The 144179-nt window shown below is 33.7% G+C and overlaps 1 protein-coding gene across 7 annotated transcripts; it reads left to right on the top strand.

Annotated features, from left to right (window-relative positions):
• Window positions 1-41591: 41591 nt before the first annotated feature.
• On the top strand, window positions 41592-95138 carry LOC118204028 (uncharacterized). 7 transcript variants are annotated; one of them, XR_015041331.1, is made up of 3 exons: window positions 41648-41698; window positions 65583-65728; window positions 94696-95138. XR_015041331.1 is itself a non-coding variant. In XM_085817335.1 (2 exons), exons 1-2 carry the CDS (start codon window positions 87162-87164, stop codon window positions 94954-94956), a joined length of 303 nt encoding a protein of 100 aa, XP_085673461.1. In that variant the 5' UTR covers window positions 87122-87161; the 3' UTR covers window positions 94957-95138. The 7 variants fall into 7 exon arrangements, 1 of the variants encoding a protein (XP_085673461.1); XR_015041330.1 differs by lacking the exon at window positions 94696-95138 and adding an exon at window positions 68390-69090; XR_004760714.2 differs by lacking the exons at window positions 65583-65728; window positions 94696-95138 and adding an exon at window positions 47022-47386 and having other exon boundaries at window positions 41592-41698.
• The last annotated feature ends 49041 nt before the right edge of the window (window positions 95139-144179 follow it).

Here is a 144179-nt window from a genome sequence, read left to right as displayed (position 1 = left end):
TAGCACAATAAGTGCAGTTCATAGTTATACCCCCATTTGAAGATTTCAATCGAACAAATGAAAATAAGAAATAAAAAATATAACATATATGTTAAACTTTACAGCAACATCTTTATGAGTTAAGTTATTATATTCCTAATCTTTCTGCTCAAGAATTACTATTTGAAGTTCTAAGTGGACAAATTTGTGCTTGGATACATTGTTTGTCCTTTAAAAGACCACTCATGGAAAATGTTTGAAATGTAAAGATATTAATTAAAGTAGCCATTTATTTATAATTTCCTTTACTATAACTTCTCCTTCAAGTTCCCTCACCAAAATGCAAGTCAGTTTAGCTAGTATTTAAACTGAGTTTGTTAGATTTAAGACAAAGCGCGTTTCTGCATTTCGCGTGCACGTTACGCAACGTTCCTAAAAGACTTCGTGAGTTGTAACCGTTCGGCTTTGCGTTATCGCTGCCGACGAATTTGATACGCCGATAGACGTATCGAGACAGCTTCGTGTATATTTAAATTCGGTAGTCTTTGACAAATATTCTACGTTTCAAATTTAATTTGGCTGTAATTTAGTTGCATCGCCACGAGCTGTGGTTGATTTCGTTATCAGAAGAACGTCCATTTATGTTTAAAGTTCTATTTAAATTTAAAAAAATGTTTATTTAAACCTTTATCTGACTCTGTGGTTACTTTCAGACATAACGATAATTCGCTTCACGTCTGTTAGCGATTTTGGGCTAATTAACTTTTACCAGATCGAGGGAAAACCTATGCACCTTTCTATAGCAATTTTATACTAAAAACTATAGTTTTATCATACTTTCTGTTAAGCATAACGACTTCTGTAAGAGATAATGTTAAACAAATAGAATTGTAATGCTTTGAATATCCCTGTGAGATACGAAATATGTTTAGTATTTCTAAACATATTTCGTAATATATTTTTATATTACGAAATATATTTTTATATTTCGTATTTCTAAATATATTTTTTAGTAATACCTTTTCATTGGTTAAAATGTAATTTCTATAATTTTTAATATTGCTATAAAATCTTTTGAAAACTGTCTTTTAGAGAAATATGATTGAGAGAGAAACATTAGATCCTTAGCAACAACTAAAGGTACAATCTAAGAAAATAAAAAAAAATAATATTCTTAAGCCAATCCAAGAAGACATATTGGATAGATTTGCAATTATAGCAGAAATTTTAAAAAGCAAGTTTCAAGACGATAACAGCTAACAGTATCACATTTAAATGTTAAAAAATTGAAAATTCAATTCAGGAAAGCGAAGATTTTCCTTGTACCTTTCGTCAGATAACAAAGACAGAAAAATGAAAAACAACTAGCTTAGTAAGAAACAATATACTACGTTCTCAACCAGTGTTTCGAAAATGTCATTTCTCTTCCCGTTGGTTGCATTAAACTTTCTTATTCGTTGTTCGACGGGATTTCAACCTACTGTTTTACCGGATGACATTTTTATTTAGAGGGAATTTTAAAGTTTGGAATTTCCTGCTACTAGAGATATTACCCTATTTTGCATCTTATGGTTTACCTTTGGATGTTACATGCTTTGCTTGTCGTGATTATGGATCAGTATCATAATTCTTAATAGAGATATTTTAGCATTTTGTGATCACAAAATACTTTTTATATATACATATGTAATTCTAAATTTGAGTATAAGATTCAACAGTTTTATGATAATTTTGCTTTAATTGATTCAAGATAGTAAGATTTAAAACATTTCAGCTACATGATAACTTTGTCTTCATAGAAAATAATGAAACCATGGTCTTCTACCGTGATTTAAATTTTAATTAATTTTCACAATTACTCGAACAATGTTTAAATTTTCACTTAGATGGTATAAATGAAAACTTTTTCTGATCTTAGTCAGTTAATTTTCTCCAATCACATTTTATAAATAAAAGTTCTACTATTTGCTCATTTAAATAATAGTTAATTGCATTTTAGGCTATCTTCTGTAAAAATGTCTCTTGAAAAATATGAAATATTCATTTTGAAAAAATGTTTTTAATCTTAATATTTCCTGGAATTTTTCTCGAAACCCCTGTAAACGAACACTGAAAGTTCTTTCTGCTGTACTTGAAATACGAAGAACTGAATGTTAAGACATTTTTTTTTTTACATTTTACTAGCTTGATTTTTATGTAAGTAAAAAGCTGCCCTTGTCGAGTTTGTAAGTTTATTTGGAATAAGGGAGAAAACGAAATAAACTTAGTAAGTATTCTCTATGATAGTAACTCAGTCATGGTCTTGTTCTGTCTACATTAAGTTTATGAATCGAATTAGTGAACTCGATATTTAGAATTACTAATTCTTTAGTTATTCTCATTTAATATTCATTTATAAAGTTAATTTCTATTCGTAAATTTGCAACAATGAAAAAACAAAAAGAATATGCGAGCACGCCATTCAAAACAACGAACTTATCTTTTAATTAGAAATATTTTCAATTAATGGTTCAGAGTTTAATTTTAAATGCGTTGAATTACAACATGAGTAATGCGAAATACTTGAAATAGCTACAGTAATAGATAATTCGATTTGCATTTTTTTATATTACATATCCTTTCAAGCAGAAAAAGGCTTAGCGGCAAAAAGGATTTTTGAGAGAAAAAGCATTAAAGTAGCAAAATAAAAAAATTTTGGAAAAAATTATCGGGAAATTTTGTACTATTTTTTTAAATAATGTAAAAAATAAATTTTGAGCACTGTAGCATTGAGAAAAAATGCAATTTTTTAGAGTCCTATTAAGATTTGAGTCCGATCTGTAAAATGTTCTTGTTTCTAGAAAATTTACATGACGGTTTTGATCTTTCAGCGAAGGTTGTTTCAAACATTTTAAGCAGAATATTACAATTACAAAAGTTTTACACACACAATTACTTAATTGGAATAATCATAACAACACTCAAAATTGTATACCACACAAATGTTCCTGTTTTATAGCTTATATTTTAGCATTATAAATATTATTAATATTCTTACTAAAATTACGGCTTTTTTATTGTTATTTCATTTGTAATTCTTATTCTACACGAAAGACTCCACAGATTTCTTCAAATACAAACATACTCATCTACTGGGCATATCTACTTTAACTGACTAATATATTAATTCAACAGTGTTTAAGGAATGCTCTGGCTGTTACTTATAAAAGCCTCCGTTCTTTACATGAGGTAATTGTATTCGTGAACTACACTAAAATTTTCTATTATATAAAGAAAATAAAGCCACACTCCATTGCATAAAAATGAAAAACACATGAAACTTACATTCTTTTAATGATGTGGGAATATTTATCTTGTATGAATAAGTCAAAGGAGAAATTATACAGCGGTAAAAATAGGCCTCTGCTTCTGAAACAGTACATACTCTATCTTCGCACAGTGAAACATGGCTTTGTCACTGCAATTGGTTATACTGTAGCTTGCTACTGCTGTATCAGGGTGATACCGTTACGCTAAAACTTCACATTTAATAATGTAGCTTCTGTATTAAGAGTTTACGTATTTACTATAACTTCTACTTTCCGTATTTCTCACTAGAAAGCAAACTAATTTGGTGGGGATTTAAGCAGAGGGTTTTGAAGCTTTAGTTCAGAGAGCTTCTGGCAATCGCGCCCTGTTGGTAATATTTTTCGCCGACTCAGCTTAAAAGTGATATTCCAGCTTTACCATTTTTTGTTAAGCGATATTTTAATTAGGTCCCTGTAAACTATCTCAATCAGCTATGTATTGGAAATTCACTATTATGTATTGGAAACTATGTATTAAACTATGTATTGGAAATTCACTATTTAATGTGCAATCGTAAGCTAGGTTATCAACGTTTGAACTTAATTTTATGTTAAGTTAAGTTATCCATAAATGGCAGAAATTTCGTATATTGCAGAAGTTGTGCCTTTACGTTCAAATTGACGCTAAAATAAAAAGAAATATTTAAACTTTTTTCTGCATTTCTGAGTTGTTTACTTCTTAAACAACAAGTTATTAAACAAACAGCAAGTTATTAAACGATAACTTGCTGTCTGCCTAGTAGAATTGGCAAATTATAGCTCCTTTTACAAAAGAACTCTGTAGCCTTAAAAATTTTAAACAAATTCCATAGATCAGAGAGCTCGAATAAATTTTCTTTCTGTCACTTTTATAATCGAATTTTGTTGCAGCTTCTGAAATTGTTGCATTTCTTTCTTTATGTAGCTAATTTTTATGATCCTTTATTAACTTCAAGTCTTCATGATTGCTTTCCCAGCCCATTGTTTTGCATACAGACACATTATAATAGGTAACAAAAAAGTCGTTAAGTGTCAAAGTCTCTGCTGCAACCCAGTCTAGTCATAATTTCCTCCAAAGTGAATTCATGGTTCTGTAAGTCACTTCCTACCAAGCATTGTTAATGAGAATTCAGGCTTTGAAGTGTTCATAACTCGAGACCCCTTTTGTCATCCGTGGCGCTTTCTGAACAGGTAATTTGTTCGTGAACCGAACTGCTCTTGAAGTGTGTCGCTTGTGATCCGAAATTCACTGTATGTATTGGATATTTCTTCTGTATTATATCAAATGCTGAAACAAAGAGAAAGTATTCAAAATTCATGTAAAGTGATAGTTTAGTAAAGGTTCTTCAGAAAGTAGGAAAAGAAGTAAGGATATCCTTTAAGATTGTGGAGCAAAAATTCCTCGGAAATAAAGATATAAAAGCTCAAAAGATGGCAAGTGATTTTCAAAAGCTGGATTGTCTCAATATTTTTAAAACTTCATCTTCTGCACTATCATGCTTATTACTTTTATAATAAAGTGAAGGATACGGTCAATGATTTTACGAACAGATTTCACTGTGGATAAAGACGCTTACTACAGAGTATGGTTATAGCCGCGCCTAGACGGTATAGTGGTTAGGGGGGTCTGACTGCGATATCGAAAGGCCCGGCTTCGATTCCCGGAGAAGTAATGGATGTAAAATTGTCTATCCGTTCATATAAGGTAGCGGTTGCCGTCTATTAAGAGCCTCCACAATTAAATGGCCACCACTTCTGGCCTTAGTAGTGGTCAATGCCGTTATAGGCAGGTGCCCGCCATCGGCAAAGAAAAAGAGTACGTTTACTCTTCTTTGTGAATAATATTTCTCCAAAGAGAAAGGGATTTTCCTGTTGAGTAGTATAAACACTTAAAATGTGTTCTATCACTAAAAAAGGCAAATTGATTATGATAATGTACCAAAATAAAAGTGTAATTTATGTAAAATTAAGAACAAACTTGTAAGTAACAGTTAATTTCGTCATTGTTATGTACTATACATTCTGTATGAATGATATATTTATTTTAAAGAAATTAAAATATTTCTTCCTTTTGGAGAATAGGATCATCGTAAATTTAGAGTTTATATTTAGGGTTAAAAAGAGAAAATAACGCGACGTTATGTCAAATCAACGTTGTTCTGAAACTTAATTATAGTTATAAGAAGAATAAAGCTTGTATAATATTTTTAACTTTTTTTTATTTTATAACTAATTTTAAATCACTTTAGCAAAATCATTGAGCAAATAATATCTGCTTCTTCATTTTATGCTCAACATTTTTTTAAATTTATGAAATATTTTTGCAGTATGTACTTTACACATTAAAATATACCTGATTAAAACCGCAAAAGAAAGTCAAATTTCCAGTTAAGTAAATTCACAAGGAAAAAACTCGACATGATGATGCGACGTTCCTCAGTCTGTTTCCTTTTTTTAAACTTTTTTCGCGAAAGGAAATTTTCAGGTACTAAAAGAGATCTGTTCTTTTTTCTTGTTAATTGAAGCGAATAATGGAAAGGAAAAAAAAAGATCTTTTTCACCCTTTCCCCACCACACGTCCATATAATTCCAGTGACTCTTAAGACAGGAATGGAGCCAGAATAAAAAACGAAATTTATTTGCAACTAGTTTTGCTAGCTAGCTATATGCCTATAGGCATCATGTTGCCTACGAAGATAAAGTATGATAGTTAGATAGCAGCGCTCAAAGAAATGTTTACTGGTGAATAACAAGATTTTCTGAGTTCCTGAACTTTCATTGCTCAAGCGTTTAAAGAACTTTCAGATAAGGTTTTTTTTTTTTTTTTTTTTTTTTTTTACTCTAAACTGTGTACAAAGCTAACATGCGCTCTTCTTCTGATTTTTAGATTGGCATAGAAAAAGCCTATTCGTTCAGGGTTTTGAGCACTATAAAACGATTATATGATACTAGGAATATAAATATTTAGCTCTTATATATTAACCCGTTAATTTGGCATCTTCAGCTGATGATATTGCTACAGATATTGCCTACTTACGTTGCATAACGCAGTAACGTAAAATATATACAAACGTTCACTTTGTTTAGTTTTTTTTGCAAAATGAATATATTTTTAAAACTGCAACTTGAAATAATATAAAAGCAAATATGTAAAAGGACAAATACTTGAACTCAATTATTGCTGCTTTTTTTCAATACTTGTATAAAATTTCGTTTTGCTGATCTAGATATTAATTACCTTAATTTCAATATTATAGGCCTTATTTTGAAAAATTTCTATTCTTTTCAAGATTTAACACACTTTATGCAAACTAATTAGATGATAATAATATGCATAATATTGAACAGAAACTGAATAAGTTAAAGACTTACTTTTACATTTAATCACAGTTATTTTAATGATTTTAAAAAAACATGACCTTTAGTCTTATGAACCCTTAACTAGGTTAGGAATCCAGTTTGTTTCATGCGTGGTAGTCTATATATTTTGCAAACCAATGTCGCATTTCTAATTTTTTAGGACTAGTTATATGGAAGTAAAGATGGAAGTTTAAAAAAAAAGAGAGCTGACGTGTCACACATACTCTCTTTTCATTTAAAAACATATTATTTTGACTGCCAAAATTTTTCTAGGCGAAGTATATTACACAAGAATTTTTAATTTCAAACCGTTTTCATTTTTTTTTTAAATTTTAAATTTATGATAAATATAAAATATTTGAAGTCATACTATTTTACAAAACAAAACTTTTGTTTAGAATTATCTCCACATTTTATAAGAGGCAAATATGTTACATAAAATAATTAGTCATAAATTTTTCCTGGTAGTTTTTATAGTTTTAGACTTAATAACGATTTCATGGGATGATGTTTTAATTTCCAAAAGTAAATATAAATGGCGAATTTGGCCCTTTAATCTTAACGAATTAAAATGGGAACTATAAGAACAACTTTATGCTTACATATAAATATGAAACATTTAATAAAATAACTGATATTTTTAAATGAAAGAGAATATTATCTGTAATATAAATATTTCAATAATCTAATTTAAATATAATTAAAAAATTAGTTTTCTGTAACGTTTGCAGATTTCTTTTTAAATACGGTTTTCTTTATAGATAATTTCTTTTATTGCAGTAATTCTTCAAAACATTTCCACATACCAACAAAATATTTTTGGCTCAATTTTCAGCAAAATGATTTACTTCAAAAGTATCAAATAAATTAAGTTAAGAAAACGCAAGATTTATCGCTTTTGTCATCAATTTTGTATTTCCAAAAATTTATTTTTATATTCTACGGAAAGAAGTTTGTAGAATCATTAGGATATTTTGAAGTAGAAAACGTAAAAAACGAGCAATACCCTCATCGGGATTCGAACCTGAACCTCTCGAGTGTGTTACTGTTGCACCACGAAGGCATCCAGAAAAGAGGAAGAAAATACCTTATTAGTTGTACTCTTTACCAGTGCAATGAAATGGTAATAATATCTGGGTGAGGATGTTGTAAACATTTTCTATCCATGCTTGAAATCAGGTTAGGCGCAACCTGATATATCAGCTCTTCATAAACTAAAAACTGAGATATACATAATTAACGCCTTTGGTATTTGCATTTGATATAAATACAGTATTCCGCAAGATATGTATACGACTGGTATTTTAATTTCCAGGCATAAAACATCTATATGTAAGTTTTATCTGTATTGATATAATGAATTACTTCATATTCTCTTTTCCAGGAAGACCCAGCATTAAAATCTTCAGTACCAATTTAACGAAATGTTTCAGATCGTAATGAGAAAGAATTTTGTAATCTGAGCTTAGACTTTCAAGTATTTCGTAGAATCATTTAGAAATTTTCAGGAAACTCTTAGGAAATTGAATAAATCTACAATGCCTTCGCCTGGATTCGAATACATGTCAAGCGTGCTTCCAGTTACACCAGGAAGGCATGTGGAAAAGAGGGGGAAAAACCTTATAATTTGTTCAATTTATACACAGTATTCTGTCCTGGGAGAATCTCTTTATTTCTAGAATCTCTCCAAGCAAATCAATATGAATTGTTACACTCAGGACATAATTCATTTTCGTTTCGTGGACGCATTACCGCTTCATTTCTAGCAAAGCATGAGTTATAAGTATGTAAAAATAGGCATAATAAGATTCTTTAGCAAAACTTCTTGTAGTGCACTCCAGACCTTTCTAAGCCTCCAGCCAATTAAAAAATGTACTTAAAAACTTAACGTTTTCATCATCAAGCATAGGTGCTAATGGTTTCACATCTTCATTTCTCAGTCATATTTCATTATGGAGGCCGACAATGTGTCACCATGCATGAATTATTTTAATAAAATTTCCTGTCTTTTAGAGCAAATTGCAGATTTTGTTCTTTTAGGTCTACTAAGGAATTAATTACATGTTTCATAAAACTTGTAATACGAGTTTAACATTGCATCTATTAGTTCTGTGGGCTGAGAGATTTGATATTAAAAGATCGATTAGACGTAGTTAAATTATTCTTTTCAACTTCATATAATTTCTTCAGTGTGTTAAAGATTACAGTTTTCACAATAATATTGCTTTCAGATGTCTTAAAATTTGAGTAGTACAAACCCTGCTTCAACCTTTTATGGTTTAGCTAATTATTTCTTACACATTTGAATGTGTATTTACGAATTTTCAGTTTAACACACTATTATCACTACCCTTACTTTTAGGTCATTTATTGTGGTAGCTATCTTTCCAGACCTGGCAGAGGTAACCTCATTGGAAAATCTGTTATTTCTGTTTGTACGTACTATGCAGTTATGATAACATTTTAGGTTTTTCCTTTTTATATCTAATTTTATTTGGTTGAAATTCGCCCCCCCCCCCGCGGCTGCTTACAATGTTTTTACTCATATGAACTAATGCTCATTGTTTCGCACCATTTAGGTTTACGAAATGTTTCACAGAAACATTTTACTTTCGTAAAGAAAGGGAAATCTGTATGTATTTTTCAATATCACTCTTTAAATATGTTCCCTGGAAAACTGTTTTTAGCCATGTATTTGAAAATAGATTTATACTGCAGTCTTTTCAGCTTTTGTTTCAAGATAAAATAGTTATATTATATAATTCTACCACAAAATTAAGCATACTGGTGGCTTAGTCATCACAGCTGCTGTCAACTTTTCAACAAAAACTTCTAAATTTATTTTGGCAAATTGCCAGTTCTAAGATTGTTGTCATTTTTGAATTAGGAGATTTTTAATTTCTTTTCAAATCTTCTAGCATCCACCAAGTATGCAAACTGACTGATTCAGAAATAATTTTACTTTTTTCAGTTTTTATTTTCTCTCTTTTTTAATAGCCTTTTTCTTGACTTTTCTTTTCTTATTCATTTTTTGAAATTTATAACGCGTTAAACAGATTGTTTTTATAGACATACTTCGTTCTAAAAAGATAATTGTAACCCCACATACAAAGAATTTGATTATAGATGTAAGCTCTTACGCTAAATTTTAATGTCTTTCAGAATGTAATGCCTAGTCTTTAAAAATTCGATAAAAATGAATTACCGAGCAAACTTTCTCAGTAGAAATCGGGTTTATCATAAAAATGCTTCAACTTTGAGGAGCAACACATAAGGAGCTCGATGTTACAGGAATAGATATTAGCTCTTTAAATTTCAATAAATATGAATGCAACTATAAACAGCATTTGTTAGCTTTTAAATAATACCATCATTCTCGAAGCGGAGTTTGAAGCTAAGAAACAATTTGAGCATAAACTCTTTCTCTTCGCACTTTCACTGTGCAGATCTAAAAGCGAAAGCTCATTAGGGATTCTCTGCGATTCGTTAAGTAGGAAATACAGCTCACGTACAGTTTTAAAGCTATTGCTTAATGTAATTGGGCGACAGCAATTCCTTTACGCACTTTTGTTCTGAAAGAACATGAAGTCCTTTTCATTAGAGTTTTCTGGTGTCTTAGAAATAAATGAATGCTGCACATTAGAAGCTTGGCGTGTGTATGTATTACCTCTATTCTGTATCCAATTTATTTAAAACAAAACTTGGCAGTTTGGCATAATTTGAAGTCCTAGAAACGAAATATGGAAAATATTGGCACATAATTTCAGAAAAAGTCCGATTTTGTGTCCAAATACTTATATTAGAACAACACTATATATAAATCTAATACATGTCCTAAGTCGCGCTTTCGAGACACGAAAAACGCAAGTTAAATTTCGTCAATGGCCCAGTAGAACGGGAGATATAGAACTGTCTTCCCCCCTCAGTGTACATATTTATGCGAAGTTATAAATGACTTTCTCAAACTTACGAAATGAAGTTCGTAGAACGGAATCCTTACTAAGTGATGTGTTTTTAAATCTCCTCACAGACAGCCGGAAAGCATTTCTTCGCAATAATATCCAATACAGACATGCCTTTGACATTTCGATTTCTTACTTAATGCGGGAAAATATCATAATTTGTTTTCATATTTTTTATTATTCTTACGCTCTTCAAGTGATTACAGCTCTTAGTGTGTTCCACATTTCTTGTACCTATTTCAGCTTATTTCATCACTAGCGTATAATATAGATATATCATTAGCATATAATATAGTATCAGTACAGGTGTTCACTGAAAACGGGTAATATGCAGCAGAACGTTGATTATTCCAGCCTTGTTTAGAAAATGAAGATTCTGCGAATAGCCTGGCTATAAAATATAGTAAGAAAAATCTTCCATTGGTCTTTCCCTTATTATCAATTAATTAATCATTGGATCTGTAAGGTATCACTGGATCGCTATTTTTATATACCTCCTAACCACCGCTTTACATCTACTTCCTAAATGTTTTACCTGCGTGGATGGTTGATTCGTATCATACGTTTCCCCATGTGTCAAATAAATACACTCAACTCAAATAAACACATTTCTTCTTGGAAAGTCCTCCAAAAAAAGGCAGACTATGTGCTTTACATTAATCCGTCAATGCAGTAATTAAAAATAATTAATTAAAGTGAATACCGCTGCGTCACTTTTCAAGTTGCTGCCGCCCACCAGCTGCCGAGCTGTAAAATCGCTGAAAACTGGTAGTTCTGATCTAGGTTCGAATGCAAGCGAACGGTCTTGCTGCATGGGCGTTTTCCTCATATATAACGTATATATGAGCCATTTTCTCTTAGAAAGTGTTCCACAAAGCCAATCCTCATCTTAGATAGCCTAGTATGCTTTGCCATAATAAACTGAACCAAACCAAACCAATTTGTTGCCAATGAAGTATCTGCATGAGTGTATAAACGTTTCTCGCACTGTGAAAAAGCAACGGTACCTATGGCAATGAAATTTTGAATAAAGTAGACCTCCACCAGAATATGGGCACCTGGGAACCCCGAACTTTGAATTTCAAATTTGCTTTATTATCTGTTTAATCTAATTTATCTTATTTATTTCATATTTCGTAAAACTGTAACGAATTTTTGATTAAAAAACTCAACGATTTCAAAGCGAGCAGTGCCAACACTGTACGGTTTAAAATATTTTTATCTCCATCACGTGAGATTGTTTATCGGAAATTCTAGAGATATGCTGTTTTAAATACTTTTAGACAAAATGGTTGTTAGCCCAAATGCTATCGAAACGTGTATGAGTTAGTAAATGAAAAAAAATTCCTTTGGGCGTAATACAAAATCTAAAGGCAATCAGATTTTCTTTAATCACTTATTTATTTATTTGTTATTATTTTTGATGTGGTTTCTCTTAATATTTTAGTTTAAAGCAGAACTGCAAAATAATGATTATAAAAAATTTTGTTTCTTAATATTCGTGAATAAACTGTGTGTTTCGAAGATTCGTCTGCCGCCATTATTTTACATTAATATGAATATCAATTATCCGAATAATTACCGGGAAACACTCTTATTTTATACATTTCTTATCACACGCATTCATTAGAACGTCGAATTTAAACCTTTCCTTGAATTCTAGACTTAAGGGAAGAAAAATGGCAATATCAGTCACGTCTAACATAACTGATGTAAAGAAAACTATGTTTAAAAATTTTATACATGCAACTACTTTCGAATTTATTATATTGCAATTTATGCCCCAAGAGGAAAAATTGATAATAAATCCTATTTAACCGCATTACTATGTCTTCTAAAGCATGTACACGTAGACTCTTGAGTGTTCAATTTATTTCTTTGCCCTTCGCCTAATCCAATTTATATAAGCTGCTGATTGAAACCAAAACAGCGCCGGGCTCCAATTGTTTCCTGTTTAATTTTTTTTTCTTTTTCCTCTTGAGGTTTATGTCTGAACGTGGTCTGAACTTCAAGGGCGATTATTTTATAAATTCCATTCCCCATAGTATCCTAAGTTTAGAATTTTGACTGTTTGAGTCTTAGAAAAATTTTGAATATAGATTTTGCAACAAATATGAGACAATTAATATTTTCGTTTAATGGGAAGGAAAATTTTATATGTTTGCTGAAGTTGTATAGATAACAGATAAATTTAATAAAAGAAAAATCTGAAAGGTTTCATATTTTAAATTACGTCCAAAAGAAGCGTTTTTTTCCAACATTTTATGTGTTACCTTTATTTTTTGAATATCATGTTCTTCGCACTTAAACAATAAAATTTAGTTCAAGAGCAATATCGCAAAATAATTTTAAATTGAGCATATCTTTAGAATTTCCGATACATAGTCTCACGGGCTGGAGATAAAAATATTTCTTCTGTACAACGTTGCCATTGCTTGCTTTGAAATCCTTGAGTTTTTTAATCAAAATTTTTTAAAGGTTTACAAAATATGAAATCGATAATAAAAAATTCCAAATTTCAAGTTTGGGCTTCCAGATGCCGATATTCGCAGTAGCATTACGTCATGCAAAATTGCATGGCTAGGTACCGTTCTTTTATCACAATGAGAGAAATATACATTACATTTATGCAGATTCTTTATTATTTAATTTCTTCAACTATAATACAGGGCGAATAATATTTGCTGGCAACAGTTTGAAAAGTGAAACGAATTCAGCGAGATTCGACGCAAAATCGCAAAACGAAAACAATAGTCCATCTGGAACAAAGCCTTTTTGGTCAAATGAGATCGTTCAGAAATAAAACACGTTTAATAAAACGAAATTTAGTAAAACTCACATAAAGATGTAAAAGATTGATGTATAATGATGTAACATTCTTACTATTTCTGCAATGGAATACTTCCATAATTAACTATTTGTTTAAGAAAACAAAAACTATTGTTTGCGTTCAAAATTATAGTCTTTGGTTTGTAAAGTTCAGAATAGGTAAAATAGTTATCTAAGAAATAAATTTCTGAGTAAATGATTAAATTAGTTTCTTAATGAAATATTTAATTAACTTTCTTTAAAATTGTCTGCTGTATTAAGAAAAGAAAAAAAATGCGTGATATAATTTAATGTTATGCTTTCTTAAAGATTCAAATTCTAAAGAGTTACAAAACCTTCAAAAGAATCTCATCAGAAGTGTTATCGGATTTGGCTCCTTAGCAAATTAAAACGCATCCACATCAGAGAAAAATATTTTTTGCGGACCCCGTGCGGAAAAGATCCAATGAAGTAAATGCACATCTACCTTTTTATAAATTATTTTCTTAATTATTAAATAAACGGATAAGATTTTATGTGACGATAAGTTGTGATAAATAATGCCCTTGTATGTTTTATTCCTAATATCTATATATTCTCTATTTCTGATACCGCCTTTTAAATATATAATTTTATGTTACACATGTTTGCTTTCTGGAGTATTAATTATTAAACTAGAAAGCTAATCACAAATATTTTTTTCTCAATGGCGGGCACTCGCATATAACGGCATTGGACACGACTAAGGTTAGAAGTTGCGGCCATTTTATTGTGGAGGCACCTAATAGCCGCCCATCGTTACCTCCTATGAGGGAACAAACAATTCTACATCTAAAAAAAAAAAAAAAAAAGCCTTCTCCGGGATTCGAAACCGAGCCCTTCGGTATCGCATTTAGGGTCCCCTAACCACTATACTGTCTGGGCAGCATCATACATATTAATACATACATATCATACATATAATATTTGACGTATTAAGTAATATTCTGAATGTACAACAGTTGCTTTTATATATACAAGTTCCAACAGAAAATTCATACGTTCCCCTTTTATTTAGGAATGAATGGTCAGGTTTGCTAAAAAAAAGGTTTGCCTATAGCCATGCGAAATCAAAGAAAACGATTTTAACGCCCTCCAGCAGAAAATTAAGAAAGCTAAATTATATCTAGCTTTGCAGTCTAAAGTGAGGTAGAAGCAAATGTTTGAAATACGAAGCTGCCTAGCGTCATCTGATAATTAGCATATGACATACGAAACTGTCTAGCATTATCTGATAATTAGTATATGACATATACTTCTTTTAACTATTAGATATTGGATAATCTTATTAAATATTAGATCATGAATAACCACTTAGTAAGTTTTAAATAATACAGTTATCATTTCCCAAATTTAAATGTAAACAGGCATCCGGAGACGAAATTACGTACAGTGATTACCAGTTATATGTGAGTAAGTGCAAATCCATTACGAAATGCATTGCTTTGACATAAATATGGATATGGATGATTTTCTGCCATGTTTGATGATATGTGTTATGTTGTGACTTATCTCACTTGTCTGACAGTAACATCAGAACTAGTCCACGAAATTCATCGTGGCAAGGAGTGCAAGATTGCGCCTGTCATTCGCAAGGGCGTTGAGCACGATACAGGTGACAGTACGACTTCTCTCATTTCTGCCCCCCCCCATTTTTGATGGAGAGCACCCTGGGAGGACGGGTCCGAGGATGACCCATAACCCTCCTCCACTACCACCAACATATCTATACGACTTTCGTCTCGCTGCTCATTTAGAGTGACCTCATGCTGCACTGGAACTATACATTTACAAACATCCATACCTTCTCCGGGATTCGAACCCGGGTCTTTCGGTACCGCAGTAGGCTCCCTTAACCACTATACCGTTTGGGCGACTTGTTTGATGATATGTTTGCCATATGTGGTAAATATTATGCTTCCTAAAATTGCCCATACGAGTTCATTAAATTATTGTGTCTCTGGATTGGAAAGCTAAAGGTATATTGCAAGACAACAACGTCTAGAGTTATCAGAATATTTGAACCCCTAGATGTACCGACCAAAACGAAAAACACAAAACATTCGCTTTTCATGCATTGTATTTTCCTTAAAGCGCAGTCCTCCCCAATTAAAATTAAAATAAAAAAATGAAATTAATTTTAAAACTCAGGTTATTTCTGTACAAATGAAATTAAAGTAAATCATTAATTTTCGTTAAATAACAAAACTAACGTAATACTTCTACGTTGATTTTGCATTTGGTGTTACATCGGGTGGCTCAAGATAAACGGAACCCAAAACAAGTGAGGTCTCCCATATCCAGTTCGATTTATCTTGAGCCATCCGATATAATACCTGCTTTACAGCTCTTGCGTCCTTCATTTGGTTTCCGCTCAGGCTTTCTTGGACCACCCTGTAGTATTCACATCGAGAAACAATCAAAGAGTTAAATTAAAAACAAACGTTATTTCGCTTGGCCTAGAAAGAACAAGGAACGTGGATAGCTAGAATTCGGGATATCTAGAGTTTAGACAAGTAGAGTACTGTTGTCTTGTAAATCACATTTTCCCAGAATTTTAATCATGCTAATGCTTCACACACACACACAAAAGACAATAATTTTTGATAGGAATGGATGATTCATAAAAAGGGGAGAATTGTATATATAACAGCTAAAAATAACTGAAGTTATTGCACTCTTCAAAACAGAGGCAAAAGGCGCCGTTACACCACGAAGTCATGATGGAAAGGAGGGAGAAAAGTACTTTATGTATTTAGTTTTAGAGCCTTGGTAAATAAAAATTAATTTAGTCATTTTATTTTAGCTGAAATAAAAATTCATTATGTGTTTCCGCATACACGTACATAATGAGGAAGAAAAACAAATTGTTTCACTTTATCAAGAAACATATGTTTCTGATTTTGTTTCACAGAGAAAACTTTATTAAATTGTATAATCTTTAAAATCAGATTTGATCTTTTAAAATCAGATTTGTAAACTAACGATTTAATTCCTTTACTCGCATTCAGTTTTTTAATAATGTTTAATATCACAAAAGTAATATGATTTTTTGATTTTAAAAATAAGGAAGTTACATTATTAATCTTTTTCTGTTCAATAAAACGTTCTTTACAAGATTAAAACTCCTATTCACTGATTCCATCAATAACCAAAATAGATGAAAAGAAGGAATAAAACTTGATGCAGAAAGTGACTGAAAAATTTCGCTAAAAAAATTTGCTGAGTAAATAGAAGGAAATGAGCTAACTATTTTAATGAAAACTGTCTTCTACACATGATATATAACCCTTTCTCCTCAAAAGAAAGAAGTAACTTTCTGTATGAATGACATATTGCAGTTGTAAATTGAATTATGACCACAGAAAGCTTGACAAATAGCATGAAAAATGGCTCTAAAGTAAATGCGGTAGAAAGATATATTTCCTCAATATTTTAAGAGCTTCGCGAAGTTATTACATGCTATCTGATATTTTCTTACTACTATACTTTGGTGACTTGTTTATGATGTACAAAATATTTGACATCATATTTTCGTAAATGCTTATAATGCACAAATTTAAATTACGAGAACATGAAATCTGACAATAGCCTTCCAGGTGTGTTTTAATTTCTGATGCTTGATCTTTGATACGGTTGTTTTAAAACACATACTACTATCATCAACTATAAGCCTATACCATTTATGCTCATTTAAAAACCATTTCACTGGTAATGATTCATTATTCATTAATTTTTTAATAGTGACTAATGGTTAAAAATAACGTTGAATTCTTTTAAGATTCTGCCTTTCATTGAATAAAAGTTCCCGATGAAAATGATTGCATTCGTAGCCTATAAGGTGTTTCTACCGCTTTCTTAGCATGCCTTCGTAGTGTAGTGGCCTGCACGCTGGGCGCATATTCCAGAGGTCCGAAGCTCGGCGAAGGCGTTGTTCATTTTTCATCTTTCCTGCTCCCAAAAAATCCTAATGTGGCCTAACAAGTGGGGCTTATTAGCCAAAAGGAGAGCTAAGAAGAGATATTAATTTCGTTTTGGCATTTTGCGTCGATTCACTATAAACGGCGAATCACTTTTGAAATTGTTACCACCAAATATTATCGCCCTGTATTATATTTAAAGAAATTAAATAATGAAAAATCTGTATAAATGTATGTATGTTTCTCGCACTGAGATAAAACAACGGTACCTAGAGCCATCCAATTTTGAATAACCTCGTTTCCACCAGAATATGGGCATCCGGAAGCCCAAATTTGGAATCTGGAATTCGTTTTATTATCTATTTCATATTCTGTAAAGCATTTATAAGTGCTTTACATTTATAAGTGCTTTTTATTAGTCATTTCGTTGACTTTCTTAAAAAGTCAACGATTTCAAACCGAGTAATGGCAACACTGTACGGAAAAAAAAAATTATCTCTAGCGCGCGAGACTGTGTATCGGAAATTCTAAAGATATGCTCTTTTAAATGTTTTGCGATATTGCTGTTGGATTGAATTTTGTGGTTTAAGTGAGAAGAACATGATATTTAATAAATAAAGGTAACTCATAAGACGTTAAAAAAAACGCTCCTTTGGACGTACTATGAAATCTGAAAGCTTTCAGATTTTTTTTATGCTTGATTTATTTACTTACCGTTATAATTTTATTAACTTCTTATTTTAATTCCTAAATTTAATTTTTCATGTATTTCATTACCACACATAAAGCTTGTTTTAAAAGATAAAATTAAACTGCCTTATTGTTATTTTAAAAATGAAGAGATAACAAATTATTAAGTAAGAAGGCAACAGAAAATTTAGTCGCGTTATTGAAAATCTGCTCGTTTGATTTACTAGCATGTTTCTACTATCAATGCATGCTTGTTAAAAAGCAGAAATAGATTTATCTTTTTCACATTCTTCACTCGGGCATTTTCCTCACTCATCAGATTCATTTCGGTAATTTTCGCCATTATATCTAAAACTAAATGTATTTGAATTCAACTTTTCATTTGTTAAGTATCAACACATGAAAGGGGTTGTCGGAATGCCAATTGTTGGAATGACATCACATTACATTTATGACAGCAACCTTTCCATCTTATTGTTAAATGGCATGAGCCAATTCCGCTGATTGCTAACTTGCCAATCAAAATTAAGTTAAAAAATGAAAATAAATTTTTTGTTCACATGTTAACCTATTGCGTACAAATACAGCAAGCCCAGGAATTTAGTGACTTCCAATTATCGGACTAAAATTGCAAAAAGCCGAAAATAAAATTTTCCGCATTATTGAATTGGCGAAGGAGTGAAAGAGATTGCATATAATAATTTCCATTCCTCCGCCGATTCAATAATATAAAAAATTGTAATTTAAAAAAATGTATGTATATACATTTAGATATATGTAAGATAGGAAAAAGTAAACTTCTGATTTTAATTGGCAATAGCCTCATATGTTTTTCATTTTAATTTGAGTATTTCTCCTTTCTCTTCTAAAATAGTAACTGCTTCTAATAGAACAATCTAAACTGTGTCATTTCGAATGAATCCATATCATGCCAATTTATGTAATGCTGCAATATAGGTACGTTTTTATCCAATGAATGAATAATACTTCAAATGAAATCAAATGTTTTTCAGAGCCAAAGCCTTCTGACACTCCCTCAAACGTTTTTCCGAATGCGTCATAATTTCTCACTTACTTGCTTCCACCTAACATGTAGTGGTTCACTTTTCTATGTCATCCATTGTATTAGTATATGCTAAATTTCCAAAAATATGGGGTGTATATTACACCCATCATGATGTGTGAATCAGAAAATGCGTCCCCAAGTTTATTCAGTAATAAAATTTGTTTAATGTCTGTATAGCCATATCTGCTTGTTAGACCTTCCTATTACTCATTCACGCATTTTGCATGCTAGCATCACCTACAATTACCGAACATGATTAATATTATTCATTTCATTTCTCCCTCATTCTTAGTATTTCTACAAAATTATATCTTCATTTCTACGCGTTTAAGGCTTCACCGGCCTAATGCTAAGAGATCTTGCTTGAAACTCCTTCACTGGCACTGTTTATTTCTTTTGCTATTTGTGGATTCAGCACAGATTGAATTATAAGGTTATCAATAGGTTGAATCAATACACTTACCGTTATAAGTATTGATAAAGTAATTTTTCCCAACACGAGATCAGATCCCGTAAGGTCTATTCTATAGTTCTCCAAGTGTGTAGAGTTTAAGCTTTGGAATAGCTGGGAAAAATTAAACTTTTTAAATTAATTTTAAACAGCTGTTATAACTTACTTATAGTACCCAGCTTTTGATGAATTTTTACAATTATATGCTTGCGTTTCAATCCCTTTGTCAGCATTCTATCAAATTTCCAAAACATGTAAGTAAATCTAGATAAAGGAACGAAATAATGTATAAAAACCATGTTTCAAACAAAAAATTAATTGAAAATGGGGAAAATATGATGCAGTTGTTAAGCCTTTGAAAATATTGCTGAATGAAATACTATTAGCCCCATCGTACGGGTAGGAATGTCACTGAATGAAATGCCGGATTATCGGGCCTGGCAGAGTTATTGGATGTTGAATTATTGGACATTTACTGTATTGCGATGACAAATTGTATACCAGTCAGTCATAAGTAACTGGATTTTACAATTTTAAGTTTATAAAAAATTGAAAAAAATTAGAAGGATTTTGCAAGACCTGTAATTTTTTGCAAAAGTATTTTATTTAAAATTCAGAAAACAACAGTGGGAAAACTATCATTAAAAAGACCTTATACAGAGTATTGCCGAATTCGACCGACAGACTCAGAGGAATGATAGTAGGCATTAAGAGGATGAAAAATGGCCATAGAACATGTTATCGCAAACTATGTTGCTCGGAGAAAATCGCAAAAATAGTTTTGAAGGCTTAGACATCGAGTGGAACAAAAAAGACCAATAATAAATATAAAAACATTTATTTGAGGTAAAACAGGATTACAATGCATCACAGTTCAACGTTAGATGAATGAAGACAATGAGGTACTTTTATAGGAACTAATCAAAGTTGCGGCCGCGATGGTCTTTGCACAGCCGATACCGACGGACGAAGAACTGCCGGACGCGTTCAAGCATACCCGGTGAGCTGACAATGTCTACTGAAGCGACAATTATCCGTGTTGTCAAATCCTCCCATTGTATCCACAGGCGTCTGATAAACAACCGATTTCAGCCCAGAAGGACCGGCATAACCGCGTCCAGAAGAAGAAGTCCAAGGAACTAAGATCCGAGGAGCTTGGAGACCTTGCGGTTTTCATAGCTGGAATGGAGTGCTGTCTGGCCCCGGAGATCGCATACTCTGTCAAGCCTAATATCATTTGCAATGGTAGCCTCTCTTTCTATTACCAAGTCCCAAAAGCACTTGAAGAGCTGTGCGATAGACTCTACAGAGAGTTAACTGATGTGGACATTGTAGAGAACTGAGATTATGTCTGATTTGGAAGGACGAAGTTTTACCCTACATTAAAGTTCCATAAAGCACAATACGCAGCGTTCCCGTTAAATATCATAAGCGAAAGACTCTCGTTGGGATTCCGCATTTCATAGCGGCAGCGTGGTGCATCCTTTTAGCAAGTTAAGAACACTTTGTGCTTAATGTAGTAAATATGGAGAAGCCATGTAACCAAGAGCGTTCTAACAGTATTTCTTGCATAATTTCAAAAACATTTGTTAATTTAAATTTTTTACTATATTTAGTACAATAATTTAATATTATAAATGCTATAAATTAAACTATACAATCCAACAGTTAATCTACGAATAATTATAGAAAATCTAAATCAGACTGCATATATAAAACATTAGTATCATTCAAAAGTTTGATAACATTGCACATATACGGTGGAAAATGATATCAATATCCGGGTTTCTAGAAATTCAAAAAATAATTGAAAATATTGGGCTAAGAAGCGCCAAATAAGTTCATAAATATACATAACAAATTTTTAAGAACCAATTCCTCCACTACAGGTTTTGGCACATTCAATTGCAGAAAGATTTATGTAGTTGAAATTTCCACTCACAATTTAGCCATGGTAGAAGAAATTTGGAACAGAATGATGAAGAAGTACGATTTTAACCTTGCAAAAATTTGTGCATAAAATTCAGCAAAAGTAAAATTTCTGGCAAGCGAAATACTGTCAGTGTGGCTAACATTTTTTTTAAATAAAGGATTTGCCAAAATTTCATAAAAGTAAATCTCCTGATCCGGATATTTTAAAATGATCTTAAGAACAAATTTTACGTTTCCAAATTAATTTTCGAATGTTACTTATATTAGTGTCTTCTGAGCAGATAATTTTCAGAACGATCTGCCCCCAAAAATAGAAATAAGAAATTTTTCAGAAAATAAATAAACAATTTACTCTCGAAAACGTACAAAGAACGTGCTATCGAGTTTTCACTGGTAGCAATAGAAAAGATGGATAATTTATATGCAAATGATTTAACTGTAAATGTTCTGGTGGCTTAACTTCGAAGATAAATGTGTAATAAGTAAAACATTATAATTATACCCTAAGTCGAGAATTGCTGTGTTGTGATATTTTTCATAACTGGTTTTCTTTTCATTCTTTTTTTAGGCTTATGTTTTATTATATATATATATAATTACATACATTTATTAATTATGTAAACTGTTTTTGAAATTCGTTTTAATTTGTAAATTTTATTTTACAGCAGAATACACTAAATGAGAATTTAAGGTCAAAAACGCCTCTTTTTCAAGGGGTGGCATAGTTGCTGGTATATTAATTTAGCAGGTATAGAAATATCATCTTTGTTTTCTTTCAGTAGAATAGGTATAAACAGCTAAAAAATTTATAAAGAATGCCATACATTTAAATGTGTTTGAACTAATATTAGAAACATCTTTAGCGCAATCTTTAAAAAAATATTTGGCAGCATTTCGTTACGTACCAGATACTTATGATATTCTCATTTGTTAAGTAATGTCAACTGATTTTGTAAGTACCAAAAACTGTGTAATGTCCTACATTAGTAACTGAAAGCTCATAGAACCTGATTAGTGGTCTTGATGGTCGGTCACTGGTGACCACGAGACTGACGGGTTTTAGTGTCCTCCAGTTACAATCAATGATAACCCTCTATTTTTAGGTTTACATTTAATTTTAATGATTTAGATAAATTTGCTACACTGTTCCACATCATTGATCTTTTATGGATTGAACGCCATAAATGATAGAACAGCGGTAACCAGCACGTAGATCACCATTGATCAATAGTGACCCTTATAACAAACCTCTCCGACTTTATTTTAATAATCTACCTAAATGATACATAAAAAATCTTTACTTTGTAATATATCTAACTGATAACTTTTTTCAACATCTGCAGCGTTATTTTAATTAATACTAGTACAGAAACATTTAGGTTTAAATCCTACTAATTATAAGTGATATTTTGTTTCTAGAAATGTTACGTAAATTAAAATTTTCTATCATTTTTTTATGCTTATATCTTGAGTCTACACTCAAGTTAAGGATCAAAGAAATTTTTAATGGATTAAGAGGATAGTAATAGTGATGATTGAATTCGTTCGTCTGTTCATATCTCTGAATAAAAATGAAGAATGTTTTTATTTGAGTGCTGCAGAGTAATACAGACATTAACACAGACTACTGAATAATACAAATGAAGAATAAGTTATTTATTGAGAAAAAGGAAAATTGACATCATAAGTGAAACAGCAACAAGAAAAGCTGCTTATGCTATTGATGCAATGCACAAGAAAACATGACTTTTGAGCAGAATTACTTCAAATGATATTCTGCTAATGACTACAGCAAAGATGATTTGTAATTAAAGAACCAATAAAATTGTTGAAGAAATAAATAAGCCTAAATAGATTGTAATATCAATGAACATTTTTAATGACAGAAATTAAACATAGTTGCGTACAGCAGAGCAAAAAGGCGAAGAAGTAAGAATGGTACACATATACATACATACGTAATAAACAGTTACGTCATCATTCATCACCGCGCGGATAAACGCGAACGGCGCATGCGTCAGGAGAAGCTCTCTTAAGCTAAACGTCGTATTATAATTTATGATACAACAATCCCCCTTTCGACGTTTGGCGGCTGAAAAAAAAAATAAACATTAATCATTTATAGTTATTCCAATTAATTTACAGCACTTAGAATGTTTCGAAGCAATGTTTTTGTCAGTACATCTGCAGGCATTTTCTCTGTTGGCACATATTTAACGTCTATTTCATTTCTTTCATAAATTTCACGAATGAAATGATGTCTAATATCTATGTGTTTAGTGCGTGAGTGATAAACAGCATTTTTCATAAGCTTTTGTGCACCTTGATTATCACAATATATAATGGTTGGATAATCAGCAGTAAAATTTAATTCTTTAAGAAAACGACGTAAATAAACTGCTTCTTTGGCACTTTCTGAAAGACTGATGTACTCTGCTCCAGTACTTGATAATGCAACAGTTTGTTGCTTTCGTGATTCCCATGTTATCGGATTTCCAGCTAGCTTGAATAGGTAACCTGTATACGATTTTCTAGTATTAACATCTGACGCCCAGTCGGCATCGGTATATCCAATAAGTGCTTTTCCAGTCTTTCGAAATTTTAAACAATAATTTTTAGTTCCTTTTAAGTATCGAAGAACGCGCTTTGCAGCCAACCAGTGTAGTTTTCCAGGATTGTTATTAAATTGGCTCAGGTGACTGACGGCATATGCAATATCCGGCCTAGTAAACACAGAAAGATACATAAGCGAACCAATTAGACGGCGATAAGGTGCGTTGTTCATTTCTTCCTTTTCAGTTTCAGAAGGACACATTTCTTTACTTAATTTTACACTAGGATCTAAACTGGTTTTGCATCTTGCATATTAAACCTTCGTAGAATATTATCAACATATTTCTGCTGAGATAAACTAATAGAATTATTATTTACATCTTGATTAAATTCTATTGCAAGACAATAATGAAGTTTGCCTAAATCTTTAACATGAAATTCTTTAGAAAGATAACCTTTAAGTTCAGCATATAAATCACAGCTATTTGTTGCTATTATTAAGTCATCAACATATAAAATTAGAATTAACTCACCTTGAGATGTTTTCATCCTGTATACACACTTATCTGATTGTAATGGTTGTAATCCAAAGTTTTTGAGTTTTTTGTCTAATTTTTCATATCACTGACGTCCACTTTGTTTCAAACCATAAAGAGACTTTTGCAAAGCATAAACATAATCAGGATTATTTTGGTCTTCAAAACCTTTAGCTTGTTCCATGAAAATTTATTCTTTTAAATCTCCGTTAACATAAGCCATAACAAAATCTAGTTGATATAACATAAGGTCTTGTTCAGCACTGTATGCAATCACAGTTCTTATAGAACTTGCTCTGGCTACTGGAGCAAAGGTTTCATTAAAATCAATTCCAGGTTCCTGTGCAAATCCTCTGGCAACCAATCGAGCTTTTCTCTTTTGAACTGTTCCATCTGCATTATATTTCGTTCTAAGAACCCAGCGACATCCTATTACCTTTTTGTTGTGTGGTCGCTTTACTAATTTCCATGCACCATTTTTAACAAGTGCTTCATACTCACTTTGCATAGCCTTATGCCATTCTTCAGCATAACTTCCATTTAATGCTTCTTCTAATGTCGGATTTGTATCTTCTTCAGCAATTTGTGCTTCTTCCTTTTCTATGTTTATATTGTGGTACTCCTTTTTTGGTCTTCCTGGCTTCCCAGTCTTGACTTTCTTTGGACGACCTGGCCCCCTTTTAATCTGCATTTCAGGTAGTGCTTCGGAATCAGAATCTTCATTATCAGATGATTCAGCAGATGATTCTGCCACATTTGAGGGGTCTTCTGTTATTTCATCAGCCGATATATGATTTACATTCAGAGGTTTTTCCTTCTTTTTATCAGGAATATTTTCGAGAAATAAAACTTCTAAATCTTTATCATAATTAGTACAGTTTTCAAATTCATCAATGAATCTAACATCTCGGCTTATAACGATTTTTCTGGAATTTTTATTCCATAGCCTGTATGCTTTCGATTCATTTGAGTATCCTACAAATATATGTTCTTCTGATCGAGGATCGAATTTTCCTTTAGACCTTTTATTAAGTACAAAACATTTCTGTCCGAATACTTTGAAGTGAGATACAGCTGGCTTGATGCCAAAAAATAACTCATAAGGTGTTTTGTTTACTCCCAGGCTTCGATTTGGGCAACGATTACGAATATAAACAGCACAGTTCAAGGCTTCAGCCCAAAAGGATTGGGGAAGATTACTTTGTAGTAACAAACATCTGGCCATTTCAGTTAAAGTGCGGTTCATGCGTTCAGCTCTCGAATTCTGTTGAGGAGTCATTGGTGCAGAGAATTCTCGTTTAATCCCGCATTCTTGAATATATTTATTAAATTCTTCTCCGCGATATTCAAGACCGTTATCAGTCCGAAGGATTTTTATTTTCTTTCCTAGACGATTTTCGACCGCAGCTTTGTATTTAATGAATGCCTTTTTCACTTCATCTTTAGTTTTAAGAAAACTGACTTCGACATAACGCGATTTGTCGTCTATGAAAGTAACAAAATAACGCGAACCAGCATGGGATGGGACTCTCATAGGTCCACACAAATCTGAGTGAATCAAGTACAGTAATTCATCACTTTGAAATTTTGATTCTTTTTGAAAAGGTTGCACAGTTTGTTTACCTCGGATACAGACTTTGCAGTCTTTTAGATATTCAGTGTTATTAAAATTTAAATTTCTAACCATGTTATCAGACTTAAGTCTTTTCAAATCAGACTCATTTAAATGACCTAATTTAAGATGCCACTTTACAAAATCACTTACCTGTGCTATTGCAGCTGTTTCAGTGCTTGGATGTATATAATAAAGATCACCATGACGAATAGCCTGCACTAGTATAGATCCATTTGGTTCTATTATTCTAGCATGTCGTTCTGTAAAAATCACTGAACGATTATTTGCAGTAGCTTTAGATGTTGACAGCAAATTACATTTTAATTCCGGAACACATAACACATTTTTGAGCGTAAGTTTAATTGTCTTATTTCCGTTAGGTACTGTTATAAGGACAGTTCCAATTCCTGTAATTTTTGCTGTTTTGTCAACTGCTAACTTTATGGTTGAATTCGTTCGAGGGTGAAATTCTGAAAATAACCTTCTGTCATTGCACATGTGAGATGTACAGCCACTGTCTAAGCACCATGAGGAGGTCTTCTGATAAGCATTGTTTACTGCTAAACTAATCTGCTCTTCATAATTAGAAGCCATCATAGAACCTTGATTTCCCTTATTTGATTGCGCATATTTTCTATCAGCTATTTTCTTTCTGCATTCAGATGCCTTGTGCCCAATTTTCGAGCAGTAATTACACTTCAAGTTTCGAAAATTTCTTTCAGCTGGAAAATTTTTGTTTGAATTTACCTTCCATTTTTCATTTTTCTTCTGTTCTTGATTTCTTCTTTTATAATCAGTATAGTATGCATTCTGTGAATCTTGAGACGTTTTCCCTTTTCTTGCTTCCCATTCTTCTAACATTTTGATTTTCAAAGATTCGGGACTAGGTAACTGATCTCTTGATTCGATGGCGCATCTAAAATTTTCAAAATTTTCTGGAATACTATAGAGCAGAAGAATCGATAATAAATCATCAGCTATGTCAATTTCCATTTGTTTAAGCTTATCAACTAGTTCGAAGAAATTATTCAAATGTTCAGACATCGTTTCGCTTTCCGTCATTTTTCTAAATAAAAGCTGTTTTAATAATGTAGCCTCTTCGCAGGTCCTTTCGATTCATATACGGCTTTGAGTTTATTCCACACAGCATTTGATGTCAGACAATGCTTTATATGACACAGTTCACTAGGATTAATAGCAAGAATTATATCTGCGCGAGCTTTTTGATCAGCTTGGAGCCATTTCTTTTCGTCTTCGGTTCCTTCAGCAGGTTTTAGCACTTTACCGGTTACATAATCCCAATGGTCGTTTTTAATCAATACTGCTTCTATTTGTAATTTCCAACTGCCAAAATTATCTTTTCCGAGCTTATCTATAGTAGTCAAATGCGACATAATGTAATACAGTCTCTCACAGCCAAAAACCAAGATTGAGCGCTATAAAAATAGGCTTAACTGAACGCTGATCAGTTCTTACCGTTGATTAGAAGTAACAGTTCTTGCACTGAATTAGGCTTAAGAGTTCAATGCTCGAAAACTTCAAAATGTTCATTTTAAAATAGGTATTTTGTTAATTAAGTACAGTTGAAACGTTCCTGGGCCCATAACCATTGAAGAAATAAATAAGCCTAAATAGATTGTAATATCAATGAACATTTTTAATGACAGAAATTAAACATAGTTGCGTACAGCAGAGCAAAAAGGCGAAGAAGTAAGAATGGTACACATATACATACATACGTAATAAACAGTTACGTCATCATTCATCACCGCGCGGATAAACGCGAACGGCGCATGCGTCAGGAGAAGCTCTCTTAAGCTAAACGTCGTATTATAATTTATGATACAACAATTGTTTTACTTTATATTTCGAATTAATATAGCATTAATGTAGGTTATATTATTCCGAATGACGATAAGGCTACCAGAGCTAAAATTGTTTGTGAACGAAAGAAGTGCATTCTTCTAATTACAAAAGCAACTGCGACATCAGAAAGCTTGGAAAAAGAATATAAATTGACCGTCCATGATGTTTCCTCTGCCTTTCATGATGCTGTATTTATTAATTCCATTATGCAAAATGTTTAATTCGTTTTAATTTAATTTTTTAATGACACATACAGATCATCCCAGTCATTTGTACATTATTAAAACAGAGATAAATATCATGCGAAAGAAATAAAAAGATTATATAGAAACATTATGTGAAGAACAAATTTTTATGATGGGCTTTGAAGGATGTTTAAGCTGAAAAAGTTATTAAAAGAAAAGATACACTAAAATTATAATTGTTAAAAATCCGAGTCCTAAGCAAATTCTCTCAAATCACATTTCGATATTTTATTCTCTCGAATCCTATTTCGGTATTTTATTCCTGGCATAATCAGGAATTTAATTTTAAAATTTACGTATTACGGAGATATAATTTTAGTGTATTTTAAAGGCAAGATTTTATAAATTTAAATATTTGTTATGCTAAAAATTAACCTTTCACTATAGCGTCTGAAGTTCTTAACAGTTATTAAATAAAAATTTCTTGACCAAGCAAAAGTGAATTATTTTTTAATAACGGTTCATGTATTATGTTTCAACATATTTATATGTTATTTGCCATTTATTTTGCTACGATACCCGATTTAAATTTTATAAAAACCAAAATTTTACAATAAAACAAACATTTTATTTCCTTACATGTTTTTATAAATAACTTGAAGTAGACGACATTTTAAAATTTTCAAAATGCAGTTCCATTAAGCTAAAATACTAAGGAATCACATTAAACATGTATTAATATAATTTAAATATTTTTATTTGTTACGAGAGTTTTATACTTTATTTTGTCAATGAGATGACACTAGCGGTCATCGTCATTGTCAGCCATGGAAATCGAGCTTTTTCTTAGTGCAGCACATCAGGAAGTGATATACTTTGTACATTTAAAAAATCAGCACTCCTTTTTTTTGTTCTTGACATCAATGGAAAAATATATTCCAATATATGTCTTCTAAAATGTTTTGCATTTATTATATATAATCATGTAATATTATAATTATCATTCATTAAGTAATTTGTAAAAGTGTGCAATTTGAAAATGTTATTTTTTAAAATTGGAGGAAGAATTTCTCCCCCGTAAAAACGAAGTATGCAACTCTTAAAAACCTGTTTCTTAGTGGTATTTGAATATTTTACGTCTCATTAATTTCAGTTTAAAATATGTTGTACGCAGTAAAGGACGCGAAAAATTTCGGGTGCTCTATTTCAGAGAAATATTCATATTGACTGTTCCCGAATACATTTAGACGATTTTTCTGCATGATGTCTGTACGTATGGACAGAATAAAGTACTGTTTCCAAAACGAATTGTTAAATGGATTTAAAATGGATTCAAAAATAATTTTTTTCATGATATCTGTAAGCACGTACGCGCGAAAATATTCATGTTTTGTAAATATCAAATTAAAAAAAAGAAAACTCGGTTTTCGAGAAATAACGAAAGCTAACTTTTAATGCAGTCTCCCGGTTCCTATAGTTATATTTCGGAAAGTTTTTATCTCGTTATGAAAAATAAAATTAGAAAACGTTTGACTGTCGTACAACAAAAATTAACCGGTGTATTTAATTTCAAAATTTGCAATTTTTTATGTCATTTCCAAATTGCCTTGACAAATAGGTTAATTAAATTAAAAAATTCGAAGAAATAAGTTTATATTAATTGCAGCAAAAAGTGTATATAATTTAATAGGCCGCACAAGGAAGTCATGTGGTTTTCACATCAGTTTTATTTTATATTTACAAGATCTGTAGAATATATTGATATAAAACTATAAAGTCTAGTTCTCTTAGAGAGTATATACTATAGACTTTAAAAAGGCTACTAAAGAATTATCTTCTAGCCTTGTGAAATAAAACAAAGTCAGAAGAAGGGTGTATAACACTCTTTTATGCGAACACAAAATTAACAATTACCCAACTTGTGTTTACATAAGCCAAGCACTTCTGGCAACAGAAAACGTTGAACAAATTCAAATGCGGTACATAGCCTAACGGCTCACAGAAATAATTTAATCCGCAGGCAAGGCTCTGGTTTCTAGAAAACCGGCGAGACAAAGTCGAATGGCTAGAAGCACTCAATGTCACAAAATCATATCGCTAATAATCACAGTTTAATTTGAATAAACGTTCACTATCTCATTTACATTCTGGAATAAAAAGCGTGGGTGAAAAGATGGTGATAGGAAAGTACTAAAAATTAACTATTAGTCAAAAATAAATAGATAAACCTCACAAAACTACTGATCATATGTTTTAAGATTCATGACACTTTGCTGAAAAACATAAAATTTACACTTTGCATAGCTTACTTAATCGTAAGTTGTTATCTGGGTGATTTTATTCTGGAGTGGAGACGTAGAGTGCTTTAAGAGGGCCTTATTCATTTTAATTACGTTATTTCTTCGACCTAATACCTCAACAGTAGAAAAATAAAGGAGATCAAACGCGAGAAGTTAATAATGCGAATAAGATATACTATCATAACAACAGCTGATTGTATCTACCTTTCTCTTGGAGACACGTGTTTCATCTTGCTTTTTGATACACGCCTCAGCATGTATTAATAATTTTGGTTAAGATGATTGCTCCGTGGTTACGGATGACAATTCGTTTCGTTTATTCATTTTGTAGCATTATTTTCGTTTTATGTTACATTAGTTGGACTGATAAGCCACTATAATTTTTCACAATAGACATACAATCCTTACCTTGTACATCTAACAAGGAACAAACACAACAAACCGTTAGAAATGATAAAATGCGGTAGTGTCTGCCGCAATGATAAAATGCGGCAATGATTGCATGTCAATGCATCTTGAAAGAATGATGAAAAACTTATACTAATTGAAATGCTGATTACACTGATTTAATGCCACTGAGAGACAAGCTCCTCAATAAAGTAGACCTCCAATAAAGTATTTAGTTCTTGTGTATTTAATTGCACAAAGAATTATGTTTCAAGCGTTAAACTCGAATTTATTCGCTGTATGGTTAACGATATATATGTTGTATTTTTATTAATCGCAAATGTCTGTTAATTCGGAAACATTAATTACCAGTTCAGTTTTAAGTTTAACCTATACAAAAATGAATTTGAAACGTTGTAATTATTTTTACGTTTGTTTTATATAATAATACTTTGAACCTTCTATGACTTTTGATAGCTAAAAGTGAGTAATACTACAATTACTTTATAAGATATTTCTCCCGCCTTCTTAGCATGCCTTCGAGGTATAGTGGTCAGCACGCTCGGCGAATATTCGAGAGGTCCGTGATTCGAGTGCCGGCGAGGTCATTGCTCATTTTTCATATTTTCCTTTTCAAAATAACCTACAGTGGCGCCCGAACTAAAGAAAAGGTAGCGAATCAGGATTTGGCGATTTTTTTTAAACTATCAGGATTTGGCGATTGGGTTCCCTAATCCCCAGTCGCCCTTTAAAAGGAGGAGTATATAAGTTATTTCTTCCGACTTCTTAGCATGCCATCGTGGTGTAGTGGTCAGCATACTCGACGCGTATTCGAGATGTCCGTTGTTCGAGTCCCGGCGACGGCATTGCTCATTTTTCGATAACATGACTGACCTGTAGTGCCCACTGAGAGACGAAGCAGGCTTATAAAAGTAAAATAAAAATAAAAATATCTTCTACTTCAAAATAACCTAATATCTTCATAACTTTAAAGAAGATATCATGCAAGTAAAGAGAATAATTTCCTTCAAACTTACAAAAAGGGCTCTGAAAAGATATAACACGAGCCAGCAGAATTCATGACAAGACAAGATTTGTAACGATGCTTTTAATAAGAATAATCGACCTGACTTGAATGATTACATATTGTGAAGATGATGTTTCATCCTTAATTTTTCTAATTTCTTTGTGAAATATTTTTTGCACAAACTCCAATGGTTTTTAAAAATTGGAGAAAATTCCATTCGTAAATGAAATGGCCTTTTCCTAAAACTTCCTTACTGACATATTTTTTGCCAAGCAATCCTACATGACATCCTTCAAAAGGTGGAAACATGAAGGATTCTGAAATGAAACAGGTATGGAATATCAAACTGCGGTATTTCTTGCCATGAAAGCAGTATATAAATACACGTTTAAAATTACCCTTCCGTTAACAAGCATTTGTAAATTTCTTGCATTAATATATAGTTAAGTTTTTTTTGTCTTTAAACATATCTATAAATATAAAATTTCGAAAAAGAGTTATTACTTCTTAACTAAATCTCCCAGCAAAATACTTATTAATTATATTAAATATAAAACTTTGCAATGAATGATAGATTTTGTTTAGAATCATAAATTTAAATCTAAGCGATTTATTCTCAGTAGTGTCATCTTTCTATATTTGCCCCTTTTTCTTTTTTCCCCTTTTTGTTTGTTTTTTGCCTGGTTAGAAACTGTGGATGCTTTCTAGTTACAGAATTGGTTGACGAAATATTTTACACAAACAACTTGTCTATTCTCTTCCTTTCTTCCCACAATGTATCAGATTCGACGGAATTAGCCGAGATGCAAGCGATCGTTTTATCCCATGAAGCTAGAAATGTTTCTTGTTTACTACCGAAATTAGCTCTGTTTATTGTTATATTTTAGGTAAGACAAAGCTGAATTTTCTTCTTCGAAGTTTTCAGTTTACTGTTCGTTTGTTTGAAGTTGGCTTATTTCTGAGTTTCTACAAAATTCTTTGTGATAATGTACACATTTTAAGATTTAATATTAAAAATTAGGTGGAATACTTTTTCTAGAAATTTCAAGCACACCTAAACGTGAACAGAGATGCTTCTAAATGACCCATTCATTGAACTGACTTTTTTTATTTTTTAATCTTTTTCTGAGAAAGGAAATTACTGAGAAATTATAAAATTTAAAGGGTACATGCAAAGATAAAAACACGACACATTTTGCAAGCATTCAATGCACAAATATGTATTATATCGCTTTTGAGAAAAAAACTACGATAGAGCTTATTTCAATAATTTTGTATTATCATTACTACTGTTCATTATTACTATAATTTTAGCATTCAAGGCTTAGGGTTATTCATTAATTATATTGTGGGAAAGCATTCGAGAGCTATTTGCAGAAAGGAAGGGATACCTTCGTTCAAGATTTCTTAAGGCAAATGGCTCGTATTCATATTACACATGGATAGATTTATGAAAATTTTAATTCAACCAGCCTATCCGTCGAGATTGGAATCTTGCTCAAATTCATTCAGTTGCTGCTTCAGGGATTTTACCGTTCAGTTGCTGAAAAGCTTTTAAGCATTTGAGATTGAAGCCTATTGTTTAAATAAACATCCCTAATTATGAGTAAAAAGGAAATATTACTCAGATTTATTGTTAATCGACATTACTCTTCCGCTGTGCTTACAATTTTCAGTATGGGGAAAATGAATATGAGTAAGATAACGGCTGATGGATTTAATGATTTAAATATTATCTCCTACATAAATTTTAATTTACAAAGTAGAAATGTATAGAAGCTTCTCCTAGTATATTTTTATATTTGGGTTAGCTTTCTATCATAAATCTCTGTACATAACAGAATGCTTGGTATGATGTCCGTGTTCAATAGATAGCTGAAGGTCGAGAAAAGGGAAAAGAACTGATTAAAGAATAAAAGAGTCATGGAAAATACGATGAACTGCATATCGTATCGTTTCGTGTATGTACAGAAACTGAACAATGAACCGGAGACAGTTGGCGAGTGTTGTACTTTAAAATTCAAGCTAGCATATGCATTTCTAGTTCAGAATTCTAAATGATTTAAATTTTATCAACCAAAGTAGTGTGCGAAGTAGTTTTGTGACAACCAAAGTAGTGTCCGAATTTCGGCTGTGTTAGAATAGCTCACTTAAAACACGGAGAATGATGGGACATAAATGGAGATATATCAGAGACAATAAGAAACAGATTGTTTGCTATCCTCTGGTAAACGTATCTTCAACAAAACCACAGGTCATCGATGTAAGAACAAATAATCGGAAAACGATATTAGATCACGGAGAATCACTCTATCGAATCCAAACAATATAAAACAACAACAAATTCAATTCAAGTTAAAAAAAAAGTCAGGGAAAACTTAACATACAAGTTAGGGTAAAATTCAAGATTCTGTTGAATTCTCGCATATCCATGACAATTGGCTGTCTGAAGTTTTACAGAACTATCAAAGACTTAACTATTCACTGCTGCAACCATTCACTGGTGATCGAATGGCTGCAGCAAAGTCTTTAATAAATATCCGTTACAAACTGCGGTTTTAGTGGTATTAAAGCCATAAAATTCGGACAAAATGCAATTAAAAGTGTGAATTATTCAGTCACCTGATCATCGTCGCTATTTTTTCTCCCTTTTAGGAGAGTTTATGAGCAAACACTTTCCAGAAGCATATGTTCAGATTAAAGCACACAGCTTCTCTAATTACGCTTTGAGCAGCAATATTGTAGGAGCATTTACGTATGTGGTAGTTTTGTAGATGAAATTCCTGTTAAGTATTATGGGTGTATTCTAAAGGACCACTTCTATATACTATATCAGAAAAGGGAGCCGTGTATGACAGTGCACCAATTTATAGCACATAACTGACAACAGTGTGAAACAAATGAAGAGTTTAAGCAACTTCTATGTTCTGTACATTCCCTTGATCTCAATACTACTGAACGTGTATGGGATATTCTAGAAGACCTAGTTGAAATGTGCTTTCCTCCTCTACCGTTAAGAGGTGAAATGGTTACTATTGGGAAAAATGAATGGCTAAAAATACTTTTAATGACTATTCAAGTCACTAGCTGGCCATCATCCAGTTAATTTAATAAACCTTAATTAATGTTTCATTAATCTACTCTTTAACAATAATTTGCGGTGTTATTTCTCTTGTTTTCTCCTTCAACATAAATCATTCACAGGACTATTTGGTGCATAACATTAAGTTAAATTAGCAGAATCAACCTGGGAAATATGACACATTGGATATGTTAAATATATACAATTTTGGAGAAAATATTTTGCAAGCTATGTCTTTGCTTTTGACAGAATTACGTTTTGGTGTGGACAGAAATATCTTTCTTTTTCCTCATCACTTCCACATTTGCCAATCCTGTATTTTTGCCAAATTGTTTCAAAATTTTAGTTTTGTTTTTGAGGATGCATTTCGTTTTCTAGGAAGTTTGACCCTGAGTAAGATTTATAAGAAGAGTAAAAATGACGATCACAATGCATCTCAACATGTCTTTATTAAATTACGCAGGAATGAAACACCTTTTGTGAATAAATATGTTTGGTCAGCCTTTCATTTCCTATTTTATAACTTCAAGTGAATCACTGATTCCCCTCCATATTCGAGCAGAACAGGAGGCTGCCTACACCAGGATCATTCAACTAAGACTGGATGCATTTCCATAATATAAAATTCAGCCAGTCCAGTATGAATGTCCTATCAAACCCATGCTCACGCAACCGGGGCGTAAGGGCTTAGGTACACATGTGGAGATCAAAAGCAATCGGCACCATCGACACATACGAGAAGCAGACCTTACCATCTTTATAAATGACTCTAAGACCTCTAATGGAGTAGGCACTTTGCACTTTTCGTGGAGCACATGCAATTCACACATGGAAGGGTTATCTACAAGCCTAGAACAGCGTTTTCCAGGCAGAAGTACTAGCCATAACAGCGGCTATTGAATGCGCTCTGGCGTACCCTGTCTTTTCATCCCTATTTACTCAGATAATATGCCGACTTTTCTGGCAGTCTTAAAATAATATCTACTCCTCTCCACTCATTGTCAACATACAGCATCTTCCACAAAGCAATGCCCATAAACACACACAACTGGCATGGGTCAGAACATACGCAGGTCTGATAGACAAAGAAGCAGCCAACAAACTTGCCAGGGAGGCGAATAGCAACAATATTCTGGCACCACCAGATAAATATTCTGGCACCACCCTTATTCTTGAAAAAGGAGCTACTTCAGAACACCAGGGACTTAAGTACTATCAGGAGACGTACATACGTTATATTCCCAAAACTTAAAGAGCAGAAGTCTCCCTAGACCACTGCGTCTATTAGTTTATTGTATTATTTTTACGCTTTAATTTCTCTGTTTTATATTCTTGCATTGCAATATGTTTCTTGTAACCCCCGTTCCCAAATCTGTAGCCATTGTATAGCCACCTAGGCCATGTAAGACCATTTTTTGCCCTAAATTCTTAAATTTTACAATAAGCCTTGATAGTGGAGGAGGAGGGGCATGCACCTACTTATCTCTGGTAGACGCCAGGTGCCGTCGTTCTCCGTCATCTGTGGTCGAGGGGTGAAATCGCTGAACCCTGGTAATTCGACCCTTTTTTGAGTCTCGGCAAACAGTCTGGTGCATGGAAGTTTTCGTGAATTTTCCTATGTACAACATGAATACGAGCTAGTTTCCTTTAAAAGTCTTCCACAAAGATATCCAGTTTCCTAGGCAGATAGCCCTTGTGTGCTTTTCTGAAATTCACATAATCCAATCTAGTTTAAATGATTCTACTCACTGCATTTCAACTTCTGTCCTAGTTTTAAATTACCTAAGCTTCTTGTACCTTTTTCATACATCCTTATGTCCTAGTAAACCTAGTTTATCGCCAAGTTGTTTTATTATCGAAAAGTTGTTGTTTCATTTATAGAACCATGAGTAGTTGAATGCTATGGAAACGCTATTATGACGTAATTGTTTGCGTGATTGCGGTGAATTTGAATGATGGGAACAGGTTTGGAAAGGCTGGTTTGTTTGTCGGATTTTGTATAAGAAGTACGTTGTTATTTTGTGGTTTACACGGTAAAATGGCTGAATGTAGTAAGATTAATTTAAGTTTCTGTACGATTTGGAACGAATGGGAAAAAAGAATTAATTGACTGGTGTGTAAATGAACGTTTACTTAGAAGCCATTATAAGTTTGTCTTGTTTGTACGAAGGAAAATGCGTATGGTCGAGCGTCGGTGGATACCAGCACTAAGGAGGATATTTGTGACTCTTATTTTTGTGAATTTATGTGGCGACGGCAGTATATATATTCTAGTTCAGATAATTTCAGGAAGTTTTTGGATGCTGTTATGGCATTTTGTTTGACTGAATATACAGAAATTTGTAAATAAGGTAAGTGGATATCACCTTTGTGTAGTGCTAAGATGAAGTTTTTATGTTATTTCATGTTTGATTTAAAATGTAGTTTATTGAGATTATATATTTTTTGTTGGCTGCTCTGTTGATTTTTTTAAGTGAAAATAGGTCGATATGTACACGGATACCGAGTTTGTGCAATTCTTTGACTTGTTATTTTGAATTTGTGTAACGCAAAAATCGCCGCTACAGAAAGCCAAAATAACAAGTCAAAGAATTCCACAAAATCGGTGTCCATGTACCGCCAAAAATCGGCAATCACAGCCAAAGGGCCCCGTAAATATATTTTTACCAGCCTATTTTCGGAGCATGAACTATCCCAAGTTAACTCTGCTTTTGCTGGAATTCGAACAATGAGTTGCCAATTCACATCTTTCATTACGGGTGCATGGTTTATGAAATTCTATAATTCTTTATATTATCGCCAATTTAAAGGGTGATTGACGAGAAGCCTGAGATTCACTCTATCAAATCAGACTGTGACGAACTGTGGTCCATCACATTTTAGTTTGGATGCCTCTGTACAGCCTTTACTGTTTTTTGCACACTACGTTCCTCAAAACGCCACTCATCCGGTATAGTGGTTAGTGAACCTGTTCGTAGCGATGATCCCGAGTTTGAATTCCGCAGAAGGCGTGGTTGTAACTGTCCGTCTCTTCATAGAAGTCTACGGTGGCCACCTATTAGGTGGTCCTATAATGAAATGGCCACCACTTCCTGTCTTTGCAGTGGCGCAAGTCTAATGACTATTAAATAAAGCTTCCGGTCATTGAAAAAAAAAGAAAACTTTTCTCAAACCCAGGAAGTACGACAAGTTAATTGGGGTGGGGGTTAATCTGAGATCCTCCACTTAGTAGATGCACATGCTAAAAGTTTTCACCACGAGAATTCTTTATGACTATTTTAATCCAAATGATAACAAATTGTTAATGAAAAGCTCTATTTATAGAGAACTTAATTATCAATCCAATACTCTACTTTCTTTAATTTTTATGCAAAGCTATCAACATAAAAGAATCGTAGGAGTGAAAAACTAAAACTGGGTGAGATGGGTAAATATTTTTTACAATTTTCAGAGCAATCATGCTTCTATCAGTATATAATAATAAAAACCAAACTTTGCTCATTGGAGATAAAAGTAGCAGTAGGTTGTATATCAATAATAAATGCAATGAAATCTTTCTTATTGCTACTTCTAAAAGCTATGACTACTTTTGATTGCATAGCAAGTAAGCGTGAGACCATAGAAATATATGAGACCTTGCATGTTGGTATTAACTGTCATCAGGTCGTCATGAAATCTAAGGCAGCGTTCTCAAAGTGGTTGCCAGTCCAATGCGGTCTAAAACAATGTTATGCGGCCCACAAATGCATTTCAAGTGCTTATTTCTCTTAAAAAGCGTGCTTTTACTTTTAGATACACAAAGATAGGACTGAGTTTACGTATGTCCTTGCTATTGCAGGAAAAAGGAGAGGGAATGAATAGGTCAGGGTTTTGTCTTTGCGGCTGTATATGCTTACAGAGCAGGTTACGTGCCTGTGATTTAACAATTCTTGTTGAAGAGCTATTTCAGTATTCATAGTGAAGAGCTACAGTAAAAGTTTACTTTTACTTACAGGCATACTTGTACTAAAGCTTTTAACGTTAAATTGCAGTCGTGAAAAACAACGAGAATCAAAACGTTTCCTACATTTTAAAACCTGTTATGTTATTTCAAGTGAAAAAAAATACAACAACTTAAGATCATGGAAGAAAAATAGTATTATCAGGACAAGAATTTTAAGAATGCTTTAAAGGTTTTTTTATCATTTGGAGTTCGCTCTTTTATTATTGTTCATTATCATTAAAACAAAACTTGAATAACGCGCCAAAAAACTTCAAAGGTAGCTAAATAATTTACAGTGTGATATAAATCTTATTCAAAGATTCGAAGATAAACATTTGATTTAATTCATCCTTGTAAAATGACCCTCGGTTTCGAATTTTTACGATAAGAACCATCTCTCTATTTGGGAGCTCATTATAACGTCTCGCATTCTTTGGAAATATAAATTGCACGAAACGTTTTAAGACTTACAGTGAATTATCACTATGTTTCGTAAAGTATCACAGAGCTTGAAAAAGGGTGTAAAGGACACATTTATTTAACTCAAATGAAGATTAAGAAAAGGTACCACTTGTGGTTACAGAAACCAACATTTATCCAACATTTATCGCACATGTCAAAGGTACTGAAGTTAACTAATAAAAGTAAGTTAGCCTAACTGCTCTACAATTAGAAAAACGCGTAAATTGGTTCTGATCTAGATCCGGCATGTCAAGCCTAATGGCGAGAATAACGCGACGCCGCAGAATTCTCAAGTCAAATTAACAACGTGGCCTTCAGCAGGCTGAACAAGTTCTGATTCGTCCACCTAAATCTTGCCTTTAAATACTGCCTCACTTGAGTGTCACGCGAGTTAGAAATTTATATTTTGGGAGGAAAATGGAACACGAGGAGGACAGAAAAGCAGTTTAACACTTAATAATAAACTAAGCGAAACCCTGCAATAACTTATTAATAAACTAAGCGAAACCCTGCAATAACTTATTAATAAACTAAGTGAAACCCTGCAATTTTCCCCGTTAAGAACTTAAATTTAAACAACTTCTGAGCCAATTTCTTACAATAAATTGGAATTTAAGCTAAAGTAATTAATTTTACATTTACATGACGAAGAGCTGGATCTTGTATACATTTCTTCCATTCACAATATTTCAACTGCTGAACTCCTTCCAGATATTTGGGGCCCACCGCGGCCGAGCGTTAAAGTCGCTGATCGCTGGTTGTTCGGTCCGCGGTTCGAATCCCGCGAACGGGCTGGCTGCATGGGTGTGCTGCACGGCTGAACGGGCTGGCTGCATGGGTTTTCGTGTTTTTCCCCATGTGTAACGCGTATACGAGCGAGTTTCCCTTAGAAAGTCCTCCACGAAGGCATCCCTTCCCTTAGGAAGATAGCCCTCGAGGATTTGCCGTAATTAAATAACCTAACCTAACCAGATGTTTGGAAGGGAAAATGACTTTAGCAGAAAAGTTCAAAACTACTTCAATTTAAATTATTCTGCTATCATTCTATCCGATTTTATCCAAAGATGTTCATTATTTTTTAATAGTATAAGGCTTAAAAATACAGCTATAAAATGCACGCAAACGCATGAAACATAAACGGATTTGAAGCTTACCCATGATACCAACGATAATTTGTTGTATATTGTTTTTAATGAGCGAATTCCATTTGTTTGAGAAAATGTTACATAATATATTCACTTTAGAAAAATTTCGATTTTAAATATTAATTCAGTCGATTATTTTCGTCAAGTTTTATCTCAGAGTTGAAACCACATGCTATTTAATATATAAATTATTGTCTTCTACAAGAAGGCCTATCAGAGGCCGAGATGTAAGATCGTTGAGCATGAATCGTCAAATCTGAGCAAACGGGCTGGCTGCACCAATGTTCCACGAAGGCTTCCCTTACGATAGGCGAATAGATTTTCAGTTGTTTTACTTCAATCACTCAACCTAATTAACCGTAAAATAAAGTGATATTATTGATTCCATGTCATAGTCTGTTTGAAGAAACCGTGAGTTCGAGGCGTTTGCTAGTCTTTCTACCTCAAATAAAAAGTTATGTACTAAGGGAAAAAAAAAAAAAAAAAAAAAAAAGCATAATTCCTTCCTAAAGATTGTAAATTATCTACTTCATCTTAACTGAGCAGTCTTCAGACAGAAATTTTAATCTGAGTAAGTTTCACATTTAGTATGTTCAGATGGCGTTGATATTTAATATTAAATAAAAATGGAAATTATTAAATTAGTATCTCAGTTCAATTCGACTATGTTCCCCATAAGTTTGGTTCGACAGCTGCTTTAGTTTGATATTAAGTTAGACAGCTGGGTAATATAATCCACTTAAATATTGCTAGAACATACTGTGGAGAAAAACTAATCTGCCTTCATAATTATTTTATATAGTAAATATTATAAAATTGCATTGCATAAAAGCTAATTCAAATTTTACATCTCAGTGTTTTTTCATGATATTATGTTGAATTTGAATAAATGCATGTTGGAGTACTCTTTGGTTATAGGTTTCAGTTAACCGTATCCGTGAAGTTCAGTATAAATGGAGAAATATGTGGTTGAGGCAGTACTTCGCTAACGCAGTTACCAGATTAATTTTGCAGTCGACTGTGAGGTAAAGAACTATAATTTTGTTATTCGCTTTATTTATTGTTAGATAATCTTTAAATTTCTTTTGTTTGCTTGCTTTTTGTAATAATTTTTCAAACAGTTTAAGGTTTTAGGTTTGAAATTAAATATCCCTTCGAAGATTGGAAGCTTCTTGAAATAATTCTCCGTGCGTCTGTGACAGTAGGATATGCTTATCACGAAATGCATTGTGGGCTTTTCCGATTTTATATAACCCTTCTGAAATTATACCTCCAGTTAAAATCGATTCGCTTTTAATGACGTAAAGCAAATTAAATATTTTAAATATAACTTTTAATAAATAAGAATTGTAAGTCCACTAAAATGTTAAAAGCATGTAAATGTTTGATATTCCCCAAATAACGTGTACATTTAATGTGAAATTATTTATGTCTCGTTAACGAGGATTTAACTTTTCACGTTCCTTTAGCACATTCATTGTATTCAGTAATCTTTGGAATGTGTGACGAACAATCGTCTCCTGATGATAGGAATGTCTGAACTCCCGTTATTTTGGGTAAGAGATCAATTCTTGTTTCGCCAAAATTTCTCACGCTGGCGAACAGGATCAAATAGCTGAGCACTGGTAATTCGTTCAAAGTTTCCTTCCCGGCGACTATAAACAATTCTTTTCACGAGTATTTCCAGCTACTTTAATACATGTGTGACGCACATGCGAGCCAATTATCTTGAAATGCTCCTTTATTGGTGCATCTGTCTTCAGTGGATAGGCCTATTAACCTTCTCTCATTGAATTAGTCTCTTCAAATTATCCACTTTAATGAAGAAAAATAACTGTTTCGTACATTTCCGTAAGAAACAATATTTTTTGATAGTCGGAAAAACCTGAAAATTTCGCCTAGGGAGCTTCTATTTAGTAATTCTTAAGACAGTTTTCCTTTAAAGGAAATATGTATGCTTTTTGCTTTCTTTTACTGTGAAGTATGGATATACTGGATTTTGTATTATTTTATTCATTCAACATTACCAAGAATTCAGTTTAATACTGAGCGTGTTACATAACGGTTAAACTGTTGGGTTTACGATGCAAATTTTGATACCTCATTACTTTTATACATTTAGCAAATGAATAATTGTACGCTAAAAATCATGAATTTGATGCATATTAAAATAATTAAGAGCAAACTGGTTAACATTTAGAGAATAATGGCTATTTTTTAAATTTAAACTGCATTTATACTTTGACTTTTAAATTGGCTCAATATTGAGTTTACTTAAACTGTGTTTTATATTTATCAGTTCAAATGATTTCTTTCACCTTTTATGTATAACTATCGTAAAGAGAATTTTTCTCCTTCTCCCTCTTGAAGCTTGGCTTCCCTTTAGCGCTAAAAGGAATTTTTCAGCATTTGTTTGTCCTTTGGTTTTAAAAAATAATGCTTAATTATTTTTATGCAGATAGTCCTCGAGAGCTTTGCCATAATTAAATAAACCAAACCTTGTTGGCTATAAATGCTATACTGAAGGAAGTAATTATACCTACTATCTTATCTTGCGTAAAGCCACCAAAAACAGAAATCAAATTATGAGAAAACTACTAGTTGTATATTAATATTTACTGGAAAGCTTTTGAAAGTTTCATGAGAGTATATTATAAATCATTACCTTTCTTTATATTCCTACAATATATCTTTCTCCAGTTGGCTATTGTGTTTATATTACCTAAGATATTTCTAAATGAACCTAGAATGGTAGAAGTAAATGTAGTGTTGCAGAGGAAGAACAACTGCTCATAACTTTAAACCATATCTTAGAAATGAACATAAAAGTAATGTAATGAAAGAGTCGCTTGTTTTAACACAGAAGGTTTATTTTAAAATATTTTTCTTTAGAAAATGAATTTTGACGTAAGTAACATTTAGAAATATTCAGTTGATAAGAAGGTAAATTAATGAAACTTATTTTGGAATTTAAAGTTAAGGTAACCGACTTCATTCAAAAGATCGATTTTCGCTGAATTTAATTTTTTAAACGTTTTAAAGGCAACATTATTGGCTATCAGAAATAACTTTACTTCTCTTGATATGTTGACTGGAACTGTAGATGCACCATTTTTTCCGAGAGACGACAAACCCATAGTTACTGTCTGTTACAGCGGAAGTCAAGCTTTGGAGGGAAATTAAAGATGCAATTTTCATCCTTTTTAATATTTCTTAATTTTAAGCATTTCAATGTTTGGAGAATCTGGTAAGGCATTTTTATGTGTCTTCCCATTTTTATTTAGCAACATGAATAGTTGAGTATATGTCATGTAATGTTAATCAGAAAACTTTAAATGCGATTTCTGATTTTTTATGGTTACAGCAACCACGATAGCTCTAAAGGTTCCTTATGGAATCAATCTCAATTTTGTATAGAGTGTGCATATTATGCGTAAGAATTAAAATCCGATTTTCGGAATTAAAATATTTTTCCTTCAATTGTGTATGTATTTAATTTTTGAGCGACTAATATATTTGGCTATATATTATTAACGAATCAATGGCTTCAAGGTACACTACTTCATTATATGTTTATGGCTAACAAAGTCAAAAAATGTGCTTATCATTTTCTTGTCGGGTATGGTTGACGTGTTTGTTAATTTCGATCTAAATTTTCGGTTTGTTGCATAAATTTTACAATGAGGTTTATTATCATTTTTGTAGTAATTGTGTTTAGGTGCGAGTACAGTCCAATTAAAAAATCTCTTAAATTATAACAAAGAATTTTGAAAAAAACCTTTCGAACGAGGTCGGTTACCTCAATTTAAAATTTTTACATATAAACGTAATGAATATATTTTTAGAATTTGGTAGTTAATTTTTAGTTGGTGAGTCCCACATCTGCATGCATTCTACGCAAATTCTGGATGGAAGAAATATCAATGTATAAAATACGGTTTATAGATAAAATGACTTCTTTAAATACTTGGCAAAATATTCTAAAATCGAGCAAAGTTAACATAAAAATTTAAGCTTAACCCTTCAATTAGCGTGCAATTCTTATAGGCAAAGGAAAAAGAGTATTTCCAACATACGTTTCTGTTACTAAGGTCAAAACTTATCTGGGATATAGTTGCAAATCGTAAGATTAAACTTGTTGGTCAACACTGAATACACCTTCATATTTTTCGCCGACTGCCCTGCACTGAACGCCAACATTCACCCAATTTTGATACAGGATTTGAAATTTCATTTTCAAGAAACTCCTTCAGGACACTCAGCAGTCCGAAGTGGCCGTTTTGGCAACGGAAATAAAGGGTTATGAGCTGCCATATCGGTATATCCGAAATCTTGAATCTTATTTTAATTTTTGAACATAAATGTTAAAAGAGCATAGATCAACGCGAGTATTAATGCGAACTCATTCAGTCAGTTGTCCTGTCCTTTTTTAGATTTATCATCCAAAACCTGGAAAACACTCGCGTGCTATTTCTTTACAGTTTGGTCAATTTGCAGAAATTCATGAATATTTTTAATGAATTTAATGTGCTTGTTATGGTCTCCTTGTTTCAAACTTCGAGTGCAATTTCCTTGATTGTTGAAAGCCTTCTCTGTCTAAAGCATACTCTTATTTCTTCACCGACAATAACTCATTTTTCCAAGCATTTGCCTTGCGAAAGGATCTTCCTGGCCAGTTGAACTTAGTTCCGAAAACCTTGTTCTTTTCCCAAAATCAACTCTTAAAACGATGCAACAGAATTCTAATGACCTTACAAAGTTGGTGGGTCACCTAGTCGAAGTGATTTGAATCGATTTTGAGTATTATGTAAATGCCATTTATTATATGCAATTGGTAAAGAAATTCGTTCTATTGAAAGATTTTGTAGTGGTTTCAATGTTTTGATTTGTGCACTTAATACTTCTGTTGCCATCACTAGAGCTTTTCCTAGCTTGAGAAACTGTAATTGATACCCATTCCTTCCCCAAAAAACGCTTACAAGGCTTTCTCTACGTTTAAATCTAGGCATAAGTTTTCTCGGATGTAATTTTTTCTCCTAATCTTGCCCTAGTCATTGTGTGCAAGTGTACTAAACTTGCATATTTTAATAAAAGCGCTGTTTTAAAGTTTTTAAATATTTATCCAAAAACTTCAGTTTTTAAAACTTTTGGAAGAATACAGAAGTTTCTTATTACTTTCTTAATTACTAGTCGTGATTTCTAGGAAATGTTTATGGTTTACTTTGATTACGACAAAACACGCAAGGGTTAACTCTTGAGGGAACGAATGCCTTCCCTAAGGACTTTAAGGGAAGTCGGCTGGAATTAATTTCACTAATAGGAGGGGTAGTATAAAAGCCCCATTCAGACTTTCATTCGTCATTATTTGAAACCAGGTCGAGCTACAAATGTTCTATCTGTAGCTTACCGAATATATTCTAACATTCACGAATAGCATTTTTAGATTGGCTTGTACAGTTTGTATAGAAAAATGAGTATCTATAAATATAAAATATCGAGTTAATGCATTGTGTTCCGGGTTAAACCTAAATTTCAGAAACGGATATAAACTGGTAGTTCGGTCCGAGGTTCGAATCCCGCGAATGGGCTGGCTGCATGGGTGTTTTCGTGGTTTTCCCCATGTGTAACGTGTATACGAGCCAGTTTCCCTTAGAAAGTCCTCCACGAAGGCATCCCTCCTCTTAGGCAGATAGCCCTAGTGTGCTTTGCCATAATTAAATGCACCACCACCAGAAACGGATATTTCAAGAATTTTAAAGTTTCGTACAGCTGTTTAGCAAGTCCTCTAATCTTTGTCATCCATATAATCTTGAAACAAATTCTTTTTCCCATTCTAAAATTTGCTGAAATCTGACATTAGGTTTCTATACTTAATACATTAAGCGATATGGTTTAAAGTAATAACTTCAAACACGTTTTTATACTAAATGTGGGTACTGATGCTCATTAGATCATTTAAATGTGAAGTTCAGTTTTATTATGCGAAATTTCGCGTGCATTTAAGTTTTCGTGTAATTGTTTTGAAATATTACCTAGCTTCTCAAGATCCCTATTACTATTTAGAGAAGAAATTTGAACTTTTTATTTAGTAAACTTAAATTCCACAGCTATTACTTCTGTTACTGAGACAACAAACTTTAGATTTATACAATTTTCAAAAATTTGCTTTTGAGGTTTTCACACTATATAGTAAATTTCTTAATCTCAGCGCATAAATTTTCGCATTTATTGTATTAATATAGATTAATACCAAAAATTGGATGTAAAAGATGAATTTATATAAAATAAGACCTCTTTTTATTAAGAGGAAAGCTATACGAAAATAACATTATTTACTTTACTTTCTAGACTCGACATAAACCTTTAATCCAAATCTTGGTGCCTTTATATCTGCTTTACAATGACCAAAACCTCCAGAACAATAAGATTTTTGTTGCCTTTATCTTACAAAGCAATTGGAATTGGATTTATAGGAGGTGGAATCTATGGGAGTATTCTTCTGTATATTGCTTGGGATGATGTCGCTCCAGATGGAGAGAGAGTAGATCGCACCCTTAGTATAGTCTTCATAACGGCTTTGACTTTGACTGGTCTATATTTCCTCAGATTATGAAGGACTTCGCTTCTAGTCAAGTGATATCAAGAATTTTGCTGTCATTTATGTACCTTACTCGAATTTTAAAAAGAATAAATTCATGGAAGCTTTGTGGTTATTGCATGTGGACTTGTTTAACTTGTTTAACTAATAAGTGATCTTAAACGCACACTCCACTTATCAGTGCACGAAATTGGATCTCTAATTTTAATAGGAACAATCTGAACATCAAACATATCGTTTAGTGCAATATACTTTAAGCAATTTGATTTCGAATATTAAAAACAAGACAGGAACTTGTATTTCATGAAATGAAGAGGATTAAATTCCTTCAAGTTTTCTAGCATGATGAAATTTTAAACTACTCAAACACTTATTTTATCAATTTGAAACGATCCTTTAAAAACTCTTTACTGATGGCTCAAATAATCATAAATTCTGGGCAGCTTTTGTTTGCGACAAAGAAATCGAAAGTAGTAAGCATTTCTGCAATTACTGCAGAAATTCTTGCCATTCTGAATTCCTTAACCTTTATTTCTAAGCAGAATAAGAGAAATTTCATAATTCACCGACACTGAGGGCTCTTGAATCAATAAATGCAAATACTAGCCACCCTTTCGTCTCGGAAATTTTAAAGGCACACCTTCGTTTGAGAAACGCAGGTTATTATATTGCTTACTGCTGGCTGCCTGGACATGCTGGCATCAAAGGCAATGAACTCGCCAATATTGCAGCAAAACTGATGTTACCTCTAAAAATGATGTCCCTTTTACAGACATGCGGAATTACATCAAAGAAAAGATCATGTACAGGTGGCAAGAACTCTGGGAATGCCAAACTCTGAACAAATTAAAGCGGGTGAAACGCAATTTGGGAGTAGAAAGGAAATCGAAAGGAGGATTTACCGCTAAAAAAACCTCGCCTACGAATTGGTCAATTCAGACTGACACACCTGTAGGTCTCGAAAGGCGCTAATGAGCCTATAGAGATTTGTGGTACTTGCAATGCTCCCATTTCAATCATATTTGCTGCCCTGCTTTTAGTCAGAAACGTCATTATCATTTTATCTCTACGAATGTTAACAGATCTCATTGGAAGAAACCCTCACATCAAGCTCTTAAGATTTTTTAAGACTATCTTTTTATCGTATGATTTGAATTATTTCCCTTTTATTTTGCTCTACCTGTTGCTAGAACATTTCTCAATCATTTGTACATACTTGCATCAGCATTACAGGTATGTTAACAATTCATTTGATACAGTGTGCTGGTACGTTTGGATTTTATTCACCATTCGTCTGGTGCATAACCTTCAAGGTTTTGTGCAGTAAAGCCAATCAAACTTTAAACACTCATCAAGAGTTTAAGATTTCGCTTAAGGAATGCTGCCTTTTTTATGTGTTACTAAAAAATTAAACTTTTATCTTGGTGTCTGCATTTTACTGCTAGCATTTCTTTTCAGTCTAGGTAGAGAACTATTTAAATATCACGAACAGTAAAACATGCTTTAAGTTATCGGTGAGCTTTAGACATATTGTTTAGAAAGAATGAACTTTCTTTCGTTAGATATCAACCGCGTTTTTTGTAATCTTTAATATTTGGAAGTAGCATGAAATTTTGATACTTTGATTTACGTATGAGCTGTTTTCTCGTAATAGTCAAGAGGGTGAGACCAGAAATAAATTTAAATTTGTGTTTAAAGTTCCGTCATTTTGGAATAAAAATTCGTTTATGTGCGTTCTAATTTGAACATTACGTAATATTGCATTTCGAGCCAAGTCTGGGAAGTGACTAAAACTACTAATCTCTCGTCTCTCCAAATAGGTTTTAAAGAGAATAGTTTTGTTTTCTACCCTTGTAGGAAATCGTGAAAGTATGCATTTCGACACACGTTTGAAAAATCTATTTTAACTGTTTAAGATGTCAACCATTTTGGGGAAGAGAGTAACGTTGATTTGAAATGAAATGATTAACTGAAACGTAATGGATTTTTATATTACTTACTAGGCTGTGGCTGAAGCCATTGTACATCAGATTTCTTTTCTTCATTGATTAAATTGTAGTCCACTTATTAGGCCATAGCATTCCTAGTGTTACGTAGCGCAAATAAAATTCCGTTACTTACCTTACGAAAATGTTCCATGGAGTCGCTCTTCCTTCTCATATAGCCCTCGAATTAATATATGATGTTTAAAAAGTTATTTTCGTTTTCAAATCTTTTATCTTATTTCGTTAAAGAGCTTCCCAGTAGATCTGCAGCTAAGATTTCTAAGAAATGGTTTTTCTGTTTGGATTTTGGTAACTGAAGATTCCTGTACCATGTCTGCATGGCCGTTATCATGGTTACGCCTACTGCTGAACCGAATGAGCCAATTTCGTTTAGACTTCTTGACGGAAGTATTGAGCTCAAATTATTCAGCCTTCCGATGCATTATCCCATCTGTAAAAATTGAGATAGTTTAATATGAAATATTATTAAATCTCCATTAGTATTTATAATGCGCTTCGTCTCTATAATTTTAATATCGATTGCAATTGCATTCGGAGTCCTCCAGAACATAATTAGTGGTTTATGGTTCGTAAAGTGCAACAGTAATGTATTGTTTTCACTCCAAATACTTTTGAAAACGACTTATTACAATAACGTATTGCTACAGGTGAGAACATTAAAATTAATTTAGGCTCTAAATACAAAGAAGTAATAAATGTTGTACTGAAATATTTTGTATTGAAGCAATGGTATGAATCAAACGTTTTTTAACCAACACCCCTTCTACAACGTGAATGATGGAATATTCCGAATATTTACATATATTCTAGTATATAACGCAGTAAAAGTATATACAGTGAATAAACTATTGGTAATCTGCCGTCGTTTAAATTTTAAAGAATGTTTTCTTTTCAATTGGTTAAAAAAAGAATCCTCGCCAAAACTTTTAACAATTATCAAAATAAAATAAACTTAAATGTTATGTTAAGATTTATCATCAGAATCAAACGTCACTGAACATAGCGCGCGTCTTTAGTGAATTACTAAAATATTAAATTTCTGAAGCAGCATCCTTATTAAATTAAGTTTTTTGAAATTTGCCTACATCATTATTAATCTGAGCACTTTCTGTTTGAAGAAAAACTACAATTACTTTCCTTGTAGAGTGCTTTGAAATACTTTTGCGTAATAATTAAATAGTAAAATTACGTTTAGCTTGCATGAACCAGTAGGCTATTGCAGTAAAGTTTTTCCAAAGAGATTATTTTATATTATTTTTAATTATCGATACTATGAATTGTTGAAAGACAAATACGATATTCTCTTTGAAAATATCTAACTTTGTAAATACGTGCATGGAAAACATTTCAATTTGCATTTTGGTTACGCAAAGTTAAATATCTGATTCTAAATGTTTCGAAATCATGTCCTATTTATATAAGAATTTCCTAAACAATCGAAATAAAGTTTTCAATCTGATTATACTTGCCCAAAATTTTGTCTAAACTCCAGTCTTCAAAAGAATGCATTTTTATTAAAGAACTGAACATATTAAAAAGTTGAAAACTGGAATATAGATCTGTTTCAGGTTTTACAATGTGATGGTTAGCAAAGACTGAATGCCATGCCATTTTTCGCGGATTTGAATCGAAAGCAGGACATGTACGGTTATGACTAACTAGTTTTCATATTCCAGAGGAGATATTTAAAAACGGTGATTAAACCCTTGTAGAAAGAATGCTGAAGAATGAAATAGATTTAACAATAAAAAGTTTAAAGAAAAATGACATTTAAGAATACTTCTTGTTAATTATTAGAATAAAGAGTTTGAGAATAATTAGTTGCAGTATTAAATTAGTCTTGTATTCACGAAATTTGATCAATGATTTTCCAGTTACCTCAGCGATTGCTCTTCTGCATGTGGCATTTTCCGTATATAATGTGGTTATGAACCAGATTTCCTTAGATTGTCCAAATTGAATTCAACCACTCGATACGAATTTGCTTGAAATTAATCTAATAAATGTGCGATTAGTATCTTGGCGCATTGCTTTCCCCCGCCCCCCCAAAAAAGGTGTACGGTTTGCTAAAACGGTAGACTTACTTTATTTGTTTCGAATTTATTTATACGAATACTTTATTTGGTTCGAAAGAAATTTAATTATTTATAATTCATTGAGTGTTTTTAATTTAAATAATTATTTTACATAACAATATAGATATCTGTATCAAAATATTCTAAGATCTATAAATCGACATCAATCACTTTAAAATGTAAGTTTCAATATGTACAATATTTACAGATCATTAATCAAACATGGTGGTTCAGTTGACAAATAAATCTATATGCTTTCATAATCGAAAATCGAAATCTTTTAAATAGGAACCGAATTGTTTCTAATCAAATTGTGTGCGAGCCATCAGACATCCATCCATCTATCGAGCTGCCGGTGAAGAGTCTATGGAAATTCAGAAGGCACGTCGAGTCAACACGCAACGCTAGCGCCATCTACCAATTAATCAAAATAACCAATCGCTTTATTGTCATGTAACTCATATTTTCTATTAAACTTCCATGGCAGCCTAACCTTGTAACGAGAATTTTTGTATAAAATTTCCGATTGAATTTTTCTATTATAGTATTGTCTAATGAGTCGGATGATTCATTTTCAGGTTTTATACCTAAACTTTCAAGCTCCCAAAATTTCTTTATCTGATTAGATATTATATCTTCCTCAACTATGATATTAAAGGCTGTGGACGTGTGTGTTGGACCTTTAGTGTAACCTAGCAGAGACCAACCGAATGACGTTTCAGCAGCTACTAAATGTTTGTTTAAACGCTTAAGTTTCCCAGTTACTACATAATAATGATCAGCTCCTATCAAAAGAGTAATTTTTTCTTTGCAATCCCAAGAGTCTGCGAGTTGTAAACCTTCTGTTTGCCTAAAATGTGTCTATCAAGATTAGGAGGTGGTAAATCAGAACTTGAAATTTGTTCAGTCACGAGAGCTTCAATTTCGATTTCAAATTCGGTGTTTCCTTGTTCTGCAATATTATCTTAACAACGTCAAATGTTTTTCTAATGGGTGTTTTATTTCCAAACGTAAATACCGAGTCTCTGTTCGAATAATAGGAAGCTTGAATTTATCCGCGATTTCTTTTCTTAGGAAAGAACGCATATTACCTGAATCCAGTAGAGCTGTTATTAAAACCGACTGAGTATTTGTTCGAAGTGTTACGCAACACGTTTGAAGCGAAATAGTTTTAATATTGCTGCGTGAGAACGCTGAAAGAACATGCGAATGTTCTATACTTTTATTTTTTTTTCATTTCGTTCTTTCTCAGCGCGAAAGCATATTGAACAGTTATGTCGACCTTTGCACTTGGAGCAGACGAGATCGCTTCGACATTGCTTTACGCGGTGGTTTGATTTCAGGCAAAGGTAACATTTAGCATGCTTGCGTAATAAATTTCTCTTCTAATCAACTGTCAGTAATTCAGTCTTAAGTAACATGTTTGGATGTATTACAAAACAGAGAGCAATTAGTAGTTTTGTTTTCTTTAACCGGCGCCAAGAGCTGGTAAGTGGAATGGGCGATACTCCCCTTCCCTCCCTTCTCTTTTTAAACACAGGAAGTGTTTTCTGATTTATGAGTGGAGAGCAAAAGATGGCTTCTCTCGCGACTTTCCAATTCTAAACGAAAAAACTGCAATAATTCGTCAACATTAAAAAAAAGATGACGAATCCCAGACGGCAGAGTTTTCATTATGGCTGGAATCAACATATAACTGTATTTATCCGGTGTGACTTCTAATGATTTCAAGCTGCGTATTTGAGTTTCTATACTGTCACAAAGTTTGCGAAGTTTTAAAGTGTCACTGGATTTGGTTACTGGGGTAAGATTCAGGAGTTTTTGCATGTGTTAGTTTATAATTATATCTTTCCTGCCAAACCTGCTTTTAAGTATTTCAATAACTTCATCATAATTTGGTTCCGAAATACAAAAACCTTATATCGCGTTTGCAGCGTTGCCGCATATGTACGATTTTAAATAATTAAATTTTTCGATCTTTGTTATCATGGATTCATTATCATGGATTGCTACTATAAGAGTTCCAGAAACTTGTCCACTGGGTATAATCTCCATAGAATTTAGCGATGGTTAATTTTGGCAGACGCGTACATTTATTGCTTTCGATTTTAGAATTAGTTTCGTTAAGAGAGTTTTCATTATCCGAATTTATTACTTTATTTAATTCTTTCAATTTATTTGCTCTGAATCGCCATAACTGAATTTTCTCTTCGTATTCGATACAAGATAGAATTTGTTTCAAACTCTTCGGCCTCTGATTTCAAGTCACGTTCTATCTCTGCATCTAATTCACTGAGTTTTCGATTTCGTGGTTAATTGGTCTAAACTTTCTTCTAATGTATTTGTATCAATTTCTCCTTTATTCAATTCCGATTCGATTTTTTTTTAGAATCTTGGACACGGTGGTCCTGATAACTTTTCTTTTCAATTTTAATTTAGCAACAGACTCTTCCGCCATAGTTACTCTACAAATTAGAAAATTTAGTCTTACGTTGTTGCTGACTTCGCACACTTGCAATGTGCTAAATCCAATTGTCGGCCGTTATGCACTAGCTGTTTCAAAATATTCTAAGATCTATAAATCGACATCAATCACTTTAAAATGTAACTTTTAATATGTACAATATTTACAGATCATTAATCAAACATGGTGGTTCAGTTGACAAATAAATCTATGCTTTCATAATCGAAAATCGAAATCTTTTAAATAGGAACCGAAATGTTCCTAATCAAATAGTGTGCGAACCATCAGACATCCATCTATCGAGCTGCCGGTGGAGAGTCTTTGGAAATTCAGAAGGCACGTCGCGTCAACACCATCTATCAATTAATCAAAATAATTTCCACAATATCTAAATGATATATTCTGGCAGCGATGTGTATATAAATGCGTAACTACTATATAATTGGGAAAGTTCTGCAATATTTTCATGGTAAATATTTAAAATGCACCCCAGAAAAACTAGAAAAATTTATTGAATAACACAACCACCATATGACATTTCGCCATCTCTTTTGGAAGCTAGATAATTACCGAATCAATGAAGTCTATCTTTAAAGAAGATGCTACTGAACAGCCTCCTAAGAGTTTTGAACTGAGTTAAGCAGATGAAAATCCAATAAGACAAGGTTAGGTAAATATGAGCGATGAATTAAAACATCGTAACTATATAAAATAAGTCTTTGACAGATTCACTGAAATGCGAAACGGAGCATTATCAGAATGAAGCACGATACTTTGACAGTCGGTCAGTTCTGGACGATCTGCACTTATCTCCATTCTCAGAATTGCTATGTGCGAACGGTTGTTTCTGAATTGATGATGTGATGAAATTTGCAATAAGTAAACTTACTAATTCCACATATTCAGAGCACCACTTTCTTGGAATGAAGATTACTGGATTCCTCCTGCTGGAGGAGGTTTATTTAATTTGCCGTATAATTTGTTTCTCATAATATTCTGTAATATCCACATCTCATCTTCGCTTATGATTCGCTTAAAAAGTTAAGCTTTTACCTTGAACGGTATGCTGGTTAGCTTTGCTAACTGCCACATTGTCGGACACCGCTTGGAATCCCGTAAAACGCTATCTTTTTCTAAGAATACAGTGTCTTTGTGGTATAGGGCAATTTAAAAACCACACGCCAAACCGAAAGTCCTGTCGAGAGGTTTGGTGTTACAGAAAGAGGGATGAGAGGCTGCTATACTCGTCGAGCTGAGGATTTCTCCTTCAATGGATGAAGCAGTGTAAAATCATTCTGTCACCTATAAGGTGTATGACGGCAGGTGAGAGGTTATACAGAGAAAAGTCGTCTAGTGTATATATTTATGATCTTTGAAGGTAAAAATTTCCGTGCTTAACCTTTTTAAATCAACTTTAAACTTTCTTATCAGGAACATTACTTTATCTATGCGGTGTATCAATTCTACGATCAGTCTGACAGGCAGTTTTCACCTCTTGAAATAAAGGTGCATCATATGAAGCAAACGAGTTTTGTGCACTGAAACAAAATATATCGTTACCAGGTGAGGTTACTTGAATATGGAAACAAGACACGATGGCCATGTACTCAAGAGGGAAGGATGTCTTCGTGTAGGAATATCTAAGAGAAACGGGCTCGTGTTTATGTTAAACATGGGGGGGGGAACTGCGGAAGCCAACCATGCAGCCAGCCCACTTCGCCTTGTTTGAGCTTGATCAATACACCAGTATTCAGCGGAAGCACTCGGCCATTGCAGACTGTTCGGAATAGATGCAGAAATTTCATAATGTGAGCAGGAATATTCGATTTTTCTTATGAGGTCCACTCGGAGTACTCCAGCAATAATGAAAGAAAAGTTAATTAAAAGAAGGCATTTTGATTTTGAGAAAAATAGCTTTCCGGGTGCTCTGATATAAAATTATATATATTCAAATTATGGAGTTTAATTTTCAATATTTATTAGAAGACGTCCTCCGTTTTGCGTAAAATATTTAGGTTTGGTGTTATACGCTACATATGTATTTCAAGACTAGACATGGGTACAACTTCCATTGTTTACAAAAACTGTGAATTACCATGAAAATAAAAGTTACGGTAATTATGTATTTTAGTGGCCATGGCAAGAAATTGGTTACCAATACGCATAGGCAATTCATTTAATGTGTGTAATATTTCTACGTTTAATATGCACGTATAGAAGCAATTGAATGTAAATATGTGTTTGGTATTTTATTTAATACAATTTTATAAGCAATTTATTTAAATAACATAAAAACGTAGCCTAAATTCATTTTTAGACTTATACTTTGTCATGGCCAAAATTCAGCAAAAGAAATAATTGCTATATTACAAGTGACCTGACGCTTGGTCGTATATTCTACTAGCCTAGGACCCTTTAAATAACGGTGAGCCTTACACCTTTATTTTGTATTATGGTACTTCGCCGATCCCCCCCCCCCAAAAAAAAATGGAAAATTGAGAATAGTATATATATTAAATATTTAGCAATGGAAAAACATTTTGACGTGCAGACGAAACATGAAATAAATGCATATGTCTAGGTCGGTAATACTAGACCAGACATAGGAAACACTCGTCCCGTGGCTCTCAGCTCCTCTTGAATAAAAGCATAAAAATATATAATTATAATATATTAATAGAAATTGGAATTCTATGCCATATCAAAGTGATTATATGATCTTTAATGGTAAAAAAACTCTGGATATGATATCCTTTAATATTATTTTCTTAACCGAAACTGAGAAAATACCAGCTCATTTGCAGATAATACTTAACAGATATTCAACTCGCTGGGTAACTCCGTATATCACAAACGCCTGCGTGGTTTCTAGAAAACCGCAAATTTGCACTTTACATAATTTTTATGTTCATTAGCGGCCCTTCGGCAGCCGAGCGGTAAAGTCGCTGACCACTGGTAATTCAACTTGGGTTTGGTTCCAGGTGAAGGGGCTGGCTCCATGGGTATTTTCGCGATTTCCTCCATATTTAACATGGATACGTATCAGTTTTCTTTTGAAAGTTCTCCTTGATATATCATTATCAAATTAATTAAACCATCTTCGCTAGTATGAATCAACGTGAACAGTTTTCCTCACTTAGGAAAAGAAACACATCCCCAATGAAATTTAAGTTAGCAGGCAATCCTTTGACTTCTGATAAGAGATTGTCAGAAGCCAAAGGAATGCCGTCCGAAATGATGGTCGAGAGTGCAAGCAGCATTTAGCGAGACATCTGAAAACTAGTTGCAGGAAAATATAGGCAGGGTATCGGGAAAGACACCACAGTTATCTATCAACTACCAAAATTCTCTTATGTTCCTTTGTTTTGAAAAACTGCAGTATTGGTTAAAATTTTATGTACTGACTCGCTTTTTAAATATTTCATTAAATATCAAAATGGCTTTTGTTTGTCTTGCCCGCAATATCGTAAAATTATGACTATATGACCCGCTTGAGGTACTGAGTTTGACACTAAATGAATTGCTTACGTATATCTGTAACTACGTATTTCTAGCTAAAGGTACAATGCGTGAACATCTATTTTTCGCTGAGGCCGCTATCATATTAGAAGTACCAGAACTATAATTTACAATACTTTGAAATTTTTACGCATTTTTCCTATACTGTATATATATATGTCAAATATGTGGATTGCACAAGGAAAGGATTTCTATACAAAGTGCTTTTTACTTCTCTCAACAAGTCGTGTTTACTTTATTCATTAAGGAATAATTTTAATGCATTTACTTTACAAAATTATGAACGCAATGAACCTATATTAACAGTCTGATATTGTTAAATTCTGCTTAAAAGGCAGACTTTTTGATGTATTATGAATAAGTTTAATTTAGTGACAAAATATCAGTAAAATTGGGAATTCCTCTTATTTCAGATTACTTATCAAAATGTTTTATATTTGGCAAAAATTTGGTAGAAATGTTTACTATTCCTTCTCTCACAGTTCTCACCAGTATTTTCAAAACTAATTTTAAGGAATCTTACTTCAAATGTTTATCTAAACTTATTCTCATGCACATTCTAATGGCGGATGGTCAGAAATAATGTAGGCGTCTCTTCTTAGACATTAATCCTTTGCACTCGGGGCTTTTTTCGCGCGGCGCACGAGCAACTCGAGACGTTTTGCAACTTTCTGACGCATTTCTTGCCAGCAATTTAAAATCATTACACACACAAGTTAATGCATAAAAATTTCATACTTTAACGTTTTATATATCTTTACACATTTATAAACATAATTTCTTAAACATAAGTCTCTGTAATTTCTGTGTATATGATATTTCATGTAACAGTTTCCAAGATGCATGCCCAGTTTCTCGGGACAAGTATTACAATAATATGTCATTTGATGCCTTTTTCCGGCTTCATTTCTCTGAAAACTGACTTTGTGATAGACAAGATTTCTCCATTTAAAAGGGTATCATTTTACACTTCATAAGATTATACAGAAAGAGCATAGGAACTCGCTTCGAAGAAACTAAACGTAAACAGTTATTGCCGGGCATCGAGTTTCCGTATCAAACCAAGTGGTGAGCGAGAGTCAACTCTCGAGCTGCGGCATGAAATCAGATAGTGAGTGAGAATCATCTCTCGAGTTGCGGCACCAAATCCCACCATAAGCGAGAGTCACCTCTCGAGTGCAAAGGGTTAAGATATCGAAACTATGTGTAGCGTAACTAGGAGTCGGTTTCATTTAAAAACCTCCCGGAATGCATCGTTTTCCTTAGGACGTATGCTTTTTCCTGTTTTGCCGTATTTAGTGTACCAACTAAGAAATTTCAAGGCATCTGATGATAGAATCAGCTACATTGTTTTTTAATAATGTCAGCAGAAATGTAACGTGAATACGAACCAAATTTCTTTAGAAAATCCTCCACGGAAGCATCTTTCATTCACGTCTTTAGATAGCGACCGGCAAACTTGACCGTATTCGATTGAATAAAAAGAAACTATCCATCGAAAATGTAAAAGGGCTACCGTTTATTGACATGTTATGAAGGTATTTAAGGATATAAATTCTTTTCCTACATCACAATATCATTCATATTATTTTAATACAAAGATTAAAGAACATAAATATATTAATTTATTTGAGCATGTAAAAGCACCTAACGGCTACGCGTATTCAAATGAATAAAGAACGGACTAAGAGGAGCGATGCTTTATGGGGGATTTTCTATGGGATTTATTATATCTATATTATATATCTATTTACTTTACCTACGGATAAAACCACACATGCACAGGAAAATACTTGTCTAGTCAATCCGTTAACGGATTCTCGTACTAGTTCGTACATGAGACAAAAGTACTTTTGACCTGTAGACTAAGAATTAAATTACAATGTGACTGAAACTTGTATAATCAGTTAGTTGAGTCGCATCCGGGAATTTTGATATCCAGGGTAATTAATTATAAAATATTCAATTTAATTTATAAATATAAAATATTTTCCTAAGAAGTATGAACAGATATTTAAAGAAACCAGTTATTAAAAAATCACGGGTAAACGTCTAATTACGTAGCAATAGATAAACCAAGGAAACTTTTAAACTATAAAACCAAATCTTGCAATTGTAAAAATTTTAAACATGCTACTTAAAATTATTTATTAGTTAAATCTAATTAATTTTAAAGAATTAACGAAATTCTCTTCCTAAGACATCACTGTAGTAAGAATGTTTCCTTCCATTAAAGAGTTTAAAGCAAAATTAATATAAAATTTTAATAAAGTCAGCACCTAGTAAAACCCAGATTTTAAGAAAAATAATTATTTTTAAAATTACAGTTTAATTATTAAATATAATTTACATTTATAATAGTTTTATTTGTTAAAAGGTACTAATGAAATGCAGAGTTCAAATTCTAGAATGAGGTTCATTTTCTCGCTATAGTTCGACAATAAGGTGCTTGAGTGACATTTCAACTTTTAAAAATATTTTCTCAATCTTTTTAAATCAAAACACATGTGAAAGTTATGATTTTTCAAATATTAACACAAACAAAACTCTACGCGGAAGGCAAAATGCTCTTCAGAAAATTAGACTAAAGGAATTTTGGACTTGAAGAATCTTATAAATTTTTCAATTAAAAGTTTTAACGATCCTTGAAGTTAGGATTCGAATGAAGAAAAAAAGACGCTAAATTAGTTTTCGAATCTCCGACCTTTTTCGAGATTGAGTTTTTAGGATTGGAATATCTCATTTCTCAAAATTTGTGAAACATTAAATTCATCATAAAGTATTAAAAATTGCAATCGAATTTTCCTTGCGTTGAAACTTGATCTATCCAACTGTATTCAGAGAAATGTTTCGAAAAATGTTGAAATGATATTTAACCAAATTTCAACTATTAAAATTATTTCATGGAAATAAATTGAGATAAGGATATGACTATGTATTTTTAGATGTTTTATTCTTGCAGATAAAACTGCTTTCATACCATCAGATGTCCACCAGTGGCTGAGCGGTTAATACCATTTAATACAGCTATTTGTTCCCTACGCAAAGATTATGCGGTCATTTTTTTATCTAGGATGAACGAGAATACGAACCTATTACACTTAAAATATCCTTTCTGAAGGCATCTCTCGCTTGCTTTGTCATAATCGATTAGTCAACAAGTCCAGCAATTAAATTATGTTATTCGATAATGCTGAACTGTCGGTGCTTTCCTTTGCGAACATCAATAATCAGGAAGTAAAGTAATGAAACGCCAGCTGAAAGAGCGAAAATGATACAAATATTAATTCTAAGTTTCTTAAATTAACATTCTCTGTAAATTGAATCAATTGGTAAAGATTATATATAAAAAGTTCTAGAAGTTCATATATTCTTATGCTTATAGTTTTCCGTGAATGTAGCTGAGATTTAGGAATGAAGTCAAATACCATTCAAAAATGCTCTTGTTTTGTAAAAGCTTAATATGATGTTGCGAATTTTTCTCAGTTTAGCGAAACTTAAGATAATTGTTTATTTTCAGATTTCAGACACCAGAGGATTTCTTGGTATAGTTTTTTTGGAAGATTAAAGAGTTCTACAGAATATATATCTATTTTTGATCCCTCTTTATCCCGACATCATACCACATCTCTGAAATGGGGAATATCATCTGTTCCGGTAAAGTCGCTGAACACTGGTAGTTCGGTCCGAGGTTCGAATCCCGCGAACGGGCTGGCTGCATGGGCGTTTTCGTGGTTTTCCTCATGTGTAACGTGTATACGAGCCAGTTTCCCTTAGAAAGTCCTCCACGAAGGCATCCCTCCCCTTAGGCAGATAGCCCTCGAGGCTTTGCCATAATCACACACACACACACACACACACACACACACACACACACACATCTGTTCCGAAAATGTGGTATTGTGCCCTCATAGAGGACTAATTCTGTATAGTGCGTCTATATGGGTGTGGTGTATTTAATTATGGCAAAGCACACGAGGGCTATCTGCCTAAGGGGAGGGATGCCTTCGTGGAGGACTTTCTAAGGGAAACTGGCTCGTATACACGTTACACATGGGGAAAACCACGAAAACGCCCATGCAGCCAGCCCTTTGCGGGATTCGAACCTCGGACCGAACTAACAGTGTTCAGCGACTTTACCGCTCGGCCACTGGTAGGCCGCGTCTATATGGAGCAGCAGGCTTAGATGCTGCGTAAGACGAAACTTTGTGTGCATGTAAAAGCACCCGTTTTTGATAATTTTCCTTGTCTTTAAAATTATATCTACTATTGCTGCACCACGGGTATTAACAAGATAACCCCGACTGAACTTGGTGTAAGAACGCGAAGTCCGTATAACAAAAGTAGTCATGACTAAAGAATACCAAAAACATCAGAGTGCACCAAGCATCATCATTATGGCGACAGACATTTTATGATATTGATTATGAGATATACGCTGTAAACAAGTTTTACTATTCGCTGTGCGATGATGTGCAAGAAAAGATCTGTACCATTGTACAAATACATTACATTGGCATATGTAAGAGTGGATTCAAAAGGGAAATGAGAAGTTAGGGCTTCTGTCGTCTTTAGGGTCCAGTTTCGCTTACGGTTGGAAGTGAAGACCTATGGTTGGAAGCGAAGAGATTGTGTGCCTTAATTACACGTATAGAATGCGCTAAATACCACACATTAATGACGTGCAATTTATGCAGATTTTACTTCCAGTTTTGCATCACTAGCTGGCATGTACATCAAAACTCCAATGGTTCGACACATACCTTTGAAAATGCCACTGCTTAAAAACCTTACTTTAGCTAGATTCCGCCCACCAGCGGCCGAGCGGTAAAGTCGCTGAACACTGTTAGTTCGGTCCGAGGTTCGAATCCCGCGAACGGGCTGGCTGCGTGAGCGTTTACGTGGTTTTCTCCACGTGCAACGTGTGTACAAGCCAGTTTCCCTTAGGAAGTCCTCCACGAAGGCATCCCTCCCCTTAGGCAGATAGCCCTAGTGTACTTTACCATAATCTTAATAAACCAAACCAATCAGCTATACGTTCCTTCATATACACCGGTAGTTAGACAGCAGATGAGATAACAAAAGATGCTGCCAATGCTCGACATAACAACGCATAATCGCACTTCTTTTCCCATTCTCTCACACTAAGCGAGTTACAGCCTAATGGCAGGTATGCTATTACATCGCGTTTACGAGAAGACCGACATAAACGCTTCTTCCAAAAGTAACTACTGCCCTGAATTGCCAGTGTCACTGTTATGTGAAGACTAACGGGACGAGGTCTTACGATCTATATAAATATAGATTTAGTGACACAGACAAGTGTGAATGGGGTGGAAAGAGCATCTCTTAGCATTATGTTTTATAGAAATTCCTACGTTTTTTGGAAAATACGTTCCAAATATTTTAACAATATAATGTTTTAGTGCTTTAGTTACTGGTCAATAATTACTCAACTTGGTTTATTCAACTAATGGTCAATTCTCTTTTCAGTTGGTTTTTAGGTAGTATGGGATATGTAAAGAATTAAAACCTTGATGTTACCTTCATAAAACCTTGAGTGTGTTTTTATGATGTTGTTGGTAGCATATCAATCTTGTTCACTAAAACTCCTCCGTCAATTAAAAATAAGTTATTTGCATTATAGATATGAGATCTTATTAAACGTAAGTTGTGCGATATTGTTATATCCATTTAATGAAAGGCCCATTAACTATATAATAGTTGCTTTCCGGCCCATAGTTTGAGATATTTGAAAACGTTATATGATATGAAAGACATGGCACTTTAATAAAAATCGAGTGAACCTCTCCGCAATTACGGGAATTAGAGAACACTTGCCCACATTGCATACTTGAGGAAAGAAGTTTTTTTAGTATGGAAGCTGTTATATTTAGTGTGTTGCAAAAATTGCATAATGTAGAAATTTCTAGTTTAGAACAGTACAAAATTGATTATAGTTTTTAAGATATATAAGTCATGCATATTATCACAAATATACTTTACATCAAAAATCAATAGTAGCGTGAATTACTGTGTCGAAATCTGTGCTCGCAACATATTTGTTCACCTTCCAGTCTCAATTAAGCAAATGTTAAAACACTGTATCCATATAAAATTGTTAGAAGTTTCAAAGATATTACATGCCGAAAACACAATAAACAAGCTTAATTTAAATTAGTACTGACTAGAAAATAAATCTTCACATAATTATGTGATTCTTAAATGCACAGATACTTGCATTAGGTTTCAGTCATAATTGCAAATTTTTCAACTGAAATTTAAAATTAGCCAGTCAGAATGAAGCTCAAACAAACTTAAATCATTCGAAACCGTGTTTTCAACTGAGAAACGTCGCACCACCTTACATGCTTCTATCTCAAGCAAGCTTATTCTCCACTGCTGTTTTTCAGATATTAACAATTAGAAGGTATTAGTGTAACTTTTCAATTAACAGCACGCTTTTTATACAGTTTAGCCGTGTCTGTATCAAAAACATTTTTTCAAGAATAAGATGTATTCATGCTGCCACGATTGGATCAAGCTCTATATGAATCAAGTGCCAGGTACAAAGGCACAGTAAGTTTCTAAATTATTTCATATATATATATAGGGCTCGTTGAAAATATGCAGCAAAAATGCAAAGGTAGATAGAGGACATGAAATCGAGCTGATTTTATCAAGGAATTTTATGTACGGAGCTTCGGCTGAAACAGGGCAGTTGTTGCAACGAACTATTCCCATGTACCACATATGAGCAGATGCTCTGTTTCCATCTGCAGCGCTATAGCTAAAATGCGTTTCGGGGAGTTCCACTTTCGGGTAAACCTGCATACCACCCGAAACCCGCACGAAGAATAACAATTCAAGCCAGCAAAAAAGCTGTGTATCTCCCATTCAACAACGCCCTGTATCATCTCAACGCTTCATTCAATTCCTTTGCACAATCTATTTATTTCTGTCCCCTGTTCCTGAAATTTCTATGCACTCTGTATACAAGTATTTCGAACTGAAAATTTTGATTTACTTTCAAATAATTATTACAACCACAATATTTTTTAATAAATTAGAGACGATTAATATACCAAAAGTGCATTCCTAAATAATTTTTATATGCTAAATAAATTACTTTTCCTTTTTAATTTAATATTATTATGAAAAATTTTATTCTTCACAACTCTTGGAATTTGTTTCTTTTTTTAATCATAATCGTGGTCGTAAGAGCACTGCGCGTTTTATAATTTTCCTTTCACACTAAGTAAGCGTAATTTGATATTCAACCCGCAGGTAAGAAATGTTTTATTTTCGTTGGTGGGAAAGTGAATTTCCTGATATAGCATTTATTTTCCTCTATGTCGTAAAAAAATCTTAGAATATATTCTATTAAACTTTTTTATAGCTAGCTCTTAGTTTAATGAACCATTAGTTAGCATAGGCAGCAATTGATTTTAGAAATTTTTAGTACCACACTGTTAGGAAACTTTGCATAAAATATTTTTACTCTTATTACAAACAAAATGTCATTTAAATGGATTATTAGCTAATCTATGGAAGTGTCTGTTACTAAAAATATGTTACTTGATTGGATATGTAGCATTTTCAGTATAACATTTAAAGGTAGTTAGTTGAAATTAACTCCAAAAAATTCATTCCACCATTACCGCAATCTTTTACCACTTTTTTCAAAACTTAAAGTATTATGTTATGTAAAATAGTTATAATTATTCGTTTTCGTAAATGTTTGGTTGGTTTTTATCACGTGACGGCTATTACCTGACTAAGGAAAGGGATGCCTTCGTGGAGGCCTTTTAAAGCAAAGCTAACTATTGTCCATTTTACACACAGGAAAAACCATTAAAACGCCCATTTTCTAGGATTTGAACCCGAGGAGAATTACCAGGGTTCAGCGACTTTATTGCTCGGGCATAATAAACTGTAAATAACAGCATAGTTATTACTATTGCACACACCCTCATGCCCTCATTAATCTTGCCTTTCGTTTTTAAAAAAGCTCCAAACTAGAAGTCTTTTGCATGATCAAGATTATGCTATTCAAAATATCAGGCTCAATAAAGAAGGGCACCTCTCGATCTGTATGATTAATTTCTTCTATCTGTATCATTAAAACACATCAAGGAAATTAATTAAAAAATATGCGGATACTATCTGTAACACTGATAAGACAAATCTATTACAATTCTTCTGTCTTCGGAACTTGATACTTAAATCAGTCTCTTCTCCAATTAGGGGTTTCGAAGGTTGGATATTTTGTGATCAAACGAGCACGAGTTGAATCTTGAGCACAAAATTCCTAGATTGAAAAGAAAAGATAAGAAAAAACTCTAATCAGTTTTTCTCAGTGTAAAATAGTATCTTCACTAATTGTTTTGGTGGTAAGTATCACTATGAATATTAATAAATACTTTTATTTAGATTTCTAAACCTTTAGTTTAGCTCTATGATCCTCCTGTGCTTTGCCATATTCTAGTACCATATTCTAATTTTTCTAGATTTTAGGAAATAAATTTGGTTTAGTTTACCTGTTTATGGCAAAGCACCCGAAGGCTATCTTCCAGAAAGGAGAGATGCCCTCGTGGAGGGTTTCGTAAGGGAAGCTAACTCGCATACACGTCACACATGGGTAAAATCACGAAAACGCCCATGCAGAAAACCCGTTCATGGGATTCGAACCTCAGGGAAATAAATGTAAGCCTGCAATTAAAGATACCAACTCATAGTGATTGAGAACAAAGCCATACATTGAAAAAAAAAGAATGTTGGATGAGAAATGTTTCGTAAGTGTAATGAACTTTGCAAATTTATTAAAAACAAACCTATTTCTTTATGAGAAATAGTTACACATACCAAAGTTTGCGGAAAATCTACCATTTCTTTTCATTTTACGTCTACTGGTGTCCTTTTGAAAAAACAAACTCATTTTAAATCCATTAGAAAAGAAACAAGTAGAGACTTTTAAGTAGTTTTACAGATTTCTTTCAGATTTAATATTTGATGCAAGCGATTTTGCTCAGACACGAGAATTATAATGTAATATAAGGTATATCAGCGGGAATAAAATCTAAAGTTCCGTAACATTAAAGCACGGTGTGTTGCGTGTGAATTTGATTCCAGTGGTTGCTCTATGGCAGTGTTGATGACAGTTGAAAATAAGTGCAGTAGAGAAATCTTAATTGAGTTAGAACGGAAAGTAAACAATACCATATAACCGGAAATAAAGCGTTCTTCCTCGAAATATTTTATTTCAACGCCGCATGTAATCAGCCATTAATGTTTCGCAGTTACATTTCCTAATTATTTATTATCCAGTAAGAGATTAGTAAAAGTAGAGAATAGATTACGTGATTATAATGGATACATCATGTGTATGTTACCGAAATCTGGAGAATGTCGACTTTCACCGGTGAATGTCCGAAATATTTTCCAAATACTCTTATTTTTGACTTACACCGGTGAATGTCGACATTCACCATGTCATGTCGGTGTCATGTTGACCTAATGGTGAATGTTGAACATATAAGAATATTATATTTCCTTCTCCGTAATTCATTCGCGAAAAAACGCACTTGACTCAGAATAAGAACTTGAAACACACAGTACATTCAAAATGAGAAAGGAAAATAATAGAAGTTATCAACTTGCCAAATTATGTGATTCAAATCTTATTTATTGCAACAACTTAAACTATTATGACACTTTGAATTGCACGAGAGGCCCTTGCTTTTACAACTGCATTTATTTGTAGAACACTTCCTTTTGGAATGGCAGCGTGTACATATACTCCTCTCTTTTCGACCTACACCAGAGCATATCTGTGATTGTCAATATACACCGGTGAGGGTCCGAATGTTCAAGAATGTAAAGAAATATTCGATCTTTCACCGATGTATTTGGTGAATGTTGACATTCTCTAATTTCGGTCTTTCACGGTAACATACTATGTATGGAAGAATATATTGGCAGGCGTTTTTTCGCGAATGAATTACGGAGAAGGAAATATAATATTCTTATATGTTCAACATTCACCATTAGGTCAACATGACACCGACATGACATGGTGAATGTCGACATTCACCGGTGTAGGAAAATTGGCCCATATTTAGTCATAAGAAACAAAGACAAAAATTCCATGCCAAAATGAATATCCTATTCAACTGCTGAAAATAGAATTCGTTGAATATATAACTAGATGTGATTTACTGCTTTAACCATTTCTTTGGCTCAAGACATATAACACAATGATACTTTTGTAAATGGATTTCTAGATAACTAAAATTTTACGCGAATTACTTTCAACAGCATTGTAGTTGGTTACGATTGTATTTGCTGAAAAATTGATGAGTAACGTGTACCTAACGTTAACACATTCATGTAACAGCTATACTCTTTTAAGTGTAAATTTTTTAAATTTGTAATTTCTTTCAAACTAATTTGAAATGATGTATATCAATTACCTAATATAAAATAATTTTAACATAAAGTGAAATTTTCGTATCTTTAATTTATCTGTTATAAATTATTTACGTGGTTTTAAAGTACACTTAACAATAGTTTTACAAAACCATTTTGTTCTTATTAAAAGCAAAACACATATGAAAAAGTATTGAAATAAACCCATGTCGAATTGAATAAGCACCAGTGAATACTTTATTTAAATTTAAATTAATATGCCTGATATATACAGGTGAAATGTTAACGAAATTTATAGTAATTCTTTTACTCTACTGATAGAAATCTAACGATTTGGCATTATAAATCTTGACTAACGAACATAAATGTCGAAATGAAAACGTGATACATTCTGAACTTTCCAATATTATATAACCTTGTTATGTAAAATATATCTGTACTAGATTATATATGTATATTTTCAAAAATACACAATACTAATATTGTATCAGTTACGTTATTTTCCTAAATTTTTAATTCCCTGTTCAGCGATGTCTGTGGTTTCTGTAACATAACTCGGTGTCTTCTGTAATTCGGTGAATTCGGTTAATATTTCTTGATTTATCAAAAGTGAAATTTTTTTTCAGATTACATAAACGAAAAGAGTTTTCGGCAATCCTTCAACTTAGTTCTCTACCTGAAGACAATGACTGAATTCCACAAGATATTTAGACTTTTGCAGCCTTTGTTTACCAAATCTTTAGGAGCTGGATGTATAATTAACGGCTTGATATGTGGCTATAATCTATATCGCACTTGGCGAGGTGATTACAGCGAAAATTCTGATTTTTTTCAAGAGTTACGACTGGTTTATAATTCCTCTAACAATTTGTTCGTTGGCTGGAATCTACCTAATCGTATGTACATAAGACAGGTTAATAGATTGCCTGATGTTTTTGTGTTACTACATGATATTCATGTGTTATTGAAACTTACGTACACTTGCATTAAATAGTTTCAGTATTGACTTGAGAAAGCTAAAAATATTTTACTTTGAATGTTTCTTTGAGTTACTGCTTCTAACAGATTAAGCTCGTAATTAAGTTTCATTGCTTAGGAAACACCATGTTATGGTGACCTGTCAACATTAAATGTTTCAGAAGAGTGTCAGAAATTACTGCAGATGAGTTCTGATCTATCCAGACATTCTTAAAAATTATCGATGTTAAAATGAAATAAAGATTTTTATAAAAATACGATGTAGAACAGAATAAAAACGCAAAAATTAATTCACATTGTCATGTATCTGGCTGCGGTGAGCCAATCAGCTGCCTGGCAGAGCCCAGCAAGTGAGAGAGACGACAGTTGCATGTTAGCCTCAGGGGAGGCAGTTGGTAGAATAACTATGTTGTAAGAGCGAGGTAGTGCTCCGAGTTTACCATTATTCTTTGAACGTTAATTTTTAATAAATGTTTGTTTCGCTTTCCTTATGATGCCTTATTCATCCGTAAGGTCATTACATCACGCTCTTTTTCGAGAACCAGAGCGAACGAAGGTGACTGGATTTTGAGAAAAGGTGAGAAATTTTTGTTGTAACTTTAAGGAAAATTTCTTCTAAATATGTTTAAGGGAGTAGTTAAAAGTGATTTGATTTCGGTGTTGAAGGAACTCTGTGAAGAAGCCGATTCTAGTTTAAAAGTTGTAGAATTAAAAGATACGCTTTAAAGTTGTAGATAGAAAGTTCTAAAGAATATTTGAAAGATAAAGATTTTGTTAATGAATTTCTTAATACTACGGTTGAAGAAAGGAAAGAGTCAGAAGGAATTGTGAAATTGCGTTTGATGCAAATCGAAAGTAGCAACGAATCTGGTAGCAACGTAGAAAATACACTTTCATTAGATAAGCTTTTGAAAGCTGTACGGGCATTATCGATTTCTGTACCTAAAAAGGTGAAGCATGGAGCTTATTTTTTGATTCCATAGAAAGGGCTTTTAAGCATAAGAACATACCAAATGAGTTAAAGTCTGAAATTTTACTTAAACTGATAGGTGATAAATCTTCTAATATTCTAGTATATATTAAAGATGATTTGAAAGATTATGAAAAAATTAAATCTTTAATCCTTAAGGAATATGAACCATCGCCAATTATATGTTTAGAAAAGTTTCACCAAGCTCAAAGGTTGACGGGAGAAACTCATTTGCAGTTCGCCTCTCGTTTAAGATCATGTTGGATCTATTATTTAAAAGTAGAAACGTCAATGATTTTGAGTCTTTAATTAAGTTAATAATTTCTGACAAACGTTTTCAAACGTTGGATAGTGATTTAGCGTGCCATGTTGCAGTTCGACAAGGTGAAAGTTGGCTACTTTTAGAACTAGCGAAGGAATGCGACACTTATTTCATCACAAAAAGTAAATCTTTTGATGACATAAGAGGTGAAAAACGCATTAATTTTCGTGAACAAAAACTCTAAATATAATCCACCAGCGCTAAGAAAAGATTCAGTGGTAAATGAACAGAAACATTCGTTTAAACCGCAAGAATATTATGTGTGTAGTAGCAGTTTACATTTGGCTAAGGATTGCCCGAACAGGCTGAATAAATTTGATAGGTCCAATAAACAGAACGATAATTTCCCGGTCAAACCGAAAGTTAACACTTCAAGTAAACCGAAGGACAATACGGTTGTTACAAATGTAAATTCTAAACATTTACAAAAACACGAGTGTTCCGACGGAAAACTTAATTTTTATTTCTTGGAAAAGATTACTATTTACATTGCAGGGAAGCAAGTAGAAGCTATAAAAGATTCAGTTACGGAAATACCAATTTTGAACACTACATTAATTCCTGATTAAAAAATAGAAAGCAAGGGTAAAATCATTCCATGTTCTGCATTTGGCGACGTCATAGAGGCAACGTTAGCAACTATTCTCATTCATTACAAAAAAAAAAAAAAAACCAAATAGTTGTCTATATTCGCGCGTAGAAGCTCTTTTTGCGTTAACAGATAAGCTCAATGTTCAATGTTTAATTACACCAGATGTATGGGATTGCATATTTGAAGACGAGAATGAATCAATAGTCTACCCCAAGACGAAACCGGAAACTCATAAACAAAAACACCCTAAAGTTGGCGCCGTTGAACTGTCAAATGTAAATCTTTTGTATAGCTCAGTTGCGAATCAGAATGATGAAAGACTAAACAGTTATTCGGAATCGAATAAATTTAAGGTCGATCAGAGAAACTGCGAAACATTAATAAATTCTTTTAAGGACGCAGAATTAGGGAAGAATAATTTCTTTTTACAGGACGAATTATTGTTTCATAAAGAAAAATGTGGGGAAAACATACAACAGTTAGTTTTGCCCGAGAATTATAGAAATAAAGTCCTTCAATTAGCTCATGATTCCATATTCGGAAATCATTTATGTATTTATTATGCATTTATGTATTCGGAAATCATTTATGTATTATGTAACTAAAGAAAGAATTAAGCTTTCATTTTATTGGCCGAACATATCCAAAGATGTAGAAAATTGCTGTAGAACATGCGAAAGATGTCAATTAAAAAGTCCGGAAAGACAATTGGATAAAATTCCGATTACTCCTATTGTTCGCGCGCCATATCCCTTTCATACAGTAAATATAGATATTATTGGTGAAATTTCACCGCCTTCAAGAAGGAAACATAAATATTGTTTGTGTTTGATAGATAATTATTCAAAATGGCCAGAAGTCATACCTTTAAAAAGTCTTTCCGCTAAAGCTACTTGTGAGGCTCTTTTAGATATTTTTATGAGAACCGGTATTCCAGAAATAATTTGTAGTGATCAAGGCACTAATTTTACCTCACAATTAACTCAAGAATTCGAAAAAAAGGTTAGGAACTCATCCTTGTTTTTCGACACCTGGTTACCCAGCATCAAACGGCTCAGTGGAAAAATGGAATCGGGTATTTAAACAAATGTTACATCATGTAATTCGCACAGATCCTGTTAATTGGGACAAGCACATACCTTATTTACTTTTCCAAATTGCACTACAGGTGTATCTCCATTTATACTTATGTACGGTCGTGAAACTAGAGGTCCCTTAGCTGTGTTAAAATCATCATGGTCCGGTGAAATACCATTACCACTTAATCTGAGTAATTCAGCAGTTGGTTATCTATAAGAATTAAAGATAAATTTAGAGAAAGCATCTGAGCTCGCTTCTTTATCTGCCGCAGAAAAACAAGAAGTTTATGCATATTATTTTAACCGTCGCAAAAGTTTGAAAGAATTTACAAATAGTGACCTAGTATATTTACTTATACCAGACTCTAGCAACAAGCTATATGCTAGGTGGACAGATCCAGGTGAAATTGTTGAAAGAGTAAATCCTGATTCTTATAAAGTTAAATTACCCGATGGGAGTGTGCGGCATGTTCATGTAAAGAAAATAAGAAAATTTTATGTTCGAGCACAAACTGGGAGTGATATTTGACGATGATTCTGAGTTTGGGGAAATTCATGCAAATCCAAATAAAGGAGATAGCGTAGCAACTAGAAGGGATATCGAGGTGGATATTAGTCATTTAGAGGGTAGCAAACAAAAGGAATTGCACAAGCTCTTACTCAAGCACATCGCGTTATTTTCTGGTGCGATCCAAATAGCCAGCGTTGGTGAACATAGAATTCGGTTGTTACCTGGAGCTGAAAGAAAAAAGCCATATATCTATAAAATCCCAGAATCTTTGAAACCTGAAGTAGATAAACAGATTGAGGAATTAGAGAGCTTGGGTCTTATTGAGCCAAGTGAAGCTGAAATAGCATATCCAGTCGTATGTGTTGCCAAGAAGGATGGAAGTATGCGTTTATGTATTGTTTTCAGATTATTGAATCAAGTAACCAAGCCTGTTGATTTTCCAATGGAGAATGTGACTGATCTAATCAATAAAATTGGACACGCGAGTATTATCACTTGTTTAGATGTCTTGAAAGGTTACTGGGAAAATACCTTTAGAAGAAGAAAGTCGTGATTTAACATCATTCAAGACACATCGTTCCCAATATCGTTGGAAGGCGATGCCATTTGGATTAAAAAATGCAGCTTCTACTTTTCAGCGAGTGATGAATGATGCCTTAAGAAAACATAGTGATTTTTGCAAAGCATATATTGATGATATTGCTATCTTTTCACCAGATTGAAATTCTCATCTCAAACATTTAGATGCTGTGCTAACTACATTAAGTGATCTCAGATTTACGGTGAACGTAAAGAAATGTGTTTTTGAACGTTCGGAGATAAAGTATTTAGGACATATAATAGGAGCTGGAAGACATCAACCTGATCCTGAAAAATTACAAGCCATTGAAATTTAAAAAGTCCTAAAACAAAGACTGCTCTAAAGAGTGCATTAGGCTTATTCAACTATTATCGTGATTACATAAAGAATTATGCAGAAATAGCTCGCCCATTGACGGAGCTTACGAAAAAGAAAATTCCTGAGATAATTCCATAGTCTGCTGTTGAGGAATCAGCATTTCAAGAACTGAAACGTCGACTGTGTGAAGCACCAAAACTGTACACTCCAGAACCAGGGAAACCTTACACCATACAGTGTGATGCTAGTTCATATGGTGTTGGTGCTTGCTTGTCACAACGAGACAGCAAAGGCAGTTTGCATCCTATCAGCTTTGCTAGTCAAAAACTTTCGAAAGCTCAGCAGAACTGGTCAACTATTGAACGCGAGGCTTATGCCGTTGTGTGGTCATTAAAAAAGTTCGAGTGTTGGGTGTTTGGATCAAATATCGAGCTGATCACAGACCATGATCCATTATTATACTTGCATAAGTCGGCACCGCATTCTGCCAAATTACAGAGATGGGCAATGGCACTTCAGCGTTATAATATTCATATTTCTCATTGCCCTGGTGCACAATTAAAAAATGCAGATGGTCTTTCAAGACTAGTTGGTGAAGGAAATAGGTGTGAACTAAGTATGAACTAATGTTTTAAAACTTTGCATTAGTTACTTTCTTTTGTTCCGGAATTGTACGAGAGCTACTTTCCATATGTTTTGAAAAACAAATTACTGGTTTCCATTTAATATTGCATTATAATATCGTGTTTTGAAATAGTATTGCATATATGTTTTATTACAGAACTCCGGTATTGTATCAAGTCGTCTGTTCATTTGTTGTGAGATGAATGTTTATTGCACTGATTTCAAAGTATGTTATTACGTCATGTATACATGTTCATATATTTTGAATTAAGCATCGGTATGTGGAGTATACAATTTACGTTTGTATTTGCTGGTTCAGTTTTCAGATTCTGCTTCGCTTTGGCGTAGCACAATATTACCGGGGGATGTCATGTATCTGGCTGCGGTGAGCCAATCAGCTGCCTGGCAGAGCCCAGCAAGTGAGAGAGACGACAGTTGCAAGTTAGCCTCAGACGAGGCAGGTGGTAGATTAACTACACTGGTGTGCAAAAATTAAGGACGAAGTCGAAAAATTAGCGTATCAGCTGAACGAAGAGGCAAAGCGGACAGAAAGACCAATCAGGAGATTAAGTAAGGTGATGTACGGTAGCACATGCGCAGATATGCAGGTAGACGTAATGGGGGAGTGTCTGAGTAGTATAAAGCATGTCGGTGTAAGATCAGTATTTCTGGCAAAGAGATTGCACGCCGTATAGCAGTTAAAATCACACCGAGTTGCTGTCTCAGCGAGAAATGGCGAATAATCAATCTGTTAGACGACATCTGGATGCTTTTACCCGAGGTCGAATCATTGGGAAGTTGGAGGAAGGCCGCAGTGTGACAAGTGTGGCTGCAGAGTTCGGAATTGCTCACAGCATCGTTTCACGACTTTGGAGACAATTTCAAACTACAGGAACAGCTATCCGGGGGTTTAGTAGTGGTCGTCCACGAGGAACCACAGCCTCAGATGACCGGTTATTGCCTTACAGCCCAGAAGAAACAGGCGGCAGACTGCGGGAGAAATCGCTAGACGCACGACACAGGCGACTAGACGACCGATATCGCGTTTTACCGTGGCCAGAAGACTGCACGGTGGTGGTCTGTTTGCACGACGCCCTGTACGGTGTGTACCTCTAACGCCTGCCCATCGGAGAAGGCGTTCTCTGTGGTGCCGGGAACACCGGAATTGGAGAGACAATGAATGGGAACGAGTACTCTTTACAGATGAGAGCAGATTCAGTCTGAGTAGCGATTCTCATCGCATACTCATCTGGAGAGAGCGGGGAAGCCGCACTCATCCCTCGAACATCATTGAAAGGGACAGGTATGGAGGTGGCGGTGTTCTCGTTTGGGGAGGCATCATGCTTGGTAGTCGCACGGACCTTCACATCTTCAACGCAGGTTCAGTCAACGGGACCCGTTATTGTAACGATTCTTCTTCCATATGTTCGTGTTTTTAGAGGCGCTATGGGTCCGCAGTTCCTTTTCATGGACGACAATGCACCATGTCATCGCACAGTAGCTGACGAACAGCTCTTAGAAAGTGAGGATATTGAACATATGGATTGGCCGGCACGATCTCCGGATCTCAATCCCATCGAGCATGTATGGGATTTTCTAGGCAGACGCTTGGCAGCTCGTACCTTACCACCAGTAACGATTCCGGAGCTTCGATTGGCGCCGTAAGACGAATGGGCAGCAATGCCTCAACTCATTGACACCCTCATTCTCAGCATCGGCAGACGCTGTGAAACCTGCCTAGCAGTCAGGGGAGATCGTATCCCCTATAAAAGACCGGATGTTTCTTGCTGGACACCCATCACAGGGATGTTTCGGCCTTCAGTCGCATTGCGCTCCATGCTACTTTTTCAATAAAGCTTCTTTTTATACCTTTGATTTCTCTTTTATTAAATGTTTCTCTTTTATTAAGTGTTGCTTACATTACTTATGTCCTTACGTATTGGGGATCTTGCGGTATTAAATGTGTTGATTTGGAAAGCTTTTGTACAAAGTTATATTGAAAAAATCGTCTCGTCCTTAATTTTTGCACACCAGTGTATGCTGTAGGATCGAGGTAGTGCTCCGAGTTTACCATTATTCTTTGAACATTAATTTTTTTACCATTATTCTTTGAACGTTAATTTTTAATAAATGTTTGTTTCGTTTTCCTTACGGTGCTTTATTCATCCGTAAGGTCATTACATACATATTAATAAAATATTTATAAGAATTTGATAAAATATTTATAAGAATTTGCTCTTATTGTAATTATTTTTCATATAAATATTTTTCACTGCATTACTAAATGTAAAAAGAATTTTCAACTGTTGCTTTTTTTTTTTGGTTCTCTGACTATTCGACTCATTTTAATAAGTTTGGATTTTATCTAACTCTCCTGAATTTTTGATCTGGTTTATAGTTAAAACCTGCATCAATGCAAAAGACATAAACTATTTAAATGTTGTAGGGGAAAATCCATACGCATACTGGTACGATAGTATCTACTGGCTTATAAAGCTATATATCGTATTTACTGAATCGTTTTTGAAATCCCTCTTTATTACTTAGTTATTTAAAGTTATTATTCATATTTCCAAAATAAAACATTGTAAATATTTTCACTGAAATAAGATAAAGCGATGTACATGATAGTCACAAAGATTAATGAATCTACACGGAAGATTTCCGGTTACTGGGATTCTTAAATGCCAGCTGAAAATTTAAATTAAAGCAGATAAAAGAACTAAAGATGAAGATTAAGATATCATTGGTTAATTTATTATGGCAAAGGCCACAAAAACTATTCGCCTTAAGAGGACTGCCAAGCTCACTATTGGACGAGCGGTAAAGTCTCTGAACACCGGTAGTTCCGTCCGGGGTTCGAATTCCGGCGAACGGGCTGGCTGCATGGGCTTTTTCATGGTTTCGCCTTTGTCATGTCGATACGAGCCAATTTCTCTTTTTTACATGTTACATATTATGTGCTCCGCACTTAGGCACTACACGGAAAGGGAGGCATGTCCCGTGGAGGTCTTTCTAAGGGAAAATGGCTCGTACCTAGGTACATGGGGGAAAAACCATAAAAACGCCCATGCAGCCAGCCCGTTCGCCGGGAGTTGAGCCCCGGAACGAACTACCAAGGTTCATTGAATTTACCGCTCGGATCTGGTGGGTCGCCAGTTTCCTTTAGAAAGTAATTCACGAAGGCCCTCCTCGTGAGTGCTTTATTATAATTAAATAGACCAAACCAATCTAAGAAGAGTGCCTTTCTATGACAAATCTGTATACTATTCACATCTTATCCGGGATAAGCTATGATAACGCATGCCCGCCTGTTTGCCAAGAATTGACCCAGGGGCCACAATCAGCCTGCTATGTCAGCTATCTTGTCCATTCAGCCACTGGTGGATAATTAAGGTCAAAAAGAGGAAAATTAACTAACAGTGTTAAGGCACAATAACACGCCGAACAAGCATTAATTTAAAAGTCAAACAACAACAGGCTTTCTTTGTCAGTCTTTCTTATCTTATTACTATATCTTATCTCGTTCAATTGCACTTTTGCAGCTAAGGATGATGGTTCGGTAAAACCATTGAAACTAGTCCTATGAAAATTTGAAAACATAACGCTGATTTTTTGTTGGTAGACTTCTAAATTAATAACTACCAGTGTGTTTGAAACAAATTACAATAGGTACTATAAATGAGAAATTATATTACAAAGGTAATTTTTTCGTTTCTTTGAAAGGGGCTCACCAGCGATCAAATTTCATCTTTGCTGAATACTTCAAGTTTGACTTGAGTTCCAATGCTAGCGGTCATGTTCTCTATGAAGATTACGTTGTTTTTCTCATGCAGTGACACAAATAGGTACTAGGAAATGGGAAACTTTCAAATATTTAGTGAGAAAATTCTGATGTGGATAGCACATAACTTCCTTGCGCGGCCTATAAAATTATTTAATTTTTTTCTGCACTTCATTCAAACTTATTCCCTCGAGTCATTCTAACTTAACTAATCGTATCCGGGATTTGTTGAAAGTCGAGTTGAAAATGACAAAAATTTTGAGCATCAAAAACTGGAAGTTTTGAAAATAATATCCTGGTCAATTTTTGTTGCACAGCCAAACTTTCCGTATTTTTATTTTTTTACAGTGAGCATGAAACTTTCGCAAATATAAGTAAAGGAACCGGAAGACCGCATTAAAAAGTTTCATTTCGCTAGTTATCCAAAATTACTATTTTGATTTTAATTTGGGACAAAACATGAATATTTTCGTTATTCAAAGCACTTTCGTGATTGGAAGTATATGACTACGACCAACGATTGCGATAATACAGCTCGGGTAAAGATTTTAAGCCAAGTAAGGAAGGTGTGTATGTATTATATATATGGTACTTTTCCGTTTCGCCGGCGCAAATCTCGCCAAGCAGACTTTATTGGCGACAACATACAGTATACACATAAAAAATGTTAAATGTTGGTTATAATGATTTTTTTATTTTGAAGGCCTAACCATTTTAATATCGTTTAAAATTTTGTAAAAAACCAATAAAGACCTTATCTGTAAAAAGGCATTGATTTAAGAATGTACTAGCTTTCATGGTCAACATCCTGATTCGCCGGTTCATATTACGTGACCCCTAGTGATCTCATCTCGCGTAAACTACGTTACAAAAATCTAATTCTCTCGGATATTATCTACATTAATTTCAAGTTAAATCTTAATTAGGAATACAAGTGTAAATGCAAGAATTATTTCAATTCGTACGAATAGCTTACTCAGAAATTATCCAAGACCGCAGTGCTTTACTTCGCTAGTGCATTCTTATTAGAATTGATGAATTTAACTCTTGACTTTTCTATATTTTCGCTTTCGGGTGAGCGGTGTGATTGCATCCTAATTAATTTAATTACCACGAATGTCCTTAGGGCATAAAATTGAACTATCTAAGTAAAAATTCTATGTAATTTTATGCCAGTATTGAAAGAAGCAATCAATCTGATAAGAAATGGCTGCGATTTGTTTTGAAAATGAGGTATAAAGGTTACCAGGGAGGATATTTCGTTTGGAATCAGTTGCACCATTATTGGCGACTTTATCGCCTGCGCCGGCAAAACGGAAAAGTACCATTGAGGGTAATATATATATATATATATAATACATACATTTATATATATACATACGCACTTTTGGTATTTTGGTACTGCTAGGATTGGAATAAAAAATGAATGTAACTAGATATTATAGCAGTCTCATATTAAAAATTTCAGAGTTCTATGGCTGGCTATTCGTTTTTGAGTTATGCGAGAGACATACGTACGTATCTACAGACTTCACGAAAAAGTACATTTTGAATCAATTTTACAATCCGCTTTGGAATAAAGAGTCCTATATTCTGTCCATATGTACAGGCGTCACGCAAAACATTGTGAAAATGGATTCGGAAATGATCAGAATAGATATTTCCGTTGAAATCTGATAATCAAAATTTTTCGCGATTGCCGTACTTCCCTTACTTCGTAGAAGGAAGTAAGAATTCAATTATATTCCATAACTAAATAATGTTTAGCCCCTTTTGTGTCTAAATATTATGCTAAGTCTATTATGATGAATAACATTAAATGAAACTAATAATATATTTAAACTACCTTATATTTAAATATAAAAAAGTTCAATTAAGATAAAATATTGGAGAATGCGGTAAAAAAGTTATAATGAGAGAGTTTTGTAGGCCTTCCATCAAAAACACCTGCAAGAAGAAAATTTATGCCTTGAAAAATAATGCTTAAGATTGAGGATCAATTTAAACAGGAGTCCTAAAAATTTTGAGATTTCAGGACAAATGAGAAAATTGCGACTACAGGGGCTATGTAAGATTAAGATTATTTGAATTATTAACTGGTTCTTTAAGAGATGTTTTCGCGGATGAATCTAAGAAAATTGACTGGTATTTGCGTTGCACATGAAAAAATCTATGCATCTATGCAAATTCTCATGCAGTCAGCTTTTTACTCGGAATTTGGGCCCTAGTCGAATTGCTCGAGTTCAGCGGTAATACAAAAGGTAGCCAAAAAGTATAATGCGGATTTTTCATGTAAGATCAAAGGTAAAATTAATGGAACTCACGAGATCGTAACCCGGACCTTACCTAGCTCAAAAGAGTAATTTGTCATCAAATTGAAAATTATGGCCGGAAGGAGATTTTGCTAAAAAAGAGGGAAGAACTAAAATCTGTTGCTGATTTTGCTCTTATGTGAATTTCACCTTCCATTTAAGAACTTTTGTACACATCATTGAATCAGTCTGGAGACGCTTTAACTATTAAAATCACAGCAAAAGGGTACAACCAAATTCTGAATATGACAAAGACAATGCGATGACGTCTTGACCATGACAAAACTGCTGGAATTAAGACGTATTTCAAGTGATCCTTCTGGGCTCAGACCAGTTGCAGGAATTAGCCAAAAATAAGTTTATACTGTTTGCGGCAGCGCCTTAAAACCTGAAAATGTAATTCACGATTTCGTATGACTAAAAGTTTTCTTTCTAATAGAACTTATTTATTAGAAATATTAGGCCCACGAAGTTAATAAAGAACACATAACTAAGAATTGAGTGTATCTTTAAGATTAAAAGAACGGAGTTTTTATTAAGGGAATCTTAGTTCACTGAATCAGAAATATTTCCTATTCTTTACATGAGGTTGAAAAATAAAATGGTTAGTTAAACAGTTTATTGGAATTAGTTTTGTTCCAATAAAGTATGCTTCTGCTTAACGAACTTGTTAAGTAAAGTCAAAAGAATGGAAAATCTTGAAGTGAAACAAAAGATGATGGAACCACAAACAAGATACTTAAATCGAAGACTATTTCAGTATAACCAAAAGCTAGTAAGAGTTCGATTAATATAAATAGTACCAAGGAAACGCAGAGCAAAATCAAGAAAAGAAAAGAATTTTACAGTTCAATAAACGAAAAAGCACTCAATAGCATCATACAAGCTAGATGTGTAAAAACAAATGTATAATACTAACGTTTCTGAATGCATTATACTCTCCAAAACATTTTGTTTTAAGCAATATTTCATATGAATACACTACACAAGAATTTGTTTCAAATATTTCAGAGGAGAATCCGCTAAATTTTATTATCTCTTCTCGATGACATGTTCATTTCCATTAAAAAATTTTCTTTTAAATTTACCAGTTTATATGCTATCATCTCTTTTATTTTCTGTTTTGGAGAGTGATAAATTTAGTCGAATTTCACTTCGCTGTACTCCACACTTTATATTATAGCTAAGAGAAAGTATGAACAATAATAAATAAGTATATCTTTTAGAATATCTATCAAAAATCAAAACCGTTTCTAACACTTAAAAGAATCTCAAATATCTAAAACTGTCTATATATGCTCAGTTAATGCGGAAAGTCCTTCAGAAGTTGCTAAACGTAAGTATAATATTCGAGTTAAAAAAACACGCCGAAAAGCGATTATTGGAAGTGTAACGGCTACAAGAATACGCCTAATATTAATGAATTTGCAAGACTAGTTTGGGAAATTTAAATATAAAACTTCTGAATGTTATGCTGATTCTTGTTGCCTTAACAGCTCCAATAATCTTTATTCTGCGTGTTATTTTAACTCAAATTTGACTAGCCCCGAACAAGCTTATTGTTTTGTTACCGTTTTCCCACGCGGTATGCTTGCCATTTTGTGACTGTATATTTTTCCGTGAGACCACCATCTTGGATTAAAATTTCGTCTTATAGGTTTCGTTGAGCATTAACAAACCCTTTTGTCGAACGTTAAAATCTGAAACCTTTCAGATATTTTTAATTTTCTTCAATATAATTTTTAAAGTTTTACAGTTGGTTATTTAAACAGATTCTGATTGTAATTCTTCATTTTTCACCGTGCCTTCAACCATTAATCGTTTCACAAAATTATATATGAAACGACAGAAATTTCTAAATCACCTTCAATTTTAATATTCAATACTACTAATCACCTTAACTTTAATGTAGAAAAATTAATCCCCAATTTCATTGAGTATAAATGTAATCAAAAACATCCCAGTCGTATTTCAAAAATTCTCCTAAATTGCGAACTAAGCTTGCTTTGGTGCATCATAAGGGACACACGTCAGTAGTTATTTAGAACTCAGTTTGAGCTATATAAGCTTCATCTGGAACTTGCAAATTCGTGTTCAATATTCGCTGCCATTCAATTAAAGTCCGGCCTAGAAATGAAAATGTTCGATTAGAAAACCGATATAAAGGTCCTTGTAACTAAAGTCCAAAATTTAATTTCGTCTAAGTTAAATATTTCAAAAACTCTCCCCATCGTGAGCACCAATCCTTTTTCTAATAATAGTTTTTCAGAAGAGAATTTTGAACAAAAGAGAATACTGAAATACAATTTTAACTTCACAAATCTCAAACTTTCGATTCCAAAGATTTTAGCTCTCATTAAAAGAGTTCTTAAATTAAGTAGTATCTGGCCAGATACACAGAAAAAAGTGATTAAGCGTTTTATCTCTTATTACGTGAAATTCAACAGTAAACCATTGAGCCTTAATTTAAATGCAAGAGAAAAAGTTGCATTACGTGAAATTTAATTTATCCCAGATAATATCATTTAAAAGGCCGATAAAGCTGGTCAGGTAGACGTCATAGGTAAAAGCATTTGTACTGGTGGTGCAGCTAAATTCTTAAAGGAAGGCCCATATAAATATAAACCTTAAAGATCTTTTACCTTTGGACCTCTTAAAAATAAAAACTTCAATTGAATCTTCACAAATCCTTTCAACTCGCTTACAAAAATTGCCTATATAATTTGTTGAGAATTGCGCCAGATTTATGCTCTACCCGAAATTAATGAATAAATATGGTATTGCACTGCGCCCTGTTATATCAAATTTAGGCACTGAATCGTACCCGTTAGTTAAATATTTAGTTTCTAGATTTTCGGCTTTGTTAATCAATAACACTTACAGCATAAAAACTTCGATAGGGTTTATAAATAAATGAAAGGTGTTTTTCCTAATAATTTCACCATATGGTTTCTTTGGATGTAAAATCGTTATTGCCAGTTGGAAGGTGCGCTTAAATGTCTGGAAACCAGACTCCAAGAATTTCATTTCCTTATGTATAAACATTTATGAGGTTATTTCTCTTACTATACATTGTCTGAAATAAACACGTTTTATTTTTCAAAATAAAAGTTATAAGCAGACTGAGTAATTAACCATGGGAAGCTCTATCAGTCCTATCCTTGCTGATATCTGTACGCTTTATTATTAATCCAAATTATTTGAAATTTTAAACTTCGCTACGATCCGCTACGTTGACGGTACCATTAGCGTGGTTAATGGTAATAATGATGATTTAAATAATGTTCCTTTTCTAATGAATTCTGTATTCCTGCTATTCAGTTCGCTTTTTGAACTTGAAACATCCACTTCTCTTCCGTTCCCCGGCATCTTTGTCACATGCAATATATCCAACTTCAGTACCATTATTTACCGTAAAGTTTCATATGTTTGCCTTCCATCACACTTTAAATAAATCATTCGACCTAACAGTATGTTAGCTTTATTTTATTCTTTCATTTTCCGAGCACTTGCAGTTTGCTTTTCGAAATCGGCTCATGATCAAGAGTTGAACTACTACTTAGTTGCTACTGACAGAGGCTTTTCACCTAATATTACTGATTAAACGGTTAAAACCTTTTCATCTCTACGCATGAAAAAACACTTTTCAAGTTAGAAGATTATAAGAATTCTATTGTCATTCCTTTCTCTCCCTCTATTAACTATAAAATTTCAAATATTTTACAGAAATTCAATTTTGGGATCGTTTTTTCTTCTGTCAATAAAATTCGCAGTTCCATATTTGAGGACCCCATCACCGGATAAGAACACTTCAGGAGTATATTCAGGATTTCTTGCCAATGTGGTTTTAATTTGCATTGGTTAAAGTAAGAGAACCTTAAAATTTTGCGTTAAGTAACATGAGATATGTACTAGAAAAAAACGAAACACGGGAATCTTCTCTTTCCCAATACTGTAGGTCAGAAAATCATATTTTCGATTTTTCGGAGCCAAAATCATTCAGAAAACATCTTCCGTTTGCGAATTAGATTTTCTAGAGGCATTTCATTTTCTTAGAAATCTTCCAATCTAGTTAACGATACCACCTCCAGTCCTCGGCTTTTAAGGAAATTATTTTATATTTGTTTTTATTTTTATCGGTAGATGGCACAGTAGCTTGACTTTCTTCCTCTTTTCCCCAACTCCTGAGCACAGGCTTCGCTTTCGTCATTTGAACTTCTGCAGCTGCAGAAGTAGGTTCTATATTTAAACCTTCAAAAATAGAACTGTAAATTCATTCGACGTTATTCGTAAATTCATTCGACGTTATTCGTAAATTCATTCGACGAATATTATTCGACGTTCAGACTTGGTGCGTGAAGGTGCAGTTGCCCCTCGCTACCTATTTTTTTTTTGTTTGTTTTTGACTTCGCTAATTTTTTTTTTGCGTTTTAGTCTATAAGTTATATGTTTGATCAGATAGCCTGGCTCAGTAAAAGTAGGCGGCCAGTGTAACTCTGATTCAAAATCCGGTTACGACCATGTGCAGTGCTGATAACGACCACGTGTTTCTGAGACTCCTTTGCCGATGTTTTATTTTTCTTCTTTTTTCCCCTTTTTAGTAATTTAGTTCTCCTGATGAGGAGGGACTTTCAGCTGCCCTCGAAATCGATTGAGTGTTTTAATATATGTACGTCAAATACAAGACTGTTATTGCGATTTTGGTCATGAATATTATGCTGATTCTAGTTGCCTCCAATAACAATCATGAGATATATATACAGACATTGGAGGGAAAAAGCATCTGAAGGCATTTTCCCGAAGTACTTCCGGAACAATGAGTTTATGAAAGATCTAAAAGCCACTAGGTATAATAAATTATGTATAAAAAATTTCAGATTTTCTAGATTCCTGTTTAGCTTTTTTTAAGGTTGTTACGTTCTGTGTTTTTAAGTTCATTGCAGGCCAATGAAAACTACTGTTTTCAGTATGAGATTACAGCCCAACGTATCTAGCACCTTAATTGAACTATTGGATGAATTGCAAAATTTTACGCCCGAATTTTATAGATAGCAGAAATTTAGACGGAAGCTTGCAGTAGTGCCTTTTCATGGCCATGTAATATATTGATTGACAGATTGCAATGTGATGAGTAATTTTACAAATAGCACAATGTTCGAGTTAAGAATAAAGACAAATACTATAAGGAAACTGAAGAAAGATTTCGAGTGCTTATTACAACAGCACTATCTAGAACTTTAATTTTATTTTAATAAGTTAAACAGTTATTTAAACTTTGTGTTTTGAACTTTACAACTGAATTTCGTATGTATGTTGTTGACATGAATTTTGGGAATCAGTGTTTTTCTATAAGAAATGTAAGGGTTACCATAGATAAGATTATATGGTACTTGCGTATTAACGCAATCACCTTAATAGAAGTCGTCACATTTCAGAATGTGCTGAATTCTGACAACCCTTGAGATAATCATTCTTCCGGCAGCCATGTCCATAACAATTCTTCAGTCAAACAATGCTGTCATTTTTCGTACGCGTTTTTTTTTTTTTTTTCTTTAAATTTGCATTCTAAGTTCCAACGATTTTTCGAATTTTTTATAAACAAATCGTGATAATTTTTGCTTTAAATATAGTTTTAAAAATAAATTTGTAAAATTTACCAGCAGTGGAGGAAACTGCGGTAAAATTTATGCAGGAAAATAGAAGTTTTCTGAAATTGTTCTAAAGCGAACAGCGAGGAAATGCGTTCCCTAGATAGCCGCTGTTGCCGAGGGTTACATGCAACCTAGTCTCCTATTCTCTGAATTTTTTTAAAGCGAAAACACATCGCCATGCAGTTCGGGTGAGAAACAGCGCTTAAAAAGTACAGGAAGATTTGAAGAAGAATGTAAGTGTTTTATTTTATTAATGTATCACATAATCTTCATTTAGTAATTCAAATTTGTATTTTAAATAGCTAAAGTATGTTTTCTTTTCATATATTAATAACGTTTACCCTCTTACGGTAAACATCGATAGTTTAGGAATCGTTCCTAGGAAAAAAAAAAAAAAAAGAAGGCGCGAAAACTACCAACTTGTACTCGATTAGTAACTTTTACCTTTTCATCTGTACAAAATCGCCGAACTCCTCCAAGATGGTTGCGATAATACGTAAGCATCGATTATTTGATTATTACTTTATGTAGTTAAAATTATTCTTAAATTATAAATACCTTTGTACTTTCTTTAAAATGAGAGAATACATATTTTAATTCGTAAAATGTTTAACAAATAAATATATGTTAAATAGTGTGTTACATTAACTTTAACTGCTAGATAAAGTAACTTCAGTAGAAGGATATAAGGCAATAAATGATGTTGCCTTCTTTTCGCTTATTTACCCGAGACGCTGTTTGTATGCTTGAAAGGTAAAGTAGAATTAATACTTTGTGTTCCTTTAATGATTTTAGATTTTTATGGCTTCTCTAAAATCGTTTATTACTAAGTAGAGGAAAAATAAAATTTACATTGAGCATATTTTTCCGCTTTCGCGGTAATTAAGTCAATTAGGATTCAATCACACCACTTACCCGAAGCAGAAAATATAGAAAAGGCAAAGGGTTAAATTCATCCATTCTAATGAGAATGCTCTAGCTAAGTAAAGCACTGCGGTTTTGCATAATTTCTGAGTAAGCTATTCGTACGAATTGAAATAATTCTTGAATTTAAACTTGTATTCCAAATTAAGATTTAACTTGAAATTAATGTAGATAATTACTGAGCTTTTTGCAGCGTAGTTTACGTAAAATGAGATTACTTGGGGTCACGTGATACGAACCGGCGAATCAGGATGTTTAACCATGAAAGCACAGTAAATTCTTAAATTAATGTATTTTAACAAATTTATTGCCTTTATTTATCTGCTTTTTGCAAAATTTTAAACGATATTAAGATGTTTATTTCTTCAAAATAAAAAATTCTTAGACTAACATTTGTTAACATTTTTTATGTATGTACTGTATGTTGTCGCCAATAAAGTCTACTTGGCGAGATTTGCGCCGGCGAAACGGAAAAATACCTTATAAAATAATATTTATTTTTTGTATTTTTTACTAGTATTTTATGAATTTAATTAAAATGCCTCCTTAAAGATCCGAAGCCTATATTTTTTGAAAGAATCCATAATTGTGAAGATTTACTTAAGATGGAGAGACACTGCAGCGATGAATAAAGATTCTATTTAATATTTTCATGTAGAACATAGAATTTACTTTTCCTTCCTTTATTCAGATTTGCTTTTCATTCAATCTTTATTGAAGTTGCAATGATGGAAATGATGAGCGTTCTTTCCAATGTCCTCAAAACTCGCTTTCCTGTCATTGTCATTAGATCAGGTAATTGTAACGTAATTTTACCGATACAATATTAGTACTTAAAATATTCTCCAAACCTCGAATAGTTTGAAGCATCGAATGTTTTATAAATATTGCGAAGAGTTTTGATATAGTGCATGATATTGCCATGATTGAACTGATTGATGGAATTGAAAACCAAGAAGAAAGTATCTTACTAGTCGCAGATAAAATAAAGATATAAAAGTTTGAGGTAAATAAGTTTCAGAGTTCGACTGTTTAGGAACGCAGAAACTTATGCTCTTGTGTCTACAAAGTCCAATTTAGACCACAAAAACTAATGCTTTCCCTATAAGAATGGGAAAATTATTAGTAAATAAGATTTATCTCTCAAACAACACTTTGCATAATTAATTTTCATGATACAAAAACTTTCTGGATACTTCATTTATAAGCTGTTGGGCTTATAAATGAATTCAAACTTTCTGGATACAACATTTTATAAGCTGTTGGGCTATGTGAATTTAAATTTCAGTTATGGCTCGATTTTTTTCTGATTACTAGAATAAATGTATTCTGGTAAGAGCTTAACTCCCAATAATAATAATACTTAGCTCTCGACCATGAAGGTTTGATTACCTAATATAACCTAGTCTGTTTTATTTCGTTCCATTTGATTTGCTACAACAAATGTTCAAATGTATTCTGCATAGAACTTCCTCTCCATGTATTGAACAGAAGAGTTGCATTCGTCAGACAAAATTCTTTCTATCTTTTTTTTTTTTTGTCAAATTCTAAAAAAATTCTTTAGTTTTAATTCTCTATAGCTGAAATGTTTATCGATTAAAGCATATAGAGACTAAGATTATTTTCGCTCTTTATGACTAGTAATAACGATTTTGTTGAAATTAAAATATCGCTACAATTTAAAACTATTTTAAAAATAATTTTATATTTATAAGCATATGGTTTGCAATTTTCAAATATATTACAATTTTTCAAACGGTTAATACGATGTCAACATGGTTAGCGATTGCAGATTGCTCAAGAATCATTTGCGCTAGTTTAATAGCTTTAGTTAAACATGCAAAATGGTTTTCTTTATTTTTAAAATAACGTCATTATCATTCATCAGAATCGTGATTTTTTGCCAAGAAACGCTGCTTTATTCATGCCCAGGTTTTTTCATAGCTAACTTATTACTAATCGTTTTAAATAATTCATTTTAGATAACAATTTATCATCGGGAATAGTGTATTTCTTTATTTAGATGGTCAAAAAAGGTGATTACATTCTGAAGTTAATAAAATATGACATTACGTGTAACTGAAATTAATCTGTAATTCGTAGTGTTTTAATTCCTTCGTGACGCAAGTTGAATAGCCTTCGAGTGATATAACACGCTTTGTTTGCCTTGGAGAGAATATTTTCAGTTCAAAAGGGTTAATACGATTAGTTGTAATATTATATATGTTTTATCTTCAAAAATCTGCTTACAAAGTGCATAGTTAATGCAAGTCATGTTTGGGAAATTGCGAAAGGCAAGCAAAATTGGGAGTTAATTCGGTACTATTCGGTTTCGAGGGCCGTAAAAAATCGCCAAACTATTGTTGATGCCAATGCTGCCAAAAATAATTGCAGCAACTCTAATAATTGTGGCAAGAAAGGAAGTAAAATAGTAAATAACTATTTAAGATTGATGTTCTAATTTAGATGAAAGGTTAATTTCATATAATACTTTTTTATTATTATAATTTATATGAAAAAGGCTAAACATGACTGAATGGAAGCATAAGAGTAAATAACTATTTCAGATCATTATTATAATTTATATAAAAATTGCTAAACATAACTGAATGGATGCCTGCATCGCTCTTTCGCTACCAACTTATCGCTAAAGCATAATTTCATCTCGTTGGTTGTTCAAAAGTAATTTTCTATAATGAATGATGCCTTCCCTTTGAAAATATTCTCGGTAAAGTGCAGAATCGCTCACTTATTTGTTTGCCGCTTTTTACAAGGGTAAAAACAATTAGATTTTTGTTAATTTTCTTTTTACTTTTTAAGTGAAAATAGGTCGATGTGTACATAGATAAAGTCAAGGGTGTGCGCACTGCCATTTTTGTGCAATTCTAGGATATTTTTTAAGTAAAAATAGGTCGATGTGCACATGGATACCGAGTATTTGCAATTCTTAAAAACGCGTCAAGCAGTGGATGATTCTGCACTTTACCCAAGATTCTATTGCCGACTTTTCGTCATGGGCAGTTCCCAAATTGTGAAATCCATAGGATATCAAAAAAAGATTTAAAATCAAAAAATAATTTAAAAATTAAACTAGTATTTCAATGGCGTGTTAAGAAATATAGAACTATATAAACTTGCGCAATCTGAAATCAGCGCGTACTCTAGATTTGGCGCGCTGTTAACTGGGCGCGTTTGCTAGATTTGGCGCTTTTGCGCGTACATTTTCGCTGCAATTTTTTTACGGCCCTCGAAACCGAATAGTACCGTTAATTCTAATACATTTAGCATTTCCATATAAATGTTTTAAATGCTTCCATACGGCTCTAGAATTGTCATAATTTCATCTAAGTAATATTTGAATATTGAAACAAAATAACATGCTATAAATCCTAGTGTTTTTAGTCTAAAAAATGTGTTCTATCTGATCTATAATGAAATTTACTAAAGAAATTTTTACGTTGAACTCTCGATTTATTGTGGGCAGAATAAATGAACCCTAGTTAAACAATGGTTAAGTTTATCAGAAACTATCCGCGTGAAACAGAATGGGATATTTTTCATTAATGGTCAATGCCCGCCAGATAATTCTTCTTAGAACGAACGATACATTCGCCAAGACGCTTCCGGCGAGAAATATTTTTAATTATACCATTTCGTCCGTGCTAATAGATTTCTAAACGTAAGAAATTTATTTCTTAATTTAGCTGTTTCAGTAAAAAGATCACGAAACAGAGAGAAACATTAAAAAAATTTCACTAACAGTTTTTTTAACTAAAAAAATTTCACATTTCACTAACTAATTTCACTATTTAAAAAACAAGAATACTGTTAAAAGAGATGAAAATAACTCTCTTAACAGTGGCTAATAGACAGCATTAGCGCGTCCTTTATGTAGGAAATTGTTCAGTGCATGTTGGCCTGTAGTAAAAAAAATCCCAGATCCATTTACAAAAAATACCGAAAGGAAAATAAAAATGAGTGAAATAAGATGATATTTGAATTTTGTGAAAGTATTCACTCATCAGCTTCAATACTGAAATAAGTATGAATAATATTTTTACTGAGCATTTTAAATTGTTAAAATTAGTTCTGGAGCGTCTAAAAGCACACGTCATCTCATCACGCCGAGACAGCGTATATAAATACTTTAGAAAAAAAAAAAGTTTGTTTGTTTTAGGAAAGCCTGACTCCATGGTAATGAGCAATTGTATTGGGTTTATTGATTCACCTCAGATGATTGCGGTTGTTGTTTAGGGTGTAGATTATCTTATGGTGCAAATGGGTTTGTGGTGCCATGTAATATTGAGGAACGCCATTGTTGGCTGAGGTGCTTCAAAGTTTGCACCAAGTCTTTATTGATTTTATTTTAGCTTGCATTGTCTTTACAGCATGATTCTTGTTACATTGTCAGCCATGTCATAATAGTAATCGCTATGTGGTCCCTACCATAGCAGACGACAGAAACCTTGTTGTCCTTGAAATTCGGTATAGATTAACCTCTTGCCTAGTTATTCCGAGTTAATTCGTCGTCGAGAACAATTGTCACGAGTTTATTCGTGATTCATAGTAGACTTTTATTAATTCCAAATAAACTCGCAATGTTTTTTGTGGCTATGGTGGTAACCCTCAACGATGCTTTGCTATAAGAATATGCGAGTTTTATGCCACGTTTCTTTCGAATCCGGATTTATTTCATAATTCAGATAATTTATCATTTATTTTGCGTCATAAAAATATGAAAAATTTTTAAAAACATTATTAACAACATGCGAGATATTTTATGTCTTGTTGCACTAACTTTAAAAAGTACGCATAAAAAAGGTAATTTTTCTGATACGAAAAATGCTTTCAGTAAGGAAGATGTCTAGTTTGATTGAGAAGTGTTGAATCTTGTTGAGGCTAAACTAAAAGTTTAATCTGATCGACTTGAAGATGTGAATGGCTAAAGGTGTTTACCATGTCATAATGAACATGGTGACTTCAATTAGGCGAACTACAGTACAGAGGTTCCGATGGGAATCCTATTGGACAGCAGATAATCGGTTAAAATAAGCAATAAATCTGCCACTGACCCTTTTTTCCAGAATCTTCTCATGCTGAGGAGTCGAAGAGTTTTCGCAAAGGTTGCTATCATGCTTGGTTTGGAAATAATAACATTTACATCTTTGCACGCTTTTGGAAACTCTAAAGGTATGAATACTGCATTGTTGATAGAATGTTAGGTTCTCCTTGGCACATTTTTTTAAGCATTTTATTAGACCCATTTCTACAGCAAGAGCTTTTTGATTTTTTTAAAAATTCTTAACGATGTTTCTATTCCGGTAGGTCAGATAAATTTACTATGATTGGAGAGACTACAGGACAGTTATGCTAACTGTCAAGAAGAAAACGTAGGTTTATATTTCAAGTCTATATCGCACAGTTAGTCATTTAAAAAAAAAATGCAAGTGAAAAAATGCAAATTTTGAGCAAAAGCTTGAGATATAGTGGGAAAATGGAAAGATGTGGCTATATACGATGCAAAAAAAAAAAAAAAAAAAAAAAAAAAAAAAAAAAAAAAAAAAAAAAAAATTAGAAACGTGGGTGGGGCTAGGTATAACTAATTACACCCCTTTTGTCCAAACTTCAATCAGTAATGGTCACATTGGAAATTCTTGCCCTTTTAAATTTTCTTTTAAATTTCTGACTGGTCTATATTAAATTGCATTAGAATGCAAATATGTTTTAAACAATGTTCTTTCGTGCTTATTCTTATTGTCTATATTTTTAAGCTCCTCTTGGATTAGCTGTGATTTTACGTTAACTGGTGGACTTCATTCGTGGTGTCATTCCTGGAAACTGAGAGTTGACTCTAAATGTTTTAAACACACGCATAGGCTATGTATTAATTAAAATCGGCTGTTGTAAATTCTGATAAAACTGAATTATGAAAACACAGTGTATTCGCCTGCGTTCGTATCCAAGACGAACTACAACTATCCAGCAATTTTTAACCGCTTTAATATGCTCGGCCACTAGTGAGCTCTTCCACAGTTGACAAAGTGAAGTAGACTGTCTTAATCTGGTACCAACATACCGTGAAACCTTTCTAGGCCGAAGATTTCCATGGGTTAGTTAAACACTGAGTTGATAGCATAAATGTAGCGCACTGGTATGTCGAAAAATTAATGCAGTTTCTATTTAAAAATGCTGTTTTATATTATGGACTGGGATGTCTGTTTGGCTTGAACGCTTTTATGAGAAATAATTTAAAATGTCGGTGTTTTTTTGTTTGTTTAAAGTGAGCATTTTTATTTTTCCTGTACTTTAATCTCGACACCTTCCAGTTGCAAATATAAACTTCAAATGCAGAATGCAAATATAAACTTGATTTCCTTGTATAAAAATGGCAGAATGTTCTAATAGATGCATAGCATAAGTTTTCACCCGAGTTCAGCATTTAAAGGCAAACGAATTGAGGAATAACCTTCCATATTCCACTAGTTTATAGCACTAATTGAGGATTAATATAATTTTCGCGCACTACATTCAAACTGTTGTATATCAAAATTAGTCATTCGAATGTTTTACTTCTAAACGCATATATACAAATGTAAATTAAATTTAAATGCGTATATTTAGTTTACCGGTAATATTTCCTGAATGTTTTATAGTACATCTACAAGGTCATAAAAGCTAAAAAATTCGACGTAAAATTTAACTGCAATAGAAACAGCAGTTAAGTTTTATACCAAAACTCTTTTTCGCTGTCCACAAATAAAAACTAATTCATTATTTTTTTGGCCCACTGCCGAGTGGTTATGACCGCTAAATAGGAACCTGGTAATTCGGTTCAGCTTCTATACCAGGCACGTTTGTCGCCTGCAAGATTGATTTTCGTAGTTCCCCATATGTAACATCAACACGAGCCAGTTTCTCCAGAAAATCCTTCACGAAGGCATTCCTCCTCTAAAGCAAAGAGCCCTTGTGCAGTTTGTTATATTTAAGTAGCTTAATTTAACATAAGTTTTTCAGTTACCGAATATTTTTATGCACACAGAATGAAAATACATACGGCTTTCACTTAACTTCAGCGGCTGGCATTAGAATTAATGCAAACTATTCTTATGTTGGATATAGAAGAGAGCTATATTTCTTTGATCGGCTATAAATTGTCAATTTTTATCAGATACAAAGTGCTAAAAGCTATCAAAAGGAGCTTTTAAAGACAAATTTTCTAAAATTACATTCAAAATTAGCGCTGTTCCATGATTCTTCAAACGTACTTAATGAATTAACTGCAATAATTGTTTGCATGGGAAACATCTCGGAAGCGGATCTTCTGGACTTTTACGAACACCACTACCATCACCTTTCATAAATGCTCATTCAAAGTACACAGTTATTTTTCAAATATTTTGTATAAATAACACTAAAAACGAAACGACTTACTTTATTCATGATGAATTTTTTTATATTGTTTATAATCCATAATGCAAAAAATGGGATCTTATTTCGTAATAAGGCAACACGGACAAAACATTTTTCTCTAAGTATATGTACGCAAACTTATTTCTCTCTGTCAGAAAACATGCTTTCTTTATGAGCTTATTTTAACAGCCATAAAAGTTTTGCTTAATGCACACACACGAAAAATGGATGTGTTTGGTTACACATTTATTTCAAACAAAAAGGAAATGGAATGTCGCTCTTTAAGAACTTTTCATTAACGATACTTACTTTCGAAACAAAAATTTTGTTCTAAGTGATACCTCCAATTTAAGATGGGCAACAGTCAATGTGCTGGCGCACATTCCTTCTGTAGAAAATTGTTTGGACCGTGTTGCACTATAGCGGAAAAGATCCATAATAATTGTCTTCAGTTAATTTTTTACTTAAGTCTTTAGTTTAAATTTAGTTGCTCATTTTATTTGACAGAAGATTTGGTTTTCAAATATTCATGAATTTTTTTCACCGAGTATTTCGACTAAAATAGTGTAAAATCTATCATCGTGTGAAATTTTCCGTTACATAATTGAATCAAGAATTATCACACTTGCATTATTTACGTAGAAATACTATTAACCCAGGAAGCTGCAGAAATCTAATGCTTCTAAAGATAATACAGGTTGTATTCTAAGGTTAAAATATAAATGTGGCACAAATTTTTCTCGGCCTTTTTTGAAAGTTAAATAAATTTTAAATCTTCATCGCGTTCAGCTTAATTAAATTAGTGAAATACTGGCTTTTAATTTGGATACCTTGGATATTAAAGTACTGCAATGCATATTTTTACGTATATTTTTAGGAATCTGTTCTAAAGAAGATAATGCCTGTTAACAGTCGTTTTGAAGCACTGATGTGGGGAATTGTTTATATCGCAGTTGTAATTCATTTAGAATATGCCCTCATTGATGCAGAGCCATGGACTATAAGGGCTCATATTGCTGGTGGTCTATACCTTCTACATATGTTATATTTTGGTGAACTTTTGAGTGATGAAACAGTCTTCCTCACGGCCAAAGAAGTTCGTTTACTCCTTAATGATGATCCCCTTGAGGTAGATTAACAGAAGATCTTGAAGTTTCTATCTGAATTTGAAACGCATAGATGCTCCTCACGACTTATTTGTGAATTTAAAGAAATGTTTTAAACTTTTCGAAAATAAAATGTTATTGTAAATTTTAAAGTATTTTATGCAGTTAATGGTGAATCTATTTTTAATAAAGCACTCAACAATTTGGCATTTTATCTCTCTGAAAACTGGCTTTCTTTAAAAACACAAACCGCAAAATGCGCTTTGGTGCCAATTTTATTGACGGTATTTACATGAAGGCAGGATATTTATATGAAATCTTTCATTAGCCAAAAATGGCGTATACGAAGAAACTGGTACTATTTAATTTGAGGAACCCCACCTGTACCTGAGTGGTTAAGACTCTAAATATTGGTCTGAGTATAGAGAACGCTAAATATCGGTCTCGGGCAAACGGGCTGGCTGCATGGTAAGTATTTGTGGTTTCCACATGTCTAAAAGTGAATACGAACTAGTTTCTCTTAGAAAGTCCTCCACGAAGACTTACCTCAGCAAAGGCAGATAACCCTCGTATGCTTTCTTTGTTGATGCAAGATCCCCATACGATTTTAATACTAGAAATTGTCTGCCAAATCCTACCAAATAACGCAAAACATATAGTGAACTAAGATATGGTATAATAAGACTATAATTAATATGCACACACATGTATGTATATATGTAAAATATAAAAAAGTAGGACGGCTTTGCTCTATGCGAACCAGGAACTTTTAACTTTCTGCAATTCAGGATCTTCCCCCTAGACCAGTACCTTCGAGAACATTCTAGCCTATTACGTAACAGACAGTATAAATAACGAATGCGCGCCATTTTGCGAACAGAAGCTTCCCTCTCCTCGTGTTGTTAAAACCTACGCCGCTGCTCCCATTTTCCTTTCCTCTATGACGCAATAAATTTAAAATAATCTTATTTAGTAATGAATATTGATCTGCTTCTGAAATTAAAATAAAGATATGGAATAGTAAAAAGTGAAATCCTGCGTCTTCTTTGGATACCGCCTTAACACTCTGCTACAGAAATGCCTGGACTTTGATGCCAAGCCTCGTCATTCATGTGCCACGACTGCCGTATCATCACATATATACATGAAATAGAAATAACGCGCATTCAGTCGAATACAGCTTATTGGCAAAATTAGTCCATAGTTTCCGGGTGCTCCATCAAACGTAGAAGTTCTTAAATGTTAATTTTATCGAAGGCAGATTCTAAAGTTTGAAGTAATCAAAATCCATTTCCTCTGATTTTCGTGAAACCATATAATGCGTACCAATTCTTCCAGTTTTAAAGAAGTATATAATTTTTAATCCATTTTCTATCTTAAATAGAAATTAGGGAAACAAAATGAAATTTCGAAGGTTTGATGTTTGAATTCATATTCTGTTTATTTGGCTTGAGAAATGCTACCGTTTTGAAGTGATACCATTTACTAATGTTAAATCGGTACTTCACTTTATAAATTCACGCTTAGTTGAATGGTTGAAATTTGAGCAACATGAGCTTTCATCTTTTCTTAAAAGCTCGAAACACCTTTTAGTGACATGCTGAAGATAGGCAGAAAATGTCTTTTTTTGGTTAGCGCAATTTATGTTGTTTGAACTTCATTTGCTTATTTTGTAAATGCTCAAGCTCTAGGAAACTCAAAATGCTTGTGAAAGGATATAAGGAAAAAGAAATTACTATCAAAAGCAAATTACTTGTCCGAAGTTTTGTGATAGGATAATTGTTTAACAAAAAACACACAGTAACAACCTTGACCACCTCGCTCATAATGTTGAGTATAATTCCAACAAAAAACTCCGCGATACTACACCCGGGCGAAGATTTAATATATTTCAGTACATATTCAAAGTGACTTATTGATTTAAAAAAAATATCAAATTCACGTTTTTCAAATTAGGACTGAATTTAAGCTAAATGATCTTGCATTGAATCCTTCCTAGAAAAGTAATGAAACCCGTTCCTAACAAAATACCTTTCGCGTCTGCCTTAAATGTCAGAAGTGGTCGATTAGACACGGCATTTAATGCGATTCGGAATCTCTCCAAGCACTTAAAACACAGCTTACCTTAAAATTAACTTAAAAAATTTCTCAATTTTCGTCGTTTTGCTCAAAACCACATCTAAAGATCTTTTAATGCTTCCCCCCAAAAAACGTTAACATCATTTTTTAATTCTTTCGTTCAGTTAAAGCGACTAGTAATGTAAGTCTTTCATAAATGATTATTATTTTGGCCAAGTACGTTTACGCACTGTACATGGATTTCATACAGAAAATTCTCCCTATGAGGGAATACACAAAAATTCAGTTGGCCAACTTTACGCCGGAAGTTTGTGCAGGTCAAACATTCATTGTTTGTTCTATTTTATTTATTGATTAGCTGGTCTTTCATTGGTAAACCTAATAAATTTTACAGCAACAAAGAAAACAGCCAGCTCAGCGTGTGAAATTATAAGGATCCGACAAACTCCGGTCATGCACACTTTACCTTAATTTGCGTGCCCCACCTCTCCTCCCACACACATTCATCCGCAATTCCAAGGAAGGGTAGAAAAGAAAGGATCGTTACGTATGTTAATCTGCTAGAAAAGTGATAAAACATTTTTTTGATCAATAATTTCATCATGATACATTTAATGCCTATGTTTACTTTGTTCATTTCGTCCAGTAAAGATAAGGTACTTATTTTTACTTAGTATTACGCATGTATTTCAATTACGACGACAGCCCACATTTACGAAAGAACACACGAAAATACGAAAATGTAACTACGGACGGAATACGACGGAAATGCTATACCACAAGGACCTCGGAAAGAATGCTAGGATTCCTTTTATTCTTTTATATTCAAAAAGGGAAGACTAAATGAAGGCGGAACTGAAAACTTTAAAAAATGGTGAAATGAAACATATGCGAAATTACGTTTTTGTGTTCTGTGTGATATAGGCATAATTGGCAAAGTGATTTCCATTAGCTTCAATAAATAAATGCTTGTCAGAGAACCATTTATTTATGATCTTTGAAAACTGAAATTTGAACCTTAGAACAACAGTATCTTGAAGACGCGAATAAGAATGAAAACACCGAAGAAAAGTTATTTTCCTTTCATTTTTTCCCATTTTTTGAGTGAAGGTTATATAAGGTTTATTAAGTAATAGTGCATTGTTTCAATTTTGATATTTTTATAAAACAACAAATGGCTGAAAGCAAGGAACTGAAGAATTCGGATATACTACATCGGATATTTTTAGGATTTCCAAAACCTTTCAGTAGTTCTATTTTTATCGAGCTACAGTCATGTAATGGACGCTTTTTTTTAAATCTGCGCTGTGAATGGGAAGATTTCTTCTATGTACCGTGAGCTCACACTATTCCTCGTGCATTATTTAAAATGTTTCAAGACTATTCTTTTTTTTGATGTAGAAACGTATATGGTCTTTCCAGATTTCATCATATTATGCTTGTCATAGCGAAAGTAGTCATCAGTATTTCGCTATGACCATATACGTTTCTACATCAAAAAAGAAAGTCCTGAAAAATAACATTTTAAATAATGCACGAGGAATAGTAATATATCACAGACTTCTTTTAACAAGGAATTAGAACAAATGTTTCCCATCCTAGTTTACCGGTTCAGTTTAGTTGCTACTCTTAAAATCAGTCGCCAATAATGGGCAACTGTATACTTCTTGCAGCATTGCAGAATTGCGACAATACTCAAAAGCTGGATTGGAATTTTATCGTGCGCTGTATAATAGTAGATGTCACGTGTCAGTCAAACTGACTGGGTATGTAGAACGCATCGTACATCGGAATCGTAGATTAGGTATGTACGCATCATAGAGCGACAATCTCAAATTGATGGAGCATTTCTTTTCAGCGATAGTTCTTTCCATGTTATATCTCGTGGCGCCATCTACTGTCGTAAACCTAAATGAATTTCAGTTTAAGTGAGCGGAGAATACAAATACTACTGTAGCGCAAATAGGAAGTAAAGTTCAAGATCCTGTTGATCTTAATATTTAATAGTTTTAATACATTTCCAATACTATCACTATAGTTTAAACGATGGATAGATTATAGATTCAAGCCTTTGAAATATTTCATCAAGAAATTAATAAATAATTGCATAAATAGTTACATTTCTGAAATAGCTAGAATAATTTAGCAATACAATGCCCTAAAGAACTGGATGGCTATACTTAAAGCAAAAATAATACCTAAACAGAAGTGCCGGGGGGAAATCCTTCCGCGTCTTGATGGCTTTCTTAAAGATAGTATTAGTGCCATACGAAACGGCCTTTTAATTTGGCACAAACAACAAATGCTCACTTTCGTAAATGCAAGTCGTAGATATTACAAATCAAACACGTAGTGAAATGAACTGAAGCAAATACGCTTCTTGCTTATAATATGCACGAAGCATTTAAGAAATTGTAAGCCCCTAATTGACACTTTTGCAAGCAATGTCTGAATTTTTTTCCTTCTATAAAGTCTAATTAAATATTTCAAATAAAAGCAAACTCCGTACAACAAAAATTAGTATTTGTAACTTTTATAATTTCCCTAATTATTGTTTTTAAATACTTACTCTGCCTGAGACAAATAGACAAATTATTCGTTAGCTTTCTTGTCAGTCTGTTATATGATGATACATTTATATTATTGAATATTTTATGCAACAGGAACTATTTATTAGATTTAATTTTTTTCTAAATTATTGTCTTAACAGTTAGAATATGTAACAGTTGGACAAAGTTTATTGTTCTATAATAATTATACAAAACTTTGATTATTATACACTTTCCTGGCAGGAAAATATGAAGTGCGTCATCCATTAAATGAGGTTGCTGTTTCAGGAGTTTGCAATATAAAATGCTATCTGCTTATAAGATGCTAAATAAGCATATATGATCTAATATGTTGAAAGTTTTCTAGAAGAAGCTCAATGTTTTAAATTTGATATCTTGAGGTAAAACGGAGTAAATATGTTTTCTTTAAATATAAATTAATGTACTTTTAAATGCTAAGCTACTAATATAGGATATATATGACTTATTTCATATAAACCACATCGTGTTATATCCAAACTAACCAGTTAATTACTAAAAGTAACTATACAGTATATTCTAACCTTTATATTCTTTGTAATTAATAAGAGTTTGAATAAACTGTGTTGCAAATTTGTCGTAAAGAACTGTGATAATGACTGTAGTTAAAAAAATATAAAGTTTATAACTTCTAAGACAGTTTCATAGATGTTTGTTGAAGATTTATATTATTATACTTGATAAAGCTAATAAATTCTAAGAAATATCCGTAATCAATTTAAAAAAAAATACTTATTTAGATATAAATAATGAAAAGAGATATTTGTTTCATTTTTTAGGAAAAAATGGAATAGGAATAGGGAACAAAAGAATAGGACAATTTTTTCTTTTTGAGGGTAAAATATTGAATTTTAAATTTATTCCTTTTTTACACCCTTCAGTGATTTTAAAATGATGACATATTTTTATCAAATTTAATTTCAATTTTAAACTGTTAAATTAACGCATATTCGAGAGAATAAAGTTACGCGCTGTCAAATGCTCTTGACGCTATGATAAGATTTATTTTAATCAGATTTTCTTAAATTAATTTTTAGAAATAATAAAATTTGTAGCTGATTAATGGTTTGTTTTTCTTTCATCAAAAGCAGTCTGTTCACCGTACGACGTTTTTGATTTGTTACTTGATTATTATTCATGGTGAGTCCTGGAAATATTCCTTCACCTGCTGCTGATATGTTAAGAATAACCATAAAACTGAAATAATGTTGTTAAATTATGGAACATTTGTTCTTCCGTAGAAAGGTTTATTTCCAAAAACTAAATTCTAAACAACCATGAATACTTACTATTTTCTTATGATTTTATGGCCTAAGTATTTTGCTTTTTATTCTGCAATGAAACCATTAAAACTAACCAGTGATGGTTGGTTTACGTGCTTGTGCCTTATCCTTTTTTGCTAGCATCCCGTTTAAGCTCATTCGCTTCGAATCCATATACAGCCGAAATTAGGTACGCGGAAACTAAGCAGCGAAAGAAAACTTTCGAGCAGCCAATGATTCATCTTAATGGTATTTCCAGTTATGCGTAAAACCTTCTACCAGTTATGCCTTCCCATTTGATAATGGGTTGTGTTATTACTTCAAATGTTACATGGAACCAGATATCAAAACTTAGTAAATTTTCTTAAAGCAATTAGATGGATTTAAACATATAGTAAAATTATAGAATGATTGATGATCTTCTGTTGCATTTCAAATACAAATTCTGTGATGAGCTAAAATTTTCTTTTAAAATCGTGTGTTATATAACATAAATTAGGGTCTGTTGACAACACCTTTAATTTTGTTAAAGTCAATTTCTGAGAATTCAGGAAAATCAGTCGAAGCATTAGTCACAGGATAAGCAACTTTCGGTGATGAAATAGCTTTATTATTTCCTTGGGCGGCGCAGGAGCTTTTCGATCAGCAGTACGGTGTTTACAAATTTTAGGATAAAATTCACAATCTTTAAAGGAGAGCACGAGATTTTTTCCATATCGGACACAAGCGGGTTTGTCATCCTTTGAAAGAGTACATGTGTACGTGAGATGGTCTTTGCCACAGATTAAGCAGCTTGGTTGGTTACTGTAAAGCATTTGTCCATGGCCAAAACGTTGACATCTAAAACACATCATGTAGCTACGATTGCTACGATATTTAAGAATACTCACTGTGAGATTTAAGAGTGTACGCTTCTTGTAAATGCTACGTATCCAAATCGCACCGAACGCAGAGGATTAAAGAGGCAAAGAAGACTGGAAGTTTCTTCACAACATCATTAGTTTTCTTAATGAATTGGGTAAACTTCAAAATAGGATAGCCAACTTCATAAAGTTCAATCTTGATTTCATCAATACTGGAATCTTCAGTTAACCTTCTAATCACAATCTTGATCGGAGTATCTTCTTTTTTTCTGGAACAGCTAAATTGGACTTCGTTTTTCATAAATACAGCTAAAGCACTATCACGATTAAGGGAGAATCAAAGGTAATGATATTTTTTTACTCTGGTACGGGTACCAGTAAAATTATTGTTACCGTTTCTTGAAAACAAGGACCCTATTTCTTTCCAAGTAACGTCAGGTCTTGGGCAAATAATCGAAGGCAGTTTTTTTCTTTTTGCAGTTAGCAACAGAAGAAGAACAAAGAATCCTTGGGAATTTCCATGTTGCAGTCAACTTTGGTTGCTGGAGCTTCCAGGAATTCATTTTATCTTTTGAATTGTAAATAGAATTCCAAGCTTCGAATTTATTCAGCGTAGAAGTAGAAATTCCTCCTGATGGAGAAGTTGTCTTCTTTACAGATTTAGAACAAAAGTGAGTTTTTTTTTTTTTTTCCAGTTTTCGAAGGGATAATCCATCCTTTTTCATCATTTGGAACTGTATTAGCTAAGCTTGCAGGTTTGATAGGCTTCTTGTGTTTCTTTCCTTTTAGGAAAGAAGAGTCATCAGTAGTTTTACGTTTCAAATTCTGAGAAACATTAGAATTTTCTAATTTCTTACAACAATCAGAATCAGTGAGTTGAAGTTCAGACCTTCATTTTTAAGCATCTTTTTAAATTTAGAGAGAGCGAGCTGTCGTTTGTCTTCAACCGGCTTATCAGGCTTTAATGCATTTTTGAAGTTGACCGAATTTTATTATTATCCGATGCCCAACCAATAATTTTCTTTCCAGCGAACACAACATCCAATTCATTAGAAGCGATGGTCATGATGAAACAAAAGGAGTGAAGGAGTGCAAAATACGACAAAAGCGTCAGGGGTAAAGTAACACGTGGAATTACCAAATAAAAAGTTTCAGACAGCGGAATCTTCACTCATGAAGATCAATCCGTAACTCGCCAAGTTTGGAAAGACAATGCATAGCCGCTCGCGCAGTGGTTTTGTTCCTGTGCAAGCCCATTGTTATAGCTGGAGAGTGGTCATAATGTAATGTCTCTTCGGTTTATATGCTGTTAATTAAAGTATAAGTTTTTCGAAATAAATGCTTGGTCATCCCATCTTTACCCCTGCATTGTCTATATAAATTTCATTTCTAGGCATGGATTTTTCAGATGAAATATTTCGAAAGCCCTTATTTTGGGAGCAGCAAGTGTAAACTAGTTGACTTAAATACGAAGTGTTTTAATATGTTGTTTGTGTGCAACTAACTAGTCCAGCATAAATTAGATGTTGAATAAATTTAACTGTAATATTTTCTATCATTTAAAGAAAAATAACTGTTTCTTTATTAATAATTTTTTAAACAATTTTGCAAACAATTTTTTATTAATAATTTCTTATAGTCTCTCATATTACTTTTATTAGCAGCAACGACGCGACATTTGATCTCCACACTATCTTACGATAACAGCATTATGTAAAGAGCATCTAAATATAGAATTAGTTTCCATGGCGAAAATGAATCGTCGCAATAGGTTAAATGTCAGATTTCGATCGAATTCTGAATGTCGAAAGAATGGGGTAACCGACATAATTGAGCTGTTGCTTTGGAATCAAAGAATATTTACCCACATTAAAAAAAAAAAGAGTAAAAAACAAGAAACATGTTTACATATTAATATCTACAATTCTTATTTAAATTTGATGGGAGAACTTGATTCGCTTACATAATTCTTTCATGGAGTTTAATGCTGCAATGAATGCAAATATATTTCATAAGAGATAGAGAAAATTAATTAATAAAAAATACTTATATTTAACGTCTTCCCTGCTAAATGCTATCTAAACGATTATCTCTAGGCTTTCTCGGTAAAACTAATATTATTATTTCGAGTATAATAATATTAAGTACTTATAAATTATGTTAAAATAGCTTTACTTAAGAAGGTAGTTATACTCTGAATTATTTTCTTGTTAGTAGCACTTCCAGGTTCCATGGCCCGTTCTATTGGATTTTAGTGAAGATAAATGTTCTACTGAATCAAACTTACTGAATCATATAGAAAAGAATTCTCTTGATGCAACTAGGCTTTACAATGGTAACTACTTGGCTAAATGCTCGACAACCAAGAAGGAGTTGTGCTAGATATACGAAATTTCGGAGGAATGTTTGCACATCTGAAAGGTGACGTATATTCAGATTTTGCGCTAGACGAATAGGTGTAGCTCTAGTAGCGTCACTATGAACATGTAAATCACGTTTACTTAAACTACGTGATGTAAGCTTCTTGTGATGTATTATTATTCAAATTGGGCTTTGTTTAACCCTTTTGACTGCTAACTGTTCTAAGTTGAAGCACTTTGCGTGACAGGCGCGCAGCCGCAAATTAACGAGACTATTTTTTTTCTCTTTGCTAAGAAACGAACGGGGTATTAGCTTTGTGCGAGTGTTGTACGCATACAACAGAAATAATTTCCGAACATACATATGACACAGCAATGAACAGCTAAAGCGTTCGATTAGCGCGCATTAGCGTCCATAGTTTACACTGATGGCTTACGACAGACGCACATATGCGTCCATAGCCCCCACCGATTTTTTTCTGGACACATATATACGCTCGTAGCAGTCAAAGGATTAAAGAGTAGAATATAGTATCAGCAGCTTACATTGTTTGAACAAGGCCGTGTAGTAGAGATACGAGAAGTCGGAAATTTTTATTCGCGATATTTCACAAAATTTTGGCAGTGATGTATCCACTGTGCACGAGTGTTGGTAGCAGTGCTTACGGGAAGATACCATCTCAAGAAGGCCGGTTTCCGGCCACACGCATGCCACCATTCAAAAGGAAGACCGCCGTGTTCCTTGCCTGTCTGTGATTCATCGCACTGTATTTGTAATAAACTTTCGAGCTTTTGTTGGCACCAGAAGAACACAGTGAGCTAATCAAATCTAATACTTGAACAACAGCTCCAAGCCAGATCACACCACATAGCGGTCATACTACACTAACTCCAAATCACCACCATCTGTGACTTGGTGTCAAGCTAGATATCACTGGAAGATGAAGTGGAGATCTTTTGTATTTTCAGATTACAGCCATTTCTGTCTTGGGGCTAGTGATGGTCATATATTGTTTAGAAGGAGGCCAAGTAAACTTTGAAAATTAGCTATCTGCGGCGTAGACACATTGAACATACGCATTTTTATTAACACTGGTCAATTTTTATTAACACTAATTCAAGTTACGTAAAAATTTCATCGGTATAGGTATTTCATTGGTATGAATAGCCCACCAGCGGCCGAGCGGTAACGTCGCTGAACACTGGTAGTGCGGTCCGAGGTTCGAATCCCGTGAACGGGGTAGCTGCATGAGTGTTTTCGCCATGTGTAACGTGTATACGAGCCAGTTTCCCTTAAAATGTCCTCTGCAATGGCATCTCTCCCTTAAGGCAGATAGCTCTCGAGTTCTTTGCCGTAATCTAATAAACCAAACCATTGGTATGAATAAGCGAACTAAAGGATAAAACATTCTTCGCTTACTTTAGGACAAAAAATATATCATTTTACCAAATGCTTACAAATGCATTTAAAAGCCGATGTAGCAACGGCTAAACATATTCACTCTTACTGCCCTTCATTCACTGTTTATATATAATACTTTTTACTTTCTGGAAAAGTAAGTTGGGCAAATATAGCGATGCCCAGATCGATTTATAATGTTTTATTTTCCTTGATATTTTTCTTGGTGTATTAATGCTACCCTTCGAGATAATCCGTGTATGCTACATTAACGGAAATGTTGAGAATTCAGATGCAGTTAAATATATTGCGTCGTTTTACAGCTGAAGGATAAAAATCTGTCGGCCATATGACTTTTCTTTTTCTGGGTAAAGTCATACAGGTTTAATTAAACCAGTTATACATATTGTGTATTTAACTGAAACATAATGTGTTTTTAATCAAACCGTGTAATCTGCAATCAACTGGTAGCAATCGAGATCTTGATCAATTAAATGACTTAATCTACTCTCCATTCTCGGACATAAATCTGTTTGGCTACACCAGTTTCTGGTTTCCTTGTTGTATAGTAAATATGAATCCGTTATTTAGAACTTAACAAATTTCAGTTGCGGAAACGGACTGAAAGCAAATTATATGAATTTTCAATTCTTAGAGACGACGTTTGAAATACTATTCCTAAAAAAGAGGGGAGAAATTAATTTGTTCAGTGTATTTTGCAATCATATATAGGTACGCATTAATTTCGCCATCAAATAAAAATTTAATAGCGTGGCATCTTGGTCTTTGAAGGAACATTCTTAACCTCCGTGCTAAAATTGGATTTGGAATTCTTAGCGTTTTTGTTAGGACCTCCAGCATTCAAGTGTCTAAAACAGTAGTAAATATATCATTCGGGCTCTTGTCTTGAAAAAACAATCTCTTTTAGTATCTTTAATAATGAAATTTGAATATAGGATAGAAGTCTTTAGAATATATTTAGAAAATATTTCTTCCAAACAATAAAGATCCCATATCGTTTACCCTATCTCAGGGCTTCTTAACCGGTGATACGCATGAGAAAAATAGGTGGTACACAAAGAAGCAAGGTATCTTTAACTACTAAATTCAAAAATTAAAATCCCAGCATCGTAATGGACTTTTTTCTCTAACTGTCGTAAATTTATACGATCTGAGCTTTGTTCAAGAGTGGTGGTCGTAGAAGTACTTTGTAGTGGTGGTAATAAAGTTTTTCAGTTTTTGTTTAGATGGTACGCGTTAGTCAAAAGGTTGAGAACCGCTGCTCTATCTCGTTAAATAAGATCTGTAAATTCCCGAGTGTTTAGCGTTGGTGAACGGGGTTTCGTGTTTCGACCCACAGGCTCGAATCTTAGTGAACGGGCTGGCAGCACGGGTTTTTCGTGTTTTATAAAATGTCCTTTGTTAAAATTAATTATTTTACCAGCATTCGAGTGATTGCCTCTAATTTATTTCCAGTTATTTTCGTGAGGTTTCGTTATTTTCTACATGTTTGAAACTGAATATGGTTCTCATTTTTGCTTCATGATTATGTTAAGACAATTTTATTTTCTTCCATGATCTGGTAGATTGTTGCTACCGAATCATAAAAAAAAAAAATGAATTATTACTAGATACTGTTACTTAAGCAACATGCAGATGTCAAGTTTCAGAGTCTGCCCAACTAAAACTGCATATTTACTTAGTAAGATCTAATAATTAAAATGTTCATGTCAACTATCATGTAGAGCATTTTAAAGCCTGATAACTATCTTTCGATATCATATACTAATTAGATGGTATTAAGGAAACAGAAGCGGCGTAGGTTGCTTTAAATCTCATTAATTACAGAAGTTATTATAATATTCTTTAAAGGATCACGTCTTCGGTGAATTTAGTAAATATTTCTCAATGATTGTATAAGATAAGGAAAGTCTAGTTTGCTATTAAACCACAAGAAATTAATTCCAATTAAATGTACCTTTCAAGGCAAATAAGTAAAGAATATGTCACTCTTAGGTTCAAACTAGGTTTGCCGTCAGAAAAGTTTCAAGAATTCTGTAATGGCGATATGGTAGGCTATCAGACTGATATGATTGGATTTACGGTAATTTAGACTTCGCTTTCAGTGTTTTAAAGAAAGTGGGAGAAACGTGCCAGTTATTATAGCATTTAAATTTCATCTGCTATAATTTCACGTCTGAGACGTGTTTCTGGCGCTGAAGCGGACCGTTGCTGTAGAAAGATAGTAAGATTACTGAAATGAAAACAAATTGAAAAATGGTACTTCATTTCTAAATAGTACTAATCTAAATCTAAATCTAAATCTAATCTAAATGATTGTTTGGTGTGGTAGACAAAATCTTCAGTTTTTGGTAATGAAAAGCAGAGAGTTTTTCATAATAATAATAATGTATTTAATGAAGAATATAGTTTCCTTTATTGTTTTTAACTACCATCCTTCTATCTCTAATATGATAGTCTAGTGGATAAGATGGGTGAACTTTAGTAGAGTTATTTCTCAAGTAACTATTTATAAAACTATTGAAAATCTTTATACGTTATAATTATAAAGAAAAGTTTTAAATTTCCATTAATAAAATCCAAATGAATAAAACTGCACATCATGGATTCCGTTTCTGTTTCCCGCGTCTGCATGAGGATGGCTGGGTAAGTGTTTTGTAATTTTCCCCCTGTTATTAGCGCAAATGTTAGTTTCGGTCTTAGAGATTTCTCAGTAACAAACATCCTTTAGATTAAGGTATGCATTTTCGAAATTAGGTAACAATTGCGTACGACGAGATTAAGTTATTTGTTCTCGGATCAATATGGAAAATTAATTTCTATTTAGCGAAATAAAACATTAGTTTAATTGTAAGTAGAAAAGCGGCGTATTCGCATTTCAGCTGCCATTTCAGATCGTTTACGTCTTATAAAAATGAGGAGATTTGGTTAGAATCGCTAAGGAAAACAATAGATAACTCTAAATCCAACAGCAATAAAATGCATTGTATTGGTTACCCCGCAATTCACCATCTTCGCTATGTATTATCGAAATGTTCGAAAACCGCCAACAAAAGGTATCCTGGAATAACGCTTGCGCGGGAACTTGCAGCGTTCGCCTAAGACAGCAGAATTAAAACGGCACTAGAAGCTTGAAGTAACTAAAAAAATTAAATTACACGTTATGCATTAGTATTTCAGAAAATCAAGAGCATGACATTATCAGAATAAAATAATGATTATAAATTGACAAAAAATAGTTGTACCTCAGAATTTAGGAGGTAAAGTATAGTGCATTTATTTAAAAATTTTATATGATTTATGTGCATCATTCATTAATATCGGTTAAAAAAAAAAGACTAATCAATAGTAAACAAAAGTTCTTTCCCTTATTTCCTGAAAAGTCTATGTTCTGCTAGATAATCGCACACTTAGTATTTAAATTATGCTTTGTGGTGGCGCCATCTGTACCATATCGTGTACACTAAATTCTATGTCTAAACGCAGTATTGGTTGACTTTGCATATACAATATTTAGACGAATGAAAAACGCTTTGAAATTGCAACAAAACTGCTATAAAATCAGAGCTCTCTAGAACTGGGCTCCGGTACTTTTTGGTTTAAGAGAAAATGAAATTCTAGCAGGACCCACTAATAGATAATGGTCTTTGGTATTTTAATTTATCATTAATATTTGTCATCAGTTAAACTTAATTTAATAGTTTTTATACATCTCCATATTTTGATTAGTATTTTATTTACAATTTTTCACCTTTCCTGATCGCCTTTAATATGGCGACGTTATTCCAATTTTAGAAATAAGCTCTGCTCCCACTGCATTAATACCTACTAAAAACACATTTACTGTCATTAATTTGAATATTCAAACTAATATTTTTTAATTTAAGGGGAGATCTTTCTTAAACTTACAGTTAACTTATAAAGCAAAATGTGCCGATTTAAATGGACAGCACAGAAGTGAGTACTCCCTAAAGTATTCACAAGTGCTCTAGGGAGCAAAGAGGACTGAAAACACTGTGTCCTTTAATATTTAAAAGGTATGAAATTCTGCGCCAACCAGCAGGTTAATGCATAGCAGCCACAATTCTGGTATAGATATTCCGGAGCTTTCAAATTGAAAAGTAGAAATAAAATGCTGTGTTTGACCTGCTTAGCCACAGTGTTCCATAAGATTCATTCTGAATCTGAACAGAGTTGCATTCATATAAGAAAATAAAAGTGCTCGTGTTTAGTTGTTGGGAAGAATAGTACAGCTACACTATTACTACGCGATATTATGTCATCTCCAAATTCTAATAATAGAGTATTCTGTCTATTCTTTTTAATTTGGTGAAATTCAGATTTTTGCGGCCTTGATTTTAAAGACCAAGTGTGTTTTGAAACATAGCTGAGAATTATCGTCCCTTCAAAAGCAAAATATTTTTCAGAACGCGAGCAAGGAGAATTCAACATAAAACTCGATCAGGCAAATCGAAATATATGAAGATATCAGAATATATGTTGTGCGCTGTTAAGCTGGCGAATTATTAAAAGTGTTTATATCTAAAACCTTCCTCTGTGTTATATTTACTTTATTGAGAGATTAAGACCCGATGATATATGTCTTCCTGAAGACACAGATTAACATTTAAAGTAGTTAGATTCTGTATAAAACTTTTGTTTGAAAATTCTACTTTAAGCGGGTGTAAATAGGGTGAGGAGAGGAGGGTAAATCTTCATATAGAGGGTTTAAATGCTTTATTATGCATGTTATTGCTTTTGAACCTGGCAACGCCAGTTGAATGAGTGATGGAACTGATTAAACCTTGAAGCTTAAAATTTGACGTGGATGTTATTTGCTCTTAATTATGCACTGGTCTTTATTTAAAATAATATTCCTTGAACTCTGATAACATGTTCCTTTAGATTTATTAAATCTAATTTCCGTATAATTTGTTCTTTTATAAATTATACGGAACTATTTTACTATTTATTATAATTTATTCTTTTATTTATACTTTTTCACACATGAAGGTAAAATCGTTTCATCTTAAGTTTTTTTATTTTGCAAATTTAAGTGTCAGTATTTTGGCAAAAACGAGAAGAATGCTTGAAGTAAAGGAGCTGCTGAATTGGTAAGACTGCTGAATACTGATAGTTTGGCACAGTATTCCTGTTATCGCAGAACAGGCTGTTTGTATGGGGTTTACGTGCTTTACTTCTTGAGTAACACGAAGGCTCTACTTGATCACAACAAACAGAGTAAACTGATTCTTCAAAAGTAAATTATTCTCTAGGGAAAAAAAAAAAAAAAAAAAAGGCAATTATTTTAAATACTAATTAGCTACTTGAAATTCTGCATATATCCTTTGCCGGTACTATTCTGTTTTGAGGGCCGTAAAAAAATTGCAGCGAAAATGTATGCGCAAAAGCGCCAAATATAGCATACGCGCTGATTTCAGATTGCGTTAAGTTTATATAGTTCTATATTTCTTAAGACGCCATTGAAATACTAGTTTAATTTTTAAATCCTTTTTTTTTTTGACATCCTATGGATTTAACAATTTGGGAATTTGCCCATGACGAAAAGTCGGCAATAGAATTTTGGATAAAGTGCAGAATCATCCACTGCTTGACGTGTTTTTAAGAACTGCACATACTCGGTATCCATGTGCACATCGACCTATTTTCACTTAAAAAATATCCTAGAATTGCACAAAAATGGCACTGCGCACACCCTTGACTTTATCTATGTACACATCGAGCCATTTTCACTTAAAAAGTAAAAGGAAATTGGAAAAAAAAAAAAAAAAAATCCAATTGCTTTTACCCTTGTAAAAAGCGGCAAACAAATAATTTAGCCATTCTGCACTTTACCGAGAATATGTTCAAAGAAAAAGCATCATTCATTATTGAAAATTAGGGCCCACCAGCGGCCGAGCGGTAAAATCGCTGAACAGTGGTAGTTCGGTCCGAGGTTCGAATCCCGCGAACGGGCTGGCTGCATGGGCGTTTTCGTGGTTTTCCCTATGTGTAACGTGTATACGAGCCAGTTTCCCTTAGAAAGTCCTTCACGAAAGGTATCCCTCCCCTTAGGCAGATAGCCCTAGTGTGCTTTGCCGTATTCTCAATACACACACCACCATTATTTAAAATTACGTTTGAACAACCAACGAGATGAAATTATGCTTTAGCGATAAGTCGGTAGCGAAATAGCGATGCAGACATCCATTCAGTTATGTTTAGCAGTTTTTAAATAAATTATAATAATGATTTGAAATAGCTATTTACTCTTTTGCTTCCATTCAGTCATGTTTAGCCTTTTTCATATAAATTATAATAATAAAAAAGTATTATATGAAATTAACCTTTCATCTAAATTAAAACATTAATCTTAGATAGTTATTTACTATTATACTTCCTTTCTTGCCGCAATTATTAGGGTTGCCGCAATTATTTTTGGCAGCATTGGCATCAACAATAGTTTGGCGATTTTATACGGCCCTCGAAACCGAATAGTACCCATTTGCCTTGTTCAAATAAGATTTTCTATCGTGGAACGAAAGTGCTGCCATTTTATAGCATATCATTTTAGTCCAGTAGTTTCTAGTATCAATTTCTGTAGTGGTACAGATAAGGAAATAATTTTGGTTATTCACTTGTTATGTTAAAGGTACGTTTTCATGGCAGAATCATGAAAGAATTCTTGTCTTGAATCTATGATTGGTGCAAATTTTAATTAGGCCCCAAACATCAAAATTCCTTTCGTAGGTCAAAGTGCCACTATTAAAAACCTTTCTATTTGTTTATTTACATTGCTTATTTTTAGCGATATATCTATAAAAATAAGCAAAATTAATTCATTCGTAAACTCTTAGAATCAGTTATGGTCTCGGCATAATAAAAGGCAAAGGTGCCTCGGCGTAATAAATGAAAAAAAATTCTGAAACTTTTACCTAAAAAAAATGTTATAATTCTCTGAATCTAGTTTATGAATAATTCAATCAAAAGCACATCCCTAAAAGTCCTAATTAATTCAGAAGTACATCATTAAAAGGAAGCAAGAATCCATTTTTATGCTTTAATGCATATATATATATATATATATATATATATATATATATATATATATATATATATATATGTGTGTGTGTGTGTTTGTGTTTGTGTGTGTAATAATTGTACTTTTGGAGGAAGATGAAAACAATTCACGTTTAGTCATGGCAAAAAAAACTGCTGAGTAGACATTAAGGTGTAATGGATGATCGGAAGGAATTTTTAGAAGCACGACAAGCTTGATAGTTAAACATCATTTATTCTTGAGCGACGAATTTCTTAATGCATAAATGGAGAAGCCTAGGGGTGCTAAACGCACCCCATAATTTTAGATATGCAATTACATTTTATATAATGACTAACAGCTAGCCGAGGCTGAGCAATAAGCTGTCAGCATGCAGGTGAAGGAGAGAGAGACTACGTAGTTATTAGCTATTTATATACAAGATAGGTGCACAAAGTACAGCGAATGATGTAGATTGGCTTAGTTTTAGTTTTAGTTGACCCTTTTCGTGTATAATATGTAAAATATAAAATCCCTTTAACTTCCATTTCATTCTAAAACTAACAGCAATAAATTTGTCTCCCTGCAGTTCTGATGCGCACGTACCGATGAAATCTGAACCCTGAGTCCTGCACATTAAAGTGTCATGTGATCTGAAATGGAATTTCGTATGAAAAGACCAATTGCGTCACAACTCCCTCTCTACCGTCTTTTCTCTTGCTTCGTGTCGCTGCTTTGCATTGCCGCTGGCCTCGTTGAGTCTATTTTTCTAAAATTGTCAATTGTTTAAGATGTAAGCTGTTCAAAAATTAGGAGGTGCATAGGCCACCCACACTGATAATTTGAATTATATAAGAATAAAATTATGTGTGGAATTTACCATTACGTGTGTTCTTCGAGTGTCACCTTGCTAACTACGCAGCAAAGTCTTTAAGTTATGATGTAGTTCTCCCAACGCTAATCCGTTGCAATTTTACTCACATCAAGTCATCTTATACAATAATAATAGTCTTATTTCCATAGTAACGCACTTTTATGACAATAATGGAGCAGTGTTATCACTGTAATGATAGCACACCAATTATTGAGTACTCGATGATATCTAATTTTTAGAATGATGAATTTGCAGATACTATTTTACAGAAATCCAACTGAGGAATAAATGTTCCATTGGGGTTGGTAGCACATAATCCAATCATGTACGGCTAATAAATGCAATAAAAGCACAAATTTGGGTGCATTGATGTAAGACCACTGAGATGTAGAAGCGTAGCAATGTTGCTTAGCGTAGATACTTGGTGCTTAGAGCGTCCAACCATTTTGAAGAATAAGCAGTCGAGCCGGATTAAATTCCATAATTATTTATATTCACCCTTTGTGACCACAATTTACTTGCCACTCCAATCGTGCCTTTTTCCAGGACATTTAAATTTGGATACTATATCATTAGAAGAGAACACAGAAGACTGCTGTAGCGTCTTAACAGGAAGAAAGCGTAAGCGAGACGAGAGAGTAGCAGTAGTAATGCAGAGGAAGAAGGAAGGGAGACAAACAGTAGTTTTGGTTTACAATTCATTGATTGGACAAGAGACATCTGTATTAAGGGTTACGTAAGGTCGCATGATTAATTTGAATGACGCAGTTTAGACTTATGATGCTATTTTAGACAGAGCGAGGAAGCTCCCAAATTAAATAAAAAATAAAAGAAGTTATAGCCAATTAAATTTGGAAGTTTGCTTTCATATTTTTTACTGCTCCATTACTTTGATAAACCTACGTTACTGATGAAATAAGACTATTATTATTGTATAAGATGATTTGTGAGAGTAAAGTTGCAACGGATTAGCATTGGAGAAGACTGCATCATAACGTGAAAACTTTGCTGCTCGAATAAGATGTTAGTTAGACTCGAACAAGGTGACACTCGAAGAACACACATAACGGCAAATTACACGCATAATTTTATTCTTGGATAATTCGCATTATCGCTGTGGGTGTGCTATGCACCTTCCAATTTTTAAACAGCATTTTAAGCAATTGACGATTTTAGAAAAATAAACTCTACGAGGCTAGCGGCAATGCAAAGCAAGATATAAGACGGAACAGATGGAGTTGAGACGCAATTGACCTTTTTATACCAAATTCCATTTCAGATCACATGACACTTTAGTGTACAGGATTTCGGGTTCCGATTTCATCGGTAACTGCGCTTTAGAACTGCAGGGAGACAAACTTAGTGCTGTTATTTTTTAAATGAAACTGGAGTTAAACGGCTATTAATTTGTTAAAGTTAGATTTTTGTGTTTTACATATTTGATATTTTATATTTTACATACTATTCCCCCTCCCCCCCCCCGTCTTCAAAAAGAAAAGGGCTGAGTGAGAGAAAAGAATTTTTAGAGAGAAAGCGTTAAAGTATAGCAAATAAAAAGAAATGACTTGAAAAATGTAAATACTGAAATTTTGTGCAAATAATTACTTACATAATTGCAAAATATAAACTTAGATAATATTTTAGAGTGCTATTGAAATTTTCAGTCGAAAAATCTATGCGTTTTAGAGTTCACATAATTAGATTTCTTCAGCGAAGGCTTGGGTGCGTAGTTAGCAAGATGTTACTCGAAGAACACACAAAACGATAAATTCCACACACAGTTTTATTTTTAGATAATTCCCATTATCACTGTGGGTGCACTATGCACCTCCCAATTTTTGAACAGCTTACATCTTAAACAATTGATGATTTAAAATAAACTCCATGAGGCTATCGGCAATGCAAAGCAACGATACCAAGCAAGCGAAAAGACGGAAGAGAGGGAGTTGTGACGCAATTTACCTTTTTATATTAAATTCCATTTCAGATCATATGACAGGTTAATGTACAGGTTCAGATTTCATCGGTAAATGCGCACCAAGACTGCAGGAAGACAAATTTATTGCTGCTATTTTTAGAATGAAACGGAAATTAAAGGGCTATTAATTTACTATTTGAAAGCTAGACATTATGTTTTACATATTAGACATTTTACATTTTGCATATATATATATATATATATATTATAATAAGAAAGCGTTCCACATACCATCTCCAAAGAACACAAATTCAATTTAAAACCATGAATGAAAAAGATTTTTAGCCGGAATTTTATTTAGTATTTTAAATTAGTATTTTTAAGACCTCCTTAAAAACATAAAAAAATCTTCTAAGAAAAATCTTTAATCGCAAAAATACTAAAAGTAAAAGTAGCTATTGTTATCGATCGCACATTAATCGACTTATCAAAGGGATAAACCAATCTACCATCAATTAACAACAACTACATTAAGAGAGTGTTTGATTTTATTTCCAAGTAAGCATCATATAATTTGCTAGTTCCAAAATCATAAATATAAATTCAAAATAAAAGTAATTCAAAGTAAATTTAAAGAGCCTATGACTTGGGCTATGGCTGCAAAGTAATAAACCAATAATTCATAATAATTTATAAGAAAACTTTTCAAATGCCATCACCGAGGAACACAAATTTAATTTAAAACCGTTAATGAAAAAAATTTTAGTCAGAAATTTAATTAGTATTTTCAAGACCTCCTTAAAAACAAAAAAATATGCTAAGATAAATTTTTAATCGCAAAAATGCCAAAACCATTTCATCACTCAAGTGGTTGTGGTCGTTTGAATGAACGGCCGTCTTCGGCGTTTGGGCCTTCAAAGGGTTAAAATTCTTAGCGGGCGTCAGCTATTCAAGTTTCATAATCAAACTTTATTTGGAAGCTAGCTTTGTTTTTTCAGTTACTGGATTTTAATAAAAAAGCGCTTACAATTTCTGAAAGAAAAATGTATTGTATGAAATTCATATTTTTTCTTTGTAAGCTTTATTTCTCAACTAGCATTCTATGGAATCTCAGAGTTCCACGAAGAATTGTTAGGGTTCCAGAAAGATGGACGGATCGAAAAAGGAATTAACTTTGCCTAGCGTACCTGCAGAAAATTTAAAGATTAGGCACCGTAATAAATATTTGTGATATTTGTTTTATAATTTAATTCGCTGTGAGAAAGAAGGAAGAAATTGATTTCAAAAGAAGAAGTATTATACTTAATTACATTTATTCTTTTGAAAATTAAAATTTAAAAACAGTTATGAAGGACATTTCATGCCTTCTGTCATGCCTCGCGCTCGTTCAAACACGAGGTGGGTTCTTCTGTGTAAACTTACCATAGTGGGAAAATAACAGTTGTCCGCTTTGACATTTTCTTCACTAATTTATTACACAAACTGCACTATGGATACACCATACAACGAGTACACTGTAACATAAACTATATACAATATATATATATACAAGGCGCGCAAAAGAAATTAAAACATATTTCTTTTCTCTACGTTCTCACACGGCATGCTCGCCGGTCCAACTCCCATTACCCTCTCCGTCCAGTCTTTCTTCCCCCCACCAGCCTGCCTCGACCGGTTTTTCCGGGGTAAGTCACTTCCGTTCTTCGTCTTTCATCAGGGGAAGGAACTTCACACCTCCCCTCTGGTTTGTAAATATTTACGACTGAGTCGAAAAATTTGAAACCCATATTATTTTGGCACTTACCAGGTAGTCCCTCTTTTCCGGGACACAGCACAAGGAATCACAGTAAAATCAGAGAGCAAAAAAAAAGGGTCATGCTACAGTTATAAACACTAACACAAAAAAGAACACTTAAAACACATAAACATAAAAACTGCACATGTCCAAATTTCTACAGCGATACAAACAAAACATTGCAATATCAACTCACTGACACTTCTTTAAGGAATAATTCGTTTACTAATATACCCTAATAACACAATCTTTTCTAGAGTAACCACAATAATACAAAAAAAAATAATAAATGAAAATTACAATATCTATATACTTTTTGCCATACTAGCATTGAACATTATCCTTTCTAGTGTTACAATAATAAATAAACACACCCACAAAAAAATATATGATACCAACATAAGTTTCTTTTTTTTTTTCCAATTTAGTTCAGATTATTGGTCACTTATACATTCGTGAGGGATCCTCGACAATGCGTCTGCATCGGAGTTTTTAGCTCCTGGTTTATGCATTACAGTGACTTGGAAGCGGGATAGAGCTAATGCCCATCTCTGTAATCTAGCATTCCGGGGTATCCCTTCGGTTAAGTACTTTAATGGGTTATGGTCTGTATGCAACAAAATTTTATTTCCCTATGTCCAAGTTTCGAACTTGTCGAGAGCCCAAATAATTGCATACGCCTCTCTTTCTATAGTGCTCCATTTAGACTGAGCGCTAGTTAATTTCTGGCTAGCAAATGTTATCGGTCTAGCTTTCCCATACTCATCTCGTTGAAGTAAACACGCTCCAATACCTATTAGTGAGGCGTCTGTGTTAATTTCAAAAGGTTTTCGTATATCCGGCGTATATAAAGACGATGCTGTGCACAAAGCATCCTTTAATTCTTTGAATGCCTTCTCGGCTTCAGACCCCCAAGGTATATCATTAGGTATAGATTTTCTCGTGAGCTCAGTTAACGGCCTAGCTATTTTTGCATAATTCGGAACATACTCTCGATAGTAATTATATAACCCCAAAACTGATCTTAATGCCTTTTTGGTTCTAGGTGGCTTCAAATTTTTAATGACTTGCAATTTCTCTGGATCTGGGCCATGTCTGCCTGAGCCTACTATGTGACCTAAATACTTTACCTCCGACTTGCCAAAAGAGCATTTCTCTAAATTAGCCGTAAAGTTCAATGTCTGTAAAGTACTGAGTACGGCTCTTAAATGTTTACGATGTTCTTCCCCCGTTGACGAATAGACAATTATATCATCGATGAAACTTTCAGCATAATCACTATGTGGTCTAAGAGCTTGATTCATAACTCTTTGGAAAGTTGCGGCAGCACCTGACAAACCGAACGGCATCACTTTCCACTGATACTGACCCTTCGGAGAAACAAAACTCGTCAGATGTCTACTTTCCTTCTCCATAGGGATTTCCCAATACCCCTTAAGAATATCTAGCGTAGACAAATAACGTGCTGCCCCTGCCTTATATCGAAGCTCTTCTGCGTTTTGCTTAGGAAATGGGACAATCTGACTTTCCGCATTAAGCCCTCGATAATCACAACATAAACGTACGCTTCCGTCCCGTTTCGCTACACACACAATAGGGTAAGCAATCTCTGCTGTGGAAGGTTCAATTAAACCTCTTTCTAACAAATCAGCAATTTGCTTTTCCACCTGTGGCTTCAACGCCTCAGGTACCTTATAAACATGAGGTTGCTTTCTTTCAACTCCCGTTTTTAACCTGATACTGTGGGATCCTACCTTCGCACATGTAATCTCTCCGTCAAACACTACATGGAAAGATTTGATTAATCTGCTCAACTGATTCCTTTGTGACCTATCTAAATGTTTCCATTCCTCTGAAACACAGATCCTATCTAAAAGTTTGTCTACTTTAGGGTTTTTTTGAATAGGCGCGTGCTGCACCTCCCCAAATTCTGTGTCAGCCTCATAGATTATCCCTATTGCATTTATAGGCTGTATATATTTCCGTAACTTATTTTGATGCAAATGTCTAACAGATTCATCTGGCAATTTTACCAAATATGAATGTGGAGACTTTTTCGCAACTATTTCTCCAGGTCCTGTCCATTTCGAGCAAAGTTTATTTGTTGACGTTGGTATCAGTACTACTACCTCATCTCCTATCTCGAATTCATTTTCCTTAGATCTCAAATTATGATGATGAACATATTTCTGCTGTTTAGCTTCCGAATTTTCTTTAGCGAATTTCTCTGCCTCCTGTAACCTATTTCGAAGAGAAATTAAATATTCAGTAACTGATTCCCCAACTCCTTGTGGTAATACCGTCTCATCTACCCAACTTGATTTAAGTATCGCCAGTGGCCCCACTGGCACCCGACCATACATCAGCAAAAAATGGTGAGACTCCGGTAGTTGAATTCGGTATCTCCCTATAAGCCCATAACAAATATGGTAGCTGCTTATCCCAGTTTCTTCCTTGAGTATTTATCGCGTGATGCAACATTTTCATTGTTCCTATCCACCTTTCCACTAGCCCGTTTGACTGCGGATACCCTGGCGTAGAAAATTTTGGCGAGGCCCCTAACCTAGTTAAAAATTCTTGTGTTAGCTTAGCCTTAAAGTTCGTTCCGTTATCCATGGCTATCATTCTCGGAACTCCTGTTCGCATGAAAATATCAATGAAAGCGTCACATGTAGCTTTCGCTGTTATCGCCTTTAGTGGAATTGCCTCCGGCCATCTGCTATGTTGATCAACAACACATAACACATACTGGTGCCCTCTTGAAGATTTCGGCTCAATCGGCCCTAAAACGTCCGTATTAACCACTTGAAATGGAAGTTCTGGCCTCCCTACTGCTGTAATTGGAGCCCTATCCTTCACTTTACCTTTCCTACGTAGCTGGCATTCCTTGCAAGCTTCACACCACTTCCGCACCTCCTTTGACAATCCTTCCCACCAAAACGACATTTTAATCCTTTCCGCCGTCTTCTTTGCTGCGAAGTGCCCCCCTTGTAAGCTTTCATGAGCCAACTTCACAATTTCTTTCCTGCGGCTTTGAGGAACAACTAACTGACTACATCGCTGCCCATTGACACTTCCCGTATGGTATAAAATTCCTGACTCCAGCCAATACCCATTCTTGTTATTACGTGCATCCATGAACGCGCTTTTCAGCGAAATACATTCCGCTTGCTCCTGCCTAAAACGTTGAGTTTGCGATAAGGGTGGGTTATCAGCTGACACTTGCTCACTGCCTCCCACTTCTACTTCCCCCTCATCTTTACTCTTTACCAACGGTGTAGTACAAGCTATTTCCGCTTCACCTTCGACCTCGTGACTGGCTTTTTCTGTCGATTCCTTTCCGTCCAAGTTACTCGATACCTGACCAACTCCCAATACTAGTTTTTCTTCCTTATCTTCTCCCCAATAAATATTTCCTTGTTCCCTGAGAAGTCTAAAATCTCGAGGTGTCACCAGCGCTTCCTCGTTCAAATTATGCACTACTGCTGCATGAACGTTTACATAAGGCTGTACCTCCTCTTCTCCTGACCAGATACTGATAGGTACTGTAACTAATTGGGCTTCTACCTGGGGTCCCACGGCGGGTTGTAACCATATCTTCCCTCCAGACTCCAAATATTTCTGTGGAACTACCGATTTCCGGATTACAGTAACTTCTGCTCCGCTATCAATCACTCCTTTGAATCTAGCGTTTCCTATCTGTAGTTCTATCCTAGGTAATTCCCCACTTGCCCTAGTTAACGGAATTTCTTCTGCATAGTTAGCTAACTTCAACCCTACGGATATTTTATTTAATCCCTTTGCTTCCACCTCATCCGTATCCTCTTTTTCGCTTCCTCTCTTGGGTTTCGCTATCAGGTTCATCGCTGGACAAAAACGCTTTATGTGTCCTTCACCCTGACACTGAAAACATTTTAGAACTTTCTTATTTGCCTGCATCATTCCTTGAGGTTCTAAAGTTTTTACCCCTTTGTACTTCTCCTTATCAACCCTGTAATCAGAACTGAAATTCCCCTTACTCTTATTTGGACGTCCTAATTTTTCCCCTTGTCTTATCGGTTCCTGTTTTGGTCCCACTTTATTTACTTCCTGAGCACTCGTATTGTAATTTCTAGGCATTGCTGCAACGTAATTATCCAAATCATTTGCAAGCTCTGACGGAGATAACCAGTTTTCTACCGCTTTTAACAGTATATGCGCCTTAACATTTGCGGGTAATTGATCTTTTACTTGATCGACAATCAATAGTTCTCTTAATTTATCAAAAGTCTTAACTTTTCTGGATTCTAAGTAGAAATCAAGTGCTGCCTCAACCCTCGCTATGTGCTGAGTATACGTTTCCTCATATCTTTTTACACATTTTTCTAAATTCTTTTTATGTTGCAATGGAGTAATCTGGAATTCTTTTAATACTGTATCTTTAATCTTAATATAATTATCCAAATCCCTTTCACCCAGAGTTGAAATCAAACTTTTAACTTTAGTTTTTAAACTCTGCAAAATAATTTTCCCCTTATGTTCTTCAGGAATTTTATAGAGATTAAACATCATTTCCGCATGATGGAAAAAGAACGGCCATTCCTCAGCTTTAGATGGCGGGTCAATCATAACTCCTTTCATTATTTTTAAATGTTTCAAGAAATCATTTCCCTTGCTCTCAGCATCTGAAACTTCTTCATCCTCTGAGCCCGATTTACTTCCTCCTTTATCTATTTTCCTACACTGAATTTCTAGTTCCTTAATTTTTATCTCATGTTCTCTCTCTAATTGTCTTTCTCGAAATTCCATCTCTTTTAATCGGTCTTTAGCAGCATCTGCTTCTAACTTACACTTTTCTAACTGCAGCTCCATTTCCTTTAACTTAATTTGAGCCTGCATGTTCTTAATAATTTCATCAGATTCTTCTGACCCCCTATTTCTCCTTTTAGGACCCATATTAACATCTGATATTTCGTTTTACAGCTTTACACATACAACACATAAATAACACTTGATTTTACAGGCAAACATACATATTTCACTACTACTGAATACTACCATTATTCATTTAGCAAACATTATCATTAATGAACACAATCATGAATACCTTTCTCATATTACTATTAACATATATTTCACCATATATTGTTAACACATAAATACCAAAAATTATATTAGCTTTTGAATTAGTACAAAAAAAATAGTTCTGAATACTTTGGCCTTATACCGTAATACCTTACATATTCTGGAAATGAAACAAACATTTACTTATTGTTCTCAAATCATTAAACTAATTAATTTTTTTATCAACCTATTAACTTTAATGATTAAAACATTTTGTCAAAATACGGCAACAACAAAAATAGATAATCATTTCTACCTTAATTAGTAACATAAGCACACAATTAAATGTTTCGAAATTACTGCTGACATATTTTTGAACTATTTTAACATTCATTTAGCATACATTATCTCCTTAATAACAAAATTAATCATAATTCCTTATTTGCATATAAAATATACTTTCTAAGTGTCTACTGGCTTTAACGCCTGGCATTCTCATCATGTTATTAACCGACATTAACACAATTTTAATTTTCTCCGTTACTATAGTAATTATAGGGAGGGAGCTCTCTTCATTTATATATTGTGCTTCCCAAGAAATTAAGAGGGACTTACCTTTGATCCCGATAGTAGAAAATGACGAGTTGTGCTCAATTCTGTACAATTTCCTCATCGCGCTGCATAACACTTCACTTAATAATATCACCACGGTAATACTGATGATCACTTTTACCATCCACTGTTTCAACACTGCACGAACATTTCAATTAATAATATCACCACGGTAATACGGATGATCACTTTTACCAGCCACTGTTTCAACACTGCACGAACTTTTCAATTAATAATATCACCACGGTAATACTGATGATCACTTTTACCAGCCACTGTTTCAACACTGCACGAACATTTCACTTAATAATATCACCACGGTAATACTGATGATAACTTTTCACACGACGAGGTTTCATACACCCTTTCATTTATTTGCACGTGTAGGCTTACGCGCGCCACTTTCCGTCTTTCACGACCATCTTTTGTCATCTTCCTTGCTTTCGTGAATTATTTCCTTCATTTAAACCACGTTCACTCAAATCACCTTTTACGATCTTACTTCCTTCGTATTTTTAGTGATTTCATTTTTCCCACTATCCTGCCGACTGCGCCATTTGTCATGCCTCGCGCTCGTTCAAACACGAGGTGGGTTCTTCTGTGTAAACTTACCATAGTGGGAAAATAACAGTTGTCCGCTTTGACATTTTCTTCACTAATTTATTACACAAACTGCACCATGGATACACCATACAACGAGTACACTGTAACATAAACTATATACAACATATATATATACAAGGCGCGCAAAAGAAATTAAAACATATTTCTTTTCTCTACGTTCTCACACGGCATGCTCGCCGGTCCAACTCCCAGTACCCTCTCCGTCCAGTCTTTCTTCCCCCCACCAGCCTGCCTCGACCGGTTTTTCCGGGGTAAGTCACTTCCGTTCTTCGTCTTTCATCAGGGGAAGGAACTTCACACCTTCATAACTGTTTAATTAGCATTAAGTATAAAAGGAATCTAGCAATAAGTATAAAAGGAGTAGGATAAAGGATAGTAGCATTAAGTATAAAAGGAATCTATGGTAAAGCTCTGTGAGGTTTATTTGAGAAAACTTAAAAAAGTCTGGCGACGAATTCCAGAAAGACGAACCAAGATTTCATCAAGCATATCGAGGAATTACAAAAGTATCCCAACTCTTACTCCAACTAACTAGAAAATGAAGTATCTCATCTAAGTAAATCAAACGTATATTTAGAAAAATAGTCTGTGTTCAAAAGATTACTGAAGTCGATTTTGAATTAATAAAGCTTGATTATCCGAATTAAGTAGGACTGGAATACTTCGGCTAATCGGTTTTCGAAATATTTGATTCTCATATTTGAAGAATTATTATTTCACAACAAACCATTCATTCACGAATACTGCATTATTTATTTTAATTAAATAGGAATTTTTTAAGCATTTTAATATTTTACTTCATCAATAACCTTTTGAGAAGTAAAGGAAATGGTTATAGCCGCATTTGCCGCTTGTATTGCATTATAAAATCCGGAGTTAAACGCATTTGATATTTTATCTTTTCTGAAAGACCGGTAAATGTTAAATTATCATTAATTAAAAGCACAGCTCCTTCGCCTGTAGGGGCCTTTGAGAATAAAAGTCCATAAGGGAGGTTTTCCTGTCCAGAGCCAAAAAAGTCACTGAAAGAAATAGAAATCTAGAATAACAGAGGCGCAAAAATTGGTTGGATAATGTAAATAAAAAAAGGCTGATGTGTACTCCACATGACTTCCTTATACGTATTTTTTCCTGCATTTCATTTAAACCTATTTCCTCGAATTTCGGTAGATATATACTATTTCTCATTTAGTTGATCTCGGTTCTCACTTCGCGGGAAGGCAAAAATACAAAAAACCTCAAAATATATTCATTAAAAATTTAAATATATAGAAAAACATAAAACACCAAATACAGTTAAAACAACTAAAAATTTTTTTTTACAATTAAAATTATAGTTTCTACGCAAATAAAACGAGCAATTCGGTCAGCAAGCAAGAAGGCAGATTTTTCGCTGAACAAAAATAAAAGTTTTCTTTTGGCCCCCTCGGCAAAAAGACACTGAAAGTGCAGCAAGAATTAATTCACTAATCTGCTAAGTTTCAAATGTGAACAAATATGTCTGCTATGGCAAAGGAAAATAGGTTTAGCCGCACTTAAACAACTTTTAAATTGTTGATAATTCTATAAATATTGCATGCACATTAACTAAAGGCATAAAAACTTTAACCGGAAGATTCAAACAACATAATTCAATCATTTTTAAAGTAACAAATGAGCAGCTTACCAACATATAAGAATATAATACTTAGCTCACTGAGCCGAGTAAAAGAGTGGGTATATACATTTATACAATTAAAATTATAATTTCTAAGCAAAAAAACAAGCAAATCGGCCAGCAAGCAAGAAGGCAGATTTTTTGCTGAACAAAAATAAAAGTTTCGCATTTGGCGCGGCTGATGACAACTAAAAAAAAAAAAAAGGGGGGTGCACAACTTCATGTTATAGCAATCCTACATACTAAATTTCAACATTCTGAGGCTACTCTTTTTTGAGCTATGCAAGATATATACGTATTCACGTACAGACGCCACGAAATAATCTCTTCCGAGTCCATTTTAAACCAGTTTTATAATTTGTTTGGGAGAAAAGACTCCTTTCTGTCGTTACGTATAAATGTCAAGCAAAAGCATCGTTAAACTGCATTCGATAACGGTTAAAATGGATATTTTGGTTGAAGTATGGTACCCGGAATTTTTTGTGATTACTATACTTCCTTTACAAGGAAGTAAAACTACATATGCAAAGCTAAGGAGTGGATCTTCTTAGATAATCATGTACTGCCGGAAGAGGATTAAAATGATTTAGAAGAGCTTCACATACTACTTTATTTCCAGGTGTTCTTCGCACCATTCCCTGAGGTACAGGTTCCCGAGATTCAAACAGGTTTCAAGAGTTCCGCTAACCGATCGTTTAGAAATTAAAGCTCTACTGCATCACCGTTGAAGTGTAATACTATAATTTGCCGTTACGCAATGTCATATGGGACAGTATTCATCTCAAGTCTATGGAATTTCATGTGAACCATAAAGCATGTTCACTCTCTTTCATTATGGATAAAATAAATAAATCTGAACATAAATGAATCTGTAATTTCACAGATAATAAGAGGTTACATTAAAAGAACTGAATCCCGGGCAATAAGTAAACAATTAATTTGCATATGAAGGAAAATAATAATTCAGTGATAAAGAGTTTAATAATTTTAAGTGTTGCGCAGTTTAATTAATTATACAGTTATTAATGATTTAAAATTAAAGAGTCTGATTTTTTTATTTTATTACATGCTACGCCATCAGGTAGTGCATGGAAAGGGAGGGATGCTCCGTGGAGGACGTTTGAAGCGTATCCACCTTACACATAGGAGAACCACGTAAACGCTCATGCAGCCAGCCCTTTCACAGTGTTTTGAACACCGGACTGAACTACCAGTGTTTAGCGCCTTTCAATTCTTGGCCGCTGGTGGGCTCACGCGTTTGATTTGCTTTGGTAACATAAAAAAGTAATAGATCCTATCAGACTTGCAGTGAATATTAGCTTCGTCTGAAAATAATTACATAGTCTTGGAAAAGTTTAAAACAAACTTTCTTATTAAATCAGAACTTGAACATAAAACGCACTTCTCTTGCTTGACAAGCTCAAACATTACTTATGAAGATATAATTTAAAATAACAGTAAATTCATAGTTTAATCTAAGCCTAGAAGTCAGAAACTATAAAATTTATTTTAAGCACAGTTGGCTCAGAAATTCTCGCCGGCGTAAAAATTTAAATCTCGGCAACAGTAACACAAAGGCGAATAATTACTATCTTAAAGTTGCAAAAACTTAGTAACGTGGCCTCAAGAGGCAGAAACACGCTCTATCTTACAATCCCAAACTCTGGATTTAAAGTGACAGTAAAGGCTGAAATTATGAATAATTTATAAGGTACTTCTTCCGCCTTCCTGGTGTAATGGCCAGCACACTCGGTGCGTGCAAGGGCATTACACATTGTTCATCTCTTCTGCTTTCAAAAATTACATAATGTCCCTACAGTGCCGCCCGAACCAAAAACGTTGATGGGTGATGATTCTCCACCACCAGGATTCGGCGATTGGGTCACCTAATCCCCAGTTGTCCTTTAAAAGCGAAAGTATATAAGATATTTCTTCCGCCTTCTAGCATATCTTCGCGATGTAATGGTTAGCATACTCGGCGGGTATTCGAGAGGTCTGTGAGTCTCGGCGAGGGCATTGCTCAAATTTCATGTCTCCTGCTTCGTAAAGTATTTAGTTAAAGTAATAATAAACCTACAAAGTATTACGTATAGCGAAAAAGAACTTAGGTTTTCTTAGAACGACTTTATACTAACAGGGAAAAAATTAATAAAAAACGCTTCAAAGCTCTTACGTACAGAATTGTTTATAAAAAATTGCAAGTTTAAATGTATTTTCCATAGATGGCCTATTATCCATTAGTCTAGTTCAAATATTAAAGCAATAAATAGGCTTTCGGTCTGTGACAGTTCTATTCACTTTATAATTTTTAGTGGAAATATACGAAACTAAACTAGTATTTATCTAAATTTACAAATTTAAAAACGTGCAACTAGTGGGCCTCATATGCAAAAAAAGTTCTTTTGCATATGGGCTCCATGCATGAATTATTCGAAGGAATAAACTAACATGGACATAAAAATACTTTCCATACAAATCAAAGTTACCTTAAATCAAAACTTACCTCAAAAATCACAATCATTAAAAATATTTGAGACTGCAAACAAATATTGTTCAGAGCACATGTTAAATTTTCAACTGCAAAGTTTTTAAAATATACCATTTATTTAGAAAACTATTAAGTTAGATTTGCTTTTTTTCTTTCAAATCATCATTAATAACAATTTTAACATTTAAAATTCAGTTTTATATGCCTATTAGAATCGACAAAGTTCGGTGCAAGCGCCTAAAGTGTTAATTTTTAACAATTTTGTATGCCGAACAGCATTTTTTGTGTAAATGTTCTTTAGTAGAATAAGAAGGGGGCTATTTACAAAATGGAGCTTTTGGAGTTGTCTTTGTGTAAGTCTGGTACAAAAATTTCCATTTTGAGAAATGTGTGTAGTTAAAACGCTTCACAGGTCACAAAATTGTCACAATCTGATAGTTTATCTTATTCGAATCATTCCTTAGTAAGAAACAAGGGGATCAATGAATAACAACTCAAAAATTCTTAGTCATGCTATATTTTTAAACATCTTGCATAATAATTTGTAATGAACGTTTTAATAAAATACAGATGTGAAATATTAATTTAAATTAACAAATGACAGGTTGAAAAACTTGTGGGGAATACAAGGATAAATGACCAATAATAAAATATTGTAATATGTAGAATGATTAGAAGGTTTTAGTACAGTACGTCTTGCGGGAAAAAAAAAACTTACCCAGTTTCCAAGTTGTATTCTCGATAATGTGATATATTATTCATATTAGAGCAGTACCATATCCTGATTAGAGTGACATTACTGACATTTTTAATAACATCTTTCATTGATGAACAGGTCCAAAAACATATATCTTACTACAGATAGTCTTATGTTATTAGTTTCATCTTATTCAGAGACATTTTTAATTGTTATAAATATCGTTAACTTTTAGAGACATTAGGTTATTTCGAAGCAGGAGAGATGAAAAATGGGCAATGCCCTCGTCGGGACTCGAACCACGGACCTCTCGAATATGCGCTGAGCGTGCTGACTATTACACCATGAAGTCGTGCTAAGAAGGCGGGAGAAATATTTTATACACTAATAATACTAACTCTGAAATATGAATATAGGAGTTAAACACTTAATAAAACGCTTCATTTCGTTTCAGAGATTTGTGTTTTTAGTTCATTTTTGTCTGATTATTCTCCTTTGCGATAAATATGCGGTTCAAATTTTCAACCGTTTCTGCATCAAATTTAAATAGTTAAAATATTTATTTTTCATGACTGAAGTCTTGTAAAAGATAAAAAGTTTCATGGCAAACTGCATTTTGCCTCTGCTAATAAGCTGTTTAAGAGTTCAATGATTTTGCTTTCCTTTAAACAGTAGACGAGTATTTTTTTCCAAAAACAGCTTTATGAAAAACGTAGAATGTGAAGAATGTGTTTTTAGGAAAACGTAAACTTTGGCTAAATCCACACAAGAAAATATCTTACAGCTAACTTCAAAGAACCGTAACAAGCTGGGAAAATGCATTTATAGTTTCCCCCATTTCTTTTACGAGAATATTTCTGCTCCTATCACATTTCATGCAAAAACATTTTGATGCTTATTATAAAATTCTTTGAGAATAGAAAATGTCATAAACAGCTTCACTCTGGATGCAGATATTTTCAAAGTCTGACTTTCAAAAGGGAATTCTGTTTGAAAACAGAACAAAGTGAGGTTTTCGTATATGTAACTTCCACTTGTTTAATGAAAAAGCGTCAGTAACAAAGGAGTGTACTGAAATCCGTAGTATGCCTTTAACCAGATTCTATAAATATCTTATCCTTTTTACTCTTATAAATTCTTTTCACTACTTCCAATAGTTGAACTGCTTTTACATTTAATCATTTCGATTATATTTTGCAATACTCTTCTGAAACTTAAAAGCTGTGTCCAAATGTGAGATAATCGTTAAATAGGAAACAACATCCACTGATTTGTTATCTAACGTATTAAGGGATATCGCTGTGCCTTTCCCATTTATAACATGACATAGATCACACGCATGTATTAGCAAAGAGAGACTAAATATTGTTTCATTAAGCTTAAATACACAATCTGGAGCGATAGGATCCTTACGTCATTCTCTTGCTTGATTATTAATAAGAGAAGCTGCTTGTCTCTTTGTTTACTTGTGCAGAAATTGTTAGATCAATAAGCAGCTTGCTGGGTGAATGATTGGTGCTATTGTTTTTCCTTCCTGAGATATGGCCTTTCTCAGAGCAAACGGAGCATTCTACAGACATCAGGAAGAATAAATGAAGTTCCCGCTGACTAGATTCATCAAACTAACTTATATATTATCGATGCTGGTTTAAATAATCGATGTGTATTGATTTACGGTTACATAAATGAGTTAATGAATATTTCTGGGAATACACTTAAAAATTCAAAACTTTCTTTGCAGTCTTTTATTGAATTGTATAGAATCGTTTACTATTCAGCACTTAAAATTTATAATACAATGTTTAAATTTTGAGTTTAACAAGAGAGCTTAATTTAAGTTTATGGCAAGATCAAAAAGCTGCATGATATTTTGTGAAAAGTGGATACAGGTCATTCATGATTTACTAACTAAATTGTGGTAAACAAATTCTGGAAAAAGGTAAGTTTGTGGGCATTAAGATTTTAATTCTCAGATCGTAATAAGATTTTATATATTTTTTTCAATTTCGTTCCTAGGCAAGCTGATCTTAAATGTTACCACTACCTTTTAATATTTTAAACATTAGCTTTCATCATTTATCATGTAACTTTGGTAAATACAGAATAATGTAAATAAGGAATCTTGATTTTATACAACATCTTACGCACTATATGTTACGAAAAATGAACCTGAAATATAGTAATACTAGCTTTACTGTTTTCTTAATTTTCATCTTACGGAACTTCCACAATGAGAGGAACATAATTCAGATCTTACATGAATTTTTATGCTATTTTAATTAAAGGTAGTCTCATAGCTATAAATATTCAGTTAGAAAGTACTAATTTGGAGATCAGATTATCTTACTGTTACTCTCGCACGGGTTGGTAATGGATTGAATTCATATAGAATCGATGATAGTTTGTTGAAATTTATTTTTCCTGAAGCACCTTGAAGTTTTGCAACTTTTCACACAAACGTACTCGCACATCTTTTCCCAGTATGTCAGAGCGCAATCTGTAGCGACCACTGAAAACAACTGTTATCTGATCTGGTAAGGATGCTTAGTGCTAAGTTTCGATTACTTTTTCATTTAATTTGGATGATTTTATAAATTCTCTTATTACTAAACTTAATATATACATATTTACATTATAGTTCAGGAATATTTTTAAGCTCGCTCACATTTTCTAGACTCTGCAATTATCGATTACAGTAGTGCGCCTTCCATCGGCGGGTTTATTACAATGCCATATATCGGCTGTATGCGCAAATAAGAATATTGAACTCAAGCAATGCAAAACACATCTAAAAGCGAAGCTCGCACGGTGATTTCTCAATACTCTGAATTCAAAGGAAAACTGCTGCTCTCTTTGGTCTTATATAGATTTCCCATGTCCACCAAGAAATCCCAGTACTTTCAATTTCGCGAAATTGCTGAAAAGCATACTCAGTTGCATAGAAAACGGATCAGTTGCAGTTACACAGAGAGCAGACAAAAATGTCACCAAGTGGTAATTTTGACCAATTTGGCGAGATAACTATTTATCACAATATCAGATGGACTTACTTCTGTAATCTTCTTTTCCCGGCGGTGATTAGCATTCTGATATCTTTCATGTTATATTATATAGGTTCAGGTATAAGTAATGGGAAAACCAAGTATTTACCAATAAATGATTCAGGTTTTGACCCCGTTTACTAAATATCCAGATATACAAACGTCCTACAGGAATCCGAATGTCTCCATGGTTCGTCATACGCTATTCAGCTCACCGTGTACCGCAGACCCTGCCACCGCCAGCGGTTATGAATTCTCTTCCTTCTGCTTATGTTGATTTACTGGAATACAAAATTTACATAAATACATTAGTTCTTACTTCTTTGGTTCATATGGTAGTTTATTACATTTGTGATATATGATTACAATACAGTTAATTATAGTGTCAATAATTATGGTATTCACCACGTTGTACACATTTCACAATTTTTCTTAGTTGAAAGTTCATTGTCATCTAAATTATATACGATAATATGCAGAAATTTACAAATATTTCTTTATGTTTGTAAGTTGCTATTATAAGGCTGAGGATGCTTACATTATCGGTGTGCACATAGATTTTTGCCTATTGTTGCTAGACTTCCTATTATTATTTGTATCTTCTTTTTCAGTTGTTAAGCACAAGACTTAAGTGCTAAGCATTGCTTAGCACAAGACGCTATCCCCAATTTTAGGCTCTTTTTAAATGTAAAATTTCTGTTATGGGGCAATCGAACAGATAGTGTTCCGGATGTCATTTTTCCCTGCATACTGAGAGAAAAATGTTTCTTTCATAGACGTTATGTGGGGAGGGGGCCGTGTAATGTAGTGTACCATTTCATACATGAATTGAAGTTTCTTCAACTATCTTATCTCTTTTTTTGTTTAGCATACTTTGCCTCAGGGAGGTTTTAATCTGAGATTTAGGGTAAAGAATATCAGTTGTTATTACATTTGGATTAGTCGATGTTTCTTTTGCACATTTATCTGCTTCTTCTTTCCAAGTGTTTCGGCATGCGCTTTAAATCATTCAATTATTATTTTAGAATTAGGGTGTTCTATGGAGGTGTTGATTACATCATCTTTTATTGGAGATTTATGATATTTATCTGTCATTGAGTGGCTGTTCGATAAAGAATCGTTTCTCATTTTTGCTTCTGACAGATTGCTGTTAATGCAATATTAAATGGCTAGTGCTTCTGCTTGAAAGATTGTATTTTCAATTTTTAGATGACATTTCTGAATTGCAGGATTTTGCTGCTTTGATACATAGCAATTGCGGACACGACTCCTCCTTCGTGTTTGGAACCGTCTGGGAAAATTTCTGGTAAGAATGTTTCTTCAGTATCTTCATATGGATTAAATCTTAAGTGGAGGTTTGGTCCTTTAGATGTGTGGGCTTTATATGGATGTTTTGGTTCTTCAGACTCTAAGGCACTAAATTAGGTATTTTCAATCGTGGAATTTTTTCTAAGTTTTAATAATCTGGTTGTTTCCTTTTTTGCTATGAAAAATAATGGTGGAATTCCTGTTAGGGCATACAGACCTGCATTTAATTTTGTACTGTAACATTTGGATATTGTAAACAGGAATGGCTGTTGAATAGTCTGAAGCTTTTTCAGTTTTGTTAGTTGAGTGGATTGGCCCAAACTGCACTTGCTTTGTAGGGTTTTACTTATTTTGCATAACAAATTTATTTTAAGTTCGATTAGCTGTTCTAAACTTCTCAAATTCCCCTTACATTCTCTCGTCAGGATGTAAATTTAAAGTTAAGTGAAGCGCTATTTAAACGTACGAATATCTCAGTTTATTCAGAGCGTGTTTCGCTAGCCAAGCGCAGGTTTCGTTGTTATTTCGCGGTCACGCTAGTACTCCTCTTTGCCTTATCAGATTAATATCACGCCGGTTAGATTTCTGTGTGTCTACCTCTTAAGCATAAACTTAAGTGCGCTCTTGCACTATTTATTTCAGGTTTGACTTGTATCATATACTACAGTTTAGTTCCCACGCAAGTAAACAGTGTTTTTGTAACGCACGAATTCTGTGCCTTTCTGTTAAATTAGTTTGAATTAATAAAGGTTTATTTTTCACCTTTCTTCTGTGCTGGTAATTTATTCAGGCCTGTGCAAGAATTCGACGGTTCATTGTAGTATCTAATTAATTTATGTTGAATAATAGAGATAAATCTTATAGCTTAAATAGCAATTTTTTTTCAATCACGGGTTTGAATATTTCTTTTTGTATATGCGGACTCATTCCCCAAGTAAAACCTTTCACTTTCTTTAGATTTGTTTTGGCTTTGCTGTTGTTTTCGCTTGTGTATATTGTAGATGCGGGAGATAACTCCTATTATGGTCTATGATAATTCTTGGGGATTTAAAGTGTTTCACAATTTTAACTCTTTCACCATTTATTGTAAATATTGATCTTTTCATTATTAACTCTCTTGATTTATTGAAGACAACTGCACAGAACATCACAGTCGATATTTTCTACGTCTTAGTATGCAGTTTTCGTTCTTGGCATAGTTTATGAAGGCTCTCAAGATTTTCGTTTACATTTTTCATCATACTTTCTTCCGTTTTCTCATTTTTAAATATGCAGCGTCATCAGCGAACGCTATTGTTTGTGTTAAAAAATTTTATCAACTTTGTACTATTAAAATTTTTTGATCATTAAATAGATAAGTGAAAGTTCAGTTACCTTCGAAATAGGGCTGCCCTGAACTGCCCGCTTTTCCTTCTTGTAGGTATCCGTCTCTATGATGAACTTCGATTTACTTCGAAACACAGCTATAAACTTTTTAAGAAATTTTAATTCGTATGAAAGATCTCTACAAAATATTTACAAGTTATAATGGTTACAAGCATAATTTATACGGAGACTGTCTATCGTTATACATCTGTTAGACGCGTCAGCCGTTCAACAGACTACTTTTAGTCTCTTTCGCCAGAGGGCATCCGTGGAAGTAAAGTTCTAGTAAGCAAACGCGACACTCCCACTTTGAGGTCCAGTATCAACAGAGGATGGACCTCAACTGACCTGTAGTTCAAGTCTTTTGAGATTTCGTTATACGTCGAGTTCTGTACCTCACTTGCATATCTGACTCAGGTGTAAAGTTGAGTTCAAGAGGTATGAGGTTCTTAGTAGGTCTTATAATCTCCCCTTGTGCAGTTTTCAGTTTCACTAATCTAATGTGTCCGTCGTGGGATGGAAAAATTTCCACGATTCTAGCTAAGGGCCAGTTTATCCTTTTTTCGTTGTTGGACACAATTACAAGATCACCAACTTTCACAGAAGATGGTTCGCGGATGAATTTTGTTTTAGTTGCCCTAAATATTCTGATCGAAATCTTTTTCGTAAATCTTTTCTCAATTTGGCTCTGTAAAGGTATCTTTCATTGATGGATTTAGAATCCAAAAGATCTAATTCAGGAACTCAAGTCTCTGGAATTTCTGTTAAAAACATTGCTGGGGTGAGAGCTCTTAAATCCTTTACGTCTTCTGACAAATACGTGAGAGGACGGTTGTTCATAATGCTCTCGCAGTCACAAATGATTGTCAACAATTCTTCGTAGTTCAGAGAAGATTTTCCTAGTACCTTTCGAAGAATTCTCTTTAGTACTCCAATTAATCTTTCCCACCACCCTCCCCACCATGGCGAGGAAGGGGGGATAAATTTCCATTCAATTTTCTTAACTGTTGCATTTTCTAAGATAGAATTCCAATCTATGGTCTTAAACAAATTATTTGATCCAACAAAATTGGTTCCATTGTCAGAGTATACAGTGACAGGTCTACCCCTTCGAGCGATGAATCGCCTGAACGCGTGCAGGAAACTTTCGGTTGATAGAGATGAGACTAGCTCTAAGTGAACTGATCTATATATTGCGCAAGTAAAAATGACGATCCATGTTTTTTGGCCTCCTTTTAAAATTAAGGGACCCATCAGATCAACACCAATAATCTCAAAAATTAAAGCATCTCTTATTCTGTCTTCAGGTAGTGGCGCTTGAGGAATCTTATATGAATCAGAGTCGAACCTTCGACATCGTACACAGTTTTGGATAACCTTGCGTACTGTCTTCCTACTCTTTATGATCCAATATTTTTCACGCAAAGCGCACATAACGAATTGTACTCCAGCGTGACTTAGCCTTTCATGTTCCGATTTGATCAGTTTTAAGACTAATGGATGTTCTGAGGGAAGTAAAACTGGGTAACGAAAGTCAGCATCATCGTCTCTCTGAAAGATACGTGTCTTCACTTTTATAAGGCCATTGGAGTTCATGATAGGTTCTAGAGCACGTATTCTTTTATCTTTCAATCCTTCGAAAGATTCTCGTTGGATGAGTCGGAAAACCACTGTTTCAGCTCCTTTTAGTTCTTCGACTGAAATTCTCCCATAAGTTCTTTCAGATGGGGGTGTTGTAGCATTTTTAACGAATCTAAAGATCCAAGATACGACCTTTATGATCTTTTCGAATTTTGAAATATTGTCAAAAAGTTTAAATTTATCTGTATTCGTGTTATTGCTGGCTGAAACCACAGTTCGTTTTCTCTCTCCATTTACTATATCGAAGTCAGGATGTTCTCCATCTGCAATAGGCAACTCTTCTGGAGGTCGATAAATCCAATCTGGTCCTTGCCACCATTCGGATTTCCTCAATTCTTTTGCAGAGCAACCGCGTGATGGCAAATCCGAAGGATTAACCCCTTCACTGCCGCGGGCGTATATATACGACTTGCTCAGCCGATGCGTTAACTGCCCCAGATGCGCCCAGATGCGCAGCCGATGCGTTAACTTTGCGAATAATTTTAGGTGTAGCAGCGCAAAGCAAATGATAGCAGTTTGGAAGGACGTATATATACGCCTGGGGCAGTTAACGCATCGGCTGAGCAAGGCGTATATATACGCCCGCGGCAGTTAAGGGGTTAAACTTTCCGAGAATGTGATGCCAGTTATCTGGGTTACTCAATTTTTGAATCTCATTTACTCGATTGGCTACAAAAGTGGACCAATTTTCTTTCTGTTTTATCCAAAAGAGAGCATTTGTGGAATTCGTCCAGTAAAAAACTGGAACCTCTTGTAATTTCAAGTCTTCTCTTATTGTATGAGAGAGCCTGGCTCCAATAGTGCAAGCGAGTATCTCTAGTCGAGGTATGGTGAGTGCTTTTAGCGGAGTAACTCTCGCTTTAGATTGTATCAATTGACAAGTGACTCCACTCTCACCGCTGTGTCTAAGGAAAATGCAGGTCGCATACGCGTCCTTGCTTGCGTCCGAAAATACATGCAGAGTGGTACTTTCGTCTATTTTGAGAAGCAGTCTAGGAATTTTGATGTCTTTCAAATATTTTAACTGAGATGACCATGTGAAAAATTTCCTTGCTAGATCTTTCGGCAGATTAGTATCCCAGTTAATTTTCTGTTTCCAGCACTCTTGCAGAATCAATTTAGGCATGAGAGTAACTGGACTAGTAAACCCAATTGGGTCAAAGATTTTGCTCACTTCGGAAAGAACAGATCTTTTGCTCAATACAGGGTTTTCTTCATATTTTACGTGACAAGACAAAGTATCGTCAAACAAGTCCCATTTCAATCCCAATACTGACACAACATCTTCATAATCTTTATCAGAAAGGTTTAGAATTGAAGTTTCATTTTTAAGTCTATTATGTTTCCAACCTCTTAGGTCAAATATTGCAGTAGCCATAATTTGTCTAGATCCTTTGATAAATGAGTTTAATTCTTCAATTGATTCCACGCTCGCTACGCAGTTATCCACATACATGGCTTTCTTTAGCTTTGAAGCTATTTCCTGATGATGTTTTGGTACATTTTCCAAATGGTAGTTAATCGTGGCAGCGAGTAAAAAGGGGCTGGCGTTTACGCCGAATACAACCCTTCGGTGCCGATATATAGTCAGTTTTTCAGGCTGTCCTTTCTCCCACCATAGGAACTGGAGAAAATCTCGATCCGCTGGATTCACACCTATCTGAAGAAATGCTCTTTTTATATCCGAAATTACTCCATACTTCCCCTCTCGAAATTTTATCAAAATTTTGGGAATCAATTCAAGATAATTAGGACCCTTTTTCAGGCAGTCGTTCAGAGATACCGAATTTTTCTCTTTTGCAGATGCGTTGAACACTGGTCGAATTTTGATAGTCGAATTTTCCCGAAACACTGCTCTATGTGGCAGATAATGCCCTTTGATCTTTTCTGCCTCCGAAATATTGATAGGTTCAATTATTCCCTCTTCTACCCAATCCTTTAAAACAGTTTCGTAGGCTTCTAAGGAATTCTTTGTCTGAAGGGTTTTCACGCAAGACTTCAGACGCTTTTCTGCAAGGATTCTATTATCTGGCAACTCAGGATGAATTTGAAGCCATGGCAGTGATACCTGATACCTTCCAGCGTCATCTATTTCTAAAGTACGGATAAAATAATTTTCTGTAGCCTTTCTATTTCTTGTTTTGTTTGCGAAAGAGCTGGTTCAGTTATTCCGATAGAATCAAGAGACCACAAGTCACAGATTTTTCTGTCACTAATGTGTAGTGATAAAAGAACTTCATTAAAATTCTTTCCCTTTACCCTTGTTCTCCCTAATATTGTCCAACCAAGGTGTGTATTCATCGCTACTAAACTCTCCGTTACGTGTTTTACTGTAAAGAGTTTTCCGGCATAATCTGCTCCTACAAGCATGTGTATTTCATTAGGGTGTTTTTCAAATAAACAAGAATTCTCATTAGTTACATCACTGGGAAAAATTTTGTAACCTCTAAGTTTCTTTATGCAGTCCCTATCCTCCAGTTTTGGAATATGTGAGCATATGGTTTTTTGGCTCAAAACTTCCATTCCGCATGTGAATCCTGTTTCTGGATTATTTAACTTAATCAGATACTTGTTGTGATTTTCCCTTTTTTTCTATTCCTCCAAAAAGCCCATGAGTCACACTTTCCTGACCTAAAGATTTTAGTTTTAATTTCTCCGCAAGAAATGTGCTGATATATGATCTGCTACTTCCGGTATCCAGAATTATTCGTATAAAATTGCTTTCACCATCTCCGTAAACATTCACAATTAAAGTTTGCAAGATTACGCTTTCATAGGATGAATTATTCGTTAAGGCCTTATTTTCAATTTGTTCTTCCTTAATTTCTCCGTTTTCGGTTTTAAAACACATTATAGTGGCATGTCGTTGTTTACATAATTCACACCTTATTCTAGAAGTGCAATTAAAATTAAGATGCCGTGGGTGTAAACAGCGATAACAGATCTCTTTCGCTTTGCATTTCTCCCTTTTTTTCTCAGTAGACCATAAAGATGCTTGTTTACACGTTATAGACTCGTGATCAGAAGAGTCGCAGAAAACACATGGTGTTTGTCCCCCCCCCGCAAACTTGCGTTCGTCATCTCCGAAGCTGTGTGTTTCGCAATAGGTCTGGTTTCAATCAGTTTGTTATGCTTTTGCGGCGCCGCCTTTGGCTGGACCGTCTGGAATGTACGTTCCCGCGCAACTAACTGTTCAGAAAGAAATTCCACTAGGTGATTCAAATCGTAATTTGATTTCCGAACTGTTTTATTATACTCCAAAACCAAATCTGCGGGCAATGTTTTAAGCAAAATAGGCGTTAATAAAGCTCCATATGTTTCTGAGGTCATATTTAATGATTCAAGACATCGAATATGTTTCTGTATATAATTGAATAACTTACGGAAATTTTGAATGTCATTAGAATCCTTTAGAGGTCTTATTTTCAGTAATTTATCTATATGGGCGTTTATCAGTACATCTTTATTTCCAAATCTTTCTGTGAGGAGTTTAACTGAAGTTTCGTAATTTTCTTCGGTTAAATCGAAACCGTCAATGGTGTTATAAGCAGTGCCTCCCAAAAAGGATTTCAAATAATTAAATTTGCTTATAGCGTCAAGCGTTTTATTTTGGTGTATGGCTGATGAAAAAGTGTTCCAAAATGTCAGCCATTCGCAGCTCTCGCCATAAAACTTCGGAATCATAAGTTTAGGAAGCTTCACATTATGACTTTCGATTTTAATGTTTTCTATAATACTTTCACTTAACTGTTCAGTGCTTCGTAACACATTAAATTTTTGTTGTTCTATATTAATTTCTTTCAATTTTTTGTTAGCTATGTATTTAATTGTAGTTATTCTTTCACAATATTCGTCAACACCGTTTAATTCCTGGTCTAGATCCTTTATGCCTATTAATTTTTCTATATCGGCATCTATTTGTTTTAACTCGTTCGATTTTTCATTTAAGAGTTCTAAGGAAATTTCTAGTTCCTCTGCATTCACTTCGGTTTTTGGTAATTCAGTTTCAATTCGGCCAATTAATTTTGTAACGGCAGCCCTTATGTGGCCGCGTTTCCTTTTCAATGTATCGATGAATTCCGTCATTATTTAATATTCAACAATTCAACAAGTATCAGCAATTCACTAATTATTTATGCTTATGTCTTATCTATATAACTGATATCAATTTAGACAGTTTCAATAGTTAGGAAAGCAGCAGTTACTGGCAGTCCCTGTTCGGGGGCCATGCTAAAAAATTTTATCAACTTTGTACTATTAAAATTTTTTGATCATTAAATAGATAAGTGAAAGTTCAGTTACCTTCGAAATAGGGCTGCCCTGAACTGCCTGCTTTTCCTTCTTGTAGGTATCCGTCTCTATGATGAACTTCGATTTACTTCGAAACACAGCTATAAACTTTTTAAGAAATTTTAATTCGTATGAAAGATCTCTACAAAATATTTACAAGTTATAATGATTACAAGCATAATTTATACGGAGACGGTCTATAGTTATACATCTGTTAGACGCGTCAGCCGTTCAACAGACTACTTTTAGTCTCTTTCGCCAGAGGGCGTCCGTGGAAGTAAAGTTCTAGTAAGCAAACGCGACAGTTTGCATATGGCTGAGCCATTCGTGTGTTGTAATACTAATGAAGGTTTAATTCCAAAGATCAGCACCTCAAGTGCATGATCCTCGACAGCAACCGCATTTTTGTAATTTCTCTACTATCCCGTTGCTTACAAGAGATATTACATATAATTTCACTAATGTTATTTCCATGTATACAAAATTTGTAACATCACTCCCCCCTCCCAAGCATTGCACTTCTCGGGCAGTACAATCACTTTACAAGAAGCTATACCTAAAACAAAGGAAAATTAGTATTTGAGTACTAAATGCATTAATAAAATAATAATTTCAATAAATAAAGCACAGCTAATAAATTACTAAATCAATAACTAAATGCACGAATTTATATATATATATAGTCTTAGTATGCTATTTACATTAGATACGCTATGGAGATTCCGTAATCTGGTAACAATAAAGGGCTAGTCTGTCGTAATGAGGGAACTTTAGGCTTAGAATCTGATGACTTATATATCCGAACTATGACGCCGTTCAGCCTGCGTAGGATTATACAAGAACCGTTCCAGAGTAACTGTACTTTAGAGAAAAGTCCTTTTCGTCGAACAAATTTTGTCACTTAAGTGGAATCTTTGTCCTGTGGCTCTTGTATCCTACCGCGTTCTCTCCCTCGCGAAGGTAGCATGCTATCGTGCAGAAAATTTAGACCGTTCCTATAAATCCTAAATGTACTTCTCAGACGATGAAGGAGCATCCACAGGGCTATCAAACGAGAGATTACAAGGCAGACGAAGGTCACGACGTAAACGTATATGGGATGAGCAGTAACCGATTGTCTCGTGGACAGCGCCGCAATAGGCCAGGAAGAAAAGGGTAACTTCTGGATTCATTTCTTTTGGTTTTTGAAACCGTTAAGAGAGAGTTTAAAAGGGATGATTCGTTCAAATCTCTTTACCAAACCATCTGACTGTGGATGTAAAGATGTTTGTATTGTATCTATGCCGAGTAGTTTACAGAGGTCTTTAAAAATATAAAGATAAAATTCCTTCCTTAATCGCAATGCAACTGGAGAGGCACTTTAAACTGGAAATAAAATGTTTCGGGACACACTTCAGGCCACTTGGTGAAGTAGGTAATAACAACGAGGATGTTCGCCATCAGCAGTTCGTGACAGAGGTCCCGTGGTGTCAAATACGATGCGTTCAAACAGCACTCTTACACTGTCACGTTATAGCTTCCCTCGGTTGCGTTTCTTTGGTTCTTTTTGACTAGCAGAAGGAGCGCATGATTGGCACTACTTTTGCACGTCATCCTTTGGATTACTCAAGTAAGAAGCGCTGTCGAATTGATACAAAGTTTTCATTACCCCAAAGTGTTCTCCTTCAGGCTGCTCTGTAGTTCTTTTAAGGATACCTGGTATCTGGGATTTTTGGAAGTATCAATTACCATTGGAATGCCTTTCTATCCTCCGATTCAAATTTCCATAACAGGTCACCGTTTTGAATATGGAGTGAGTTCCCGAGAGCCCACTATTGTTTTGTTGTAGAACTATAGATCGAATATGTCCTGCCAGTTAGGTGTTCTATTTGGAGACTATTTGGTCTTTTTGGAGACTCCATTATGTCAACTACGGGTGTAATGCTCTCACGTTCCGACTGGTCTTTCTTGACTTCTTTTTCACTCCATGGATCTGGGTCAGACTATATTGAAATTATAACTTGACGTAAGGTTAATAAGCTCATATTTCGCCTCGACGCTCGGGCAAAAGCCGTCAGAAGTGTTTCAAGTTGTCCCTAGCGAGGAGAACTTCATGTTATCAGACTCCTTGGCGACAGCAGGAACTCTGCTATCGATTTATTGTTCGACAGCACAAACTTTGTTACTGATTTATTCTTCGATAGCAGAAATATTTCTTTTTACGATTCTTCAACTTTATTTTCAACCGTGTGTATTTTGTCTTCCATAGCTTTCTTTATGACTGTAATTTCTCTTTTAATTTCTTCATGACTTGCTTCAGTCGTCCTTTGAAATCACTTGACGGACCATTCCATCTTTTCGTGATCCACTTTCATATCCTCTCTAAACGGACTCTTCCCTTATTTTCTTGGAATGCACTGACCAACTGTCTTAGCGTTTTTCCATCGCTTTTGTCACCGGAATTCAACCTCACTTTTGCTACCAAATAGTGTTACGTGAGCACAGATTTATAATGGATTGAATGCACACAGAACCGGTGATAATTTGATGGAAGTTTTTTTTCCCAAAACGCTTTACAATTCTGGAGGTTTTTCACACTAAAATACACGAACAGCTTTTCTCAATATGACAGAGCAACATCAGGAGTTCGCATTTTAAACTAGCGAATAACTAAGAACGTTGATAGCTCTCATTGTGATCTTTCAGCACTGAACAGAAAACTGATACTGTCTCCAGTCTTATTTTGTTTTCTCCCCTCCGCCGTGAAATTTCTAGTACTTTTGATTTCACGAAATTGCTGAAAGGCATGTGCAATTACAGTTACCTTCGGCTGGATACAGTCACAGTTTCGCAGGGCTCAGACAAAAATGTCATCAAGTTTTCGCCAAGCTTGACGACTTTAAGCGATAAGGACACAAATTAGATGCCAAACCCATCACCAGCTTGGCGATATCTCGACAATGGCTAAATAACCATTTACCTCAATGTTGAATGGATTTATGCTTGTAATCATATTTTCCAGCGATGCTTTGCTTTCTGATGAGTTTCATGTTGCATTATACAAAAGAAACTGCAATTTACATATAAATTTACTAAAATTATTTAGATTTAAACAAAATTCGTCTCATTATTATATTAAGGCCAGTGAAAGTTTAGAGCTTTGGTATTCCGTTTTTACGGCCATTTGATTTGAGTTACAGGATAGTGTTAAAAGGTATTTCTCCCGCTTTCCTAGAGTGTTTTCGCGGTGTAGTGGTTCTGCACGTTGGGCCGGTATTCCAGAGGTCCGTGGTTCGATTCTCGGCGAAGGCGATTGCTAATTGTTCATCTTCACTGCTTCCAAAAATCCTAATATCTCTACAGTGGCGCCCGAACTAAAAGTGTTGTGGATGATGACTCTTCACGGCCAGGATTTGGCATTTGGGTCCCCTAAAAACCCCAGTCGCCCTTTAAAAAGGGGAGTATGTAAGGTGTTTCTCCCGCTTTCCTAGAGTGCCTTCGTGGTGTAGTGGTTCTGCACGCTGAGCCGATATTCCAGAGGTCTGTGGTTCGATTCCCGGCGAAGGCGGTTGCTAATTTTTCATCTTTGCTGCTTCCAAAAATCCTAATCTCTCTACAATGTTAAAATGCTAGTATGGGCAGAAAGTTTGCATAAATTATAGCGGTTTACAGCTTTTAGCCATTTACATCGAAGAATATTGTAATTAAGAAACATTTAAATTTTTCATTTTGTTTCGAAGTGTTTAAAATGTAAAAAAAAAGTCCCAGACAAACGACAATTTCCCTCTTTTGAAAGGAATCAAATAAAACTGCTTTGAAGCATGTATAAATCTAGAAATAGGATTTATTTGACTTTTTTCGCAACCGAGAGAAGGCAAGTAAAGAAAAAATACCTGCTTTCAACTATCTTTGTGTATCTTTCCATATTTAATTACGCGTGCTCTTCTGAAAGACATAAAATAAAACGTTTTTCGAGTATCCAGCTTTAATGGGTTTCAAATTCATTATAAATGGAAGCGTCGTCTTATTTACTTTCCTTCTGGTATGAAAAAAGAGATATTAATGCAAAGAAATCAGTGGAAAAGAAGAAACTGTAGAAAGTATTTTTTTAATTAACATTCCCTTGAAATATATTAGGTCAAATTTTCAATAGTAGCATTCCTTCTTGGAAAAGGAGAAATGTAGCACTTTTATCGGAAAATGGTTTTGCTAGTGTATTTTTAAAATCTGCATAAATTTCCTTAAGATTTTATACTTGCATTACATTTCAATATGTATCACTTTGTAACTGCAAATCACACATAATTATAAA

The sequence above is a fragment of the Stegodyphus dumicola genome, chromosome 5, assembly GCF_044657685.1.
Source record: "Stegodyphus dumicola isolate Sdum_Otavi_A_Nest chromosome 5, ASM4465768v1".
Classification (NCBI taxonomy): domain Eukaryota; kingdom Metazoa; phylum Arthropoda; class Arachnida; order Araneae; family Eresidae; genus Stegodyphus; species Stegodyphus dumicola.
Note: the sequence above shows the minus strand (reverse complement) of the source record. Positions and strands in the feature narration are given on the sequence as shown.

What these genes read in the sequence shown, in the direction of transcription:
- LOC118204028 (XM_085817335.1), top strand. Translation starts at nt 87,162, where the DNA reads ATGTCCTCAAAACTCGCTTTCCTGTCATTGTCATTAGATCAG. An exon ending in TGTCATTGTCATTAGATCAG is followed by an intron (nt 87,204 to 94,695) that starts GTAATTGTAACG and finishes GTATATTTTTAG; the next exon opens with GAATCTGTTCTAAAGAAGAT.